General features: G+C 43.7%; 2 protein-coding genes and 1 pseudogene across 8 annotated transcripts; 1 reads left to right on the plus strand and 2 right to left on the minus strand.

Annotated features, from left to right (window-relative positions):
* Positions 1–468: 468 nt before the first annotated feature.
* On the minus strand, positions 469–62555 carry ILDR2 (immunoglobulin like domain containing receptor 2). 6 transcript variants are annotated; one of them, XM_057315341.1, is made up of 10 exons: positions 62396–62554; positions 46189–46521; positions 45143–45262; positions 26031–26087; positions 23168–23314; positions 21815–21991; positions 13542–13655; positions 9537–9747; positions 7511–8225; positions 469–6284 (listed from the first exon to the last, which is right to left on the minus strand). In XM_057315341.1, the coding sequence occupies exons 1-10, from the start codon at positions 62439–62441 to the stop codon at positions 6249–6251; spliced, it is 1956 nt and encodes a 651-aa protein (XP_057171324.1). In that variant the 5' UTR covers positions 62442–62554; the 3' UTR covers positions 469–6248. The 6 variants fall into 6 exon arrangements, with proteins under 6 accessions (XP_057171324.1, XP_048081236.1, XP_057171322.1 ...); XM_048225279.2 differs by having other exon boundaries at positions 7538–8225; positions 9531–9747; XM_057315339.1 differs by having other exon boundaries at positions 9531–9747.
* A 13391-nt stretch (positions 62556–75946) lies between these two features.
* Positions 75947–102823, plus strand: MAEL (maelstrom spermatogenic transposon silencer). Of its 2 annotated transcripts, XM_026509463.3 has the most exons (12): positions 75947–76078; positions 76346–76438; positions 77688–77787; positions 78804–78959; positions 80365–80406; positions 88785–88909; positions 89658–89712; positions 89831–89972; positions 99353–99415; positions 100204–100336; positions 101997–102072; positions 102608–102823. In XM_026509463.3, exons 1-12 carry the CDS (start codon positions 75947–75949, stop codon positions 102793–102795), a joined length of 1305 nt encoding a protein of 434 aa, XP_026365248.1. In that variant the 3' UTR covers positions 102796–102823. The 2 variants fall into 2 exon arrangements, with proteins under 2 accessions (XP_026365248.1, XP_026365249.1); XM_026509464.3 differs by lacking the exon at positions 76346–76438.
* Positions 86822–88653, minus strand: LOC113262973 (PEST proteolytic signal-containing nuclear protein-like; annotated as a pseudogene).
* Positions 102824–103614: the final 791 nt, after the last annotated feature.

The following is a 103614-nucleotide window of genomic DNA, read 5'->3' on the forward strand; positions in this document are numbered from 1 at the left end:
TACTCATCCCTTCTTTTGCCAACAAAGGTTTTAAGTGACCTTCTCTGAATTATGACGCTGTAGAATTTTTCAGATCTCTTCAGAATTTAAACTATCCTCCCACAAATAGCTTCCTTCCTCCCTTCCCCAAGTGCCATTTCTAGCAAGCAAATACTTGTGCCCTACTTGAAAATGAGCTAGGTACCATCACAATGACCACCATCTTTCCTACTCCTCATATTCTCCTGAATCTTAGTCTGTGGAGAGCAGTGAGAGTGGCAACAAGATCGATCCAGGCCACAGCTCATGAAACTGTGAAAACACACTTATGCTCTTTTAGCACTTGCCTCCCCTACAATCCACGGTGTTTAACCCTCTATTACAGTACTCAAAACAATCAGGATCATGTGATTTTTTTCCCCCTGAGGTCATTTAATGTCAGATCATGATTAAAAACAGTTGTATTAATTATGAGTTCTTGATAACAAATGTAGGTGAAATACTTTATTTAGATTAAAACATTACAAGCAAATTCACTTTCTATGTTTGACACTGAAAAAAAAAATCATGGGCAAGAGTGATACAACATTTTCGTTTCGATGCCACAGACAAGGCACAGAGTAACTGGGCAGGTGACTCTCACGAAACAGATTTCTGACCCCTTGGTCTTATTGTTCCTTCTAGTCCCCTCTTGTATATTCCCAAAAGGAGAATTCCCGTTGGATAATGTCTCATACCTTTGTCAATAAAGTGGCTTTTCCTTAAAGCCAAGGTAAGAGCGAAGTTATTTGTATCTTTCTGCTTTCCCAGAAGAGATGGGTCGGGCCACGTGTGCTTGGGTTCAGCCCCAGCAAGAAGCTCCAACGAAATTCTAACTACACAGCTGTGCCACTTCCTTCTGCATCTAGCCCTTCTCTAAAGTCCCCCAAGTGCAGGAAAGACGCCAGATAGTTCACTTCCAAGCGGGTTGCCCCTAAACCCTGGAATTCCGAGTCTAGCTGAATTTGTAGTTTGGCTCAGAAATTCCTCTTCAAGAAGGACTGTGAAGCATATTTTTGTCAAAGCCTTTTCCCCTCGCAGCACAGCTAGCGAAAAAGGAGCCGCCCCTCGAGGGAGGCTGGCTCCCATGCAGAGCCACATTTGAGGAGCGGGCAGCATGAAGCAGCCCTGACTGCCCAGCTTTGCAGCCTCGTCCCACCAGTGGCATGTGGGTGAGCACGGGGTCCAGGGCTCTTTGCACAAGCTGCAATCAGCCAGGTACCCGTCCTGTGGGTGTTGCATGAATTATCTGCGAAGAACCCTGGACACACAGAGGGCCTTTGGACTATAGGCAAATCACTTAGCTTTTCTCGACCTCAGCTTTACCTTCTGTTTGATGAGGAGGCCACGACACCCACCTTGCGTCTGTCGCAGGAGGGTGTTGGGAGGACCGAAGGCTATAATGCCTGTGAAAGTGCTCTGCAAACAGTAATACACCATAAAAATAACACAAATACTCTTAGTATTAAACTTATCACCCTCGGGCAGTGCCAAAACTCAGGATGCTGCTTGAAGCAGCTCAACATTCTCTCTGTTCCACTCTGATAGGAAAAGCCCCTTACTTAAAGCTCCATGGATCAGCTTCCCAGGTGACTAGGAGGTAGGATCCTAGCGAGAAAAAAAAAAACTAGGCACTTTTTTCCTCCAGGACTTTAAGTACCTGGGGCTCTATTTTGGTGAATTTGGATCTCTGCATCCTATAAATCACTTTTAAACTCTAGCAAGATCCTGGCAGCATCTAAATCTGATGTTGGAAGGGTATATAGCGTAGATTTTATTATTCTTTCCCAGCCCACTCTGGGTCTGAAGGTGGAACTGGGAGTTGGCCAGCTAGGCGGATAATCTGAATGCTTCAAAACATGATTTGCAATTTCCCCGATGGTGTCTTTTCTTTCTATTCATGATCTAAGTTTTGCTCAGAATGACATCAAGGGAATGAGAAAATTACCTGTAATTCCTGTTGTCAGCTCTGAGATTGTCACAATAGATCATTATTCTAGGATTAGAAACATCTAGAACCAGCTCTCAAGGAGGGTTCCTAGTTTTCCTTTCTCTCTGCCTCACACAGCTCTCCTACCTCTGGACCCCGGCGAGCCAGTCACCACCGTCACAGCCAGACTGCTGGGTGCTCCAGCGCTGCCATCCCCAAGGGAAGAGGACGTCTGAAGACATCCTCAAAGCCCAAGGAAGCTTCAGGACCAACTGTTCGGCGTACATCACAGGTATGATCTAGCCCAGCATTTCCCAAACACATCCGATCACAGGACTCTTCTGAAATATATGTTAAAAAAACACATACTCACTCCAGACCCACCCAATCAATCTCCAAGATGGGGCCCCACAAGATATTTTTTAACAGCAATCCCATAATTTGTATGCTTAGGCAATTTGGGGAAACACTGATCCTGCAGAAAAGACTTACAGGCTTGGGATCTCAAGGCCTGATTAGATTTGTAATTTCACCAATGGCAATGATGGTTTATTTCTCCATCTATAAAGAAAAGGGGGGCTGGACTGCAACGGTATCTGCGACTTTAGCCTCTCTCAAAGACTGCCGATAGCGATGTCTGTCAGAGCAGTTAGAAATACTTCGCGGATGTGGCTGTTTCCAGCATGGAGTGCCTCGGGCTAGAGTGGCAGCCCCTTCCCGCCCCCAGGCCTGTGCCAGGTGCAGCGTGAGGATCACGTGAAAGGAGATGAGAGGCCCGTTCTCTCTGCCAGACTTTCTCTGCATTGGCGCCAGCAACACTCCCGGCTGCAGAACTGAGTCCCCGGCCGAGCAGACACAGATCTCGCCTATGAGCACGCTTGGGCGGGAACAGCCAACACGTCGCATCGGGCCCAGGGCGAATGTCCCCAGCTTCCTAGCGAATCTACGCACGGGCTGAAGAAGCTGTTCTAGGGGATACCTCTTGCTCCCTGCATCCATACCCCCTTATCCAACACATCCCTGACTCAGCTGTGACTCACAGGCACAGAAGAGCTCCAGCATCATTCTGCTGGGCCCTCTGCCTTGTACCCCTCCCCACCCTAATTCACCTCTTCCAATCAGATTTTTTAATACTGGCTTTTCAGAACACGGAGCTTATCTTTGAATACAATGGATGGACAAACACACACAACATTTAAATATCAAAATATACCCATTTAAATTTAAAAACTTTAATTCTCTGGGTTTGTTGTAATTTATCCATAGCAATATTTCACATTGTATGCGTACAGTCTCCTACTTCTTTCTTGGGCATGTCTTCTTTCCCCTATTCTATTGCAGTGTCCCAATGGACAGAGATCATGTCTTACACGAGACTTATTTGTACCCCAATAAAACCTAGGAAGGAAGCTAGTATGTGTAAGTTCTCCCATGTGGGAAACACTATCCAGGGAAGAAACAAAAGGACCCACTGGGAAAAGCCGGGGTGCCGAGGATGGCCAGCTTTGCCTTTACTTGTCTAGCCAGTCTTGTCTCTAACCACATCCCCCAAAACAACAGTGTTCTCTCTCTCTGGAAGTTTCAGTGATTTATGCAGCCCTACAGGGGACAACCTGGTCCCATCTCCCCAGGTTATTTCAGGAGCCTGCTGTCTTCATGTTTTTTTTATTGTATTGTCTGTCTATAGTTTTGTTGTCTTTGGAATTGCAGGTTTCCAATTTTAATAATTCTTTCCCATGACTCCCCTAACTTTCTCCAAAATCCTACATGCCCTCGGCTAACGAAAGCAATTATGTCTGGTCTCTGCAGCTGGTGCTATGGGGCTCTTTGGTGGAGAGAAGCCTGACACAGTGCTCAGTATGATGAGATAATAGCTTCTACAGCTACCCAATATTCTCCAGAATTGCCTGAGCAAGTTGAAATCCAAAGCTGGTGACTAAGAAATGATGATGTTTAATCATCCTTTCCATCTGAATTGGGGCCCAAACAGACTAGACCTAGGCTCTCAGAGGCCAGGGACACCAGTGAGTCTAAAATTCAGCACCAGGGGTATGGCTTGTGCCTTCCTGCCCTTGGAAGTGCCAGCACTGGGCTGAACTGTCCCTGGTTCCTCTCGGACAGGCCAAAGCCATGGCAAAGTTCTTTGATAGGCCAAGTCTCATCCAAGCAACGGTAGCAACTCATCCTTCTGACCCTCACCAGCCACTTCTATATTTCATCGCACATGTAGGACTGTTTTGGAAATGCCACGAAGTAAATGGATACCAGCAGAATGGTGCTCTGGGACGAGGGCCCAGCTCCGGTCAGGACGCTCTGGAGAAGACCAAGAAGATGTTGAAGAAGAAACCTTCATAGGTTGCCCATGGACTCAAGGGTAGAAAATTGACCACTGCTGGGAGGCCAAGCATCACTGTCCTCCAGTGACTTTTGCTGGAACCATGGGTCCCACCATAATGGTACAGGGTGAAAAGCTTTGGCAAATGTTTGCCAAAGAAAATGGAGATTGTGAGACACCTAAGGTTAGATGGAGTTGGGGACTAAGGGGTGAACATCCAGACAAGGAGAAACAGTCCGTTTGTCCTTGAAGAGAAACGAACATTTAAAGGCTGCACCAACTTCTCAGGCCTTGAGTAGGAATGAATTTGGGCTGGGCTCAGCGAGGTGGTCCTTCTGTCCGGCTTGGCTGCTCACACACGTGTTTGCAATCTCCTGAGACTTGCTAGGCTCTCAGACGGGATGGAAGGGCTACTGGGCCTTTGTTTCTCGTCATGCAGCACGATAGCCCAGGCTTGTTCACCCAGGGGGCAATTCAAGGTTCCCAAGAACAGCAAGAGAAGACAGGCCCCATGCACAAGAATTTTTCAAGTCTCTGCTTGTGTTACGTTTGTTTTGGGCCACTGGCCAAATCAAATCACATGGCCAATCCCAGATTCGAGGGGTGGCGAAACAGACTGCATTTCTTGATGAGAAGGGAGGAAATTGTGGCCATTTTTTGCAATCTATACAAATTACAAAATCTGGAGATAGCTAGCTTTGGGATTTGGGCAAAACCTATCACTCAGGCAAGGGTGGGAACAGGAAATGCTCCTTCCTGAGAGAACAGTATCACTCATTTCCCACAGCATCCAGAACATCAGCCTGGTGAGGGAAGAGGTGCGTGCTCCACGTGTCTCTGGTGTCCTGGAGTAACAGAGCTGGGATGGCAGAAACGACTCACAGCAAATGAAGTAAAAAACCAGAGAAGACTGAGTGGAGTTTGTGGGGAAAATGGCCCACATTCGAAATACGATGAGATCACCTATTCTTTCCTCTTAAATTCTTTTTCATTCTTCTCTATTTTACATAAATAAATTGTAAATAAAATAAAATGCTGCTTTCTCCTTTTTTTTCCTTCCTTTTTTCTTTCATGTGTGTATTTTCAGCATTTATCAAAAGGCACCTGATGACATTTTAATCAGAGTGCAGAGGGAAGTGGGGCTCTGTGGGTGGCACCAACCTGTGGAAAGTCCAGGAGAAGGGAGGAGGAGGAGAGCCCTTAATGTCCAAGACTCAGATGTCACTGTGCACAGCAGAAAGAGGAAAAGCAGTTGAAGTTCTCGGAATGGAAAAAGAAATACTGCTGACATAGCTTTTCGCAAAGGTGTACTCTCTTTTGTCTTGTCCCAGCCACTCAAGAACTGTCATTCAAAACAGCAAATTGAAATTGTTTCTGTGATAGTCCAGCAGGTCACTGTCACTGAGCTCACCAAAAGCCCTCTGATTTTAGTGTCACAACAGTCATTGACTGGTGACTGGGAGGAGATGGGGACAAAAGGTATATTTTGCCTAAAGCTATCTTCTGTTGTTGGTCCAAGGCCTTCTTCTAATAGTAGTAACAAGTTTTCCTGTCTCTAAGCACAACACAGGAGGCACAGAAGAACATACTGTAGGCAGAGGCATTTTCTAGAGATTAGCAGTCAAGAGCTAATTCCCTTTCAGAATTGGAAAAGGAATCCTGGTTCAGCTAAGGAAGAACATCAGGCAGGATATGAACTCAGGGGGTGAGACACTCCATGTGTAGGAACGTTCTCACACGCAGTCATCTTCTGAAGTTTCCCAGACTAGTTAGATGTGTGCTGAGGTTTGGAATCAGCCTCCCTTAAAGGCTGCCCCCCATCCCTTGCCAAAGCAGAGATCAGCAAATCTTCCAAGGTGGTGGCCAGGGAAGGTCCTGGGGCCTGCTGGCTCTTGGATTTGTGTCTTGTCCCAGTAGTCTGCTTCTGATTTCTAGTCGCCCAAAGAGGTGTCTTCAAAACAAACATCAGACCACAAGGGACATCCTGGTTGGAAAGTCACTCTGGAAAAGTGCAGAAAGAGCACAACGTTAAACCACATGATGGTTAAAGAAACCCAACACAACATAACCGATGGTTCCCTGGGCAGAGTCCACAAACTGTTCACACTCTTGCCCACCCTGACTCAGGGCATCTCAATAGGCTTGTGCTTATGTCTCCTAAGCCTACGTTGGTGCTGAAGCCAACATATGTCTGATAGTACTTAGTTCTATGGCCACAGAACGACTTCCCAACCCTCCAGGGCCAACTACAATGTTCACAGCTCCACAACAGCCGGTGTGGAGGACACACCACAAACCCGATGTCACCTGAAAGTTCACTCCCTGCTCATGGTACCTCATGGGTCGTCTCACTGTTCTCTTTGGAGAACAACAAAAGATACTTAATTGTTTTGGAGGGGTTAATAATCCTGTCAAAACTTTTTTCCACTCATATTCTCTCCCCATATTACACGCTAAAGAAAATGTCCGCCTTGAATTGTGAAAAACAAAATGGTGGAAGAGGCAGGGTAACTGAGGAGGGCGCATAAGCACTTGGGCTTGCAGAGTGGCCTCCAGAGCACAGGGGGCAGAGACACTTCGGCAGCGGGGAGCGGACATCTGTGACTGGTCCCCCAGCATTTCTCTGAGGTCCAGAGCTCGCATCTGGGGGCTGAGGGATGGACTGGGCTGCTCCTGGCATTTACAGAGAAAGCAATAAAACCTCCGTAAGGCCAATTCAAAAGAGACAATTAACTGGGCAGGGACCAAAGGTTTTCCCTCACATACACAGAGCACCGTTTATAGCTTACATTCAACAAAATGTCAAAGGAGGAAAGAAGTGAGCTGTCCTTCAAAAATAGCTGGAGCCACTAACCTTCTCTGGGATGTGAACGCTTCGGGAATTTTCTGCAAGCTATAAACCCTCCCCAGAAGAGGTGGGAGATGGGGAGGAATGCGCCTATAGGCATGCAGAGAACATTCCGCAAACAGATCTCAGACGTCCACCTAAACGCATATGGCGGTAATGATGCCTCGAATCCCTGAGGCTTCTCGAAGCTGGTCTTAAGGATCCCAGACTCTCCATCTACGCACCTGCTATTTCTGCGTTTAGCGAGTCTCCTGGGGCCCCAGGCTTAGCGACTCCACCTGGTGCCGGGCAGGGCGCGGCCGGCACACAGGAGCCCAGCATCCGCTGCGCCCTCCCTCCCCGCCGCTCCCGCCCCTGCCACCCCCCGACGGGCCCCCACCGCGAGAGGCACCAGGCTGGGCCTCACGGTTTTCTTGGCGGGCTCCTTCTTGCGCTTCTTCTCCGAGTTGCTGTGGTAGGGCAGGTCGCGGCCGCGGTAGGACGGGCCCCGGCTCAGCTCGCGCTCGCTGTAGGGCGGCAGCGCGTCGTCGTCCGCAGAGTCGTCGTCGTCCTCGTCGTCGTCGTCGTCCGGCGGCGAGGCCGCCTTGTACGTAGAGGGCGGCGACCAGGCGTAGTAGGAGGCGCTGCGGCGGCCGAGCTGCGCGCTCAGGCGCGACGGCGTCTCCAGGCTGCCCCCGCGGCTGGCGCCTTCGGGCCGCGCCTGGCGCTCCAGGCCGCCTGCTCGGGGCCCGTGCTCGTACTTGGGGGCGGTGCCCGGCGTCCGGCTCACCAGGCGCGGCAGGGGCGCGTCGTCGGGCCGCCGGCGCGGGGGGCTGGCGGCCCAGGCGCGGCCCGCGTCGCCCAGGGGCTCCCGGCTGCGGCTCCGCGGGCCGTAGTACTCGTCCGGCGAGCCGTCCTGGTAGAAGCCCGCGAGCGCGCGCGCATCCGAGCGCTCGAAGCGGCCCCCGCCCCGCGCCTCGTGGCTGTCGCCATCGGCCCGGCGGGAGCGCGCACCATAGGAGTCGGCGAAAGCGGCCAGTTCGTCCATGGAGACGGCGGGCATGCCGGCGGCGAAGTTCTTCCGGGACAGCATCTCGGACTTGGAGCGCTGCTGGCTGCGGGCAGAGGGCAAGGAGGGTGGCGGTTAGCGGGGCCCGGCCCGTACCCAAGGTCGGCGCCTCTGCCAGGCCCGAGGTTGTGTGTGTGGGGGGGGAGGGAGGGCAGGCAGGGAGCCTTGGGGGGACGCCAGGGCGCCCACGTGCTCCTGGCTGGCCCAACAGCCTTGGACACCCCTGGCGCCTGGGACTCGCAAACAGTAAAGTGAGGGCTACCGTGCCGATCTCCTGAATTTGTGCTAAGCATCAAAAATGGAGTTGTGTGGCTAAAAATACTTGGTGATTTATATGGTGCTGAAGCACACAGTGGGGCCTTCTGATCATTATTATGCGACTTCTGGTTGACAAGTGCACGTCTCACTTCTCACACCCTCGAAGCCAGCGTGGGTGGTGTGGCTTGCGATACCGAGGATAGATACCCTGTGATATTTGGTGATATACAGAGAAGGCTTTTCCTCCCTGAGAGCCCACGGCCAAGTTAGCTCTGCAAGTTACCTGCATTTGGTAAGTCTAACTGAAAGACAACGTCTATTGTCCTTCAAGATAAAGGTCAGGTGGGTGGTGACTGCTATTCAGTGGGAAGCAGCTATACAAAACAGGGTGCACACCTCGGCCTCCCCCACCACTGACCAGGTGACTCCAGGTAACCTCGGTACATTTCAGTTTCCCCAGCTTAAAATGGGGACATTAACAGTACCTACCTTTCAGAGTTATGAGAATCAAATACAACAGTATAACATGTTTGGCATTTAACCTTTCACATAACAATGATCAAAAATGATGGAGGGGCCCCCGAGTGGCTCAATTGGTGAAGCATCTGCCTCTTGGTTTTGGCTCAGGTCAAGATCTCATGGGTTGTGAGAACAAGCTGATGCTGGGAGTCTGCCTGAAGAGTCTTTTCCTCTGCCCCTTCCCCCCAACTTGCTCTCTCTCGCTCTCTCTCTAATAAATAAATAAATCTTTTTAAAAATGAGGGAGATGATGATGGGAATTTTTAAAGGTTATAGCATAAACTGTTATGAGAAGGGCAAGGAAATGTTAATCACGTTCATTAAGGAGCATAGAGTACCCATTTCAAAGGGACTTGAATGACTATCACTACACATGGTGTCACAAGTGTTCCCTTGCCTAAAAAATATGAGAAGGGGATGTTCAACAGTCCCAGGAGAGGTGTGGCAGAGGACACCCTAGACTGGGAGACAGAGATGCTATGAGAAAAGCACAGCCTCAGAGCCACTCTGCCTTCCAGTTCCAGCCCCTTTGCCCTCAGACCCTGAGCGGCAGCCCTGGCTCGGCCACGTTCACCTGTACCTATAGCTCTCCCGATCTTCCTTGTTGTACTCCATGGCTGAGGGCCCCCGGCTCGCCCCACTGCTGCCTCCCATGACACCTGACCAGTAGTCAGGATTGCTCTCCAAGTCCCCCGACACAGGGAACTGCTTGCTTCTCATCTGGTGGTAGGCCTGGCGGAAATTGCTGTCCTCCTCATGCAGGGAGCTGAGTTCAGAGATGGTGTTGTTATCTGCAGGGACAAAACCAGGCATGTCAGAACTTTCTACACATTAGGGTGGGAACTCTGTTAGGGGCTGAGACCAAGGTTCTGGGGAAGCTCCCTCCCGAAGGCTTCAGTCCTGTTCAGGTTTGGTTGTAGACCTGAACTAAGGGTGTTTGTGTTCTTAGTTCAGCGGAAACTGGCTCCCTCCAGAAGCCCACTTGCTTATAGAGAGGAAGATTTCCTACATGCTTTGTTCTTAGAAAAGGAAAACAATTGCTATTGTCCACCTAACGCACGTTTCCCAGAAGCTGGGCTCTTTGCAGCTGGTTTCCTCCTGGGGCATCAGCATCCTTGTTCCAATGTTTTTCTTCTTCTTGTATAATTCTTTGAAAGCTATGATAATCCCAGGCATGTTGAGCCAAAAGGGCCAAAAAGAGAGAGAAGCCACAGTTCACAAAATCTGCCTTACTGTTGGCCGAGTCCCAAGATGGGCCGTCAGAACCAGTACAGCCCCGTGCTTTAGAGGAACCCCATTCCAGCCTCCTTCAGTTGCGTGCTTCACCATAGAGCACGGTCCACAGGGTCAAGGGGATTGCACACCTAGTACCCAATCATCTCCTTTCTGGATGCTCATCCAGGAACGTGGACTACCCTTCCCAATTTGTACCAAGTCCGTTTCCAGGGCCTACAAAGACTTCTTTGCCTCCCTAAAGAATATCCCAGGTGTATGCGGCCCTGGGTGGGTAGGACAGCTGTGTAGAGTTATGGGAAGAAAAGAGAGGTGGGCTGCACTTACGGCCTCTTGGCCTCCACTTGTACTCTTCCTACAAAGAAGGGGGTGGGGAATGGTCACAGTTTTCTCATTTCCTAACGTGGCCTAAGTAGCATTTTGCAAAAGCACTTGTGAACAAGAATCTGAGTCTAGAAAGAAAAAAAAAAAACCTAAAACCCAACCATTTGTTTACAGAACTTTGAAATGGATTGAATATCATTTTACTTAAAAAACACATCTAGTGAATCTATTTGTAATGCAACTAAATCCGTTTGTTTTCTAAAATTCTTTGGTTAGCACTTCAAAATATTATCAAAATCAACATTTACAAGGTGTAAGGCTTGGCTGTTGAGTCAAAGGTAAGCCAAGATAGGATGTGGGCAGCACAGATCAGGTTCCCCCCTACTTCTCTTCCCTATCCCCAAGAGTTCTTGGATGAGCACTGCCACCCACAAAGGAAAGGAAGGGCCTGCCCTCCCTCCCCTTGCTGCATAAACACAGCCTCCTTGTCCTGTTGTATCCGGTCTGGGCTTACTGCGAATGCCATTCATTTTGGTCATGCAATCAGTTGGTTTTCAATCATAACCTAATTGTTAAGCCTTTTCCTCCTCCTAAGGAGAATGGACTAGTTAGTACCCATTTGAAAGGAACATAACGCAGATACTCCTGATTAATAAAATCTAGAACCTTCCTTTTCTCATGATCCCAGTGAATTCTCATCTCCTGGGAACAGTACAGAAGAGAACTTTAAAATGCATCAAGTGAAACTATTGAAAAATCCCATGGTTGGCCCAGAACTTTCCTTAAACTTCAGGGAATAATGGATCTTTTCCATTTCTCCACATAATGAGGGTTGTCTCAGTTTTCACCATCCATAGCGATGGACTGTCTGGGTCGTACGCTGCTGTCACGGTTCGGCCACATAGAACACAAACATCGACATCTCCGCTTCACAAACACCTAATAATGCAGCTCTAGGACAGGATGGGCCACCTTCTCCTGTAAAGGGCCAGATATTGAGTATTTTAGGCCTTGCAAGCTGTAACACTGTCACAATTATTCAACCCCGCCATTGCAGGGTGAAAGCCGTCTTAGACGTCGTATCAGTGAACTGGCCTGGCTCTGTTCCAGTACGAACTATTTCCAAAAACAGGAGGTGGAACATATTTGCCCTGGGAGCTGTTGTCTGCAAGACCACTACACTGGGATTCTGGACTGAAAATCTCCCAAGAGCAAGCCCCTACTTACAAGGGGCAAGGAAAGTGAGGATCTTCCTGGCTAGCAAATTCAGGGACCTGAAATTCCCAGTTCTCACAGAATCTTATCACAACCTGAAACCATGAGATCCATCTTACAACGAGATCTTCAAGACTGTCCCTTGGCCACCACCCACGCCAGGGTTTACTCTGCTCTTCAGAAAGAGAGCCACTCAAAGTCAAGCAGACTCTATTCCTACTTCATCTCTACGTAATTACTGTAACGTCAACCTGCAAGCTCCAGGAGACCCTGGTTCCAGTCCCTGCTCTGGCCCTGAAGTACCAACACCAGGTGCTTTCCCTCTGCTTCCTTTCCTCCTCTGTAAAATGGGGGGGATGGATTCAGCCACCTCAGTCTCTTCTGCTCCAACACACTCAAGTCCTAGGAGGTAGAAGGCTGTGATCTCTGAACAGAAACAGCTACTACCATGGAACCATCCAGTTTGCTCAAAAACTTCTTGTGTGAAGAGCACAGGACTGGGAATCAGAGCCCTGGGTTCCAATCCTGGTCCGGTCACTTCAACCCTCTGGGTCTCTTTTGCCTCATCTGTACACTGACGATTGACCTCGGCCATCGCTAAGGTCCCCTTGGATGCTCAGATTCCATTACCTTATGACCAGCCAGTCCCTGGAGACCATTTTAATCCAGGTAGACAGGAGACATCCCCTAAATCAGGATCCATCCTTTAGTTTCAACCTCAGTGTTTAACTCTTTCTCTGAGCTGAGAGATTCATAGCTTTCCTCCCCAGGCTCCTTCTCCTTGATGGCTCTCTCTGTCCCCTTCCAGGGCTCCATGGCAACACATTACAACTAGCTTGTCATGCGGTGACATCTGCATTCCTGACATTCCAATCTGGAGATGGTCTTTTTATAGTCAGTGCGGTGGGAGGAAGCAGCAATGGATGCAGCTCAGACAGGATGAATTTAGCATTGCAAACGGGGAGGAATATGTTGTCCTTAATCTGAATAAAGTGCCTCTAGTCTGGGACTGTTTCCCCAACAATTCCCTCAAGTCTCTCCTCGCTTCCAAGGCGAGGAGGGTTCAAAGAGAGAGATGGAGTGACCTCACTGCCGTGCCTGCCAGCACCCTCCAATAATGAGCCCGTCCGTGCCAGCCCTGCCCTGCGCTGCCTCTCATCATTGATGGTCGTTTGGAACCCACCCCCAGTAATCAGCTGTGTCAGCCGCAGCATGTCCAAGGGCTGTGAGTTGAGGTTGGGTGGCCCTGCCATCTATGAACTCAGTAATTTCAAGGTTCTTTTGACAAGAGGGGCAGCCCCTTTGCCAGCCCCCCATCTCTGCCATTGGGGCTATCAGAGGAACATAGGCCTCTCTTTTGTAGATTCACTTGGCAGACTTGTTCTTCCACTTCTCTGAGGCCTCCATGTAGCCAGTCGGCAGCCGGACTGTGGTTCAACGGTAGGGGTTTCCATGTTGGGAAAAAACTCACATCTTTAGCCATGACTTTGCATATATTTTAAAGAGAGTAGTAGGGAAAGACCCTTTGAATAAAACATTTCCAACCCCAGGATTGCATTGGCCCCAGCAATGCTCACGGCCCCAGGGACAGGAACAGCACAAACCAAGGTGGTACGCGACTGCTCTCTTTCACACCAGGAGCCCTTTTTCTCCCTTCCGTGTACTCGGGGCTACTGTCTTCAGGACCTCACCAGCACCCCTGCTAGTTCTAAGCCCTGAGAGCTCAGGGCTGCCCAAGTCTGGTAACCCCCAAACCCCCTTGAGCCACAAAATCCTGCCTGATGCACAGATCACATAGAACTAAGATGCTCACATCTGCCTCTCATCCTTCTGGCTGGATCAAACTGAGCCAGTTCTTTCTCGACGTAGTACAGGACCTTCATGGAGTCTCTCTCTTTGTCGGCTTGAATCCGGTAACCTTTGCGAACTGTTGAGAAAAGGACAGGAAGGGCAGCTGAAGAAAGCAGGAAGGGGCCTCCATTTATTTTACCAAGTACAACACGTAGTTCCTGCTTATAACAATGCTTTTTGAAATCGCCAGAGATCATCGTCTATATTTATACTGATGGAACCATACCTGAGATGCCTTTTATCGGAGGGTGCTCCTGGAATGCAGGAACAGCAGGCGAACAACAACGTTCTATTACAGTACATTTTGGGTCATTTGTGAAGTTCTGCTTCCTACTTTCTGACCTCCTACAGCTCCACTTAAAGCTCAGGGAAGCATACTCACACTTAAAAAAAGGACAATTTTCTAGACTGAGGACACATCCCTCTATACCATCGGAGGGTCGCATCTTCACTCCGTGGGAGAGCACGTAAATAAAACAGACACCCAAACATCAGGGACCTTGACGAAGGTGGCCTGAAAGCCTCTAGTTTCACGGGAGATGATGCAAAAATTCCATAGCAGGGGGTGCATAGGAGCCAGTATGATAGATTATCAGATGCGTTAGTGCAAACAAGGTGCGAAATACCTGGGTGGCTAATCATGGTTCCATTTTATTTCTTTGACATTTTCCTTTCAGGAGAGGGAATACCATATTCTAGACATGATTAATTCAACCTGCTGCTCCGTGGTTACAAGCAGGTGTTATTTGGGGGGCTTAATAAAAAACAAAACTAAAGCTTGAGAGATATAATACCATCTCCTACGTTCCCATCACTCATACTGTCAGGAACAAAGGCTGTTTAAGCCCCACATCACTTAGTATCAGTCAAGTCCAATACCAGCCCCAAGGGTGATCAGACACAGGCAAGTTTAATCTTCACAAACAGGAGAAACAAGAGAGAGAGAAGGACGCAATGGAACGGGGACAGAACCACATGGTAAGAGACAAGACTCATCGTGCGCTCTACATGTGCCAGGTACTGTGTTAAATGCTTTACGTGGACATTCGTTCCTCACAACCCCTAGTGAAGTTACTCTTAGCCTTGATTTATGGTTGAGAAAACTTTGGCTCAGAGAGGTTTCATACACTTGCTCAAGAATAACTGGCAGCACTGGGGCTAGAACAACGTAATCGGACTGAAGCCACTCTGGAGCCCAGAAGCAGACGTGGTAAGGAGGGACAGAAGAGGAAGACAAGAAAGCCCAGAGCAGGAAATGCTCGTAGGTGTGCCACGGGTGGTACGATCGGAGGCACGGTCCTATCAGCCCTATCTTCTGGCCAGTCAGCACTATACAACGGGATGGAAGCAAGTAACCCAACTCCCAGCATTCACTCTTCCCAAAGTAGGGCAAATACCATGAAGAAGCCACATGACCGACCACGTGTGCCTCAGAGGAGACCCTGCTTTCTGCTTTCTGGTCATGTCACCCTGGCTATGAACAAAGTCCCGCACACAAATGATGCACATGGAAGATGGAAATACAGTCTAGCACGGCACTCTGATCACAGCCCTGGCACTGAAGACTGAAAGCACGCCCCCCACACCCATTTGCAGGTGCACTGGTTTTCTATAGGAGAACATTTTGGGCCACTCATATTCACCTCAAATTGTGGAATTACTTTAAAAAATTAATGAATCTTGGCACACGCTTTTAAGTGGCACCTTCTCCTGGAGGTTAGATCCATAATCCTTATGCCGAAGCAATTATTAGTCGGATGATTTTATTTATCAAGCTACACGCCCTCCCGTCTCTGCAGAGGCGTTTACAGAGTTGTACAGACAGTTCAATTAAAATGCAATTATCCCACGGAACTGCGATGTCTGTGCTGAGGCAGTTATGTCTGATGGGTGAGACACAGGGCTAGGAACTAGGGAACCAGGCGTTTCTGGGCCTGTTGCTGGTTTGTTGAGGGACCTCAAATAGATGATGACCTATCAGGGACCCAGTTTTCGCATCTATAAAATGCAACTACTACTTCCCAACCTCTCTCTTCATAAAGAAGAGAAGATAAATAAAGAAAAAAAATTTTTTTTAAAGAAGACAACAAAGACCAAATCAGTATGAGTCCTTTGTAATTATTAGGGCAGCTCAAATGGCACCACATCCAAAAAGCTTTCTCTGATTCTCAGAGCTAGAAAGTTCTGTTTCTCCTCTCTCTCTCCATCTCATTTCTTTCTTATAAATCATTTACTTTGAACTTTCATTATGACCCTCAATATATTCTCATTTGTTCCAAATTATTTCTATAAATGTCTAATCTTCCCAAAGATTCTTTTTTTTTTTTTTAAGATTTTATTTATTAAGTTGACAGAGAGACAGCCAGCGAGAGAGGGAACACAAGTAGGGGGAGTGGGAGAGGAAGAAGCACGCTCATAGCGGAGGAGCCTGATGCAGGGCTCGATCCCAGAACGCCAGGATCACGCCCTGAGCAGAAGGCAGACACTTAACGACTGCGCCACCTAGGTGCCCCCTTCCCAAAGATTCTTGAAGGAAAAGAATCCTTATTCTAGATCAGTGTAAAGCCCAGGACACTGCTTGGTAGGCACTTAATAAATGTTTGTTTGAGCTGAACTGGTGCCAGTCTGGGGATGGTTATGAAGTTAATGATTTCTTTGGAAATAGTATTTTTAGTAGAGTTTCCCTCTCTAGACTGTAAACTTCCTGAGGATAAGGACCAGTTCTCTCTGTTTATTTCTGCATCCCCAGCACTTAGCACAGAGCCTGGCACACTGTAGACTCTCAAAACATGTGTGTTTGTATGAATGGATGAATGGATGAATGAATGAATGAATGAATGAATGAATGAATGAATAGAAATCAGGAATAGAAACTACATCACAAGGGATTAAAAGTAAGACAGAAGCAGCCACATGGTTGATTTATTGGAGGGTTTTGACCAGGAAGGGGAGGACTTGAATGGTAGCTTGAGGGAGCAGCAAGGCTTAGGCAAGTTTTGTTGGTATTGCTGATGGTTATTTTTTAAAGGAGAAAACTAGCATTTTATAGTCGTTAGGGAAGGGGCCTACTCTACCTGAGCTATGGCATTATCTAGGTGTTTTTAATACGTGAAGCACTATTAAGGTAAGCATTCAGTCATACTGAGATAGAGTGGAGGTGGGGGGTTGTTGCTTTCTGGAACAATGTACCAGCTGTCTCCTGGTGGTGAGACATGGCGGCCACTAGGAGCAACTTGGTTCACTGCAACTTGGACTAGAGCTTAGATTGTTTTCTGTGTCATTATAACAAATTATAGTCCTCGTTATGAGGCAGATTTGATTATGCACGCACAGGTTATCATGTCCCTGAAAAGTTACAGTAACTATATACAGCCTCGAATGAAGACGGTAGGTTCACCTTTCAATACTGGCATTATACAGAGCCTCCGCCAGAATAGATATTTTCAGCCTTGACTTCTCAGTCACACCAGCTAATGTCTTCAGAAATCTAAATCCCTCTAATTTGCCAAGAAGGACAGAGGCAAAGTACTGATATTTAGACTTCAGAGGTATCATCCTTTGGTTTCATAACTAAAAAGCTAGGCAACTCTCCCAGTAAAAGGTGCTGTGTTTTTTGGTGTTTTTTTTTTTAATCCATAATTTGAAGATCAGAGAACTCTTATGTATGGTGATATTTTAATACGACATGTCCTAGACTACTGGCCGAAGTCCAGCACTTTTTGGAAAATGACTTTTTTCTCCCAGAGATGTTTCAGTTTAGGGTGGATGGATGATTTATCTTTTTCAAGTTCTGTCTGGTCGAAGTCCTTTGGTTGGTGTAGCTTTTCCTACTTCAGCTCCTCTAACTTATCAAGCAAACTTGGCTTTAGTGTGGAGGGAATACTGGGACATTCATTTTGATGCCAAGCTATCACTTCAAAAATTGTTGTTACAGTAGTTGGGCTGATACTTTTGACCCAGTTAGCTGAAAATTAACTATTTTTCAGCTAATTTCTCCTTTACAGCCAAATCTATCTTATAAAACTTGCAAAAGAAGTCTCTAAGGCAGATACCCATGGATATATAGCCTTGTTTTTCCTGTCCTATCTTAATGAGCTAAGTAAGGCTGTTTATGGATGATAGAACAGCTGCCAGATTCCACCCCCAGGGTGACAGCAGCTCAGTTGTGGGAGAAGTGATGCTTAAAATTTGCATATTCTCTGTATACATACAGTAGGCATATATATAGACACACATCCTTATTAGTTTTGAAAATGACATTTCAAAACCCTACTTGCCTACTCAATTCTTTTGTAAGAAGGATGAGTGGGGGCCAGGTAGATGTGAAAATGAATTAGAGCAAGGCAAGAGGAGCTGTGGAAAGCCGAGGAAGGAGATAGTTGCATTAATCAAGGATGGAGATGATGGTAGCAAGGACTAGGATAGTACAATAGAGATGGAGGGAAGCAAACCGGTTATTTTGAGATATAATCTGAAGGCCTTGGTGATGAACCAGATGTGGGAAGTGAGGAAGAGATAAGGATGAGGTCCCTGCTTCTGGTTTGGGCTGCTGAGTGGACAACAGTGCCATCCACTGAGATAAGAAATATAGGAGTTCGTTTGAAGTCGAAAAACAGTGGATTAATTCAATTTCCTAGAGTTTAAGTTTGAAATGCCTGTGAGATGTCCAGAAGGCAATTTGATATATGGGACTGAGGAGCAGAGGAGGGGTTGGAGATAATGACTGGGAGTCACGAGAAGAAGACTGAGCCATGGGAGTAGATAAGATATCCCAGGGAGAAGACCTTGGACAAAGCAGGAACACCAACATCTGGGGTGTGTACAGAGGAAGGATTGCCAGCAAACAGCAAAAGAGGTAGGGAAAATGACTAAATAAAGTGTTGAGGAAGGCAAAGAAAGGTGAGGGGGGCATAGGTGGTAAATGCTTTTGAGAAGTCAAGGGATGTAAGAAGTGAGAAGTACCCATTAGATTAAGCAACAGGGCAATCTTCACAAGCACTGGTTTTTGGAGTAGTGAAAGCGACGGCAAGATGGAAGTTAGTTGAGAAGCTGGTGAAAAGCAGAGGAAATGGAGACATGAAATATTCAAAACATTGAAGGAGTTTGGCTATGAAGAGGAGAAAATGCACAGGGAAGTAACATCAGAGGACTATGAGGGTTTTGCAAATTGTTATACTTTAATGGGAGAGATTTAAGCATGGTTTGAATGCTGCCAGGAAGGAGTCACTAGAGAAGGAAAGGCTGGTAGCGATGAGAGCCAATCTTCCGATTGGGTGGAGCATGGATACTCAACAAAGATGAACAGGCTGCATCCAGAGCAGGACAGGAGGGGACAGTCTTCTTCTGTTGGAACAGAGATCTCAAACGAAGAACAGGGGAAGGCATCAGGGTGCCTCTCATCTCTCCCATTTGGTAACCTTGCCTTTTCAACTACCCAGAGGGTTCGAAAGGGTATTGTGTACAAATGTTGCTAGATGATTACTCTAAAATCCCTAAAATTAAAGTAGCATACAAGTATAAAATAGGTGAACTTTACATCTTTTAAATCAGCATTTCTTAATACCTCTAACATTCTTTCAAAAATAAGCTACATGAAACATTGGCTTAAACCACCTTTTTCTTAAAGGACAAAGAGCCAAATGCCATCAGTGAGTCTGGCCATGGGACCATGAGTACAGAAATGTATCCACTGGGGGGATTATGAAGAATTCCATCCTGACTCAATGAGCCAGATGATGACACCCTGGGCCACACTCGCTGTGGCCGACGTCAGCTGTACACCCTTCCCTTTCTCCTTGCTGATAGAACCCTGATTTTGTTCATTTCCAAGATGAATAGTGTTCTGGCCTAAGACATGAGTCTTGATTAGCTCAAGCCAATCTAGGATAGAAATGGGCACAAGACACAGTCCTTGTCAATAAAACTGCAAGGAGAAGTCTGTTAGGGGGAGGGGGCTTCTGGAAGAGTTTTCCTCACTCTTGAGAAAAGCAGCACAAGGAAGAAGCATATGTTTTCTATCTCTGCACGTATTTAGTACCCGGAACTATGGCAGTCCTCATAGGGTCATGAGGGGAACCGGCCCAGAAGGACAAACAAAAGACGTAAAGAATGAAGTCCTTCAGTGGCGCCACCTGAATTGATCAATTTCCAACCCTGGAGCCATCTTTCCTTGGGATTTCTTGCTATGTGAAATAATAAATGTTCCTATTTTTCAAGCCACTTCTTTTTTTTTTTTTAAGATTTATTTATTTATTTTGAGAGAGAGAAAGACAGAGACAGCATGCAGGGGGGAGGGGCAGAAGCAGAGGGAGAGAGAGAATCTCAAGCAGACTTCTGCCACTGAGCATGGAGCCCAACGTGGGGCTCGATCTCACCACCATGAGATCATGACCTGAGCCGAAATCAAGAGTTAGATGCTCAACCGACTGAGCCACCAGGTGCCCCCAAGCCACTTCTAATTGCTGTTGGTTAGTAGGGCAGGATGGGGCCAAAATGATTGAACTGCAACAAGCAGGAACTAGAAAAAGGTTGAAATCAGGAGAGAGGAAGTATTTGTCATCCTATGAATAAGAATCATTTCATTATGAGAATCCGTCTTAAAAAAAAAAAGTAATGGGTTCTGGTGGGAAGGAAGGATAAAAAGACTGGAAAAAGGGAAAGCTGCAAATGAAATATGAGACAAGTTCCATTAACATCCCCAGGCCCACTCCATCCTTGGGGAAATGAACTGTATTGTCTTTCTCTCTCTAATTCCGTGTGTGTCCTTGATCATTAACTTTTACTTCTCAGTCTGTGACTCATTCCCAGGCTCAGACGTCAGAATTCTACTAATAGTTTCAGGGAGAAAAAAACCACAAATACCCATTACTCACGGAGGATATCCACTCCTTCCACGGTCAAGCACTGACAGTTCATTCAGTGGCAAGACGCTCTTTCCTGCTCCCACTGAAAGAAGTCCAGATACCCTCCAGGGGAGAGATGTCTGTTTTACCAACCCTACTGGCTCATCCACACCTAGGAATTTTAAAATCACCTCCTAAAGATACTGCACACACGTCTAACCTTTATACTCTGTCATCTCATTCAAATGCCTCCAGGAAAGCTACACTTGAATGCCCCTCCACCCCCTCTACCCCTCTGCCCTTGCCAATAACCATGCATTCATTGTGCCCTAAAACAACATGAAAAATTTCCATCCAAATAAGCTCTCCTTACCAATTATTCTGTCTATCATGTGCATTGCTAGACAACTTGGGCTCATCCTGAAGCCCCCCCTCTCCTTCATTCCCTAAAGTCCTATTTTGAAGTATCTCTCGGATTTACCTACTCGTTTCAATTCCCACGGCCTCTATCATGGCCCAGATGCTCTCATAGACCGTGAATGGCTTCAATCACCTCTCAGCTCGGGATCTCTGATCCCACTCTCTTCCGCTACCGCTCGCCTTATCAGCATGTCAGCTCTCCAAGAACTCAGGAACCTTCCTGCTGTGGTTCCCACTCACTTACCGCACCAAGCCCTGGGAGCTTCTGGATGGGTTTCAGGGCCTTTCCTAATCTGGATGAGGCTCCACCAAAGCCCTCCACTTTCTTCCAGTTGGCCAAGCTGGAGACTGTCAAACACCCACCCTGTTCTTCCAGCTCCAGGCTCCCACCATGTGTCCCTCCTGGGGGGTGCTCCGCACCTCCCTCTCTGTTCTCCTATTCCTTTGTGTTCCTCTAGGCCCAGCTCAAATCCACCTGTTCCCTGAACCCTCTGTAACCGCTCTAGCTCTTTCTCCTTTGAACTCCCAGCACCATACTCTTTGCAGATCTAATGGGCCTAATAAAAATCCATTCTCTCTCCCTGGCTGGGCCATACTGCTTCGTACGCAAACCATGTCCTATACTTCTTAGTGTTCCTCACAGTGCCCATTACAGTCCTGAACACTAGATAGGGATGAGATAACTATTTATGAACTGGATGATCAACATTCAAGGGGTACCTTGCCTCTTTTCCTTATCACTTTAGTTACTGAGGAGCCGGGGAAGAGAGCAGGGACAGCTACATCCTGCAGTCCTTGGAGAGCCTGACATGCACTCCAGGTGATATCAGATACAGCTGGAGGGATCCCATTTCTGGAATGGAGATCATCATTTTCCAAAGAAGAGTCACTGCGCGGATGGTTCCTATCAGTAAGGAACCGGAGTGGAAGCCAGAGAGGAGCATGGGGCAGGGCGGTCTGGAACTACATTTACCACTGTGGCTTCCTCCAGTGGAGTCACTTGGTGCCAGGGGAGGCGGATGCGGCTTGTCCATCAGCACGCCAGATGAGGGGGCTCCTCCCAAGGGGACAGAGGGGATGGAGTAGGGGCCGGGGACACCGGAGACAGAGGGAGGGTACCCGGCCTTTGCTGCTTTCCCTGCTTCATACACTGTGGAGGGAGATGAAGAGCAAAAGAGATTATATTATCGTCCCACCCTCCACAACCCTCACACCAAAACTGCCTGAAGATGTGCTTAAGGGAGCTCCTGGATGTGTGCCTGTGCGTGTGCGCGCACGCGTGCTCACGCGTGTGAATGCATGTGCGCGCATGTATGCACGTGTGCACGCAGGCACGCATGCATGTGTGTTCTCCTAGGCCTGAACTGATGCATCGGAACCACTCTCCCCCACTCCCTTGGACTCCTCCAGCTCCACCAAAAGGCAGTGACATAAGGAATTACGGTGTTTAGTACCTGGCAACCGAGTAATTAAGCAGTACTAGGCGCTGTCGTGGCAACCTCCCCAGTGACAGCAGCAGCCCACTCTTAACCACACTGTCTGTGGGCTGCCTCGGTCCCTCTGGAGGAAGCCCAGCACCAGGCCACTCTGGGCCACCTCCAGGATTCTAAACCTCTTCTAGAGAGGCAGGACAGGCAATGAGCTGGCACATGGCTCTGCTCTGTGATCTCAGAGGCAGAGCAAATCACCTGACTCCTCCTGGAAACTGCTTTATTCCTAAGGACACTACAGATCCATGTGTATCTTCCTCCTTCAGGATGTACCTGGTTTCTGGCAGGGGTGCCCAACTTAGTGGCTGCACGGGCTCGGCCATTAAGGTACAATTGTGAGTCCCCAAATGAGGACGAGCCCCTTGGCGGACCATTTTGTCACGGAAATAAATAAAAATCATCCGTGGCTGGATGGTGGGCAAAGGCTGTAGTTTGCACACTCTGCTTGTCAAAAGCGGAGTTCTCTGCATATGAGAGGCATGACCAGAGAAGGGTTCCTCTAGCCTGAATGCCTGAAGAGAGGGCAAAATCCTTACCCCCAACCTGACCATCTGGAACCTGCCCTTCCTCTCATCAGGAGTGCCAATGAGAAATGCAAAGGCAGGGGTGATTGGTGTGGATAAAAAGTATGGAGAAGTGCATGCACGTGAGAAGGCAAACAAGGATGGTCATCTCGGGGAGCCAGGGGCTCCTGGCAGAGGAGTGAGCCTGGAACAACCAACTTTTAAGGTGGAAGGGAAGGAGGTGGAGAAGAAAGTCAGGGCACACAGCTGTCTGATGGAGAGGTGACATCTCTTCTGGTCGCTCGGCGTCTCCCCACTGGTCACCGTACTCACAGGCCTGCGGGCAGCAGCAGGAATCTGGACAACACGGGCAGCGGATGTAGCAGCAGCAGCTGTGCGGGCAGCACTGGCACCAGCAGATCCCCACCAGGACGAAGAAGAGGAAGACTCCCAGCATCACCAGGCCAACAAACACCCACTCTGGAAGGACGCACAGAGAAACCCACACTTGAGGTGGCCCACCTCATCGCTGTCTCCTGTCAGAGGAGTGGGTGGGGTGGGGGGGACCTGGGGAAGTAAGCATCTCATGACAGGGCACAGAGCTCCCCAACTCAGGAGGAACTCTGGGAGTGAGAAGTGTAGACTTGACATGGCGGGGGTATGCAGAAGAGGGAACAAGGTTACCTGGGGTCATACTGAGCACATGTAAAGACCAGCACAAAGTGGTGGCGGAGTTTCAGGGCCCCCTCCTGGCAAAAGGGTTTATCATATCAACTGTAGTGTCAGAACAAGTATGGGACAAGAGCAGAAAGGGTCCCAGCTGAGGAGAGGAGGAATCTCGCTTGCTGAGCTGTGAAGTGGCAGGTTCGGTGAATATGTTCCTTTTGTGGTCAAGTTATTCTTACCTATAAAAATATAAGTCCTGAGGAGGAGTTCTCTGTGTCACATGGTCTAAATCAGAACATATTTAGGTGGTCCGGGTCTCTTATGTGTTCGTCTACTTTCCCTGCCAACCACCCCCGGAACACCTTTCCCGCACTCAGCATCAAGGCTGAGGTCAAAGCCCTTTGCTTCTATCTGTGGAACAAACCATGGCTAGAGGAAACTAGAGACAAAGACTCAGGGACAGAATATGTTGTCCTCATGCCCCAGGAGTGGCTTGGTTTGATCGCGCTCAGGCCAGCCAGCAGAGCCATGGCTAAAATGGTGCAGGGCTCTGACGACTCTGCTGGCTGTTCGTCAACTTCTGCTATTTTCACACCTCCACCAGAGGCCGGACACAAATTCTAGTTCATTTGCTCATCCAAAAGATTCGAGAAAGGAAACAAATTCCATTTGGCTTACATAAAAATGACTGTGACCGTCGAGTGACTTTATGTCATGCTTTCAGGACTTGGCTAGAGGACCCAGCTTCCCCCTGGAGGCCTGGGACAGGCTGGAGTGAGCCAGGATTTCATTTAAAAGTCCAAAGATTAAAGTGATTCGTTTTGTTTGAAGGCCACCTACCAAAAATTTCTTTACGATGCACTTTAAGTACATACTGTTTTTCTTAAATTTTGGTTATTAAATATTCCTTTAATTAAATGGACATTCAGTTGGAGCTTGAGAATATATTTTTGTTATATAAAGGGTTTTGTGTTAATGCTAAAATTATCTGACCTTTGTTTAGAACATAATTTCCTCAGGAAGAAAACAATTTATGTTTCCTCAATGTCCCTCCTCACTCGTCCATCTGAAATACATTCAAATTTACCAGGCCACCATCTCTTCACTGAGGAAATGAGAATGTCTTGCGCCTGGTGAGAACGGTCTGGAGAGCATTCCTGATGAGGACAATAGAGAGCTGAGGGCTTTGTCCCGGTCCTCAGCTACAACACAATAACATTATGTGGCCCGAGACAGATATGAGCCCTGAGGAACAGAAGGGTGGTGTGGCTCAGTGTCTACAAGTAAGGTCAGGCAGTCAAGGATAAAGACCGGCAGGTTACCTCGGAGAAGCAAAAGAATGCTATTCATGAAAGGATTCTTGGGAGTCAAAAGGGAGGGATAGTCAAGGGACAAGGACCAGATATGAAAACTACAGTAACTCTTTCTTGGGACTGGGGGATATAACATCTAGTTTGAAGCAATGCTTTGTAACATTGTTTGTGTGTGTGATGGACAAATGGGTACAGACTGACAGAACTCCGGATAAGGGGGAATCACAAAGAGGTATCTATTTGTGTCCTTGGGATCAACAACAATATGAAGAATGTCCATATTTGGGTTGGCCAGCTAATGGCAAAACAGGAGAATTCATGGAAGAATAATCAGTGAAACTCAACTGTAAAGACTTTGGATGTTTTAAAACCTGAATAAAGTCAAAACCAATGGCCAAGAATATTTCGTACCTCTGTGTTGCTCCCAACTCTTATGCAGCTCTTAACCCTTTGGCAGAAGCCCTCTAAACCAAGACTGAGTCATAGTCTTTCCTACTCCCTGAGTTTGCATATGTTCTTTCCCATAGTTCATTCTTGTTTCTCTCTGAACCTCCTTCCATTACAGACTCTGGGGCTGCACCGAACTGATGTTCGCTTGTCTGGGCTGGTGCATTCAACTTAAGCTACATAAAACGACAGAGGTGTGCATTTGGGGTTTCCTTGCCATGTGGTCTATGGATCTCAGGGGCTTAGGGGGCCCAAGAAGCCCCTGAATTGCATACAAAACAATGTAGATCTGTAAATGTCAACCTTTCAAGGGAGGATGGTGCATTACTTTCATAAGGCTTGAAAAAATGTTTTGGTAAAGTTATAAAAGGCAATTCAGAGCAACAAGATTGTACACTAATGAATGGGTAACATATAATTTAGGGAATAAGGAAATGTAGGTAAGTAATAACTCTTTGGGGGATCCTTATAGTTGTCTAGTTACAGTTGAGATACTGAATGGTTATGGAGATTGCCAAAGAGCCTGCAAGGCCTGACACTGAAGTGCTGGGTCCCCACTGCAGCCTATTCTAATGATCATTATTCTTTTAGGGCCTAGTAACGGAAGAAATACAGTCTGAAGTCTTTTCCTTAGTTCATCCTGGAAAAGACCACAGAAACATACAGACAAACGTGCAAATAAATTACAGGAGCAATTAGCGACTAATGCAGAAGCAAGACAGATGGAGTGACAGCGAATTAAGCAAATAAAGAGTTAAATGATGGAATACCTGGCATAATCTCCACAGCAAAACTGGGCAAGAGATCAGCAAGCAGCCCTGTCCTGCCTAGAAGAGGTGGAAGGAAAAGAAGAAGGAAAGAGGTTACTCCAGAGGAAAATGCAGCTTGAAGGTTGGCTTCAGTTGGGACCATCTCTACACAGGGCCGTGGACCCAGGCTCTTTGTGGTGGGAGAGGCAGGTCACAGAGGCTGAGCTCAGTCAAGACAAAAACCTTCTCCACCAATCTTTGGCAGCCATCGAAGTGAACTTTGCACCTAAACCAGATGGAAGCAGAAACAGAACTTTCTCTCCAACTATTTATAGCAGGAGGAAATCTCTGCTTCAAAGATGAAAAGCCCCGCTTGAGCAGACTGACATACACCATCTCCACTCATGTCTACATTCTTCTCCACACATTTTATTGGAAAGTCAAATCCATCTGTATCCAAACGCACAACCTACATTTTCATACATCCATACACAGTCCTATGTCCATATCAAAACAAAAGTATGTATTCGGTTTTACCCCAGAACTGCCTCACTACGTGAGTCTATTGATAGCCTAAAGATGTTTCAATGATTAAAATTTTCAAAGGCAAGGAAAAGATAAAGTTAGATGACTTGCACGCTCTTCTACACTCCTTCTGGTTTCAGAAATACTCTATACATATGTATATGGTATGGCTTTTCCATATGGGACCCACAGCTGGCGTCGTATGAACCCAAGTGCCTTCTGCATGATACAGCAGACGAGCTTAAGGGCTGGTGTCAGAACAGGGGCCCCTCGGGGCTCTGGAAGGCAAAGAGCTGTGCAGGAACCAAGACTGTGCAAGATGTGGGGGAGGCGGTTAGTCCTTTTAACAGCTAGCCTGGTTTAGAGAAAGAAGCACTCAATGCTTTCGCCATGTTCTCGTGTCATGATAAATGTAAAGGCCCTGCTCTGACTTCTGCATCTGTACCAGATGTTTCTGCCACACGAGGCCTTGCTAGTAAACAAGCTGCATTGTGAAGCATCTAGCAAGTTGCCCTCCTTTCAGACTTCTGATGGCAAAAAGCCGCGGTGGTTCCACCTAAGCATGCAACCGAGTCTTACTTCACTTATGTGCCTAACATACACCCCTAGAACGGCTCTGTCCAATAGAAACAACGTGAGCTACATATAATTTTAGCTTTTCTAGTAAACACATTAAAGAATGAAAAAAAGAAAAGAAAGAAATTTAATACTATTTTTTACTCATACCAATGTAGCCAGAATATTGAACTTCAAAGGCTCAGTAGCCATGTGTCCCTACTGAATCCACAGTTTGAGGAGTCTGCTTCATGGATTTGGCTCATTTAGAAAACAACTTAAGTTTGTTGGTTGAGGTGCGTTAGAGAACAAGTTACCCATGGGTGTGGTTTATATTTTGAATCTAAAAGATTGGTCATGATTGGTCACTGGTCCCTTCCTCTATCAAAGCACTCCATAGAAAAGAAGCTCTGGGAAAAGTCAAAGAAAAAGCATCTCCTCCAGGACATTTACTTTTTCTTGGCTCTCCCTACCTATACGAGGCCACTGTGGTAAAAGGTGCCCTGCTCCTATGTCCTGCGTGAGTCAATGGTCCCTCATTTGAAAAATTAATTGGGACCACAATACATTCCAAGGTCAAGGAAGGATAGAATGAGTGACTTAGGCTAGCTCTGTTTTAGGTTTTGGCAAGAAGGGCAACTTTCTTTCTGTCTTCTATCTTGTGCAGCTAACATGCTAAGGATGGTCCGCTGTTTGCGAGGTCTCTTGGAAGAACATACAGGAGCCAAGTGGAACATTGGAAAAAGGCATCCTGAAGGAGAATTCTCTGGCTAGCCTTTGGCCTAAGCCTTCAGGAAATGCTATGAGGAGCCTCTGAGACTCACATGTGGTCTAATCCAGTTCCTAGGATGGAATGCCAGACAGAGATTCGGGACCAGAGTCTGAGGAAGTGATTCAGCGCATGCATTGGTCTCATCTGGAGTGTTCTGGGTACAAATATCTCTTGGAAACTCAAGAAGGAAACAACTGGTTAAGGATTGGGGAATTTGGGATGTTGGCCATCTCTTAAAGATGTAATTAATATTAAATACCAGGCAATAGCCAATGATCAAGAAGTCAGTATGCAGTGTTTTAGCAAACTAGTTATCAGATACTTACTTAATGGTGACTAAAAAAAAATCCAGACAATTAGCACTTCTGAATGTATCTCTTATTGTATCTAGTAAAATGATTCTTGTGTCTACTCTTGAGCTCCCAAGCCTACCAATGTTTTAAACATCTCTAGATGTACAATAGCCCATAATTAACTACAGTCGTAATAGAATATTATTGATGATATAAACTACAGATTTGTACACCCTCACAGGGAATTAACCATGTGATAACTGTTAACTATAAAAAATCCAAATATTTGGTGCCTGGGTGGCTCAGATGGTTGAGCGTCTGCCTTCAGCTCAGGTCATGATCCCAGGGTCCTGGAATCGAGCCCCACATCAGGCTCCCTACTCAGCAGGAAGCCTGCTTCTCCTTCTCCCTTTACTGCTCCCCCTGCTTGTGCTCTCTCGCTCTTTTTGACAAATAAATAAATAAAATCTTAAAAAAAGAAAGAAAGAAAGAAAGAAAGAAAGAAAGAAAGAAAGAAAGAAAGAAGGAAATCCATATATTCAAGGAATATATGGAGCTCGTACCTATTATATAGATGGCATTATACTAGAGAAAGCAGTGGACTGGGAGTCAGGGTACCATTAGTTTACTTGGGGGCTACCATAGGCAATCCTCTTTCTAGGTCTCAATTTTCTCATTAATCAAATGAAATGATTGAATAAAGTGATCTGTAAAGAGGGAGACTATATGTCCTGGTGTGTGCCTGTTGTCCTGGTGTAAATATTAATAGCACTACTTTTTACTCTCAAGGTGTCCTATTTTGGACGAGGAATTATATGACCACCCTATCAATAATATTTTTTGGCTCTCAAATCTGATACTTCAAGATTAGAGTTGCAAACTCAGCTCTGTATGTTTAGAGGGACAGCAGGTAATGCAAGTAATTGCAGCTAGCCAAATGTAATACAACAGGGAGCATTTTGGGGTGAAGCAAATGGCAGATCATGTGTCTACAGGGGCTGCTACTACTCACCTTTAGCCAATTGCTGCCCCACACGAATGTGTCTTCCGGGTCTTCCTGTTTTTCAAAAATTAGCCAGACCACACACTTTTGTGTGAAATATCCTCATTTTCAAATGTTGGCAACTGAGTCACAGATTTTTTAAAACACTCGACAAGCCATACAAAATATATTTTGGGGGCTGTCTAGAGCCCAGAGATCACACACTTGCAACCACGGACAGGTATATACAGACCAATATATTTATGAGCACGTAAAACACAAAAGCTGGCTTTCCCCCCACAGGCTGTTTAGGTTACCTTGTTGGTCTTCTGACATGGTTTCTACACACAGAACATCAATGAGTATGAGCTCTAGGAACCCATGTTCAAATTCTAATCTGAAAGCAAGAGTATTACATACCAAATTGTTCGCCCTTCTTATTTCTGGGGGGCTGGAATGGGCATCATAGAAGAACAATGAAGGCATTTTCATTTCTAGATTATATTTTTACGTATGTAATTTAAAAATTAAGGATAGGGTGGCATCAAAAATATGGACAGGAGATTCACAAAGCTTGTCTCCAACAGAAAGACGTATATCGAGCTTCTCATTCTCCCAAAAGTAACAGTAAGCAGCTGATGCTTCAGGGAAAGATGACGTTTTCCCGTAATGCACCTGTGCAGTGCTAGCCCCAGGGTGGGTGACAGCATCTTGCCATACAGTGGGTGAAATTTAATGTCTTCAGAATTCAGGACATAGCAGGAGTTTGGGGACAGCAGACAATATGACTATATCATGTCAACAGCAGAGAGAGTGCAGATCTCTCTGGCTTTTATACCACAAATTATATTTTACTGGGACTAAAGGCATTTTTAAAAGCAGATTTATGCTGGAATCAGATATTTCTGAAAATGATTCTGCTTCCAGCTTCTTGACTAACAATTCCTAAGGAATGCTGTTGCCAGCTAGAAATGCTCTATCTTGTCTTCCTATTCTATCACATCCAATGAAGGTCTGATCTTAGAAAGGCCAAACAATTCCAGTAAATACTTTCCAGATTTCAGGAGCACTTTACCAACACTTGTGAATCACTGCTATTCTTCCAGGATTCAGTTTAAGAGGGGCAATTACAAGTCACTTTCATGTCTGAGGAAAGGATAGAAAACAGACCCTGCAAATAGAAGGCCACATCTATGCTTTCCAAAACACAGCGCAAACTATCTGTAGAAAATACCGTTTTTATGTAAGCACTCAGTTTTCCCCAAACCTTGCAGAATCCATTACTTTTAAGAAATTTCCACATGAATAGACCAAACAAATTAGGCGTACTAGTAGTTTGTACATACATACACACACAAGTACCCGCTTCGTACAATTACCACCACAAACTTTGCAGACAAAAACATTCCATCCTTTGGGTTGAATGGTCGGGGCAGAAACAGGCATTGTGAATAAAACAACCTTGTATCTTACCTATATAATTCCCTATTTCAGCTGTTTCCCACCACTGACACACCGAAGTTATCCCCAACTGAACTCTTTGTACATATTCCTGAAAACCAGCTCACTTCTGGAATGTCTCCAATTCATTCATTCATCATTCAGTCAACAAAGAAGGGTGGACTGTGCCAGGTGGAGACACAGAGGAAGACGACATGAACCCTATGCTTGAGAGGCTCACTGTCTAGCCCGCGCGGCTTGTCCAACAATGTCGGTCTAAGAACGAGTTGTAGTTACCCGTTTCTGTTTCACAAACTTACTAAGGTCAAAGGACTTTCCTCCTGCCAAATCCAATGATCATCAGCTTTTTTTTTTTTTTTCGTGTTTGACACCATGTTCCGCCTAGTCATGACACAGTCCTTGCCTGGTTTCCCACTTCTCTTCTCCTTGTGGCCTTAACTTTGCACATTTCACAACACACCACGTCCTAGTGACGCTTCCCCAAGGTGCAAATGCTCTTTTCTTGGTAGACCAGGCTCCTCAAGGCAGGATTTACTTACCCCCTTTACTAACAAAACCAGCTAATACACCTCTCAATCTCCTGCTTTGTTCAAATCCTTACCGCACACACTCTGAAATCCATTCTGGCAAGAGCCCTGGAAGGACTCTGCCCTGAGAGCGTGGGACCTCCTCCAGGCTCCTGAGGACCCCGTACACACCTTCCTGGGGATGCTTATCTCTCCGCTGCAATGACTCCTTTCCGTGTGCCTCCCCTAGCAGGATGGAAACCCCTCCAGGGCAGGGACTGTGTGCCGAGCTCAGCATCCCCAGCAGCCCACCTCAGCCAACTGGACCTTGAAATGTTTCCAGTAGCAAATCACCACTGGCCGGTATGCTGAGCTTCTGGTTGGATTCTGGTTCATTGTTTGTGAAAGTACCTTTTATCCCAGATGGAAAAAGGCTCTTAATAAGAACATGAAGGAAACATTCATTCATTCATTCATTCAGTACTATTCTATGTACTGGAGAGTGTTTAGCACCCCTGGACTCAGGACTCAACGCCAGGAGCAACCTCTAGTCCTTCCAGCACCCCAAATGCCATCTTGCTATCTGGGGAGACTGAAACACCCCCCCAGCCCCACTACCCACAAGTCGCAAACTACCAGGCTATGGTGTCTTGTTTTAAGATTTTATTTATTTATTTAACAGAGAGGGAGACAGCCAGCGAGAGAGGGAACACAAGCAGGGGGAGTGGGAGAGGAAGAAGTAGGCTTCCAGTGGAGCAGGGAGCCCGATGTGGGGCTCGATGCGGGGCTTGATCCCAGGACCCCGGGATCATGCCCTGAGCCAAAGGCAGATGCTTAATGACTGAGCCACCCACGTGCCCGGAGGCTATGGTGTTTTTAAGGCAGTCATTACACAGAGATACAATATGCATCCAAAATTTAGCCCAGAAAGTTGCTTTTGTCTCTACTCTTAAAACGTAAATCTAAGCTCTGATTACTAGTGTGAACCTTCAAAGTGCAATGGAAGGGACCGAAGTTTTAGACTTAGGACAAACTTGTTTTCAGATCCTAGAACTTCTATTCACTTACTTGCTGACAACAGACACTAAATTATTTAAAGCATGGGAACTCACAAAAAGGAGAAAAAACAATACTTCCTTCATTCTTATGATGTCACCACTGCTGACAGCATTGTTCTCTTCATTCATTTCTTGGAATGTATTACCTCGGAGTCCTCCTCAGGTTTGCCAATATTCATACTAATGGCCTTTCTGGTTAGGACGATCAGACGTTCAGAATGCTTTTCTTCCCCAGTTCCTTGCAATTCCCCTCTTCTCCCTTCTGTTTAAAGCACATCTGGGCTTCATCCCACTTCCAAGCTTTCCTAACATGCCCTAGATCCATTTTCAGGGCTGTGCTGTACCCACCCCCTGGTCTCTCAGCTCCTAACCGTCCAAAATGTTTCTCTCCTAAGTCTTTTAGGAGAGCAGATGGTTTTCTCTGGCCCCCTCAAGTGTAAAGTTGTTTCTATGGCTATTTGGAATCCCAAATAGACTGGAAATTTCCCAAGTGCACACACATCCCTGTTTTTATTCTATATTCCCATAGCAACCATGCATTCAATAAATATAATTTATGATTATCCATCACAAATGTGGATATAGCTTCCCTTTCTTTTACATATATTTATAAAGTGTATTTAAGCATTCATGCATGTACTTTTTTCTTTTTATATCTTTTACATTTTGGGTCACTTTAAATTATAGTGCATAATTCTGACAGTGAATTCTCTCCACAAAATGACTAGTATTGGACCATCTGCAATTAACTATTAATTTTCAGGCTTTTTGGCAGTGATTATAAGCTTGGCCTAAGGCACTGACTTCTTTTTTTTTTTTTTAAGTAGGCTCCATACCCAGCACGGAGCCTAACACAGGGCTTGAACTCATGTGAGATCAAGACCTGAGCTGAGATCAAGAGTTGGACGCTAGGGGCGCCTGGGTGGCACAGCGGTTGAGCGTCTGCCTTCGGCTCAGGGCGTGATCCCGGCGTTGTGGAATCGAGCCCCACATCGGGCTCCTCCGCTATGAGCCTGCTTCTTCCTCTCCCACTCACCCTGCTTGTGTTCCCTCTCTCGCTGGCTGTCTCTGTCTCTGTCAAATAAATAAATAAAATCTTAAAAAAAAAAAAAAAAAAGAGTTGGACGCTTAACCAACTGAGCCACCCAGGTGCCCCAGCACTGACTTCTTCAATTCACATAGAATTTCAGAAGTAGATTTTATAGCTAGAAAGAATCTCAGAGGTCATCTAACCCATAACCCACTCCATGTTTTCAGGAATCGGAGGCTCAGAGAGATTAAGGATCTTACTCCAGTCACATAGCTAATAACCGAACCAGGAGTAGAACCTGGGTCTACTCATCCCCATTCCAGTATTTTTTTTCCCAATATCTCATTCCCCCTCAAGCTTTGCTTACCCTTAATTTACAAACGTGCAGCAACAGCTTTCTAGTTTTCTAATATTTGCAGAGAGCAACTCTGAAATTTATGTTTGTGGCATTATTGCTCTACTTATATAATTAAAGTATAATTTTTGGATGTACAAAATGTAGAGATGGTTGAAATTTTCAGCAGCTTTTAAAGTTGTGACCAGAAAATGATTACTGAATACATCATAACACACAGTATGAGCTAATTAAAAGATTCACCATGCTGCTACAAACTAATCAACAATAACAGAAATGATTGCAAAGTACTCTGCCTTTGCAAAGTGCTATAGTGAACCAACTCCCTGCCCCCCGAGAGGGACTAGAAGCCAAGTATTATTAGTCATAGAACATGTACAACTTGGCCTGAGATGAAATGCAGAAGACAGCCTGATTTGACTCCAAAACGACATGGAGGAAGGTGGGATTTAATGGAAGGAGGAAATGGACTTTCTTGGAACCCAGCGTGATTTCCTGAGCTCACCGGGCTCCGTCCAACAGACTGGCACGGGCAGCTTACACACAAAGATACCAAGAATGGCCACTTAACCCACCGAGGGACACAATGCTTGTAGGTCTTGGACTGTCAGAGTCCCTGCCCTTTCCTCGCTGGCCACCCCCTCTCAGTTGCGAGGGGCGTACACCAGGCGGCACTTTCCCAGACCCAAGTCGAGGCACCGCCCGCGTGTGAAATGCTAACGTGCCCTTGAATGGCTGCCCCTGGCTTTGGAGAAAAATGCAATGACTGTTTCCTGACCGGCTTTCAAGGGCCTGCAATTCTTTCTTCCCAGGGCTGAGCCGATTTTCTCGGTGACACCCACTCTCCCGCGGCCCCCGGTGCCTCCCCTCTGCGGGCCCGTCCCCCACCCCCACCCCCCGCCTCCCGCGCCCAGGCCCAGAGACTACAATGAAGCTGGCGGGCTGACCCAGCTGCTCCAGCTCGCGCCCGGGTAACCACGGCAACCGCAGGCTTCAGGAATGCGCGCTAATTGAAGGCCGAGTTTCCTCCCACAGCGATGAGCAACAAGTGAAGCAAAAATAGTGAGGCGGGATAAAGGCTGAGAAGGAGCAGGGGTGGAGGGGAGAGCTTGGCGCAGCGCGGGACTGCGTGGCTGGGGATTAGGGAAGGCGAAGAGCGCCTTCAAGACCTCGTTTGTTCTCTTAAGAACCCAGGGTCTCGAAGAGCTAAAGGGACATCCTTTACCCTCCAGGCATCTTAGTGCAAAATTTTCAGTGACCGATCATTAAGGCAAACCGCCATCTCTTTGCTGGGCCCCTCTGCTTGTTTCTCCTAAATGAATGGAGACGTGCACATCCGGGGTCTCCATGAATACATTACCAGCTAGCAGCAAGAGTTCAGCAGGTGAAGGAATGAGCTGACACTAACTTGCCCCCAGCTTCTCTGGATGTGCTGTTCTCTTCAAACCAAAGGAGAACCTTCAAGGTGGTCATGTTTATGGGGTGACCATCATACCAGTTTGACTGGACAGTACAAGTTTACGCCTGTTGTCTTGACATAAATTAGTAGAAGTTTTCCCTTTTCACTCTCAAGTATCCTGGTTTCGACAGTAAATTAGAAAGTCACCCTATCTAAAGCCTTTCCAGGGCCATCCAGATCCTAATCCAAGTCAGGCGTTCCCCAAGCCCCTCCAGACTTCACCAAATGGCCTGTGTGACTTAATCCTTGTATTTCCGCTCGAAACACCCTGTAATTAACTAAGGGCCATCCACTGAGAAATGGGGACTTCCAACAGCAACCAAAATATAGTAACCAAAACATAGCATGCTGGGACAGAATGTCCTGAAATCCACTAACAGGAAGAGTCCCCACAGGGCTGATTAGGATCACCACTGGCAAGGCACCACACAGATGTCATTCAGAAAACGTGAATCTATTAGTAATAGGATTGCCAATTCACAGATGGCTCATTAAAGCCTCTGCCTATGGAACAGGCTAAAGGGAAATTGGCTCTCTAGCAGGAGTCCCAGAACCAGAATTCCCTAAAGAGGGTTCCCTCAGATTAAGGATGACACACTAACAATGAAATGTGGGGGATGGGAACTGGTAGGAGTTCCTCAAAATAGGTCTTCCTTGTAACTTTCATTACCCCTCCCCCACTTTTACAGATTCTGAAACCCAGGCTCATCAACATGGACTTACCCTAGGTTATATTGCTGCACTGAGTCCAGGGATATCTGACCCCAAAGCCCATGCTCTTCACAAAGGACCCTGTCCAGTACCCAGATGGACTTTTGGTCAAGATCAGGGTTTTGCAACACTGGCACTATTGACATTTGGGGCCAGATAATTCTTTGTTGGGTGTAGGAAGTCTCTCCTGTGCTTTGTACAATGTTCAGCAGCCTCCTGGGCCCCTATAGCACCCCACAAGTTGTGACAACCAAAAATGTTTCTAGACATTGCCAAATGTCTCCTGGGGGAGGGGGACAAAATAGCCCCCTCTTGAGAACCAATAGCCTAGATATTAAATATCAAATACAGTCTTAATCGGTTGCCTCAGAAATATAATATTTATCTTTATAAAAAAACAGTAATTTTTATAGGACAAAATAGTGTCATTTCTTTATTTTGTATCTTCACTGTCCTAGGGACATAGTATGCAAAAAAGACGAGTTAAATGTAAATCATAATTGAAATGTAAATCATACTTGAAGCAAAACTGACTCTGTCATGGTGCCCATCGAAGAGCGAGGTTGCAATTATGCAGTGAAGAGGTCTGAAGGCCACAGGAGACTTCTTGCAAAGACTAAAAGGCATGACCCCAGGTCTTTAGGGCAACCACAGCCTCACTCCACTGCTCACGTAGAAGAATAGTTGTCACTGACAGTCATTACCCAGAATCACATTCTAGTTGATGCCTGGCTAACTTTCTAATTCCTCCAACAGAGTCATCTAGATAAGCTCAGGGCAGAGCAGGCCAGGACAAGGAGAGAGGACTGGGAGAGAAGGCGATGTGGCTGAAGCCTAAAGAGCTCACTCCTAATTAGCTCTCTCTCTCCTTGCATGGGAGCCAGCATGATTATCTTGGCTTTTCTGGAACTCTGAAGGCACAGGTGTCTACTGAAGACAGAAAGGATGGTTCCCGCCCTCCTCTAAGTGGAATCGAGTCTAGTTAAGGTCTTTCACTTGGGGCCAAGATATCTGAGGTATAATTGAGTCTACAAATGAAAATATGGGCACAGCCCAAATCCAAAGATGTTCCAAAGGAGTAAACCCCAGATATACGGCTAGAGTGTGGCTCTGTAATTAATTCCTTCTCTCCTTTCTGCCAGGAGTAAACTTTTTCTTTCTTCTCCCCCAATTCTTTTTCCCTCTTCTTCTGTTTGTAAATCTTGGAGAGAAACAGCAGCAGCCACTCTGAGAGATCAAAGTTTTAGCAAGCAACAAAGACCTCCAAGGAGCCTGTTGCCATGGGAACTCTTGGAGCTGAAGCCCTTTTAATCGGCAAATCTCCTTGGTTAGCAGCACCGGGCTGGGGTTGGCAAAGATGGAGAGAAGGAGGAGGAGGAGCCTTGGCCACAGTAGCCTTTCTTAACAGCCAGAACTAATGTCACGGGGTGGGAGTGCAATGGGATTCGGACTGAAGCAGCATTGACAAGGAGGGAGTGCTAGTAGAGCTCTTCTTGGCCTCAGAAACACGCACCTGTCAAAAACCCCTAAAGTCAATGGCAAGTTCTGAGATATCCCCTCCCAAGAATTCCCTGATTTCTGATTGTGGCCTTAATGGCTTCTTAATACTAACAGGCTGAAAGGTGTATTTTAGACCACAATAACAATTTCAGGCACAGTGTTGAGAATCCCTTGATTTTCTAAAAATTCATGTATGTCTGCTCCTCCACCCCTTTCCTCAGTACTTCTGGGTAAATAGCAGGAGGAGATCGAAGGGGAAATAGAAGCATGACAGGAAAACAAAGGTATCTCTGTGGCGTTGCCGTCACAGGGAAGAATCAATCCCAACTTCGCGCCTACTCACAAGGACCTGCTGGGAGCAAACCTATTTCTGGCTTCCTGGAATAGCATCGCATTCGGCCTATAAAGAAACACAAATGGATGAATTCCACAAAATATTAACAGTGTTTGTTTTTGCCTGCCTTCTTCATTTGGAAACAACTGCCCAATTTCCCTTTAAGAAGCTACTCCTTTTCCTTTTTCCCTTCAATTCATACGGTTCAGTTGGGGCTGTTGGTATACTTATGCTCCTTTCCCAAAGCACAGCCTACCCCCCAACAACAGGACTTTTGCTGAAACTATGGAGAAAGGCACTTTATCGTCCTGAGAGGGATTGCATTAAAGACCATGGAAGTCTAGAACTGTTGGGGGCTATCTTTGTTCCAAATGGGGAGCCTGCCTGAGAATTCAGCTAACACAGAAGAGACAGGGTTTCTTTAAAATAGAATCTGAACAGTGGGACTCAGACATGCTTGAACCTGGACTTATCAGTTACCTAAGCCAAAAAATTTTCCTCAGCCAGGTTAAATGTCTAGCCCTTGCAATCGAAGAGTTCTGTAGAATACAGTCATTGGCTCTGGATGGCGAGATATTAGGAGATATTTTCTTCTTTTGTACATTTCTGTTCTGCTTGAAATGTTTACAAGACACACGCATCATTTTTTCTAAAACAAATAATATTAAAGCAAAACAAGACAGCAGTATTTCAGGCATCACCCCGTGTAGAGAATTAATTCTGCAATCTGAGGGCCTTCTAAATAAAGTCAAAATCATAGAAAGGACACAAAGCTATCTTGTTTATCCTAATATCTTAGACAAGAGAACCTGTTCCATGTTGAAAGCTCATCAGAGAGGAAGTTTCTATAATTTCTCCCACCAACCATAATTTTTAAAAATTGTTATTTACCATTAGGAAAGCCTTCCTTAGCTTTAATCTAAACATCTCCTGGGTCATGTCCTCTTATTCTATTCTCAGTCCAGAATCAGGAGTGTTCTCCCAGCCATGTTTCCACTTGGGTCCTTTCCCTCATTTTTCTACTTGAAGGCCCTTAAAAAAACAAGCTACCATATGGGACATCAGAAAGAAGGGGTCAGGCCCTCATATTGAGCATGGAAAGAAGTAAGAACAAGGCGAGCTGCTTTTAGATTTTAAAATAATAACTTCTCTGCTTGAGCCTTCCTGAATGGTGAAGTCCTTTTCCTGCCAGCTGGAGCTGCCCAAGGGAACTTTCCTCCTATCCAAACAGTGGCACGGGTCCAGGTTATAAACATCCTGTCCTTGCCACAGATCTTAGACCAACATCTAATCTCAGGGTGGCAGATTTCTGGGCACTCCCTTCTTCTGTCTGATGGTATGGCTCTACGATCCCAAGTGTCTAAATGTTTCTAAGGTGTCTGTCACCGTCCTCTCAAAGCACCCAAAACACCAAGTGTATTTCTAACTTTGGTATGACTTTACCTTCTGAATCATCAAAAAGAGATTAAAGAATGTTCGGTATGGTTTTTGTGTTTAATGTTGAATCAGCAGTTGTCCTCCCATTTCTCTGAATCACTTGTCTTCAGATATTTCTGAAACCTCTGAAAGAAGCATCCACAGTGATTTGTAGATGGTTCAGATGTCTGGGAAAGGGAGGGTGGGGTGATGCTCCGTGGGGGAGGTATGCAATCCAGGCAAAAACAACTATGCCTTTGAAGTAAGGGCCTAGGTCAACGGTTATAGGCAGTTTGCCTAAGAAATAAAGTGAAATACTAAAGCAAATCTGAGACAAGTAAAAACTATCACCCATGACCTCAAGCAGCAATCACGATTTTTAAAACATGGCTTATGGGGCACCTAGGTGGCTCAGTAGGTCAACCCTCCGACTCTTGATTTCGACTCAGGTCATGATCTCAGGGTGGTGAGATCAAGGCCCACATCAGTTTCTGGGCTGCACAAGGAGCCTGCTTAAGATTCTCTCTCTCTCTCTCCCTGGGGCGCCTGGGTGGCTCAGTCGCTAAGCATCTGCCTTCGGCTCAGGGCGTGATCCCAGAGTCCTGGGATCGAGCCCCACATCAGGCTCCTCCACTGGGAGCCTGCTTCTTCCTCTCCCACTCCCCCTGCCTGTGTTCCCTCTCTCGCTGGCTGTCTCTCTCTCTCTGTCAAATAAATAAATAAAATCTTTAAAAAAAAAAAAAAAAGATTCTCTCTCTCCCTTTCCCTCTGCCCCTCTTTCCCCACCCCCTCTCCACCTGTGCTCACACTCTAAATAAATAAATAAGTAAATAAATAAATAAGGCTTATGCAGAGGAGCATTCTATAGTTTCTTAATATAGACCGGTCACGTGGTATCACGGAAAGAGATGAGGCTAGGAATCAAGACATTTGGATTGAATCATCATCACTGTTTCTTTACAGGGATAATTGTTATAAAACCTGAACAGTAATTTCTTCACTGGGAAGATGAGGAAAATAATGCCTGCTCTCCTACCTTACATGGTTCTTACAGAAAAAACTTGAACTACAAAAACTGAACTATGAATTATTATCAGTATACATTAACATGAATAGCAGACATAGTAATGGTATCACTTTGGTGGACATTTATTGCTTTTTTTTTTTTTATCTCACATCTGTTCTTCCTCTTTTTGTAAGAGTGCCCCAATTTCCTTTGGGGAAATGATTCTTCTCCATATCTTGGTGGACTAGCCACCAAGAGCCCTTGATCTCCCAAGGCTAAGCAGTGGACACCTGTCCAAACTAGGCCAATTGGGCTCTTTCGTCTGAGACTGATTCTTGAGTGGAAAAATGAAATTAAAAAAAAAAAAACAGTTAAATTGATTTTTTTTCTGGCTATGGAGTCCTAAAGACATTGTCTATTCGTTCTTGCTACGTAGGCCCTAGAGCATCTCTGGCACAGCAGTTCATCAAAACCTTTTTACTTTTTTCCTGGGGAAATACAAAATAACAGCAGAAGTGACCCATGTCACTGCCAGACCTGGCCCCTAAAAAGTCCCACATGATCTTTCTCACTCTCTCTTTCTGAGCGGCTGGGAGCAAATGTCTCCAGCACAGCTGAGCCAAACAATGGAGAAACTTAGACCCCTTACTCCACCACCTGGAAGGGAGCTACCCAGGTGAGCCTCCTAACCATATCTGACTAGGACAAGAGGAAGTAATAGGTTTCTACTGTAGAAAGTCACTGAGACTTGGGGGGCGTTTTTACAGAAGCTAACAAGTGTTACTCTAGCACACTGTCCTTTTCAAAAAGAGACCAATTTTCCATCCTTCCTTTCAATTATGATACCCTTCCAACAAATTATTTTCCTGCTGAAGTTAGCCATGTCCAATTCTGTTGCTTCCAACCACAGACCTTGATGGACCTATCACCAGTAATCATTTAAATGGCCAGATAAAGAATTAATGATCATGAGATTAAACAATGTTATCTCCCTTGAGACTGTAGACATTTATTGTACTGACCTTTTATAAGTCAAAAATACATACTTCGCACTGACTAACATTTAAGAGGCATAAAATATTTGTTACAGACTCTACCCATTTATCATCTCAAAAAACATTCACACCAGCCTCTTTATACTAGACACTCTGCTAGGCATTACAGATATAAAGACAAATGAGCATTAGTCCTTTACTCTGAAGAGCACATGGTCCAGTGCTACGGAGAAGCCTCCAGCGTTGTGGGAGAAATCAGGACACGTACATATGCAGTACCAGTGTCATCACTCACATGAAGTAAACTAGAAGACTGATAGGTTCTGTCCTTGGCCCTTTCCACTTTATATAACCTTCCTGGGTGACTCATCCATTCTCTCATGACTCTATCACTCAGGATTCTCGAATCTATTATCTCTGATCCTCGCTTCTCCACTGGGTTCCACACCTACATTTCTAGTTGTCGGCAGGACATCCCTACCTTGGGGTCCCACAGGCCTCCCATATTCAACATGTCAAGGACCAAAGTCATTCTCCTGCCTCCCCAACCTGTTTTCCAACCTGCATCCTCTCTTAGTCGATGGAACAGCTGGCTACCCAGGTAGCTAGAAATCATGGAGTCCTTTGGACTCATCCCTCTCTCTCATTTCTTTTTTTTTTTTTTTATTAGTCACCAAGATCCATCACTTCCATCTCAGGAATGTTTCTGTGTTGTCACTTCTCAATCCACTACTCTGGTTCAGAATCTCCTAGGCTTCCACCCACACTGCGGCAGCAGCCCCACAGCCCATCCCTCTGTTCTAGCATCCCTTTTGCATTGTCTACTCTGCTGCTAATTATTGTTTTGACCCTGAGATCTCACTTCATTCCTCTGTTGGTATTTCTTTACTGGTTCCCCAAAGTCTTAGTCTGACATATAAGTTACTTCACAATCTTGTTCTGTCAACTTTTTCCATCTTCACCTTTGTGAATATGATGAAAAAAAATAAATTCTTAACTTTGCCTCTAATGTAGCTCTTTCACTCGCCTTTCCTCACTAATTGGCCATCTGAAATTCCAACCAGTTTTCTTTTTCTTTTTAATAATAATATTTTTTTATTATATTATGTCACCAGACAGTACATCCCTGGTTTTTGATGCAAAGTTCCATGATTCATTACTTGCGTATAACACCCAGTGCACCATGCAACATGTGCCCTCCTTACTACCCATCACCGGCCTATCCCATTCCCCCACCCCCCGCCCCCCTGAAGCCCTCAGTTTCCAACCAGTTTTCTGCTCCCCACTTTGTGATCATCTCCAAGAACAGCGATGCTCAGCTCCTTCCAGGCACCAACAATAGTTTCTTTTCATTCTTGTGGGATTAGTCCTTTTAACCCTGACATACAGCAAAAGATCGCAGTCTATTCTCTCTGGCTTCCTTGTGAGTGAGCACACACCCTATACATTCTTGTGACCAACCTGTAACCCCTTCTATCTCTGTCATGAGCACTGAGGTCCTGGTAGTACCTTTTCAAGGTGGTCACATCCCTCATGTTCGTCTACTTTTCAATCTCAAAATTTAAAAATTGAAATGAAGCTCAAAAGTAACCTAAACACCTTTTCCTATACATAAATGTCTCATTTATAACAACACTTAAGATCTTCCCACCTTCCTGGGACAAAGAAGTCACTACTCCTGAGAATACTTATTCCATCTTTAGACGTCCCCCGTTGTTAACAGTTATTTCTTCATACTGAGATGGACTTCTGCTCCTTGTAACCGCTGCTCTTGGTTCCAGTTCCACCCAGTCACACAGGCACAGTAAGTTTTCAGTCCCTCTTCTATACAATTTCAACTGGAGATACTTCCCGTGCTCCCTTTCCCAAGCCCTCCTTCAACGAGATCAAACCTTCCCAGCTCCTCCAACATTTCCTAATGTAAAATTCAATGACTGAATCAGTGACTCATGGAGGTTGCAATTAGCAAACTGTGCACCCAGTTATATGCCCCCTGAGGTCTTCATCTCCTTGACGTTAACCTCAGACATCAGATTTCTCTCTTGGTCTCACATAAAAGGAATACCTAACAATTAGGCCTGTAGGATGTAACAACCAAAGCATTAGAATTTTAAAAACTGTGACCATATTTTGAAACATTCTATAAAGGGTGTCAAGACAAAGAAGACTCAGAATTTTGCATCTGGGAAGTAAATAACAGTACTTCCTGTGTCCAGAAAATTCTCGTCGATTTCAAACTAACTTCTTTAAATAAATAACACAATTCGTGTTGTCCTAAAAAGTTTACATGGCAGATATATCGTACTCTGGACGTTTCTAATTAATGTGGAACACGGCAGAATGACGTGTTTCTCCTCCCGAAGAACTCTAGCATGGATCTGCCTATCTCACAGGTACGCTTCTTCTACTGTGATGGGTTGACCTGCAGCCTCCCCAGTCTTCCTTTACCATTCTTACCGTTCTTTCTGGAGTGACACTGATTTCTGCTCTTCATCTTTTCTCCCATCCTCGGTGACCATTTTCATCTGAGCCTTTCTTTTACCCACCTCTCAGTGTCCTCAGGACACTATCTTCCCCCAAGTGACTATATGTTTTGACGCAGGGGAATGCCCTTCCCATACCTCAGCACATCCTCAGATGACAAGGCTTCCACTCTACTCATTTTCCCACATTTGCAGAATTGGGGACAAATTATTTAAAGTGGTTTTTACCTGGCCTCCTTTTCCTTCACAGGCAATTACTTCTCTGCAAATGGCTGCACTGGCCAAATAATTGTGTCCACAATTAGCTAATTGCAGGCTCAATGAGCCACTTGTTCCTTCAAACTTGGCCGTTAGAGTTGTGTGATTGGGCAGAAATTTATCTTTTTTATTCCCTTCTGATTTACAGAGTCGCAGCAGATCCCCAATCTGATTTCCCTGCATTCTTTCACAATGTCAATATAAGCGTTTTCACTTTTTTACCTCCTTTTGTATATCTGTCATACTTCCCATTCTTTTACAATCACAGGAGCTATGGTTTATGTATTAGACCCAAGGTATATGTATTTGAATTAAGTCAACCCTCTAATAAGGGTTAATTATGATTAACTAAAGGGTTAATCATTAATAAATAATTACCTTAATCCATTGTATAAATCATAAAAGTTAGGCAGCAGAACAGTTGATTTGCCAAAGGCACACAGTCACAATAGAGAAAACTAAAAATCCTATATAGCAAATTCCATTTTCTCCCTGGGCCCTGAGTTTACCACATGGGGTAAAAATTAACCTTCAACCTTATTTGCCTTTAAAAGAAAGCACGTTAAACATTCCTCCAAATTGTTATCACCTGGCTTCTTGGAAACTACAAAAAATGTCATTTCATCTAAAAAATGGCCTCAAGTGTTTACCTTTTCTCCTACAATTAGTTTTCTTAATTTCTGTATATTTTATCCTAATTTTCTTGTTCAACCAACATTTATAGAACATGAAGTATGTGCTCAATTTTCAGTTTCATACAAGGAGGTCATTTCCACTGACACTCCATTCCTCCACTAAAGAGGACAAGTAGCCAAAAATAATGTATTTTCCTTTATGAAGAAATTAATATTAATAAGGATTAGATATATTTGTTTTGAGAATGACTCAGACGCTTTCAGGTTTCAAGGCAGTTGCCTCCCAATTAAGCCCTAGTAGGCTCTCCAATAGCTCTTTCCATCAGGCATGTTTTATCATTAAACTCTCCAGTTTACAGCCGCCCTTCCTCATGACTGTCTTAAGTGTAGTAACTGAATGGGAAAAGATTCCTGACATCTTGGGAGATCCCCACTCACCCATGGATTCTTATCTCTCAGTTGTCTCTACTCTGGCATTTCCTTCAACGCTTAGCACACAAAAAGATAAGTAAAGCATTAGAACAGAGAGAAATCAGGGTTAAAGGTACACAAGTGGAAAGGAGGGGAAAAAACCAACCCTGAGAAAGCAGAAGCGACACTCAGAACAGTGCCAGAAGGGGCCTCCAAGAAACAAGACACAACAAATATGGCTGCCGCTCATGAAGAGCATATTCTAAAGCCAGTTTGTGCACAAGAAATAAAGTCTGTGTACGCAAGCTGCTGGAACACGCAGGGAAGTGAGGAGAGGGAACAGTGCAAGCAGTCTAAGATATCAATGCTGCTGATGGTTTTCACTTACCCAATACCAGCAGTTCCGCCAAGTCCTCGTTTTTGCCTTCCAGGTCATCAGGGGTGGTGATAATACAGTAATAGAGTCCGCTGTCTCCCCACATGAGTTTTCCGATTTGAAGATCTGCATCTGTTATCATAAAGAGAAGTGCCCGTTCCTAAAACTTCCCCCTGAAAGGAAAACACTGGACAAGGGAGGGTGAAAGGGGGCCCTTCTGGAAGGAATGTCTGCCATGTTCTACTTCTCCACCTAGATGGTGGTTGACAAGAGGTTTGCTTTATTTTAAACAAACAAATACACAAACAAACAAAAAACCAATAGCAAACACTAGCATCCCTAAGGTGAAAGACTTAGGGCATCCCCAGAAACTGGTCTAGTTCTAGTCCAGTTTTGGGAATAGAAGACTGCTTTCAACTAACCAGGTCTGCAGAAGCCCTTGAAAGCCAGACACATTCCAGAATTACTCTGGACTCCTGGAAATGAGCTGGCTTCACAGGAGTTCCTCAAAATTCAAGTGATCAAATAGATCAGGTCAGACTTGTGGGCCCTTTTCTTGCCCAATGACTTAGGGAGCAGAAGAAAGGGTAGAACTGATACAGAACCACCTGGGGCTTGGGCCAAGGCCTCCATCTGGCTCTGCAGTGTGTGTGCTTACATCCTTTCTCCCAGCAGAGGAACTTCTTAGGGAAGTCTGCTTTCTGAGTTTGGGAAAGGGCCATAGAGGCTGATGTTAAGGCATATTTGAGAACATTCTTCGACTAGAACCTATTTCAATTCAGTTCTGATAACAAGCTCCTCAGACTAGAGGTCAGGTTTGAGAAAGACCATTTCCAAAGCTCATCTCAGTGTCTGTTCTAGATATTATACCCTTCACCCTTTCTCCCCTCACTGTCCCATGGGGGCACTGTCCCGTGCTAGGCTTCTGGATGCTTCCATTTCCCATAAAATCAAAATCTTGAGGGGTTGCAAGGCGGAGAGGCTGACATCCCCTTGTGTTTGGGGCAGCGGAACTAATCTCCCTCCTATTCCTGGATTCAAAGCAGCGGTATCATTACCATGCACAATCGTGATCTCTCTGCCCCTGTAGAACTCTCCCAGGGTGACAGTCGAGCCCTGTTTTGAAGCTACCACTCGAACAGTCCTCCTGCTGTCTAAACAATCCAAGTAGGGGTCCCATTCCAGATTTCTTTTGCTGAGAGACTGGGCCCGGGGAGAGGACATGCCCAAGGATTCCCCCATGCGATCCTGGCAGTAGGACTTGAACTTCCATTGCACGACTGCAGGCTGATGGGAGGATGTGGAGAAGTGGCAGCGAAGCACAGTGGGCTGAAAGAGCATGGCCACCTTCTTCTTGTCAAGCACTGTGACTTGAAGGCCATCTGCCATGGCTGCAAAACAGAATGAATATATGCAAATGGTATCCACATTCTGGATCCCACCTCACACCACACAGTCACATCTTTCCACTTCACCTCCCTAACCTGTCCCTTCCCTCTTTCTCCGTCACAGTTAATGGCATCAATATCCACCTGGTTGTGTTGTCCAGAAACCTGCCTTCACTCCCAATATCCAGTCACTAAGCCATATCCACTTGATCTCTCTCCATCTCTTTTTTTTAAAGTTTTTATTTATTTGAGAGAGAGAAAGAGAGAGCATGAGCACAAGCAGGGGAAGGGGCAGAGGGAGAGGGAGAAGCAGACTCCCCGCTGAACAGGGAGCCCGACCTGGGGCTCAATCCCCTGAGATCATGGCCTGAGCCAAAATCAAACACTTAACTGACTGAGCCACTCAGGCACCCTTCTACTTGATCTCTTAACATCGTTAATCTTTCTTCCCTTCTCTTTGACCTCATTACCGTTGCTTTTGTTGGTGCCTCTTCATTTCTTGCTTATATTACAATAATCTCTTGTCTGGTCTCCCCACTTACAGTTGCCCATATGCCATTCATTCTCCTTGCTATATAATTCAGATGATCTTTCTAGATCTAACTGCTATGGCTCTCCTTCTCAAAACCCTTCCCTAAACCTCCATAGCCTTCAGGATAGAACCCAAAGTTCCTGGAAAGGCGAGGAAGGTGCTCCATCACCTAATCCCTCTTACCTCCTCAGCTTCACTTCTGGTGGCATTTCTATTTGAGCACCAAGGTTAACCAAGCAAGTAACAGGTTCCCCAAGTGGGACTTGCTATCTCACACCTCTAGATCTTTGCACATGGTACTCCTAGTTTCTGGAATGCTTCTTTCCTCGGGAAACTCTTTTCCACCTTTCAAAGCTCAGGTTAAAGGCTTTCTATAGGCCTTCTCTGACCCTCAATTCGTTAGTCTCTTCCTCCTTTGTGCCATCAGAACCCCAGCATCTTCTAGACATTTCTTATAATTACTTTGCAAATATTTATTTTCATGCTTGTCACCCCTAACAAACTTGTAAGAAACGTGACTTATCTTGCTGTCCCAGCTTGTGAAGCCCATAAGTACTTAACAAATATTTGATAAATAAAGACCGTGGAGCTGGAAAGTATGACTTCAGGAGAAAGTGACTTCCCTTCCAGCTGATAACCAAGCAAAGGGGACAGAGATGAAGGGAAAACGAAAGCTTTAAGAGAAATGGAGATTTTCAGATCAAAAGCACTAGACTAAGTTCAAAAGCTTTGAAGGGTAATAAAAAAAAAAAAGTGAGAAAAAAAAAAAAAGCCTGAAAGTAGATGAGAAGTTGAAGTGATGAAAAGATCCAACCTGCGGCCAAGAAAGAGGGAAATTTCAGTGAATGGCAGACCAGGGGGCTGTTTGAGAGGCGAAAGGTCTCTATTAAGTCGAGATCTAGAAATTCCAAGCAAAGAGAACTTAACTTTCTCAGTTGAATGGGAGAGTCAAGAGTTTCTAGCTTAATCTGACATTAGAAGCAGAAACAGAATGATGATGAGAGGCAGAAAAAAGGAATATGAATAGAAAGGCATGATAAAAAGGTTCTGAATTAAATCCAGGAGGCTGCCGAGTCAGCTTCAGCAAGCTTGAGACAGAAAGTTTCACCTTAGAATTACAGTGGACTTGAGACACACAAGGAAAGACTAGTTTCCACGGGGCGCCTTCCATCCTTTATGACTGCCAGTGTTCAAAATGACATCCTGCAAGCACACTCACTCTCATGGTGCAAACACACATTTATTTATGAATGTCTCCTATGGAAGCCCCCTCGACAAGGACAAAATACCACATTTGTGCTCATGTCTTCTGATTTCCAGACAGTGTCTCTCCATTATGAAAAACTAGGTTCTAATTCTTCTGGGGAGAAAACAGTTTCTGCATTCTGTGGAATGAGGAAGTACGAATATTTGAGATTTACCAAATCTTAGTGTTTTGAACCTACCAAGTACTACGAAATAAATGAAGGAATGCATGCACAAATGAATGGCTCTTACTATGGGAATTTCTAGGATTTTGTAGAGAAAACCAGTTAAATGTGTCATCGATAGCATGGTATGGTAAAATAGCATTGGGATCAAATAGATAGGGGCTTTGAATCCCATCTGGCCATCCACTAGCAATGAGGCCTTACCGAAGCCTCTTAAGCAGCCCTCCCTTACAAAATGAGCCTCATAATCCTTACTCACAGGGTTGTTAACAAACAACCGGCAGGGAGAAGACTCTAGAGGTGAGCACTGTGACCAGGACCAGTACTGGTAGATCTCAAACACTAATCCTCCCTCCCGCTTCCTGCCTTTTCTCTCACCTCCCACACTGAGGCTCCTGAATCTCCATGGATGTTCACCACCAATAGGTTTGATTACAGCCAGAATGTGTAGATCAGCCCCAACGAGGGGTAAATAATTCCTCTCTGGAAGCTCACGGAAGAATCTCAACTTCTAGGCTCCATAGTTTCCACCCCCCCACCCCCAACTATTGATGCAGCTCATTCCACTACTCCTTAGCTCACAGAGCTGGATTGGGAAAAGAAATTTCTTTACAGTTTCTCCTTAAATTCTATTGCCTTAATTCTTAACTTTGCAATTCTTCTCCAAATCCTTATTCACGCTCCAATTTGCCAGGTAACAAAAGTGGGACAGAGGTGAAGGGACTTTAATTAGCAATGGTTGGGGCTGGATAACCAATCACAGGCATTGCTCCCAGTACAACGCTTTGTCCTGGACCACACCACCTTTCTTCTCTGCTACCTATTCAAGCTACACGTGGGAAATCACATCTCCTGGACTTTGTAGGATAAATAAAATCAGCAAAGGAGGCAAGTGCTAAATAAAAGTGTTGTAGGGTTTTCTGTTCGTTTTGTTTCGTTGGGTTTTTTTTTTTTTTTTAACAGAGAGTTAAGTGTGGGGTTTTGTTCATTAGGTGATTACTAAGAATAACCTCCTTCTCACGTCTGTTCTCTGTTAATGAGATGAGTCACTTGAGCAAGTCACTGGACTCCCTTAATATTTTTTAAGGGGGGGGGGAGCAGCAAAGGGAGAGGGAGAGAGAGAACCTCAAGCAGGCTCCACACCCAGCATGGAACCCGATGTGGGGCTGGATCTCACAACCCTGAGCTAATGACCTGAGCCGAAATCAAGAGTTGGACACTTGACTGACTGAGCCACCCAGGCGCCTTTGGACTCTCCTAGTTATTCACAGAGGTTAGTTGGTTCTCAGCTTATTCCATGACATACAAGATAAATCCATGTCCCAAAGAATTAAGGAATACAGTGTCAGAAACATCTGCCTTTTTATAACATGAGAGTTAAAGGTATGGATTTTGGAGAGAGTCCTAAATTAGAATCCAAGCTCTACCACTTCCTAGCTGCAGGAGCTCAGGCAAATTTCCCAACTCATGAATTTCAGTTTCCTCACTGGTAAATATGTCCTCCCTGGTACATAATAATCGTAACTACCTGATGGAACTGACTGAGGGTCAAATGAAATTTTAAACGAAGCACTTAGGATGATATGGTATATAGTAAACACTCAGCAAATGTAGCGATTGCTGCTGCTGTCAAGAAGAGTCTGTTGACTTCTGTGAAGCTATGAAGGTGCTGGGAGATGCTGAGTGTGTATAGTGCAGAATGGGCAAAGCTGAACAGGAATGCCAGAACAGGTATAATTAGGAGTTCAACAGTGATGGTGCCTGGGCAGGCACATCACGGCGCAGACACACACGCACCTCCTGGAAATCAGAAAACGAAGGGCAACCACGCGCGTACGTGTGCAGGTGTAATGGGAATCCTGGGACTCTAAGCTAGGGATAAATCTGGACAACTGGAGAGGACAGGACCAGAAATTTCAAGGAAAGGCCAGTTCATTTGACCTTTAAGGAAGGTCTAGAGTTAGAGAGAAAGCTGAAAATGCCAGTCTCTGCTTTAGCTCTCTAAACTTCAAACTGTAGGATGAATGCCACCCAGTTCTTGTGCCTGCCCTGGCCATGACTCTTAGGACCCCCATTCCCATTGGGGGGTGGGATCTAGAATTGCTCTTCTGGCCCTAACCCTGAATTCCAGGTGAGGGCTTTGATTCCTTACACCCCTAAGCAGCATCTCTTTCGCTTAACCTATGTTTATCGTGGACTCTTTCCTCCTGATTTTCAAACCATTTGCCCAAGTGGAACTGAGGGCTTCCTCTGAGCTCCAGCCTGTTTGCTTGGGCCATGATACCAGCCCCTTCGCCAGAGGATTTGGTATTGTTTCCTATATCCCTTACACACGACTGAACCACATCTGAAACTGATGTGGCTAACTTCAAAAATACCTCTTCATGGGACCTCCATTCCTACCTCCAGATCAGGCCCCTCAGAGATGGTACATAATTGGGGTGAAAACTAAGATGGACAAGCCCGCACGCACGCTGAGATCTGGCCTGGAACACCCAACCTCTGGTTCCCACTTCCAAGAGATCTGCCCTGGGGTAAGGTTAGTGTCCTGAGCTTTGGTCCTACCTCCTACAGAGTTTTTCCGATTTCACCACTTGTCAGACGCCAAAACCTAGTACTTCTTATGCTGCAGTCTATAGAGGCTAGTAAGAATATTTTTGTATGCCAGGTAAACAAAAACGTTCAGCCTCTTTGTGGTGTTCATCTGTGTATTGATCTAAGGAATCTTATCCATTCCCACGGTTCCAACTATCATTGTGTCTCAGACCCTTAACTCTCTGAAGCCTCATCTGCATGTTTTAACGGATACTTCAATTTCAACGTCTAACCCCATTCATGATCTCTTTTCCCACTCCTTGCTTATAAAGCAATCCTTCCTCTCCCCCAGCTCCTTTGCCAGTATACCCCCATCCTATCACCTCAGATAGAAATTGGTGCTTTGATGATTTCCTCTCTGTCCCCGAATACATTTGGTTGGTCACTAAATCTCAACATCTCTCAAATTTGACCCTTCTTTATTTCCACTGCCACCTCCTTAAATTAGGTTTCTATTCCTTCTACTAGGTATTAATTAGGAAATGCTCACTATGTGTCAGAAATTGCGTTAAGCATTATTCATGTAGTATCGTCATGAATTTTTTCAAAAAATTCTATAAAGTCGGTATTACTATCATACTCATTTCACAGATTAAGAACTCGAATCCCAGGGAATGTATGTATCTTCCCTATGATCTCAGGGTTAGCAAGTGACAGTCAGCTATGAACCCAGGCTGACTGGCTGCAAAGCTCTTAACCATCACTTTACATAGGCCTTCATTCCTTCTCGGTTTTATTATAGCCTCCTAAGTGGCCTCTGTACTTCTGGCCCAACATACTCTCCACACTTTTCATCTAGAGTTGTTTAAAAAAAACAAAACAGGGGCGCCTGGGTGGCACAGCGGTTAAGCGTCTGCCTTCGGCTCAGGGCGTGATCCCGGCGTTATGGGATCGAGCCCCACATCAGGCTCCTCCGCTGGGAGCCTGCTTCTTCCTCTCCCACTCCCCCTGCTTGTGTTCCCTCTCTCGCTGGCTGTCTCTATCTCTGTCAAATAAATAAATAAAATCTTTAAAACAAAACAAAACAAAACAAAAACCTAATCATGTCCATCCCGTGCTTTAAGGCCTCCGTTGATTCCCCATTCCTTCCAGGACGAGACCTGAATGCCTAGACATGGCATATATGGTCATCCCTGTGATCTGGCCCCAAGCACACTCCAGATATACGAAAATAGTTTTCATTCTTTAACTATCAATCTGCTCTTCCTTTCCCCCAGGGAAGCACGGAGCATGTAACTGAAGGAAGACCTGGCAGCCAGAGAGAGAGGCACTGGGTGTGGGTCCTGCAAGGCTGGCACTCTGAGCCCAGGCCCTGGTGACACTGTAAGGGACTTCTGTGTCAGTGCTCTTACAAAGAGATTTACAAGGGTGAGGAAAGAAACCTGTGTTTCATCCTACAAACGAAGGCAAGTCGTGCGGAACACTGGAGAAGAACGGTTAGGGAAGAGAGCGAAAGACAGAAAAAGGAGTGAAGCAAGGCAAGGGATCGTCCTGTATAGAAGGCACCTGTCAAATGAGGATTTCTGACTGCAAGCTGCACCAGACACCATACTGACGGTCAGAAGTGACGGCTGGAGATTACGTGCTCTTGTGCATTTGCAGAGGGAACCCTCATTCTCAGACCCCCAGACCATTCCTGGAGGACACCATACTGACGGTCAGAAGTGACGGCTGGAGATTACGTGCTCTTGTGCATTTGCAGAGGGAACCCTCATTCTCAGACCCCCAGACCATTCCTGGAGTGTTTGCTGTGCCGTTGATGCACAGAGAAACTGCCCTTGACTACTGAATTCAAATTCAATCGAAAACATATTTTAAAACACTATGTTAAGTTCTGGGAAAATCGATTGGAAAGACCAGTCCCGGATCTTGAGAAATTCAATATAAACTTTATTTCTAACTCCAAGGCCCCTGAGGGCAGGGACCAGGATTTGGTTGACTCTGATCCCCAGGATAGAGCCAAGCCACAGAAAATGGGTGAAGCTCACATAATGTGGAAAGAATCAAAGAATGAAAGAATAAATGAATAAATGAAGGAGTGAGTCTGAATGACCTTTCTTAGCAGGTTACCCCCGGTAACTGACGAATACCTAGAAAAGCTGCCTAAAAGTGGAGTGATGAATGACAGCTCAGAGAGCAGCCCCCAACCCAGCTAGTCACTAGGCTAGGGAAGATCACCTCCAAGTGCAGACAGTGTCTCCCTTCATGTGGCAAAATAAGGTCCTGACCCAATCCTCATGTAAAGAAAAGGATTCTATACACAACGGACTGTGTTCTTGCAAGAATAACAAAACCAGTATCTAAAGCAAAGCTGTTCTTATTTTAGCAATCTCATTTTTTCCCAAAGCAAGTTCCTTTTCCCCACTAGTTAATTGGTAAGCTATTCCTGCCTGCCAGCATCTTTTGAGAGGAAGTACGGCCCTATCTTATTTTATTTTATTTTATCTTATTTAAGAGATTATTTATTTATTAGAGAGAGAGAGCACACACAAGCAAGGGGGAGGGGCAATGGCAAAAGGAGAAGCAGACTCCCCGCTGAGGAGGGAGCCCGACGTGGGACTCGATCCCAGGACCCTGAGATCATGACCTGAGCCGAAGGCAGACACTTAACTGACTGAGCCACCCTGGCACCCCACATAGCCCCATTTTATAGAAACAGATGACTGCGGAAGGTTATGGAAAATCATCATTGTAAAGATAGGCATCTTTAAAAATTTTGTATACTGCTCATCCATCTTTTAAGTCTTGAAGTCCCAGAAGTGGGATTTTGACCTCAGAATTGCATGTTTCCCAGCATATCTTGGCCTTCAGACTCCTAAGGTTTCTCTTCTTTCAGTATGACGATACAATCTTCCTTCTCCTGCCTTCAAATTAGGTCTTCTTTAAGACATTTATCTTTTGTCTTCTCACTTTTAACATATTGTCCCAGTTTCTTAAGACACTGCTTAGGGACAACGGATGGGCAGGTTTTCTAAGTGTAGGAGATGGATATGAAATAGCCACACATGTCCTCTGGGTTTGGTCCATAGTCCAGATGAGGAAATAAAGCCTGTCCGTCCTCCAGTAGCATTGTCGGGATGGGAGCCAAGTATCTGGAGAAATGTCGCCCTGCAGGCTCAAGGTTTAAAGGTAAAAAAAAGTGCAGATTGGATCTTTCTTTCCCCCCCTAAAAAAATAGAAACTATTCATCTTCCTGATATACCTGGGCTAAAAAATAAAATAAAAAGACTTCACAAAGAATAACAGACATTCCCCTTGGTATTTGCCTACTATCTAAGCCTGATTATCCAGCTTTCCCATTGGTTCTATAAGTTAATCAACTGCCTTCCAGCAAATTCCTTTCCTGCCTAAATTGGCCAGGATCAGCTTCTCCTATTTGCTATCATGACACCTGATTGCTCGACCCATTTTACAGTTAGGGTGACCGGATGTACCATTTGGAGATTTAGAAAAAAATATGACAGCATTCTTGTAAGTTTTCCCCCCAATAGTCCCCAAAGACAGCAATAGCTCCCCTCTTCCATGGGGCTATGGTAAACACCAGTGCTGCCCTTGCCCAAGTAGGCTTTGCTCATGGCCTAGTTATTATTTGCTGCCCATAACTCCGGTACTCATGCATACTGAGTTTGCCATTCATTAAGCATATGTCCTGTGTGTCCAACTGAGCCATGCTTTCCCATTCTCAGCCACCACTGTGCAGATAAAAGGCAGAAGCATATCTCTTTTCTGTCTGATTTGCCTTGTCTTCCAGAGAACTGAAATGAGCTCATGAGTAATGTCTAGCTGGCCTACCTGCTGTTCCAATGGGACCAAAGCTGCACTAAAAGAGGTTAGTCCCTCTCCTGCAAGGCAGAAGTACTTTGGAAACTGTCCTGGTTCATTAGGTGGGTCAGCTTTCTGGAATGGACCAGCTCTTTGGACAGAGCAAACTCCTATAAGAAGTTCTGCTCCACCTTTACCACCTGGATATCTATGCTTCCGGTTTAGATCTCTCACCTGAGCTCCAGACCCAAATACATAACCTCATTCTCCATGTGGATGTTACACAGACACCTCCAACTTGTCACCCTATAGGAGGAGACACTAACTGTCCCCTTCTATTAGTAAAGGAACTTCTCAGGTTTTAATCCATCTAGCCAACCCAACCAAATACTACATTTCCGAGCTTCTCTATAGCTAGTTGTGACCATATATTCAGAATGAAGGTACGTGAGGGGAAGTGACAGGTACAACTTCTGGGCCACCTTCCTAAAGATGCGTCCCAAGCTGCGTGCCCTGACCCTCTGCTTTCCTTGCTCCAACTGGCTGAGAAGGGCTGTCACGGGAGCAGTCTTGGCAGCCGCATGTTGGGAATGGTAGACTCACCTCCAGGAGTTCTGGATTGTTACAGGAGAAAGAAATTATTTTGTGTAAGTTACTATATTTTAGAGTCTCTTTGTTACAGCGACTTAGACTGTGCTTTGGTAAAAATGCAAAATATTAAGCCTTTATCTCCCTCCCTTACATGTTTCTCTCCTGTATTAGTTCATGCCCACGAATGCCATCCCCAGTGATCCCAAGCCACAAACCCGAAGAGATCTTTGACACTCCTGCCCCTTTAACCTGCACATCCAACCGGGCCATCACTATTCCATCTCTAGTCACTCCGTCCACCTCTCCCATCCCCACTGCACCCTGTGACTTCGGGCTCTCGGTATGCCTTGTCTCTCTTTCCACAGGAGATTCCCGGGTGGTCTCTGCTGCAAGTTTGCCCACATCTAACTCCTTCTCTGTACTGTGGTCCAAATGATATTTCCAAAATGCACATCTGTTCATGGCACTCCTTTGCTCCGACCCTTTTAAAGACTCCTTCTAGCCATGTCAGCAGCACAAGGGACAACTGGCCCCCTTTCAGAGAGGACCACTCTCTTTCATTCCTCCTGCGGTGCTAATTCCCCAACCATACTAAAATATTTGTAATTTTCAGAAATCACGTCCTCCCTGATTCTCAGCTTTTGCACATGCTATTTCCTCTGTAAATCCCCCTTCTTCCATCCCACTTTTCCCCCTAGTAATTCCTACGTATCCCTCCAAACTTGCTCAGCTATCACTTCCTCTAGAAGTTTCTTCTTGCTCTTACCGCAGTCACAGCACCTGGGAGAATGACGTCGCATTTGCCTGAGAATTTCCTATCTAGCTCTCTGTCTACGTCATTCACAGCAAACTCTCCCCTGCAGCCTTTTAAAGACTCTGCTGCATAGCAGGTACTTGACACATTTGCTGAATGATTTAACCCAGTCGATACATCATATTATTTGCTCCCAATTAGTTTTCCCTCCAGACTCTTGCCTTGTTCCCTGTAGGCAGAGTGCACTTACCACTCCAAAAACCCTGGGCTTTTCCGCATGCCATGCCATAAGACATGTCCAAGCAGAAGCTTAAAAGCATGTGCATGCTTGGCTCTGGTCACTCTAGGCCCTCCCCCTACCCTCTTGAGCCCTCCGCCACAACAAAAGCATGCCCAGACAGTGGCCGATCCTTTGTCCTGGGTCTCAGAATAAGAAAGCATTTGGAACTGAGCCAAGTCTACCAATTCTAGCCAATTCACAGCTGACTCGCAGCTGACTTCAGCTCCCATGTAATATGAGCAAAAACTAAACGTTTGCTCTTGTGAGCTATTGGGATTTGGAAGTTGCTCGTTGCTATCTCAAAATGCTGACCAATATACCGATCTGGGGTTCATAATTAGGATTGAGGGCCTACTGTGTACCAAACATTGTGCTAGGAGTTTTACACAATTCCACTTTAATGATCACAACAAACCTGTAAGGTAAATTAATTTCCCATTTTTAAAGCCAAAGAAAATAAGGTAGGGGCGCCTGGGTGGCACAGCGGTTAAGCGTCTGCCTTCGGCTCAGGGCGTGATCCCGGCGTTATGGGATCGAGCCCCACATCAGGCTCCTCCGCTATGAGCCTGCTTCTTCCTCTCCCACTCCCCCTGCTTGTGTTCCCTCTCTCGCTGACTGTCTCTATCTCTGTCAAATAAATAAATAAATAAATCTTAAAAAAAAAAAAAAAAAAGAAATTCAATGAGCTTTAAAAAAAAAAAAAAACAAAGAAAATAAGGTAAACTATGAAGCTAGGATTCAAACCCAGGTCAGTTTGAACCTAATCCCTCTCCCTGCACTGCCTCTGAGTCTGCCTCCCGGTGAGCCAAGGGCATGGGAGGAGTGATGATGCAGGATCCCAGCGGAACGCGAGGGTTCTCCTCCTAATGCAGGCATCTCTTCCTGCAGGACTGCAGACACTGCAGGAGAAGAGGGGAAGCAGCATGCTCTTCTGAGTTCTTCTTTGTTTCTTGGCCCATAAAGAACACTAGTCATCCAAAATGCCTTCTTTCATTTTCAGAGAGCCAGAAGCTATCTCGAAGACCAAAATGTTAAGCAGACATATGCCACAGCGACATCCTGTGTGGCTCCTGGGTGCAGAGCACCAGCCCCTAGTCCCAGATGGGCTCTGAGATGCCAGCAGTCTCTGCTGTCACTGGGTCACATCTTCTGCTCTCCTGTGCCTCACTTCTCATGGATGCCTTTCCTTTAGATCTTAGAATTTAATTGGAAAACCTAAATGCCATCCTTTCTCACTTTTCCCTGCAATATTTCCCTGAGTTCTATGAATTCTGAACCTCACCACCCAGTGCCCTATAATAGACACCATGTATGTTCACCTAAATCAAGAGTTCTACTTTGACCCACCGTAAGCAGAAAAGAATGTTTCCCTTAGATTCTGGTACTTGACACAACCAAGTCCTATTAAGTCAGTGACACTATTTCTTATTCTTTTAATCAATAAGATACCATGGCCTTGGACAAGTTATTTAGTTTATCTGAGCCTTTGTCTTCTTATGTAGAAGTACGTAATATCAGCCATTCTTGCTTAAACTGATCAAAAGCCATAATGTATATGAAAGTCCTTTGACATATGGAAAAGCGTTACAGCGTATAAATAAGCAAGAACAACAACCACATCATACCTTTCTTTATATTCTTGATTGGGGAAAAAGGAGGCATAAAAGCTAAAATGCTGGAAGGAGTGAAAAGGTGAGTGGGTCCTGGAACAAAAAGTTGAGACTAGAAGAGACATCCGGGGGCCATGTTGGCTATAATGGGATTCATCCCACCTGGTCCAAAGTGCTTGCCTTCCTTTACCAGTCCCCAATATAACCACAATTTAAGCGTTCAGAGTGAACCATCTCCTATCCGCCAAGCCCTGAATGCTATTCCATCTTTTTCTCCAAAAATCCTAACAAGAGCTCTCCCTCCCCAGCTGGTGTCTTTCACTCCAATCATTAATGATCAGGGAAAGGCTGAAGAAACAGGCTTTTCACTGGGTGAATTATAAAAAGAAGACTGGACCTGTCACTCTTTAGTTGTGGCTTCCAACTCTTCAAAATTAAATGGAGAAAAGACTCAAAACCATAGAGTCTTAGAACTGAGAGTGACTTTACAAGTCATCTCATTCAACAGATTATGAGACCCAGATCCCATGGATATATAGTCAATCTATGGAGCAGGTAGGACTAGAATCCAATCCTTAACTCCCAGGTCAGGTTTCCTTCCACCAATCCAGTCCTGGTACGAACACTACGAACATGTACTGAGCACTAAGTACTTGCTCTAAGACTACTGGTGTAGTATTGCACTAAGACTGCCCCTATTAGTAATTCCAAGTCTGTAGAAACTAGCCAACCAGCAGAATCATGTGAGTCTAAACTCTAAAGAGTGATACTGAAACAAGCCCCCTCTTCTGGTCCAGAGAGAAGCATCTGGCTGAGAGAAGGAGGGGAGTGGGGAGAGCTGTGATGAAGTGTTAAAAGAAGATGCTCTGGTAAGAGCAAGGTGTCTTCTGCAGGGGAAAGAACAGAGAGGCAAGAGAAATTGAAAGGTATGGAGGACAGGCAAGGAGACAATGGAAGTTGAGGTGTCAGCCATCTCTATAAGCGGTTCTTCCTTCTCCGGGGCAAATATTAAAGCTTTAACTCTCCGCATCCAAACGTCTCGGGCACATGGTCACCAGGCATCTACCTGAATGCAAACCAGACCAGGTAACAACCACCCCTGGATACCTTCTTCCTCCTGGAGGCTGAGTTAGGAGCCAGCGTGAAGCAGCTCCCAGCACTTGGTGCAGGTCTCCGTGACTGCTTGGCCACGGCTACTCCATCCCCGTGTCCTGCCACCAGGCTGCGAGCGCTGGAAGGCAGGGCCGTGTCTCATCGGAAGACCTTCTGCTTCTGAATCAAAATCACTGGAGCCACTGACTAGACTGACAACTCTTGGAGGGGGAAGACGGTGTCTTCTCTCTCTCTCTAGCCTCAGCACCTATCTTAACACTTAGGAAGCACAGGAATTGAATATGTGCCTGTAGACTGGATGAATAAAGGAATGAATAAAACCAAAAGGTGTACCAAAGGACGTGCTAAGAAAGCAAGGCATCTTCAGCACAGAAAGACCCAAGAGTCTCCAGGAAAATGCATCGCCTGCTCCCCACCCGCGAGTGTGTGTTCACGGGGTGGACACGGCGCCAGCCTTTCTCACAGCCTGTGCTGCCAGGAAAGGAGGAAACGCCATCCGCGTTCAGGAACAAAGACCGAGTGAACCCTCCTTCAGGTCCTACGGCTGGATGGCACCTGTTGCTAGAATAGCAGCTGAGAAGCACTGCGTTTGCTCAAAACAACAACAATTTATTACAGGAAGCAGCGTCGCGATGACAATAAGAAATCATGAGGCTAAGCATACAGCAGAATTTCAGCAACGAAAGACAAGGAAGGAGCTGCCTGAGACTGAGGGAAAAAACTAAAGTGTTGATTAGAAATTGCTCAGCCTGCATTAAAAGAGACAAACAGGGGAGGGGGGAGGGAGGAGACAGAGAGAAAGTGGGGGAGGAGAAAGGGAGGGAGAGGGAGAATGAATGTGTCGTCCTCCCCCCCCCCCACTCTCTGACTCATTTTTAATCTGTCCTCTTTCTCCCTCCCTTTGTACCACCCCCTCAAGAGAGAATTCATTGATTGGGCTGGACTGAAATTTCTTACCTTTCCTCTCATGGTTTTGCTGGGAACGATGAGTCTGAATCCCTCTCATCCTTGACTGCTCCTCTCCCCCACCCCCCAGCCGCCATTGTTAGCTCCTCTACTTTGCTGAGGCTGAGAGGGAGGCAGCTTGTCCGGCAGCACTACTGACAGGCTGACGGGCTGAGGGGGGAAGCAGACGCTGGGCTCAGGGGATGCCTGCAGCGCTCGGTGGGATCTTGAGAGCCAGCCTCACGTGCAGAGCGCGAAGCCCAGCCATCTGACAGCTGAGATGGCCCTCGGAACTAACCTGTTGCCTGCCACCAGGCAAGAGAAGGCACGGACAAAGCAGCAACTCCCCTCAAAATACACACGAAACAACCAAAAAACCCAGAGAGGCAGCTTCGAAGAGTGCGCATGGGACTGGCCTGGGGTTCGGAGAACTGGGTTCGAGTCCCTGCTCCATGACACATTTGCTCTGTGCCTATTATCTCTCTGGGTCTCCATTTCTATAAACTGAGAGGGCTGGCCCAGATGGCCTGCGGCCCCTTCCAGTGATGTGACTTCATCTCATCAACAGCTGTTGGCCATCTAGCAGGGCTATAGGTTCCCCTCCTGCTCCCACTCCCTGCAAATCCCTCAAGTGCTTTTCTTGGGCACACCCTGGGGTGTCTGGAAGAGCATCTCTGACGTACAGCCCTCCCGCCCCGGGATGCCTAGTTGACCTCAGGGAGGTGGTGATACGGGCTTCAGGCCTAAGTTCCCTTCTAGCATGATAACACAGAAGTAGAGGCAAAGCAAGGACATTCAGAATCAGTGAGGGTGGAAGTGGAAGGCACTGGGAGGCCAGGGGAGTGGGGAGCCGTGGATCAGCCAAACCCTGAAATTAGAGATGATTCATATTTGAATAATGTGGGACGGATGAACTCAGAGCAGCCAAGAGAAGAGGCTAACTCTGTAGACGAGCCCTGCCCACCCCCATTCCCTAAAGCTAAAGCCAGCATGGAGCACAGCCAGTGTTAGGTGTCCTTCATTTGGAATGGGGGGGGGGGGACAACTGAGGCAATCGATAATCTTATTCTGAAGCTAAGGGAAATATAGTTTTTGCTTTTCTTCTTAAATACATTTTACTCTCTTTCAAGGACTGCCTCAGATATTTTAAACTTCTTACTGACTTGATTTTTCCAAATCTTCTGATTGATGCCCCCAGAGGGGACAGAACTTCATTTTGGGGGGTGCCATTTTCTGTTTTCTCTCCTGCCCTGCACTGCTCTCACCCTGTCCCTGAAACCTTTCTGATCCCTTGTTCCTTTCCTCCATCACTCTGTCTCCACCTTGCTTGGAATCTTTGTCTCAGCCCCTTCCCAACTACCCGAACCTTCCTTCTTACCCATCCTCACCAGCACCCAAGCTGGGCTACTTTGTGAATCTCTCAGGGCTAGCCACCCTGCCTGGCCACTGGCCCCTCAAGCTCGCAGGACCCTCGTGTGAGCCTTTCCAGACCTCAGGCGGGTGGGGAGAAAGTTCACCCAAAGGGAGGGGGAAACACGGAGTATCCAGCTAGCGGAAGTGACTTTAATGCTGGGGAGAAGCTCTACCTTCTGATCTCTGCTATCTCTGCAATTTCTCTTTATTGGAGGAGGGGAGCTTGTTTATTTCGGGAGGAAGGTTCTTCTCCGCTATGGGACCACTCCTCAAATGGTACCAAGCGCGAGAGAGCAGGGCCCTAAACTCCACAACCAATCGAGCCTCCATCCCCATCTCCCTCCTCATCCCGCCCCAATGCACCCCCCGGAGCCACAGAGATAACGCCGCTGGGTCTCCTGGCTTCTCTAGCGAAGGAATTAGGGAGACACTCCTCCACCCCTCACCTCCAGAAAACCAGTTTTCTTAATTAATGTCTCCTCTGAGCTTTCTTTTTTTTTTTTTTTTTTTTCTAACCAAGCTCTTCCCAGGGCCCACAGCATCACCAACTCAGGGTAAGACCGAGAAGAACCGTTGTGTGGAAGAGGAAATGCCCAAACGACAGAACAAGCTCCTGAGGAGTCAAACACCTTCATCTCCATCCGTCTCACTTGTAGTGGGGTTCTCCCCCGCCTCCTCCATCATTCTAGCACACACACACACACACACACACACACACACACACACACGGCCCCTTCCCCCACTTACCGCCGACCTGCTAAGCAGCTTTCAGCCCAGCCAGGGGGAAATGGGGGTGGGGTGGGGTGGGAACAGCGGCCCCAAGGGAATATGCGTAAAGTTATCGGCCTCTACCTGTTAGCCAGAAGAGAGCGATCCACGCCAGCACGACCCCGTCCATGTTCCCCAACTTCCCATTCAGATGAAGGAGCGGGCGAAGCGGGGAACGGCCGCGGCGTCAGGCTCGGGGTAAGCGGGCGGCAGCGGCAGCGGCGGGGCTGCGGCCGCGCGCGCGAGCGGGCCCCCGGCGTCCCCGGGCGCCGCCGCCCGCCGGGCCCGCTCGCCGCCTGCCGAACGCGCGCTGCCGCGGGCTCCCCGGCTCGCCGCTGCTCCCGGCGGCGCTCCCGCACGGCCAGGCAGCGAGCGCGGCGCGGGGCGAGCGCCTCCCGGCCGCAGAGCCCGCCGCGCGGGGGAGCTCGGCCGCCGCCGCCTCCTCCCGCCCGCCGCCCGCCGCCCCGGGGCTTCCGAAGTTTCTGGGTCACGTGCAGGCCCCGAGGTCGCGCCGAGTGACAGTACACCGGGGGAGAGGGTGCGGGGGAGGCGGCCGGGCGGGCTGCGAGGAACCGGGGGCCGTCGGCGTCGCTCCGCCCGGGGGAGGCAGGCGTCCGGGACCCTGCGGAGTGGGGGCTCGGGGGGGGGGGACGTCCGTCAGGGGACGCAGGTGGCTGTGGCCAACCTCAAGCGGGAGAGGGACCGACGCAAGAGGGGGGGAACCCGTGGGGACTTGGCATAACTTGTCACGGGACTGCGCCTAGCGGGTCCTCCGGGCAAAGGTGTTTGCGGCTGCTGTGCCCGCGTCCCTCCGTCTGCTTCCCTTCTGGGCAATGCAAGGACACCAGAGGGTCTGCGGCATCCGGGAAGTTAGGAGGGAGACCCGCGCTGCACCCTTCTCCTGTGAGAACGCTGTGAGGCATAAGAAGGGCATATAGCTCTTCAACAGAAAATATGTAAAACTAGAATGAAATAAACAGTGATGGCATTTCCATGTGTCCAACTCTTAATCGTGAATCGGCCTTTCGGCTTAGATCAAAGGCGTTTGTCCAATACTTTACAGTTCGCAGGGCGCACACAGGGATTATTTCCATTTTTTAAGCGGATCTGTCACATGTATGTAGGAAAGGAGTCTGAATGTCTATGTCGAGAGACAAGGGAGAAGAAACTTATGCTTTGCTTAATAAGCTTGTATTAAGCATCTACTAGGTCCTAAGAACCAAGGCTACAATGTAAATAAAGCTAGGACTTCCTGTCGTTATGCTTCATCTTGGGTCCAGGAGAGGGAGGAAGGTTACGCCCTTAAACACATGTTGGTAGTAAAATGGAGCAAAAGTGATAATGGAGACATAGCAAAAGTTCCCTCAGAACACAATGCAAGGAGCAATTTGGGGGAGGGGGCAGCACCTCAAGAAAGGAATGGTAACATCTTCATTGGCGTTTGCAGAACGGGGAAGATTTGGACTGTTCAGGGATTGGTGGTGGAAAGGGGGCAGGATAGGGAATTCTGGACAGAGTAAAGAAAGGAGACAAGGCAGAAAGGTGTAAAATTGCCTCAGAAAACAGAGTAGTTCTAGGCTTGAGGAGAGTTCCTGGAGAGAAAGACTACACACTTTAGAATGAATTTACATGTGAGACACGGATGAGATGTGAACATCAGAAATGGTGAGAAAGGACTCTGGCCACTGATCTTTTAGGACTGCTTGACATCTGAATTCCCTTCTTATTGAGACAGGGAAACTAAAAGGACCCATGAAGGACTGTGTTTTTGCTCCTTTTCCTGCCTTTATTCTTGCAAGGACCTTACACGTGTCTTATAGTGCAGGTAATGTATGTCCTGCTTATACAGGTCAAGGAGTTAATGATTTCTTTGGAGTCTTTCTGCACAATAGATTACATCTAAGGAGTGACTGGGTGAGGTCATCATGTAGACCACTAACTCCAGACATCTTGATGCCAAGACCCCTGGCTCTAGGGCATAAGTAACTTATGGAGGACACCTGAGCACTCGCCCTTGTTTTGACTGGTTCCTGGATATATGAGAAGACATGTGCACCAGACCAGAATCCTCAAAAAAATACTCAGACCCCGAGCAAAGACAAGACTCATTCTCCTTTTCCTTTCCGAGTCCCTCAGATGCTCTGTCAGTATCTACGCTCTGTCTTCAGTAAACTCTCTTCTCACTTCTTGTCAGCTCAGGTTTGATTTCTATCCCATCCTGCACAAAGCCAAGGACCTTCTTAGCTGGTCCTGTGGGACCCCCTCTGGGTCCTCAGACTCAGCCTGCCTCCATCATTGGTTTTTAGAAACTCCAACCGTGGAAGCCAGAAAGTCTAGAGCCACTTCCCCAGCCACCCCAGCTGGGGTACGGGCCCAGGCCACAGGCCTGGCCAGGGACCCTCACGCTCAGAGCTTTTTGAATCTGTAGCAAGTGATAAAAGGAGCGGACACAGCAGAGAACCAGGTTTCACCCCCAGTCTTCTGAAGCAGCTGTGACCGAGGTCAGGCCACCAGGTTGCTCTGAGGTGCGATTTTGGCTGTGGTCTTGCACGTGCACATCGCTCTGGGTTCCAGCCCATTTTCTGCACCTGGCTTTTCAGCCTTCCTGGCATCTGTGTGAGCCACCCAATATCCTTTCATAAATTCCCTTTCTGTATGTTTTGGCCAGAGATGATTTCTGATACTTGTAATTAAGAACTCTGACTGATACGTTACGTGAGAGAGATCTGGAGGACTATTTCCTTTCCTAAAGAAGAAAAATAAAATAAAGATAGAAAATAAGAGCAAAGGAGGGACCTAACATTCCCTATTAGGTTGTCAGCACAGTTCAAGGTGTTTTACAAGCTTTCTCGGTTAACCCTAATGAAGAAGCTTAGGCCCAAAGAGTTTAATTAACTTCTCTAAGATTAGGCAGCTAGTCGATGGCAGAGGTAGAATTTGAACTGAGGTCTTTTGACTCCAACGCACATGCCCTTTGTGCCATTAACGGGACACCTAGACCAGAGAGTTGATATGACCATGTATTTGTGTTATGCTCTGCCGTCGACTGTATGCGTGCGTGTGACTGTGTGTGCATGGGCAGGGGCACACAATGCCCAAAAGTTTGAGCACTGTTTGGTGTGTAAGCGTACAGAACAATACTATTTAATGCAAAACTGGGACAACTTTTAAGAGTTAAGAAACTGGAAACGGGAGACGGACTGAGAAAAGAGAACCCGCGTGGGCACGGGAAGTGGGAAGTGAGTGCCCACTGAAGAAGTGAGCTTCGAATGCATGCTCTAAGCATGAGCCCATGCGCGTGTCAACAGGGTCTCAGGAGACTCGGGGAGGAGCTCGTGCTAGAGTGAGTCATGGAACACAGGGGCCTTGTCCGCCAACCTGGGGATTTGTTTTCTGTGTGTCACTCTGCATATCCACCTTCCAGCTGGAGAGGAAGAGCTGGTCTAGCCTGCATCTTCCTGAGTGCCTGGGGCTCCCAGCCATCCCTAAGAAGGTGCCAAACCGGATTCAATCACAGTGTGTGCCCATCCCAAATGCACCGTTATTACCAAGCTGATGGAAGGTTAAGAGAAACTTTGAGGGTACACCTAAGGATTCAAAACATTCAGCCTAAGGGACAGCAGGAGAAAAAGGCAGAAAGATGGTATTATTTTACCGTATTGTTGATGGTACAGGGGCGACATCAGAATCCTGGTGTTCGTCCAAGTGTGGTGTTTGAACTCGCAGCATCAGAATCGCATTAAAGTGTTTGCTTAAAATGCAGATTCCCTGGCTCTTGTGAAAACTAAGATCAGAAACTCTGGGTGGGGCCCAAAACACTGCGTCTTAACTGCCTTCCTTGAGCCCTTGTGCAGCCCTCTAGGGTTTCAAAGGTACCACCTCATTACTTTCATTGTTTCCCTGGGGAGCTGTTGAGTCGATGTTTGGAAATGAGCCTCAGATTCAGATCTGCGGATGCTCCAGTTACTCGTTTCTCCTGGCCAGAGAGGACAGGACTCCCAGCAGAGATTAGCTTTTCACAGCCATGCCAGGGTCTGAATCCCCAATACTTGAAGCTCTCTGCTGCTACCAGAGACAAACATGTCAGAACATAGGCGCTGATGGGACCAGAGCAGGACTTGAAGGAAGCTATAGCAAGAATCCTGTGTCCTGGGGATTCGGGGGAGTGGAATAGCTGACTGCTTTGTCAAAGCAGCACAGTCCAGAACAGAATTAGGACGTGAAGAGAAGTGAACCACCGCAAGGAGACATGCTGGTAGCTGGTAGCAACCCCATAGTTATAAATATAATGCAGCTTGAATCCTCTTTAAAACACGAGTTCCTTGCAGGCACACAGGCATGCATCTACGTGAATTCTGCTTAACAAAAGTCTTTTTAAAGCGCACAGATAACATCACGTTTCTACTTCTCCTCTCTGATCTTGACTTCCAGGAAGACTCTATGAAGTGTGACTTTAAAATTGATACCATGTTTCTTATCTAAGTTTTGTTCAGCTTTCCTTCCCTTGTGCTACCTTTTGGGTTTGTTTTCTTCCCCATCAACCACAGCTTCAAAACCACCTTCAATGAATTATAAGTTTTAAGAAATCTAAGTTGAAGCAAGGAACTGAAATAAAAAGATTGGAGATTCTAGGTGCCCTATACTGGAAACCAGAAACATTTTCAATCTGGAAGCCCTTTCATATTGAGGAATAAATTGTTTCATTAAGAAAATGCTTTAAAGAAAGGAAATGCAAATGTAGAGTGCAGGGTGCCAAAAAATTTAAAAAGCTTTACTGCCAAGAACAGTGGTAAGTATATAATAAGTAAAAGATCGGGAAAATGTGCTGAAGATTCCATGTACTTGAAGCAGATTTAACCCAAAAGCCTGCTGTCTCAAGCTTCAAAGCAAACTACAGTGGTGCAGCGTGCTGAATGAGACGGTGTCTGCCTGCCCCATCCTGAGGCCAGACCTCACCAACACTGGGCAGCCTCCGCCTGAGTTAGCTTTCTAATGACAATTTCCCTGCAGAGGACAGCTTCCAAGGACAATGTAGAGAAAAAAAGAGCAGAACATAAAATTGTATTACAGCATGGTCCCAAATACGGGAAATGCAGTTAAAAGAGTCAATGGAAACAACAGAAGACTAAGAATGGTTATCTCTGGGTAGGATTGTCCTGCATTTATATCTTTTGCATAATTTTCTAGATCCTCTAATATTTCTACAACGTAGAAAAAGTTGCTAGACTGTGCCACAATTTACTCAGTTTCTGGGACATCCCTGGAGGAAGGAGAGAGGCACGAAGAAGTGACAGGTGTTTTGTCAGGCCTGTATCTTTAGGCAGATACAAAGCCCCCAAATGTACACCTGCTCTCATTCCGTCTCAATCCTAAGCAGTTAATCAAGTTAATTATGAGCAATTGAAGCCCTGGGAGCCCTTACTGACTGATAGTTCAACTATAATTTCTTTGTGAGTTACAGAGCCAAAGATGAAGTAAGCTTGCTTCTCTTTCAGGAGCCCTATCTCCGGGTTTTGCTTTTGTTTCTTTTTTTTTTTTTTTTTAAGATTTTATTTATTTATTTTGACAGAGAGACAGCCAGTGAGAAAGGGAACACAGCAGGGGAGTGGGAGAGGAAGAAGCGGGCTCCCAGCGGAGGAGCCCGATGTGGGACTCTATCCCAGAACGCCGGGATCACACCCTGAGCCGAAGGCAGCCGCTTAATGACTGCGCTACCCAGGCACCCCTTTTTTAAGATTTATTTACTTATTTGAGAGATAGAGCGAGCATGCAGGGGTGGGAGGGAGAGGCAGAGGGAGAGGGAAAGAGAGTCTTTTTAAGCAAACTCCGTGCTGACCTCAGAGCCCAACTTAGGGCCGATCCCAGGACCCCAAGATCCCCACCTGGGCCAAAACCAAGAGTTGGACTCAACCAACTGCGCCACCCAGGGGCTCCCTTTTGTTTCTTTTTGTTTCAATGTTAGTGTCCTTTGGAGACCTGAACGACATCAACAGCCCCCAAAATCAGCAGTAGAGCAGGCTTAGTGATGGAGCAGTATCCTTTAGCCCAAAGGGGAAAGATGAAAGAGGGCCTGTCTTCCTGTATTTTATCAAGGTTTTGGGCACTAGGCGTTGATGATTAAGCCAGAGGATTGCTTCTTAGCCCTACACATTCTCCTAGAGGCCTTCCTCCCCAGCACAGGTCAAAGATGGGACCTAAGAGAGGGAAGTGAGTGAGAACGAGTATGTCCTCTGATGCCCTCACCCCCAGAAAACAGGCAGGGAAGGGAGCTGGAATGAGAGAGCTGGAACACTGAGCATAAAAAAGAAACAGCTCAAACAAAAGACAGGTCATTTGTGGGCTCTCAAAAGCTGGTGTTAAAAAACAGCAGCCTTGACCTTTGTGTTGGCGTTGTGCAGAAGGCTCTCTCCTAGAATTGTTAATTTCATACTCCCACCCCAGTTCTGAGTGAGTGCCTTAGACACAGAGATGATCGATGTGGATTTTTGTCTAATTATTTACAAACTTTTTAGGGTCTTTTTCCCTTTTCCTCATCTTTTCTTCTCTCTTCCCTGAATTCATTCATTTAGTCCATACACATTTATTGAGCGCTTACTATATTCTAGATACTATGCTGTCTAGAGATTAAAGATGAAAGGAATTTAAAAATGAATGAGTCACAGCCCCTTGTGTAGAAAAGTTTACAGTTGAGATGTAGCAATGTGTGTGTGTTGGGGTGGGGAAGAGTCAGACATACAGTCTTTAACTGTGATGGTGCGACAGGACCTATATTAGAATAAATGCCAGGTATGGTGTAGAACAAAGAGAGAGGGGTCAGTTACTCACTAGGAATGCTGGTCGGAGATCTCCTCAAGAAAAGGTCATCTCCGAGCTAAGTCTTAAACACGATCTGGGCAGAATTTCTAAAAGCAGGAGTAAAGCAGGAGGGAGTGCAGACACAAGCAACAGGCACAGAGCAGAGTGGGGTCTGCTGCCTGGACCATGGTTTCACAAAGGGCAGAGTCAGCAATAGGGCCAAAAAGGGAGACTGAAGTCAGACCAAGGGGAGCCACGTTGCCAGGTTTTTTTTTTTTTTTTTAAATATTTTATTTATTTATTCAACAGAGATAGAGACAGCCAGCGAGAGAGGGAACACAAGCAGGGGGAGTGGGAAAGGAAGAAGCAGGCTCACAGCAGAGGAGCCTGATGTGGGGCTTGATCCCACAACGCCGGGATCACGCCCTGAGACGAAGGCAGACGCCCAACCGCTATGCCACCCAGGCGCCCCGCCAGGTTTGAACTTAATTCCACAGGCTATGGACCACACAAGGATTTCTCAGAGAAGAACAAGATTAGACTTGTGTTTCAGCCACAGGGTGTAGGATGGATTGATGGGAAGAGCTCATTACAAGAGCCCAAAAAGGAACGAGCGCAGAAACCAGGCTATAGGTTAGCAGAAACGGGAAGCAAATAGGAAGTGGGAGAGACATCGCAGGGAGACACAAAGTGGAATCCGCACGATCTAACTGAGCAAGCAGAGGGATCAACTAAGCTTCAGGCTGAGTTACTCAAGAGCATGGTTGTGCATATGGGCAACATCGAGAGATGGTGAGGAACTTGGAAATCCCTGTTTTTGCTTCGGCAAAGCATTCTGTAATAAACATCCTTGCGCATCCATAACCAATAGCTCGGAAGAAGAGCAGTAAAGAAGCAGGAGATCTCGTAGAGGTCAGAGGCACTCATGGGCTGCGCGGGCTGGGGATGTCACTTTACTACTCTCAGCCTCAATTTCCTGTTCTGCAAAATGGGGATGATCCTAGAACCTGTTTCACAAGATTGTTGTGAGCAGGAGAAATGAAATGGCCCTTATGCAGTGCTTAGCAGAGAGTCTGACACGGTAGCTTTTAGGGATCATCAACTACTATTACTATTATTATCGGCACAGGATGCTTACTGAACAATGTCAGGGCCTTAACTTAAACTAGCATCAGAAAAAAAATCTAACATTAGGAAAAATATTATCCTAAAATGCCATGTGTTCTTGATGGTTTCTTAACACTCACCAGGTTGACAATCACTTCATACTTCATATTAAAAAAAAAAAGAAAAAGTAGATGTCCTCCAAGTCTCCAATGGGTTTCTACCCATTTAGGTGAAATCTAAAGTTCTTACGATGGCCTTGTAAGCCCTGCAATGTGCGGCCCCAACTCCATCTCCAATACCCTCTCTATGTTCCTACTTGCTTACTTCACTGCAGCCAGACTTGCTTTGCTGTGTCTCATTCATACTTGACGTGTGCCCACCTTGGGGTTTTGTCACTTGCTACTCGCTCTGCTTGGAATGCCCTTTGCCTGACATCTTCATGGTTTGCTTCCTCACTTCCTTCCACTGTTTGCTTAAATTTCATTTCCTTAAATAAGGCCTTTTCTGAACCCCCTAAATTGCAGCTTCAATCAGTCCCTATTCCCTTATCCTGCGTTATTTTTCTTCATTGGACTTATTGTCCAATAATATGTTCAGACATCTTATTATATACGTAATTGTTTATTTTTTTATTGTCTATTCCTCACTATGTTATAAGCTTTGTAATGCTGAATGTGTTCTTGGCCCTAAAACTGAGCTTGGTACTCCGCAGACTTTCCATATATATATATATTGAATAAATGAAACACTTCCTCTTGTAAATACTCTCTTGTCTTGGTTCCCCTGGTTTTCTCCTTGCTTCTTCAGACATTCTTTTTTAGTCATCTTTGCTGGGTTTTCCTGTTCTGACTTCTAAATGCTGGTGTTCTTCCGGGCTCCATCCTAGAAACTTTTTTCCTCTCTTCACTCTCAGCCTAGGTGATCTAATCCATTTCTATGAATTTAAATACCACCTTTATGTCCAAATTGCTTCCAGATTCTGTCTCTAGCCCAGAACACCAGATGCAGACAGCCAACTGCCTACTTGACATCTCCACTTGAATGTGTAAGAGGCATTTCAAAATTAACATATCAGTAACTAAATTCTTGATCCCCCTGCCATACACACCCCAACCAAAACCTAACACCCTCCAGAATTTCTGAATAAGAAGATCAATCTGGTTGAAAGAGGGAAAAACTGTTCCATTTACATAGGATTTTACTTAAATAAGATTGAAAAAAATAATCAGTTGTATCAAAGAAGAAGAGGAGCAAGTAATAGAAATTATGAGGAACATTGGACCCTCTTTGGTACCAGCACTGTCCTCCCTTCCCCAGTCCCTGCTATTTTAGAATAGACACGACTTGCCACTGGGTTACTCAAGCCAAAACCCTAGAATTCCTCCCCTTCTCTCGCTTCTACATCCAACCCATCAGTTAGTTCTTTTTTCCCCCAAAGTATGATATGAAGCCATCCTCTCCCCTTCATGTCTTCTGTTTCTTTCCTGTTCTAGGTCACCATCAACTCTCACATGGACTTCTGAAGGGACCTCCTACCTATTCACGCCATGCCCATTCTTGCTGCTTTGAACCTATTCTCCAAATAGCAACAAGACTGATCTTCTTGGGGTGGAAATCATGTCATGACACTTTTTAAAAAAATCTTTCAATGACCACCCACATACTTAGTAATACTTGAACTCTTGACACTGCCATGTCCAAATTCCTGCTGATCACTCCAACCTCGGCATGCACTTTCTCCACCTGAGTTGCCACACTACTGTAACATTGACCAATCTTCTGCGTACTCTGATGATACACCAAACTATTTATCGTCTGAAACCATTACATATGCTGTTCCCTCCATCTAGAATGCTCTTTTTTTGATTCTTCACATGATTAGCTCTATTCTTTAACATTATTCTCGTATTAAATGGTGTCTCCTCAGAGAGATTTGTCCTGATTACATATCTACAAATTTAGCAGTTAAATCTACATATTGATTTAATATGTCAAAATAAGGTAAAGCAATCTTGGCCAAGGTAGAATAACAGGGAACGACTTTATCCAACATCCTAAACAACTAAAAATTTGATCAAATATATAAAACAATGTTTTCAGACACTGGACATCAAGGGGCAGAGGTGAGTAATCCCTGAAAGAACAGAACAAACAAGGTGAGCCGTGTGATTGCCCCAGGTTGCTGTCTGGAGAGAGTATCCAGAATGCAGCAAGAGGGGTAACCTAGGCAGAGCCCTGGGGTGTCCCTGGGTTGAGGAGATAGAGTTGGTGTCTAGGTAGGCCACAGTGACTAGAGTTTGCAGGGCAGAGTACCAGAAAAGAGAGAACAGTACAAAGAAAGAGCTCTGGAAATCTGCTAAGGATCTCCCTTGAAGCTCCAGCTGAATACTGATTTGTATGTGTGTGGGAGGAAACTACACAGTGCCAGAGAAAGAACAACCTGAAAGGATTAGAAGGAACTATCCTTGAAATTCACACAGGGCTAGAAATAGTTTATGTTTCCATCAGCCAAAACGGAAAACCTTCCAAATTCATGGGTTGTCAGGCAGAGTACTAAGAAGAGTATTATATCAGCAGAGGAGGAAATTAGCCCTAAAGGTTGCTCTCATACCAAATAACAAAGCATAAAAGTAAGCCTCAAAAGGAGGAAAATCTATACTCCAACTGTTTCCAAATAACATAACTCTGTCCCAGAAAAAGCACAGGAATATTTATAAGAAGACAAAAATAGGCAGCATTCAAAAAGATAAAATTTACAATTGTCATCAAATCAAAAATTACCAAGCTTGCAAAGAAGCAATAAGGAGAAAAATCAACCAGTAGAACCAGACCCAGAAATGACACAGATGATGGACTGAACAGAAAAGGACATTTAAGAGTTATTGTAACTACTTCTTTTTTTTTTTTTTTAAAGATTTCATTTATTTATTTATTTAACAGAGATAGAAACAGCCAGCGAGAGAGGGAACACAAGCAGGGGGAGTGGGAGAGGAAGGAGCAGGCTCATAGCGGAGAAGCCTGATGTGGGGCTCGAACCCAGAATGCCGGGATCACGCCCTGAGCCGAAGGCAGACGCCCAACCGCTGTGCCACCCAGGCGCCCCTATTGTAACTACTTCTTTGCCGATTTGGATGCCTTTTATTTCTTTGTTGTCTGATTGCTGGGGCTAGGACTTCTAGCACTATGTTGAACAACAGTGGTGAGAATGGACATCCCTGTTGTATTCCTGACCTTGAGGGAAAAGCTCTGTTTTTCCCCATTGAGAATCATATTCGCTGTGGGCTTTTCGTATATGGTTTTTATGATATTAAGGTATGTTCCCTCTGTCCCTACACTGTGGAGACTTCTAATCAAGAAAGGATGCTGTATTTTGTCAAATGGTTTTTCCTGCATCTATTGAGAGGATATTATGGTTCTTGTTCTTTCTTTCATTAATGTAGTGTATCACATTGATTTGCAGATGTTGAACCACACTTGCAGCCCAGGAATACATCCCACTTGGTTGTGGTGAATAATCCTTTTAATGTATCATTGGATCCTATTGGCTAGTATCTTGTTGAGAATTTTTGCATCCATGCTCTGTAAATCTCCTTTTTGGTAGGGTCTTTGTTTGGTTTGGGATCAAGGTAATGCTGACCTCATAAGATGAGTTAGTAAGTTTTCCTTCCATTTCTATTATTTGAAACAGCTTCAGAAGACTAGGTATTATTTCTTATTTAAATGAGTGGTACAATTCCCCTGGGAAGCCATCTGGCCCTGGCCTCCTGTTTGTTGGGAGATTTTCTACTACTGCTTCAATTTCTTTGCTGGTTATGGGTCTGTTCAGGTTTTCTATGTCTTCCTGTTTCAGTTTTGGTGTTTATATAAGTCTCCAGGAATGCATCCATTTCTTCCAGATTGTCTAATTTGTTGGCATATAGTTGCTTATATGTTCTTAAAATCATTTGTATTTCCTTGGTGTTGGTCGTGATTTCTCCTCTTTCATTCATGATTTTATTAATTTGGGTCCTTTATTCTTTTTGATAAGTTTGCCTAGGGGTTTATTGATCTTATTAATTCTTTCAAAGAACCAGCTTCTAGTTATGTTGGTCTGTTCTTTTTTTTTTTTTTCCTTCCTATTTTGGTATCATTTATTTCTGCTCTATCTTTATTATTTCTCTTCTCCTGGATTTAGGCTTTATTTCTTTCTCTTTTCCCACCTCCTTTAGATGTAATATTAAGTTGTATATTTAGGACTTTTCCTGTTTCTTGAGAAAGGCCTGTATTGTAATATACTTCTCTCTTAGGACCATCCCAAACATTCTGAACTGTTGTGTTTTCATTTTCATTTGCTTCTATGTACTTTTTAAATTCTTCTTTCATTTCCTAGTTGACCCCCTTCAGTCATAGTCATTTGAAGGGACACATGCACCCCAATATTTATAGCAGCAATGTCCACAATAGCCAAACCGTGGAAAGATCCCAGATGTCCATCAATAGATGAATGGATAAAGAAGATGTGGTGTATTTATATACAATGGAATATTACTTAGCCACTAAAAAGAATGAAATCTTGCCGTTTGCAACGATGTGGCTGGAATTAGAGGGTATTATGCCAAGTGAAATAAATCAGTCGGAGAAAGACAAATACTATACGATTTCACTCATGTGGAATTTAAGAAACAAAGCAGATGAACATAGGGGAAGGAAAGGAAAAATAAAATAAGGTTAAAAATAGAAAGGGAGGCAAACCATAAGAGAAGCTGAACTCTAGGAAACAAACTGAGGGTGCTGGAGGGGAGGTGGGTGGGGACAAGGGATAATTGGGTGATAGGCATTAAGGAAGTCACTTGATGTAATGACCATTGGGTGTTATACACAACTGATGAATCACTAAATTCTATTAATACAGTATATGTTAACTAAATTGAATTTAAATAAAGAATAAAAAACAAAGAGGATGCAATGGAAACAAAAGCTTTCATAGTAGTTCCAAATATATGCCAAGAATAAAACTAACAAAAAAATGGCACAACCTTTATGAGAAAATCTATAAAATTTTATTCAAGGGCATTATTTTAAATCTAGCTTCTTATTGTACACTTTCTTCCTAACACATTAAATTTTGCTTTAAAAAAAAAACATATTCTTTGCAACTGTAACCAATGTAACTCAAGAATGGGGGAAAAACAAAAATGCAGTAACAAAAAAACCCGATATTGGTTGAAGCGCTTGTTTTGTCATCTTCCCCTCAAACAACCCCCACTGGATTGTAAACTTCTCGAGGGAAAAGATCGTGTTTTTCGCGCTCCTCACTGCACCACCCAACACCTTCCACAGTGCTTGGCACAGAGTTGGCCTTTCACAGTTATAAAACATGAAGGAACTTCAACCACTCATCCTCTTTTTCTCTACCGGCTTTGACACAAATTACGCAATAATGTACAGGAATTGCGCCAAACCGCCCACGTGACCGCTCCCCCACCAACGCCTCATCCCAGCCAATCAGAATGCTTTGAGCCTGTGACCAAGCTCCCCTCCGTCCACCCCACCCCCACCGCCCCACGAGTCCGTCTCAGACTGTTTTTCTCCCAGCGAGGTCAATGCGGCTGCGCACTGCGCCCTGATTGGTTGCGTGCTGCAGGCCTTCGCGCGCAGGCGCTTGCCGCGGTTACTAAGGGCGGGAGCCCGGCGAGGGCGCCGGCGGCTTGTGGTGTCTCTGGCTCTGGTCGTCGAATCCTGGCCTCGCTCGCCATGCCAAACCGCAGGACCAGCCGTAATGCGTACTATTTCTTTGTGCAGGAGAAGATCCCCGACCTACGGAGGCGAGGCCTTCCTGTGGCTCGCGTAGCTGATGCCATCCCCTACTGCTCTGCTGACTGGGCGGTAAGACGGGAGGGTGTTGGGGGGGCAAGGGGGCCCAGGGGGCGGACCAGGCAGTTGGGCAAGTGCAAGGGCGAGACGACAAGGAAAGAGGCCTCAAGGAGACCAGGGACCCCGTGCCCCCTGCTGGGGGGAAAGGAAGCCCACGCGTTCCCGCCCTAGGGCAAACCAAACCACTTACAATGTTTAGGCTTCTGCTTTTGGGGCCTAAGGGCACTCGGTCCTTATTGTTGTTTCTCTCCTTTCTCAACCCCCTTTAATGTCTCCCAGCTTTTGAGGGAGGAAGAAAAGGAGAAATATGCAGAAATGGCTCGAGAGTGGAGAGCAGCCCAGGTAAAGGAAGCTGGGCCTCCAGAGAAGCAGGTAAAGTTAGCCTGGGAAGAGCAGCTACCTGTCGGGAACATGGGCATGTTCACTAAGTGCTGGATGAGTGAGTGGGTGAATGCCAAGGGGGGGACTAGTGGGTGATTCAGTCTAGTGCAAAGAAGAATTTTTCATTTTTTTTTTCCTGGTGTCAGAATGCCTGTTAAAAAGCCAGCAGTTTCTCTAACTAGAGCACATGTCGTTATTATTTGGTGGTGAAAGGCTGGGGGAATCCTTATTAGGAAACCTGCAACCAATAAACCATGATCAGTGATGAGAGTGTTGGGTTTTAAGGTTTGTACTAGATGATCTCTAAGGGTTCCTTTCAACCCCTTTATGATTAAAGGCCCCTCCTTTTTTTTTATGTTTAAAAGTAGCTTGGACCATTCTCTCTTTTTCAATGACACCCGGAACCAGGCAAGCCGTTGTGTTTAAAATATTGAAATAACAAAACTTGCACATGCTGGTGAATGTTAGTGTGCCTTATAGGTAACAGTTGAATAAAGCTGATTTGGGTAAATTTATGTGTAGTAGAATGATAAAGTACTAAATAAAAATTTTCTTGTTGATTTGTATCAGGAAAATTCAGTGTAATTGTGGACTCTTTCCCCTCCCTCTGTGTGCTTTCCATTCTTACATAGTAAAAGTCCATTCTTCAAACTGTCAGCATTGGATTGAAATTCAAGAGAGCTTTGCTTGCTTTAGGTTTGAGAGATTTTTATTTTGTAAATGTATGTTTGAATAGAAGCTCTAATTGGTTGAATTGGTTCTTAGTTATACAGGGGATCCTTGATATATATATTTTTTAAACAAAATGTAAGCCGTGTCGTATACGTCCCTCATGGAGTCTTGAAGTCAGCATGATTGGCTTTTTACTTTAAGTGAAAAACAAATTGGAGTGCTTTGTCGAATGATGTTCTTTTGGCCACCGGGCTGGCGTGTATTATGTAACTCGGTGGGATTCATGTAGATTATCGGTGGTGGGCACATCGTTCTCAGCGATAGTTGACTTGGTTGTTTACCACTCACCTTTTGATTCAGAAATATTTATAGATTTTGCCCTTGTCTGCCTTTGGATGTTGGTGTCCCTGACAAATACGTGCTTATTTACTCATCGGGCTCATTGGCCTACAGAGGTTACTGAAGTAATCTGTGAACTGTTTTTCAGTTCTTTTGTTAAATTTAAGTATTTGTGTAAAGTGCCCCCTAAGAGTGTGAGTATGTGATCAATTATTTTCTTCCTCTTTAGAAACCTGTTTCTACTCCACTGAAGCAGCCAGGCATGCTTGTACCAAGGCAGAATGTTTCACCCCCGGATATGTCAAATTTGTCTCTAAAAAGTGATCAAGGTAGAGTAATCCTAAAAGCAGAACGCTCAGATAAATGTGGGTGCTCAAAACACTATGATATATTGATCAGTAATTGTGTTCTGTTCATTTTGATCCTGCATTTCAGAATAATTGACTACAAGTGTTGAAATAATGGTGGTGCTAACGTTGTAAAAGCTGGGGTGATTTGCATTTGTTGAAATAACAGTGGAGAGATTTTGTTTTGTTTTATACAGAAACCTGGTCTCTTGGTTAATAACCACTTTATATGTTACTAAATATATTTCTTAGATGTAAGTGTTTTTAGCTAGACTCTTAAATACATTTAAATTATAAAGACGTTGAATTATTGAGCTAGCCTACAAAAGAACTTAGCTAATGAGAGTCCTTGTTATTCCTTCTGGCTGTTTTGTGTTCTGAATTTGTTGAAGATTAATAAACTTTTAACAGTCTTAAATGTGGCCAATCCTGTTAAATAAGGCCCTTCACACATTCTCATATTTCTTTCTTCCTTTAGAGAATTTATCGGTGTTCTTGTGTATATTGCTAAAAAGTGAAGAGTGACCTAAATTGTCCATAGTTTATATCAGAGTTTTTCTGTGCTGATTCTACTTGGCTTTATTTTCCAAACCTCTTGTATTTGTTGAATATGGGTCACAGCTTTTCTTAAGTCATTCCTAAAATTCAGGGCTTATGTTTAGCTAGTTATGTAGAGCTGGCTGCAAGTTTGAATAATTTTGTTGCTTCATGCAGAGTGGTTACCACTGTAATTCTTTTTTTTTTTTTTTTTTTTATTAATAATGATTTTTTATTATATTATGTTAGTCACCATACACCACTGTAATTCTTGATAAGTGTAATTATAAAAATTTTGATTCGTTTACCTGGTACAGATGATTAGTTTTCTCTTTTCCAGCTCTTAGGATTATAGGAACACAAGGAAAATGGTTCTAAAACTTTTGCTTTTGTAGAGGAGTAAACCCTCAACTGTTTGTGTTGTCTTACCTTTTTCTTCTTTTTATTTATTTATTTTTTAGCTCTCCTTGGAGGCATTTTTTATTTTTTGAACATTTTTAGCCATGGTGAGCTACCTCCTCATTGTGAACAGCGCTTCCTCCCTTGTGAAATAGGCTGTGTTAAATATTCTCTCCAAGGAGGTATTATGGCAGATTTCCACAGTTTTATAAATCCCGGTAAGTAGTCAGAGTGAGTAGATGCTAGATCTTTTTTTTTTTTTTTTAAAGATTTTATTTATTTATTCGACAGAGATAGAGACAGCCAGCGAGAGAGGGAACACAAGCAGGGGGAGTGGGAGAGGAAGAAGCAGGCTCATAGTGGAAGAGCCTGATGTGGGGCTCGATCCTATAACGCCAGGATCACGCCCTGAGCCGAAGGCAGACGCTTAACCGCTGCGCCACCCAGGCGCCCCTAGATGCTAGATCTTAAACAGTATGCATTTAATCTTGACTTTATTTAACAGTATTTGTTTTCTTAAGGGCTGGTGTATAATTCTTAAAGTGTAATGAGACTTCATCATAATTGGTTGAAAAATTGTTAAGAACTAGGTGTTTACACAGAGTGTTTTTAGTTTAAGCTTTTAGCCTCAAGAAAGCATTAGAGTTGGGTGGATAGTATGCCTGAAATATGTGTAGCCTATTCGCTTCCCTGTGGCCTTACATCTTGGAATTTTCTAAAAGAGCCTTTGTTCTTTTTTTTCTTTAACCCATCCTTCACCTCGGAGATCACTAGATTTTAACCTGCTGTTATTTTGTAACTTTGAGCAAAGTTATTAACCTTCCTGAACTTATTAGCTTATCTGTAAAGTGAGAATAATACCTATTGTTGACTGTTCTAAGGAATACAGGCGAAGGTATGGAAATATCCTAATTCTTAGTAGTCTCTCAGATGTTCTCAGTATCTCTTCTGGCTATTCCACTCCAGCAAACCAAGTAGTAATGAAGACATAGGATTCAGTTAGGTTCCCAGGAGGGTAGTTAAAGGACCAGTGTACCTTTAAAGGCAAGTAGGAGATATATATAAGGAGAAGAGTGTAGGGGTAGAGGTTGGGGAAAGAAGAACTTCATCTTTAGTTTTGTCAGTCGCTTTAAAATTCATTAGAATAAGCCAGCGCTTTTTCTCATGTTTTGATGACAGAGAAACTAATCATCCTACTCACACTTGTGAGAGCTGTTGCTTAGGATAAATTAAATAACTGCTTTTCTTCATATGGTTGTAAAACATCAAAAAGATTGAATTTGGAGACTTTTCTTCTTTTTTGGTGAGATATGTGTACATGAGGCCCTATATTAAGGGCCTCACGGACCCCTCACTAAGACTCCCTAAGCAAGTTTTCTGTACCTACTATTTCTTTTCTGTAAGGAGTAACTTCCTTTTTAAAGTAGTTTAGACAATATACCAATATTCTTTAATGTCATTCCTTTGGTTAAAAAAAAAAAACAACCTCTATGAAGGTTTAATTTTTTTGTATTTTCACATAGCAACAGCCATTACCTACCTGTGTTATGACTTGGTCATCCTATGGCTTATGGCTATAGTAAAACCAGAGAGCTTCTCTCAACAAAATATTTTGTATTACAGGTGAAATTCCACGAGGATTTCGCTTTCATTGTCAGGCTGCAAGTAAGTATAAGGGAATGGGGTAGAATAATAGGCATTGAATGTGTATCTAACTGGTAAAGACTTACTGCTTTACATGGACACAGAAAACATAAATCGGGGGAGGAATCACCTTATTGTTGGAGAATCGTCATAGAAATGGTAGATGGCGTATGTGATCCTTAAAAACATTAAATAGACTTGTGGGATACCGAAGGGTATGACTGTATTACCTAAGCTCTGAGCTAAACTCTTCTACGAACTAGGTTTTAACCAGTTTTCTCTGGTTATAATGAAAATCATGATAATAGTTTTATTTTTAATTTATATTCAAAAGTATCATTGTTTTGTTTTTTACTTAAAAATGTAAACAACTAGCCTAATAGAAGTGTTTGAAGTTAGAAATAAGTTTTTCAAATCTGCCATAACAAGCAGGTATTTTGTTATATTTATAATGCTGTTCTTTATAAAGAGAATATTTTAGAGTCCCTTTTGGTTATGTCCTTTGAGTTTTTTCTGGTCTTAATAAAAAATACGTACTAGACCTTTTTTTGTTTGCCTGGGATCAGGGCAGTAGAATGTGGAACAAGGTAAGGGCAAATTTTTTTTAGTTGGTCCCTTTATAGCTTTGAATGAAAAACATAATACAGAAGAAAAATTCTGTTGTAGATTTTGAAGTGTGAACCTGGCTAATCTCCCCCACGTGTTACATCATCTGAGGTTATTCACGAAATAGCTGGTGGAAAGACAAAAATAGAAACTTAGCTGGTGAATTAACTTCATTTTTACTTAAGCTGTTTCTGGTTGGTTCATCTATCGAGTGCGTTGGAATCCTTGCTATTTGCCAGACTCTTAATTTGTGAGAGTGCCACTGGACTTACTGTTGATTGTTTTGGTTCTGATAAATACTTGATTTTAAAAAAAGTTTTTAAGGCGTATTTTTACAACATTTTCAAGTTAACCAGATTAACAGAAACCTATTAAAGACTCTAGGAATGTTTTCTTAATTTATTTTTCAAACTAATTTAACACCATTCAGGAAAGCTCATCGGTGAGCTGCTTTGGAGCGCGCCAATTTAGACAGGTTTTAAATTGCCAATTTGATAACCCTGGGAGGTATGCCAGTTAAAAAAGATAAATAAATGACTGTATTAGAGTGATGGCTATGTTAACATCACTAAAAATGCTGATGCTGGTGTAATCAACCTGATGCTTAGGAAAAGATCATGGTTCATAGACGAGTACACTGGAGCAAGTTTACATGTGGATGCAGAGTGAGTAGAAGCTAAGGAATGTGCATGCAGATCTTTCAAGTGCTCCTGTGCTACCTGGCCTTTTATGAAATACGCGTAAGTGAACTCAAGGGAGCACTTCATGGATGGGCACCGTGGTTTAGCACATCAGAATCAAAGAAGTTCAGGTTTTGAAGAGGTGTTGATAAGGAATCTATTGATTTCCCCACTTCACTGCCATGTTTTTCTTGGAAGGGTCCTTCAGGTTCTGTATGAGTTTGTGGGGATAGGAGGTCTTTGGTCCTTCTCATTCTCCCCCACTTTAACCACGGGAGCTCTGATTCTGTCCATCTTACTGCTTAATTTCCTTGAGAAGTTCTGCTTTAAAACAAGCAAAGCTTTAAAAACTGCTTTCAGCTTCCTGTACAAAAGGTCTATCAGCTTTTAAAATCTTCATACGCCAAGAATGTAACATTGACTTAAGTTATAAAGAATATTAATGAACAGCAGGGCATTCCCCAGTCAGCTGAAGAAATAAGGGCAGTGTGCTATCATTGGAGGTCATTATATCTCTCCTTAATTGCATCCCCCTCCCTCTTTATAAGAGAGACACTATTTGAAATTTTGTGCTAGTCATTTCCTTTCTTTTCCTGAATAGTTTTATTGTGAATACATAGTTTTGGTTTTTTTGAAAGAGTGCGCATGAGTGGGAGTTGGGGGGATGGAGGGGAGGAGCAGAGAGAGAAAGAGAGAATCTTTTTTTTTTTTTTTTAATAATGATTTTTTATTATATTATGTTAGTCACCATACAGTACATCCCCGAGAAAGAGAGAATCTTAAGCAGGCTCTGTGCCCAGTGCACAGCCCGACGTGGGGCTCAAACTCACTACCCTGCGATCATGACCTGAGCTGAAACCAAGAGTTGGACGCTTAACCAACTGAGCCACCCGGGCATCCTGTGAATACATATTTATTTAAATTATGTATTTAATTTTGCTTTTTTGAACTTTTATATAATTAACATTGTGTGCTTCTTTCTGTACCTGTATTTTTTTAACTCAGTATTACCTTTTCCTAATTTTTCTGTTGGGTTGTCCTTCATGTTTGTTTGTGGAATTTTATTATGTATCTGCTTATTGATTTAATTGCGGATACCTATTTTCAGTTTGTGCCTTGTATTTTTTATTGTCATTATGGTGTCTTTTAATGAATGAAAGTGTTTATTTTTAATTTAGTAAATGTATCAGTCTTTTCCCTTATGTTTTGAGGGGTTTTAGTGTCTTCTTTAAGCATCCTCTTTTACCTGAAGGCCATAAAGGATAGTTTTTATTAAGTTTTGTTTTTCATATCCAAGTTCTTAATCCACCTGGCATTGACTTCTATATGGTGTGAAATAGGGATCTTTTTCATCTTTTTTCCCATGTAGATAATCAGTTGCCTCAGCATCATTTATTCAATAATCAGTTTGGTCCTTAGTGTGCAGTGCCACATTTCCGTTGATGCCTGGGTCTTTTTGGTATCTTTTATTTTGTTCTGTTGCTCTGCTTGGTTTTTGGTATCCATACCGTGGAGCACAGTATTTTAATACTTAGACAAGTTCCTTGACTTTATTTTGGAACATCATCGTTATTTTTGACCCTTTGCTCTTCTATACAATTTAAAGTCAGAGTATCATGCTTTACAGAAAGCTTTGTTGAAATTTAGATTGGGATTACCTTAAATCTCCAGATCATTTTGGAGAAGACTGACAGCTTCACGTAATTCTATCTGTGAGCAGGGGTCTACTCTTATTTTTTAGATCTGTAATGCCTTACAATACTTTAAATTTTCTTCACAATGATTTTAATATCGTTTAATTTATGACTTATACATTTTGTTATTTATAAGTGAGATCTCTTAAAATTATATTTTATTTACTTTTGTATTTTAGTTTTGTCCAGCCATTGCTAAACTATAATTGAGTTTTTAGTACATTCCTTATGTAGTCATATCTGTGAAATGACTTTTTTCTAATTTATACAAATTTTTTATTTAAAACTTTAAAAATTTGTCTTAGGGTGCTGGCTAGGGACTCTAGTTTCTAATGTTTCACCAGTGAATATGCTGTTTGCTTTTTGTTTCTTTTTTCTTCTCTCATTTTTTGTATGCACTCTTGATCAGGGTAAAGAAGTTCCTTTCTATTCCAGTTTGGTTAGAGATACCAGTTGCACATTATAATGAATGGTTTTTCTGTGTCTCACGTGATTTGTGTCTTTTGTTCATCTGGTAACTTGATAATGCTAAACCAACATTCCATTCCAGCACTAAACCCAATATAGTCACTGAATTTGGTTTGCTAATACTTTGTTTTAGGATTTGTGCAATCATGTTAAAGACTGAGATTAATCTTTTTTGTTACCAAGCTTATTTGCCATTCTAACATGGATTAGAGAATGTGTCTTTAGTTTTTTTAATTTACCTTTGGTTCTTTTTTTATGGTTTTGCTGAAATTATCGATATTTTTTATTTTCCTGAACATTTTAAGTCTTAGGACTGATAACCTTATTATAGAGGTCTTCTTTCTGGATCTGTTGGTTCTCTTGATGTTCAGTCAAGGTATCAGATCTCTTCATATGTCTGATTATTTTTGAGTGAGGACAGTAGATAGGAAAACTTGTTATTCCTCTCCAAAAAAAAAAAAAAAATTATGATTGATTCCGGCAGAAAGCTGCTGTCACTAGCCTACTCAGAGTACCTTAATTCAGTTTTAGGGATTGAGATAATACAGAATTGGGTTCACATATTTTAAGAGTCCCATCTATTTCTAGTTGATCTCTAAAAAAGGGGGAAAGGCAGATGACCACTAAAGGACCATCTGTGAAATTTGTAATTGACTCCATAGCATAGACAATGGAAGCCAGAAGACAATTGTATATATTAAGTATGTAATTTAAAAATATTCAAGTAATACTGGAGTAAGATTTTTTTTAAGATTTTATTTTTAAGTAATCTCTACACCCAACATGGAACTTGAACCCACAACCCAGAGACCAAGAGTCACATGCTCCACCCATGTTGCCAGCCAGGTGCCCGTGGAGTAATATTTTTAATTCTTACAAGTCTGGTCTATTGAAAACTGCTCATTTTCTCAGACTTTAAATCTCCTCTTCGAGATTTGGTAAATGCCCAAATTACCAGTGAACCCAAATGCCAGAATCAAGCTCTCCAGCATTTTTCCCTCTCCAGGGTCTTGGACCCCTAATTCCTTACTGCAGTTTTGTCTCTGCAGTGCTTTCAAGCAGGTGTTTGATTTGTTCAGCTTTTCTCTAGTCTGTAATTATCAGAAATTGAACTCTTCTGTATCCTTTTTTTTAACTATATGCTAAAATTCATAATTTGACCTCCTCAGATATAAGCATGATTATTTAAAATCTGTGCTGAATAACTTCAGCTGCTGGAGTACCTTTGGATCTCTTCCTACCAAATTTGGTTTGGTTTTCATTCTTCTTTCTTCATGCACCTGGTTATTCATATAGACTGAAAAAAATGATTTTTTTTCTTTAGTATGACAAATTTATTGGCCTTTAAGATTTATTTTAGAGGAGGGAGGAGAGAGGGAGAGAATCTTGAACAGACTCCCTGCTGAGCATGGAGCCCAGCATGACTTAATCTCAGGACCCCAAGATCATGACCAAAGAAATCAAGAGTTGGACACTTAACCAGCTGAGCCATACAGGTGCCCCAAATTTACTGGTATTTTAGTAAAGACCTTGATCTCAGTCATTTCTCTCCCATCTTGACCTTAGGTTAATATTTCATTTGAGTCAAGAAAAGAACATGTAGGAGAGGGTTGTTATTTTAACGTAAACAGTAAAATGGATAAAAGCGGAAAGTCTGCTTACATTAAAGCAAGTTAAATTCATATATCTTGATATAATTAAATCATGTAAGAACTGATAGTTTTATATACATTTCCATTGTTTTATTTGGGGCTTACTCTAAACTTAAATGCAAATAAAGTATTAAGAATATATACAGGTTGCTTCTCTATTACCTATTAAAAGAGCTCAGCCAGTAGCTATCACCAATAAGATAGTCTGAAGCTGCCTCCAGATTAAACACTGCAGGAGTTTTCAAGGAAATCATTATACTGTATGTTTCTTTTATCTGTGACTATGCTTTTAAAGATGTGTTTATCACATGAAAAAATTTCATGTACAAAAAGTTTTTTAAAACCCTACAATACATAGATCTAACAACATATATGTGGTCAAAGATTCCATAAGGTATGTTTAAAGATGCATTTTAGTTTGGTCCTTCAGTACCTAAACTGTACTTTTTGAGAGGCCATTGATTAATACGTATACACTTCAAATCCTATTACTGGGCTAAAATAAGAATTCTTGTATTAAGTCCAAATCAAATTCCCTTTCACAAGTTAATAACTTAAGCTTTAACAGAGTTACAGAAAGTACATCATTCTCCTTTTTATCTTCATACAGTGTTGCTTTTTTGGTTCTACCTTAAAAAAAAACCCCAGCCAAATATTTATTATACGTACATTTAAATTTTTGGTGGTGGTTTGTATTTGAAAAGAGCTTCTTTGTGATTTGCCTTGGATCTGGTGGAAATGCTTACAGGAACTAGTTAATAACAAAAACCAAGGGAAGCACATTCAAGATACTGATTTACTTTGGTAGCAAACGGTCTTTGAAGAGTAATGAAGGTAGACAAGACCCATTAAGGTGAAGTGGGCTATTTCAAATATGCAACAGTCTACATAAAATTTTTAAAAAAATTTTTCAAGAGCTAAGCATCTGTACCAACTGATAGCAGTGCAATACCTCATTTATGATGACTTGAAACAAAACAAATGCCCATTAGGAAAACTGTATTTTAATTTAATATACTCCAGTAACATTTTCCTCCCAATACAGTACTCCCTCTATATAAGGCTATTCCTGGGAGGCAGTGTAGGTTATAATAAGGGAGTTAAGAGTAATTGCTTGCAGTTTAAATACACAATAACTTTTTGCCTCCCTTTTAATGTGCTAATAGTTGTGTCTTAAAAAATATGCAATTCTTAGAAAAGTACCATTTCTGATTTTTTTTATTACCTGTAACCTTTTAGAAACTAATCACATGATACTACAAAATTAACAAATGCCTTGAAATCTGAATACAAAACATAAATTAACTCTAATTTCAAACTCTTATTTATTAGTGTATCACCACCCAATCTTAAAAAAAAGGGGGGGGAGGTGGTTCCAAGGATATTCTTTTACCATTCTTTACAAAAGGAAACTATTCCTTTTAACTTAACACCCACTCCACACTCCAGTTTCAAAACATATCCTTTGTCTTGGTCATGGACATTTCCAAGACAAGATTTTATATTTTGCTCCCATAGCTTCTGGTTATCAGAAAAACCATGCTTTCCTTTATTGAAGGAGTTAGTCCTGCTGATGTAGGTATATCCCTTCCAATATTCTTCATTCTCATCTTTGCTTCTGGAGGCATTTCCTCTGGTTCACTGTTTTCCTCTTCGTTAAAAGCTGCTGCTGAGTCGTTAGGCGGCTGCCTTCGGCTCAGGGCGTGATCCCGGCGTTCTGGGATCGAGCCCCACATCAGGCTCCTCCGCTGGGAGCCTGCTTCTTCCTCTCCCACTCCCCTGCTGTGTTCCCTCTCTCACTGGCTGTCTCTCTGTCACATAAATAAATAAAATCTTTTTAAAAAAAAAAAAGCTGCTGCTGAGGGGCGCCTGGGTGGCTCAGTTGTTAAGCATCTGCCCTCGGCTCAGGGCGTGATTCCGGCGTTCTGGGATCGAGCCCCACATCAGGCTCCTCCGCTGGGAGCCTGCTTCTTCCTCTCCCACTCCCCTGCTGTGTTCCCTCTCTCACTGGCTGTCTCTCTGTCACATAAATAAATAAAATCTTTTTAAAAAAAAAAAAGCTGCTGCTGAGGGGCGCCTGGGTGGCTCAGTTGTTAAGCATCTGCCCTCGGCTCAGGGCGTGATTCCGGCGTTATGGGATCGAGCCCCACATCAGGCTCCTCCGCTATGAGCCTGCTTCTTCCTCTCCCACTCCCCCTGCTTGTGTTCCCTCTCTCGCTGGCTGGCTATCTCTGTCAAATAAATAAATAAAATCTTAAAAAAAAAAAAAAAGCTGCTGCTGAAAAGGTTTTTGGAGCAAGAGTTAAAACAGTTTTTTTAGGCTTATTTGATTCAAGTTTGATGGTTATGGCTGAGGCTTTCTCTGTCGTTTGACTACCATGGCAAATCCAGACTTGGAGATCTTTGTAGGCTTTGTTGGGAGGTCTGCAAGCTGCTTCTTCAGCTGCTCGCTTCTCAGCACTGCAACTGGAAATTCCCCCTCCATTACTCCAGAGGCTCCAGCTTACCTTAGTTTCTCAGGCTTCTCCTCTCCCACCTTCCCGTCTGCCCTTTTCCCTGCCACACTGAAAAAATGATTTTAAAGTAATTTGAGTCTTATAACGATGTTCCCATCATCCAGAGAGGATTTAGGTTTGCTTTTGCTAGATAACTGCGGGCCTAGCAAACCAGGTCCCAAAAGCTGTCAAAAGCACACTTCTCAGCTATTCAGTTTCCTCTTCTGGAATTGGCAAATAACTGCAGGGACAAAGTTGCCCCCAAAGCTAGACTCTCTGGAGAGCCTTTCTGGATTTCTGTATTCTCTTTCATCTGGATCTAATAATTTCTTGCTACGGTATGTGCTCTTGATATCCTCAGATGTATGAGATTTCTGTGGGAAATTGGTCTGAATTACTTTGTCCATTTTTTTTTAAACTGGAAGTGGAAATCTTAATCATACAACTTTTTACGAAGCAGTTATTGCTATTAAGTTCTCCAGCCTTATATATAAAACATTTATGAAAGGAAGATGGGAATGGCGAAAACATAGATTTGAGTCCTGGCTCCATTGCTTGCCAACTATTAACCTACTGCGCTAACTTCTGTGATTGTTGGTTGTGTCTTCTCTAATATGTGTGTATCCCCTATCTTCTAAGATTATGGGATAAATTATAGAAAGTACCTAACCATAACTAGGCTTGGTACAAGTGCTTAACTATGAGTTACCAGTGCTGTCTTCCTGTACCCCTACTTCCTTACCTACTTCGTAATATTTGTCTTGGTCAAATTTTGAACTCCTTCCTCCTTTTTATTCCCTTCAGGTGATTCTAGTCACAAGATTCCTATTTCAAACTTTGAATCTGGGCATAACCAAGCAACTGTGTTAAAAAACCTTTATAGGTTTATTCACCCAAACCCAGGAAACTGGCCACCTATCTACTGCAAGGTAATTCATTGTAAGAATTTTTTTTTTAAGGCATCCACTTAGATACTGAAACATCCATGAAAGGTACCCAAAGAAAGTAAATGTGCTTGTATGTTAGCTGTGTGAGCTAAAACATGTTCATTCTGAATTGTTTTGAATGTGATTAGGTAGAATGATTTCTGTGGTATTAGAGGGATTCTGAAGACTGCAAAAGCTGAATGTATTTCTATTTTGATCTCATGTTTTTAGTTTCTCCTGCTGAAATATCTTCTCAGTATCTTTTTACTCTGAAAAAAGTGTGTTCTAATCTGTACACCTGTCCTTCTAAGTGAGATTACTGTTTATTCAGAACTGTTTTTGTAGCAATCTCTTGATCCTCTTTTGTAATCTTTTGAGAGCTCTAGTCTTCATTTTGTCTAAATTCTTTTAGCTAGGAGTTGAAGAACTGGTTTTAACCTTACTATTTAAGTGTAACCATAAACAGATTACCTTATCTTTTTCTGAACATTGGTTTCTTCATGTGCCTACCCTAGATTCCCTTTGCTTTTCACAGAGTCTGTTACCGTTGCTTTATAAATGTAACTGGTTATTAAAAGCAGTAGTCTTTTAAAATACATGTTGCTCTTTTTTATGGTTCTCATTTAGTTGTCACAAACTCTTTAGTCTTTCCCTTCCTGCCACCCCCACCTCCTCAGTTTGAAAGGACAGCAATTGATTAAAATTAACTCAGTGTAGGAGAAAATACAAGTAAATTTTTTCCCTTCTCCAGTCTGATGACAGAGCCAGAGTCAACTGGTGCTTGAGGCATATGGCAAAGGCATCAGGTAAGTAAAACTAGGTCACTGTTGAAGTGCACAATAGCATCTGTATTTCCAGTTTGGTATATAGTTCTGTGTGCCTAAATTCAGTAATTGTTTGTCTTTTTCTATTTACCAATGGAAGAAATCAGGCAAAATCTAGAACTTCTCACTGTAGAAGATCTTGTAGTGGGGATCTACCAGCAAAAATTTCTTAAGGAGCCCTCTAAAACCTGGGTTCGGAGCCTCCTAGATGTGGCCATGTGGGATTATTCTAGCAACACAAGGTATTTATGGTGATTTTGTAATAGTGATTTTGACTTTTTGAACTGGGGAAATATGGCAGGATTAGTTTTTCCTTTTTCATCACAGGCAGTATTTTCCTATGAAACTTCAGAATCATTTCCCTGAATAGTAAGATTCCATTGATTGTCTGATACATTGTCATTTTGTCTACAACTAAAAACAAAACACACTACCAAATCACTGACATGGTGCTTTATCACTTAGAATTTTTGTGCTGATGAAAGAATATTATTAAACATGTTTTATTACATGGAATTCTTAGACTTACATATAAGAAATATGTAAGTGAAATAAATTGAAAGTATTTTTTATTTTGAAATAATTTCATGTTTATAGAAATGTTGCAAGAATAGTACAGTAATGTTCTATATAACATTCTCTCAAATTCCCTAATTATTAATACATATTCTTATAACTTTTTCTCAAGATGTATATACACTGTTTCTTTTTCTGAACTACCTGAGAATAAGTTTCATCAGTTGGATATGAGACCCAGTGCTCATCACCACACGTTACCCCATGCCCCCACACCCCTCCCTTCTGTAACCCTCAGTTTATTTCCCAGAGTCCAGAGTTTCTCATGGTTTGTCTCCCTCTTTAATTTCTTCTCATTCTCTTCCCTCCCTTCCCCTATGGTCCTCCGTGCTATTCCTTATGTTCCACATATGAATGAAACCGTATGATGATTGTCTTTCTTATGTCTATATTATACTGAGTGAAATAGGTCAGAGAAAGACAAATACCATGATTTCACATTTATGTGGACACTAAAAACCAAAAGAGACAAACAAAAAGCCAAACAGACTCTTAACTATAGAGGACAAACTGGTAGCTGCCAGAGGGAAGGTGGGTGAGGAGATAGGCTAAGTAGGTGAAGAAGATTAAGAGGTACACACTTCCAGTTATTAAAAAAAAAAAAGTCTTAATTGCTTGAGTTCTGTCTGCTTGATCTGTCATGTGTTGAGAATGGTGTATTAAAATTTTCCTGTTACTATTGCATTTCTGTGTTTCACTATATCTCCTGTAGTTTTAAGCTAGTTACTATGGTATTTGTGGACTTTACAGAACAAAAATTGAATCTTGATCTGGTAGATTGATTAGGGCTCTTGGGAACCAGTAGTCCCCGTGTTCTTGCCTATTGAAAACTTTTTATTTGACTTTCATTTCCTTGAGTTTCTAGAAAATACAGCTGTACTGTTGTATGTCTTTGTGTGCTGCTTCTGAGAAGTTTGCTCATTTAATTCTCTTGGTCTTTTAAGTTATTTGATCTTTTTTTGCCTGGAGAATTTAAGAATGTTTTTTCCTCTTTTAAGTCTAATAGTTTTATTAGGACATTTCTCTGAGTGTATTATTGCAGGTCCGTTTTCTCAGCTGTTCGGTGAACCCTTTCAGTGTGCAGAATCAGGTTTTATTTCTGGAGATTTGTCTTTGATGGGAGTTTGATATTAGTTCTGTTCTATTTAATTTCTCTTCCGAAGGGAGTCCAGCATGTGTATGTAATTTAGTTCTTTTCTGATATAATTTTTATTTCCAGAGTTTCATCAACTCTTTTTTTTTTTTTTTTCCTGTTCTTTTGAAATTTCTCATTCAGGGCATGTTTTCATATCTTAAAATTCTTGTTTGAGGCTATTTAATTCAACACAAGAGTGTTATGTTAGTTTTCCCTTCGTGGTTTTTTAGCGGGGAGGGGAAGAAGGTGAGGGGGGAGGCTTTATCAGCTAGAGTGTTTGGAGTCTCATTTTCAGTTTTCTTGTGGGAGTTGCAGTAAATGGAGGTATGTTCCTTTGTATTTCTTGGACAGGGCTGGTGATTTGGGGAGGTTTGGGATTCGTAGTTCAAGTGGCTCCCTCTTCTGTCAGTGTAGCAAACTGGTTTCTTTGAGTACTTTCAGGGTGGCAGGGGTGTGGTTGTGGGGCTTCCCATTTTTCTTTGTTTTCTTTTGTCCTGAAAAATCCTAAATTTTTCCCCTTCCCCTTTGCTTTTTTCCCCCCTCCACACAGTTTTTAAATGACTCTTCTCTCTCCCTCCCTTCCAGACAGCCTCCTAGAGCCTTAAAGGCACTTTTAAGTTTCTTTGCTGTGGTCAGTGCTGTGATCTATCAAGATTCTGAATATTTACAGATCTTCTCATTGTAGAATCATTATAATTTAATCGTAGGCTATTTCCCTTCTGTCTCTCCCCAGTGTTTTGTGCACTCCACACCCCTATAAAGCCATATAAAGGCTCGGGTGTGAACTTGAGAAGTTACTCCATTGGAAATCAAGAGGTTTTTTTTTACCTTGTTTATTTTTGGTGGGAATGTAAATTAGTACAGCCACTGTGGAAAACAGTATAGAGGTTCCTCAAAAAATAAAAAATAGAAATACCATATGATCCAGTAATTCCATTACTGGGTATTAGTCCAAAGAAAATGAAAACACTTAATTAGAAAAGATATATACATCCCTATGTTTATTGCATTATTTACAATAGCCAAGACATGGAAACAACCCAAATGCCCACCTGTAGATGAATGGATAAAAAAAAGATGTTATATGTGTACACACACACACACACACACACACACACAAGAATATTACTCAGCCATAAAAAAGAATGAGATATTGCCATTTACAAAACATGGATGGACCTAGAGGGTGTTATGCTAAGTGAACTAACTGAGACAAAGACAAATGCCATAGGATTCCACTTATGGGTGAAATCTAAAAAACAAAGCAAAAGTAGAAATAGGCTCATAAATACAGAGAACAAACCGATGGTTGCCAGAGGGGTGGGTGGGGGATGGACAGAATGGCTGAAGGGGAGTAGGAAGTACAGGCTTCCAATTATGGAATGAATAAGTTTTGGGGATGAAAAGTATAGGGGAGCACGTATTGCATGGTGCACTGGGTGTTATACGCAAGTAATGAATCATGGAACTTTACATCAGAAGCTAGGGATGTACTGTATGATGACTAACATAACATAATAAAAAATTATTATTAAAAAAAAAAAAAAGAAAAGTATAGGGGAGCCTGGGTGGCTCAGTCGGTTAAATGTCTGCCTTCGGCTCAGGTCATGATCCCAGGGTCTTGGGATCAAGCCCCGCATCGGGCTCCCTGCTCAGCGGAGTCTGCTTCTCCAACCCTGCTTGTGCATGCATGTGCTCCCCCCATTCAGATAAATAAATAAAATCTTTAAAAAAAAATTATAGCATAGGGAATATAGTCAATGGTATGGTAATATTGTTGTATGATGACGGATGGTAGCTACTCTTGTTATCATAGTGTAATGTATAGACTTGTGGGATCACTGTGTTGTACACCTGAAACTAATGTAACATTGTGTGTCAGCTATACTGCAAATAAAAAAAATGAAAAATAATTTTAGGGGAAGGATAAAATGTATGGTTACTAGGAGAAAAAAGGTACAGAATAGACTATTCTACAAAGAAAGTGAATGAAATGAATTAGAATGATACCTACATAACAGTTACGTGTATTTATATGCCAGTCTATTAAAATACTTTTTTGCCACTGACAAACACCTTTTCTGTGAGTTTTGATGCTGGTTCTTTCTTGATCTTACCAGATGATGTCAGCAGAAAGTGTTCAGAGACAAACCAATACTTTCTCAAATAATCTTCAAATGGTTTATTGACTAAAATGAGTTACAGTTGTTTATCATCAAAAACAAGCAGATTTGTACATGGTCAGGCAATGCAACTAATTCTAGGCTGACCAATAGCAATTGTAAAATACCTTCAATTGTAAGATGCATTCCAACTTCAGCTAAAATGTGAAAAAAAAAACCCATGTTTTAAAATTGAAGAAATAGTGTTGAGCTCAGTTGAACAAGTACAGGCCGCAGCAAGAGTCGCTTTGGTGTAAGACACTGCGGGCTGCACCGTGGGTTTTGCTCATGATGAAACTGTTACGTAGTACTGTAAGCACCTCGGTAATAAACCGCTTGGATCAGGATGGATCTGCCTTTTTCTGAGCTTCCTAATGTAAGATTCCAATATATAGCACTTTAGGAGGGAGATTGGGTTTAGTAGCCAACAGAAACTATTGTTGGAATCTGTTAATATAAGCAGATGGGGCTCATTTCAAACACTTCTCTTAAACTTCTGCATTTACATTAAAGTTTGTAGTAAATTTTTGTCTCTAGCTTTAGGAGAAATGGGTAGGTGAAATGGGTAGGTATTGGTGAAATTGGTAACAGACAAAGTGAGTATCAGAATCTTAAACAGGCTATTGATGACTATCCTGGTCATCATATTTATAACTTTTATAGATCTGCCATTCTCCTTGTTGCTTCTTGTCATAATTGTCTTTGAATTAATTCACTGTGTGTGACCTATGGATGAAACAAGACAGCTTTTATTTAATCAGCCAGTATTTATCGAGCATCTCCTCTGTCCCAGGCACTGTGCTGAAGGTACAGTGGTGAACAAGATTAATGTGGTCTCTGCCTTCATGAAGCTAACATTAAAAAAATTTTTTTTTTTAGATTTTATTAGAGTGCACAAGAGGGGTAAGGTCAGAGGGAGAAGCAGACTCCCCAATGAGCAGGGAGCCTGACGCAGGACTCTGATCCTGGGACTCCAGGATCATGACCTGAGCCGAAGGCAGTCGTTTAACCAACTGAGCCCCCAGGTGCCCTGAAGCGAACATTTTAATGGGAAAGCGAAACTTATAGTAAATAACAAAATGGTAATTTTAATTTGTGACCAGTGCTAAGAAGGAAATCAATAGGATACTCTTCCTCTTTTAGCAGAGAAGAGTGTGTACAAGGACTACTTTCTAGAATAGTCAAGACTTTTTTTTGAGGATGTAACATTAAAACTGAGATCTGAAGCAAGAGACCGATGCAGCTGTGTGAAAAATGGAAGAGCATCCTGAGCAGAGAGGTGCTAAAGCCTGGAGGTGAAAGCTTGGTGTTTACTAGAAATCGTTGTCAGTATGACTGGAAGGTAGTGAGCAAAGTGGTGAATACACAAGGTGAGGTTGAAGAAATAAGCAAGGACCATAAGCCCCATAGACCTTCTTAGCTACAGGAAGGAATTTTTTCCCCAATCCCCCCGCTTCCCCTTTGGCAACCATCAGTTCTCTGTATTTAGGGGGTATAGGAAGGGAAATTAACAGAATTTGATTAGATTTAACAGAATTTGATTAGATTTAACAGAATTTGATTAGCAGGAAATTAACAGAATTTGATTAGATTTCTAAAAGCTCTCCTGAGTTTTTAATGGATATATTGAAAAGGGGCAAAAAAGGAAGTACAGTCTATAACTATTAGACTATTTCTCTAGGCAAGAAATGGCTTGGAGGGGGGTGACAGTAGAAATGGAGAGGAATAAGTAGATTTCATCTGGGTATAAAAACCAGTAGACCTTGCTGATGGACTGGATACAAGAAGGAAGACTGAAAAGGAATAAAGACCATGCTTAGGTTTGTAGACAGGGAAGAGAGAGAGGAGCAAGTTTAGAATGTTTTGAGGCCCTGGTGAGGTAAGATCTAGAAATAACAAGCAGGCAGCTGGTGGTCCTGGCCCAGAACTCAGTGAAAAGGTTTGGATAATGCCAGCATTCACTTCACTGTGTGCCAGGCACCATTCTGGGCACTGAAAATACAATGAAGAGAGACCAGTCTTCTGCTTTAGTGGGTCTTACAGCATATTGATGAGGTCACTTTGGCAGAGGGCATGAAAAGAAGAGGACCCAGCACAGAGCCCAGACAAGCTCTGACATTTTAAAACTGGCAGAGGCTGACTTTTGGAGGTCTCAGTACCCCTCAACCTGCAGTTACTATCATGTTACAGATTGGCATTGCCATCATCTGTGCTGATTTGGGTTGAAGATATGAGGAAGAAAACTAGGATCATAGATGCAATAATTCCACAGGTCTCATTGGGGTACTTGGTGGTGGGGCAGGGATGTTTGTTTGCTTTTGTTCTCTGGATTGTCTCATTCTTTGAGGTTGTGAGTTGTGGTGCTCCTGTCTTGTGTTGCATCCTTTCTTTGAATGTCTGATTGTCCTTGGTTATGTTCATGTTTAGAAATCGGGTTGCAAAGCTGACTAAGTGCTCTGTGTTCGGTGGGCATTATCAACTAGCTGGGCTTTACTACAGGGGAAGCAGATGAGGGAGCTAGATGTCAAGCTGAGACAGAATCCTAAATGCCACAATATTGAGGGCTTTGCCTTAAGGTACCAACATCCATTCTTGCTGCCTGGTTCTCCTAAGAACAGTTTACTTCTTTGTACAGGGCCAGGGAACTTGACCATTCTTTGTTCAGAAGTTCAGCTTCCTGTCTTACTTCTGTTCTCTGGCCAGGGACGAGTGCATCTGTTCAGTGCCTCTTTTGACTTCCGGTGGGCAGATCTCCCCTTGTGCAGCCAGCTCTGTGAGGACCGAAGGCTGTGACTTCCTTTGTCTAGCCTCCTTAGTTACCATGGCTTCGTTTGCTTTCTGTAGCCTACACATTTGTTAAACTCTCTTCCGTGGAGGCCTCTTTCTGTTGTCCCTTTATCGTGGGCTGCTACCATCTTTATTCTTTGACTGTCATTTGGTAGAGTGCTGGGAGCAAGAGGAGATAAATTTATGCATTTTAAACCAGAAGCCCCAGCAATAGTAGTTTTAAGGGGTGCAGTTTTATATTTTGATGTCACTTTAGAATTGTTTTTTCTTGGCCCAATTTATTGAGTTTTTAATTTTTTTTTAAAAGATTTTATTTATTTATTCGACAGGATAGAGACAGCCAGCAAGAGAGGGAACACAAGCAGGGGGAGTGGGAGAGGAAGAAGCAGGCTCCCAGCGGAGGAGCCTGATGTGGGGCTCGATCCCATAACGCTGGGATCACACCCTGAGCCGAAGGCAGACGCTTAACCGCTGTGCCACCCAGGCGCCCCGAGTTTTTAATTTTTAACCAGTATTTGGGCAGCACTGGTACATAAGGCCTGAGACGAGTTTTTGTGGGAAATATGGGAAAGAGTAGCATGTCCTAGCCCTCAGTGCCTCCTGTCTGACAAGAGCAGTAAAGACACTGGAGTTGTATATGATAATTTCTGATAACTCCTAGGTGTTTCAAAGGATATGATACATCAGGGAGAAAGCACTTCAGGGTAAGGGCTAAAAATATATGAAATACTTAATGGGGTAAATGGTTCTCTTGGAAAGATGAATAGAATTTCTGTGAGCAGAGATTTAGGTTGAAAGAAGGACCCTCCAAGAGAAGAGAATGGCCTGAACAGTGACTCAAAGGACTGAAAGCACAGAAACTGTTGAAGAGAAACTAGTGACTCCATTTGACTATAGTGTAGGGTGTCTGTAGCTGTCAGGTGGTCATGATTCCTGAGCAAGGTAAAGGCTGGGTTATCCTTGAAACGAAGGAGGAATCTTAATGCTGAAATAGGAGGAAAGGAGATTATCGAGACTTTTTGAGATAAGAAAAGAGGAGTGTCAAGGCCTTTATGCCACACATCATTTGAGTGAATGAGATAGTGTTGGACAGATTTACCCAAAAGAGCCGACTCACTTGTGACCTTATGACTTTAGGGTGGAATTTCATAAAAGAAGCCCATCTAAGATGTGTCAAAACTAGGCCTAGATTTGAGGCTGCAAAGTGAATATTAATAGCTTAACAAAGTGAACGAAGCAGTTCTGATTTTCGACAGATTTTTAGAGTGAATCTTCTTTTACTAGAAAATACACTCCTATTTTAGGGGGATTTGTGGGATGATTTTGGGGAAGAGAACCAAGAAGAAATCTCAGAGAAAGACCAATACCATATGATTTCATCATATGTGGAATTTAAGAAACAAATGATGGTGGGGGGGGGGGAAGAGGCAAACCAAGAAACAGACTCAACTATAGAGAACAAACTGATGGTTACCAGGGGGAGGGGGATGGAGAGATGGCTTAAATAGGTGGTGGGATTAAGGAGTGCACTTGTGATGAGTGCGAGGTGATGTATGTAAGTTTTTAATCACTAAGTTGTACACCCAAAACTAATATTACACTGTATGTTAACTAACTGGAATTAAAATAAAAACAAAAACAGATGAAAACCATGTTATTTTTAACAGTGTAACTGTAGGTTTGGAGGCATTTTTCCCTGGGATCAGATTTCCATAGGTTTGTTCTTGAGTATGTTTTTAATCCTGGAATGCATTGTTGGTTTTTCAATTGTTGCTTTTATTTCAAATATGTTTTGTGATGGAAATGTGTATATGAGGTACTGAACTTGAGGTTTAATTTTGGAAGAGGAGCCAAACTAACTGGAAATTTATTACTTGATTCTGTGTGCATATGTAAGAACATAGGCTTAGTTTCAACCTAACCTCCTTCTTTTTTTTTTAAACTAGGTAAAGAAGTACGCACTTAGTAATAGGTTGAAATAGTTTCATAGGCTTAGGTTGAAAGTTTTATGAATCCTATTTACTGAATCACTTTTTAGAAAGGCGGCGGGAGAAATTCTTAATCTAACATTTAGGTAGTCTTCCATTCAGTTAAATAACTTTAAGTGTAGATAACTGATATTTTACACTTATTGTTTAGCATGATTGTAATTTTTAAACGATCACTGCTAGGTTCAGGCAAACTTTGAATTATGCAGGTAGTACTGTTGAGTCTGAATAGGCTATGCTCCGTGAGAAGATACAGGTTTATAGTGGCTTCCGTTGTAAAAATATGTGGCTCGTCAGTCCCTCTCAGTCCTTCACCTTCTGAGGTCCCCACTCAAACATCAGCTTCTTGGTGGTCCCTCTCCTGGCTGCCTTATTTAAGATGTCACCTCTCTAATGTTTCATATCATCTTTTTTGTCTTTGTATTTTTTTCCTCCTTAGAACTTGTCTTTATCTAATTTACTGTGTATTATGTCTACATCTTTTTTGATCTGTCTTCCTTACTAGAAAGTAAGTTTTGTGTGGGTAAGAGTTTCTGTGTTTCACTCTTTTTCTTCTTCTTTTTTTTTTTAAACTAGGCTCCACGCCCATGAGCCCATGTTTCATTCAATACTGTATCCCTAGTGCCTAGAACAATACCTGGTAAAGAAGTACGCACTTAGTAAACAGTTGTGGAACAACTGCATGTTAACCATAGTCATTAATGCGTCTCTGTAAGACTCGTTTTATTTCAAGGTAGAATTTATGTGTTACAGTTATGTATGGTTTGCATAGCATCATGAATTTGCATCAGAGGAGGTAACATTTTAAGTCTTTTTTAAAAATCTATTTTTCATTGGTTAAATGAGAAACCTTCATCTTTGAGTAATAGCGTCAGTTTTTCTTAAATGATTTTAACTAGGTAAGTTAGCTGGCATATAAAAATCTTTAAGCAGTGCGCTGCCATTAAAGATATTAAAGTCCTTTTTTTGTACAGGTGCAAGTGGCATGAAGAAAACGATATTCTCTTCTGTGCTTTAGCTGTTTGCAAGAAAATTGCGTAAGTTGGAGAAAGACATTTCTTCGTGATGCTGTATTCTGCACTGGGTTCTTTGCCATTTTGTTTGCTGTTGCTTTTGCAAATGGGGTTAAACACTTTTCACCTCCATTTCCATAATTCTCTTCTAAGACAAAGGGTTGGTTTTTTTGAGGAGGGGGTTGGTGTTTTTTTAAACTTCATGTTACTTTTATTATTCTGTCCATGTAATACTTGTTGGTATAGTTACCACCTGAGTAATTTGGGTGAACTTTCAGAAGCACTTACTGAAAATTTTCCTTGTAGGATGTGAAATTCCCTAATATCATTAACAACAGCATTTCCTTGTTAAAGTACTCCAAAAATATAGACACTTTTCTCATTTTGTAGTGAAAGCATCTGGAGCCTCAGATCTTTGGGTGCTGTGGTGGTCCCTTTCCGTGGCTGGTTACAGTTGGTTCTGAGGATAAATAAGTTTTTTTAAAGTGGTAGCCTAATTTCTGTTGCTGCCCTTTGCCAGCCTTAAACATTTGAGAATTCTGGTAATCTTTACTCTTAATCCTGTTCCCTTATAATGAACCTGAAATTTTATCTGCTAATCAGAATATTGCTTACCAGTAATGACCAGTTTATGATGCGTATCGCTACCCATTCCCATTTCTTCTCCAAATCTCTAAATTTCTTTTTTCCCCAATTTAGAACAGTATATCTTACATGCTTTTTCTTTATATTAGACATTTTAAAAATATGAATCATTTTAGAATAAATTAGATCAGATTCTGATAATGAGCTTTTCTTATTTCCTTTTAAAGATACTGCATCAGTAATTCTCTGGCTACTCTCTTTGGAATCCAGCTCACAGAGACTCATGTACCACTTCAAGATTATGAGGCCAGCAATAGCGTGACACCCAAAATGGTTGTACTGGATGCGGGGCGTTACCAGGTAAAGAACTGACTTTTAGGAGCTACTGATGACTTTATATGTGCTACTCAGTGCGGTCCTGGTCAACAATAGCTAAAGATCAGGACTTCAGTTCTCTTTTCTAAGACATTGTTTTAAATCCTTTATGGAATGTCAAACACTTCTTAAAAAAGATTTATTTATTTGAGAGAGCACGCAGGGGGAGGGGCAGGAAGAAACGGAGCAGGATCCCTGCTGAGCGCAGAGCCAGACCAGGGTGGGCCGGCCTCCATCCCAGGATTCTGAGATCTTGATCTGAGCTGAAATCAAGAGTCCACTGGCTGCTTTACTGACTGAAGGCACCCAGGCACCCCTGGAATGTCGAACAGTTCTTAATCCAGTTGGACCCAGTTGCATTAATCTTTTTCCTTACTGGTATTTTTTTTATATATTTAGTGAAGTTTTGAGAAAATTAGCATTAGCAATTAGTCTTTATACAAATCATATCCAAAATTCATCTCAAAAATTAAAATCTGAATGTAGATAATATAAATATTTAAAATATTCAAGAATGTATAAGACCTGATTCAGGATTTGGTCAAAAGCTATCTAATTTCCCTACCTTTCTTCCCTCCATGAAATTTATTTATTAGTAGGCCTCTATATAATACTAACAACATAGCAGCCAAGAGTATAGACTCTGGAGTTAGAATTCCTGAATTGGATTTCAGGCCTTCTTCATATAGTCTGTGTGACTGTATGCAAGTTATTTGAACTTTCTGTGCTGATTCTTTATCTGTAAAACAGAACAGTAATAAGGGCTAGTAGTTGTAGGATTGAATGCAACGGTATATAAAAATGCCAAGAACTCTGCCTTGGAACGTAGGAGGTAATAAGTAAAATGTTGGTATTTAAAAATAATTGATAAAACAATAAAAAGGGAACCCCCAAAATAGAATAAATAATTGATACAGTCAGTAGTTGGTTGACAGACATTAACCCGGATTAACTATAACTCTCCACCTACTCTGTTCTATACTCATGAAGCTAAATGGGGCTGAAAAGAAACTACCTGTACTGACTGGTCTTATGAAATATCACTACCAACTTCAAGTGAGTCCTTAGTAGAACACCGTCAGTTGTCCATGTCTCCCAGTTTCCTGGGGTTACGTCTCACCTCCTTTCACTTCAGACTCAATCCTTGTTTGACATACCTGATGCCCTTGCCTCCTATTCTCTGAGAAAATAGAAGCAGTCAGAAGAGATTTTCTACGTATTCCTCCCACTGCATCTACCATGTACTCTGTTTTGACTCCTGTCTTAATGCATGAATTGTCTGTGCTCCTGCTAAGACCAGTCTTTGTGTTTTAGATCTTACTCTCTAACCTGCTCAAAGATGGCTCCAACAATTTACTTCTCTTTCTTGCGTCATCAGGGTTTCTCTCAGTTCCGAATCCTTCTTACCAGGAAACATGCTATAATCTCATCTTTAAAAATAACCCTCTCTTGACCCTGTAATTCCCCTCCAGACACTACTTTCTGCTTCCCTGTACAGCATTACTCTTCAAAAGTTAATTAGACATTGGGAAAATGGGTGTTAGTTGATATTTTATAAAGAATAATTTGAAAGCAAAGTAGATGATCCAATAATTGATAAGAAATAAAACTTCTTTTCCCTTGTATTTTTCTTTGTTACTTACAGAAGCTAAGGGTTGAGAGTCCGGGATTTTCTCATTTCAACCCTTCTAATCAGGAACAAAGACCAAACACACCCACCGGTAAGCATCTTCTGTTTCCTAAGAACGCACCTCAGCAAGCGTAGGGTATGGTATGGTACTTAAACAGGTGCTCTAAATTAGCTTTAAGATATAGGACCTGGTTGAATTGAGAGTTTGATTTGGCATTATTAGCACCTTAAACCATTTGGATATGTACATTTTTGTATCACTTTAATACAATTTAACTTAGCCTCCAGACTTTTGTTCAAGGCATTGAAAATAAAGCCTGTTAGCTTGTAGCAGCTATAGTTTTATAGTTTTGTGATGTCTTTGGGCAGATAGGAAAATTTAAAAGCTAGGGACATGAAATTTCAAGTGGCGCCTGAAGAACTTCAATTAAGGTTTCTGGGGCTAAAACCAAAAAATATTCTTGTTCAGCCTTTTGCCTTTGCTCTGAGGGTCTGTTTTCCTTTCCTAAGAATCTCTGTCCTATTCATGAAAGGTCTACAGTAGGATAAGAGTCCATCAAGGGATCTCTATATAATAAAACCATAAAATTGCTGCATTTCTCTTCTTGTATTTCCAGTATCCTTAGGTGACCAACCATCTGGGGTGAGAATTTCTGGCCAAAACAGCAGTGTTCGGGGAAGAGGGATTACCCGCTTGCTAGAGAGCATCTCCAATTCCTCCAGCAATATCCACAAATTCTCCAACTGTGAGACTGCACTCTCACCTTACATGTCCCAGAAAGATAGATACAAATCTTTCTCTTCCTTATCTTAATGATGGTATTTTTTTCAATTTCTGGAAAAATAACAGGCCCAACTTCCCTTCTGACTACAGTCATTAAAACAGATCACATCAATGAAAATGTCACCACTGTAAAAACTACTTAATTTGTAAGAAAATTCTGTTTCATAGTAAAAAAGTAGTTGGAGAAGATCTTGGCATTTTTGCTTTTTTTTCTTTTTTGAGGGGTGGTTCTACTTCCTGATTGTATGATGTGAACACCATTAAAGTTTTGAGTCCTTTAAGAACAGAACTGGCATTTCAGAGTTGTCCTTTTGAGAGTATTTTGATAATCTTTCCCTCTACAATAAAGGTATTGAGTATCTGTTAGGAAAGGCTTTTTAAATAGTGTTAATCTCTTTCTTCCCACTATGAAATGTTGGAACTTTTTTGAGTACCTACTTTATGGACATCTGTATCCTCTTGTGCAGTCCTTACAACCACTCTGAGAAAGGAGATCACCTCCATTTTACACACACGGACACAAATGCAAGCTCAGAGATTGAGGGCGTATTCAGGAGAAACTGTTAACTGACTCCAAAGAATGTTTCTCATATATGGCGCTGCAACCTCCTTTCCATCTATTTTTGGTATCAGATCTTTGAATAAGAAACAACTCACACAATGTAAGTTTATATTACATTTTCTACTAGCGGATTAAAAAAAAATCGTACATCTGAGCTTTGAATACATCTCTTTTTTCAAAATCAACATGACAGAAGGACGACCTGTGTGGCTCACTCAACTGTGCCCGACTCTTGATTTGGCTTCGGTCATGATCTCAGGGTTGTGAGATCAAAGCCCTACCTTAGG

The sequence above is a fragment of the Ursus arctos genome, unplaced genomic scaffold (genome assembly GCF_023065955.2).
Source record: "Ursus arctos isolate Adak ecotype North America unplaced genomic scaffold, UrsArc2.0 scaffold_2, whole genome shotgun sequence".
In the NCBI taxonomy this organism is placed as follows: Eukaryota; Metazoa; Chordata; class Mammalia; order Carnivora; family Ursidae; genus Ursus; species Ursus arctos.

Excerpts from the sequence above, each read along its gene's own strand:
- ILDR2 (XM_057315339.1), bottom strand. The coding sequence starts at position 62,441 with ATGGACGGGGTCGTGCTGGCGTGGATCGCTCTCTTCTGGCTAACAG. Across the intron at positions 46,522-62,395 it reads CGCTCTCTTCTGGCTAACAG|CCATGGCAGATGGCCTTCAA; the intron begins GTAGAGGCCGAT and ends TCTGTTTTGCAG. Across the intron at positions 13,656-21,814 it reads CACTGGAGGAAGCCACAGTG|TTCGCAAAGGTTACCGGATT; the intron begins GTAAATGTAGTT and ends TTTTCTCAACAG.
- MAEL (XM_026509463.3), top strand. The coding sequence starts at position 75,947 with ATGCCAAACCGCAGGACCAGCCGTAATGCGTACTATTTCTTTGTGCAG. Across the intron at positions 76,079-76,345 it reads ACTGCTCTGCTGACTGGGCG|CTTTTGAGGGAGGAAGAAAA; the intron begins GTAAGACGGGAG and ends AATGTCTCCCAG. Across the intron at positions 78,960-80,364 it reads CCACAGTTTTATAAATCCCG|GTGAAATTCCACGAGGATTT; the intron begins GTAAGTAGTCAG and ends TTTGTATTACAG.